The 120001-nt window shown below is 42.4% G+C and overlaps 3 protein-coding genes across 3 annotated transcripts in view; 1 reads left to right on the top strand and 2 right to left on the bottom strand.

Annotated features, from left to right (window-relative positions):
• The window catches only part of Fas (Fas cell surface death receptor), a 41801-nt gene extending 30655 nt beyond the window's left edge, over positions 1–11146 (bottom strand). Inside the window, exon 1 of the mRNA XM_057778622.1 lies at positions 10935–11146. Coding sequence (XP_057634605.1) covers positions 10935–10964 — 30 coding nt within the window. The 5' untranslated portion in view covers positions 10965–11146. The remainder of the gene's footprint in view (positions 1–10934) is intronic.
• Positions 11147–45953: 34807 nt separating this feature from the next.
• Positions 45954–59139, top strand: Acta2 (actin alpha 2, smooth muscle). Its single transcript, XM_057778831.1, has 9 exons — positions 45954–45991; positions 48544–48695; positions 49417–49545; positions 52067–52177; positions 53753–53837; positions 54260–54421; positions 55647–55838; positions 57216–57397; positions 58854–59139. Exons 2-9 carry the CDS (start codon positions 48567–48569, stop codon positions 58995–58997), a joined length of 1134 nt encoding a protein of 377 aa, XP_057634814.1. The 5' UTR covers positions 45954–45991; positions 48544–48566; the 3' UTR covers positions 58998–59139.
• A 1181-nt stretch (positions 59140–60320) lies between these two features.
• On the bottom strand, positions 60321–107214 carry Stambpl1 (STAM binding protein like 1). Its single transcript, XM_057778136.1, has 11 exons — positions 106794–107214; positions 82703–82790; positions 75818–76035; positions 72179–72254; positions 70359–70454; positions 67939–68296; positions 66928–67052; positions 65823–65960; positions 62305–62417; positions 60964–61063; positions 60321–60627 (listed from the first exon to the last, which is right to left on the bottom strand). Exons 2-11 carry the CDS (start codon positions 82730–82732, stop codon positions 60571–60573), a joined length of 1311 nt encoding a protein of 436 aa, XP_057634119.1. The 5' UTR covers positions 82733–82790; positions 106794–107214; the 3' UTR covers positions 60321–60570.
• Between the last annotated feature and the right edge of the window lie 12787 nt (positions 107215–120001).

Raw genomic sequence — 120001 nt, forward strand, 5'->3', positions numbered from 1 at the left:
AGTTAATAGAGGAAAATGCTCCCTTGACAAGTCCAGAGGCTAGAAACTGAAGATGGAAAGGTGAGAAGAAGAGGAATAAAAGAATATCTGAGCCAATCATAGTCCAGACATATAATACTGGTTCCTAGGGAAGTGGAGGCAGAGGGATCATAAGTTTGATGCTAGCCTGGCTCTGACATACAGAGACACTGCCCAAAAAGAAGAGAGAAAGGGAAAAAACAAGAAGCAAAAACAAACAAGCAAGCAAAAAAAAAAAAAAAAAAACAGACAAGAAATGCTCTTTTAACACACATCAAATTCTGAATAATGCTGGTTGCTGAGAGTATGAGTTTATTGCGTAATAGTGAATGAAAAGCTTTGGTGGTAGCAAGACTGTATCTACAGCTCTGCAATGATTTCTGGTTTGTGTTTTCTGCTAAGATTAGGAACCTGGGTAATAATGGTAGTGAATCTATAACAAGAAGCACCTAATATATCAAAGATATATTTTGAGTATTTAAGTGAGCAGCATTTGATCCTTCATAAAAAGTCAATATTTTGTCTTCTGGTTTTGATGGCTGTCCTATCAGTTTAATGAATGAAGCATCCTAAATACCTTTGTTTAGTTGATCCTATCTCCTCAGCTTAGTGTGTTCAGGACTGTTTCCCTCTCCCTGGTCCTCTGAGACTCTGAGACCTGCTATGTCATCCCTTGAACTATCAGCTTTGATTCGTCATGAGGGAAAGTCTGTCTTGTTGAAGCAGACTGGACAAAAAGGAAGGAGGCTCTTTCGAGTTATACTGAAAGGAACTGTTGACCCGATTGGAAGCTCTACCACGTAAGTCACTGCCAACTTGCAACGGCGGTTCGGGGTAAGCTGTATTGGTGGATTTCCAAAGAGTCTCTGGTATCTTTCTTAAAAAAGACTTACTATAAAAGGATGCCTTCTTACCCATGTCCTGACAGGTCCCTGTGGAAAATGCACCCTGAGTCACTGGGACAGCCACGAGACAGTCAGGAAACGTGACTTAAAAGTTAATGCTTCTCTAGAACTGGGAATAAGTAAATACATTTTCTAAAAATTGCTTTGATACCTGGAGAAGTGTGAACTGTCTTCTGTGAGTTGGGTATTTTATTTTTATTTTTTGGGAAGAAAGAAATGAAGGAAAGAAGGAAGGAAGGAAAGAAGGAAGGAAGGAAGGAAGGAAGGAAGGAAGGAAGGAAGGAAGAAAGAAAGAAAGAAAGAAAGAAAGAAAGAAAGAAAGAAAGAAAGAAAGAAAATCTAACAATGTGGTAAATGTGACACTTCTAGTTATACATAGAGACTGTGCTATGCTTGGGAAAGTACCAGAAAAGATTTGTATTTTTTTACATACATGATTTAGAAGTTTTTAAATTGTCTGTAATACTGCTTTATCCTTGTACTGCTTTAAATTTGGTAAATTTGCCTTATTATGTAAATATTTTTGTGGCCCTAATATGTGAACACAATAGTAGAACAGAATGCTTCTAAAGTCATTTAAATGCATGTTGATGAAATTATCTGAAAGATAGACAACTCAGTTTGAAAGTGTGCATTTTAACTCAAAAGCTCAAATAGATGGGGGAAAACATGGTCTCTAGGGTAAACAGTGTCCCTTTATATACTATGAAATTTGTTTTTTAGAATTTAGACAAGAGGTTTTGGGAAGTGGGAGTTGAGGTTAATTTGAGTGAATGGCAGAAACAGAAAATGAGAAAACATGTTAAAGTTGTCTATATTAGCAAAGCTTCCAGATAAGCTCTCTGATACTCAACCAGTTTGGTAACTCATTGGTTTTGCAATTTTATTTAACATCCCTCTCTCCGTGGATTTATCATTTTAGAGCAGAAAGGACCTGAAGGGTGATTCAACCAAGCCCTTCTCTGGTAAAATGTTACAGTGACTGGTGCAACCTCATGCTGCTTGTTGATCCAAAATTGATGTAACTGCACTGTCCACCCACCGCAGTCTTGCGGTAACGTTCTAACCCCCACAGCTCTTTAAAACAAGGTCACGTTTTGAGATAGAGCCATTTCAGAAATGGTTTGGCTGAGTTCAGTAGAGTGAGTCCTAATCCAATTTAACTGGTGTGATGGTTTGAATAAGAAAGACCCCCCCATAGGCTCCTATACTTGAATGCTTAGTCACATGGGAGTGGCACTATTTGAGAAGGATTTGGAGGTGTGGCCTTGTTGGAGGAAGTGTGTCACTGGGGTGTGCTTGGAGGTTTCAAGACCAGGCCCAGGGTCTCTCTTCTTGCTGCCTGTGGATGGAGATGTATAACTCTCAGCTACTTCTCCAGCACCATGTCTGCCTGTGTACCTTTGTCATGGTGTCTCTTTACAGTAATAGAACAGCAACTAAGACAGCTGGTGTTCTTTTATGAGGAAATGTGAGTGCTCATAGATAGAGGAAGATGACATGAAAACAGAAAGAGACAAGGGCCATTTGTAAGTGAAAAACAGAGGCCTGAACATAGCCCTCAGAAGGAGATGACCCCATCACTGTGAGCTTGGATGTCCTGAGAGGAGAACTGTGAGAAACTGTTCAAGCTATCCTGCACTGGGACCTGGTTATACTAGCCCTAGGACACTAACATAAATGCAGAACTGCAGCCTATCCCTTCTCTCACACTCCTGAGCTGAAAACATCAACAGCACATATAAACCTGGGAACATCTCACAGCTGAAGGAGTTCTCACCTTAAATGATCAGAGAGAGAGAGAGAGAGAGAGAGAGAGAGAGAGAGAGAGAGAGAGAGAGGAGGTAGAAAAGGAGGAAGGGAGGGAATGAGAGAAGGAAGGATAGAAGAAAGAAGAGAAAAGAAAAGAAGATGGTTCTGAGAAACCTTGATATACATAAAATTCATCAAGTAATATATAAAACTTCTAACAAATACCAGAATCACACATGGTGCATCTTGATAAAAATGTTTAGGGCTTATCAGCAACCCAGAGAATCAAGACCTTTGAATGGGACTGGACTTGTTGTACCTGGATCCAGGAGCCGGCTGGGACTAAGCCCCAGGGAAGTCAAGAACTGCTACACTAGCCCAGATCTGTTTTCCAATAGACATGAAAAATATCTAAAATTAAATGGTTTCAACTAGCAATAGAAATAAATGTATAAATTCATATATATGTATTTTATACATCAACACTGAGTGTGCTAAACAAAGCCTAGTCTAGAACAATGTGTAGACTATTTCTTTATTGCATTGTTTTGACAGAAAGCAGAGAGCTGACAAGTTGTCATTGACCATCACAAATACCATCTCTCTCTCTCTCTCTCTCTCTCTCTCTCTCTCTCACACACACACACACACACACACACACACACACACACACACACATTGCCTCACATGCTTTGTTCTGTGGTAAAGCCCACACCATACCCTTATTGTGAGCTAGTCAATCTATAAAAAGCTATTTTTCTGAAAGGTGTCACATGTAGTCGATCCATGAAGCCCATCTTTCTGGAGTATATCACCTGTGCTTTACAAAGAAGTTTCAACGTAGTCGTATCTTGAGCTTTACTATGCACACAGGGTTGAACTTATTATCACGAGCAAAGTTTTCATCGAAGTTTTGCTATCCTTAAATGTGCTTAAAATAAACTACTCATAGTCAGATTCTCAAAGTGTGAACCAACATGGACTGCTTTCTTGCCTCCTGTGGATTGTTACTATAATGGCCACTGTGGTCACAGAGACCCCAGTAATGCATCTCCACTGAGCCGGCCTTGGGCAATTGCTTGAGCCAACTGTGTCTACTGCCATGACTGCGGGGTGACTAGGCTGTGTGGCAGGAACAGGAGGAGTTATTAGAGAGCATGGACTGCTCATCTCCTAATTAAAAAAGAAAGGCTGCTCATCGTATAGCAGCAACTTCTTGCTTACGTTGCGGGCAGTTTTCCTGACGGAGGCAGCTTCCAAACCCCTTTCTTCTATTTGAGAGCAAGGGTTTTGTGGGGTAACAGAATGGCGGGTAACTGAGTTTTCTTTCTGCTTTGGTGAATTATACAAACACATCCACGTGTGCCCCCAAAGAAAAGATAATACAAAACTAGAGGCTATGGTACTTACATAAACATGTGTGTGTGTGTGTCCCTGCACAAGTGGAGGTCAGAAAGCAATCTACAAAATTGTGCTCTTTTAAACTTTGTGGGGTCCAGGGCCCCAATTTGGGCTATAAGGCACTTCTATCCACTATTTTCTTTTTTTATGGATTGTATTTATTTGTTTATTTTATTTAGGGTGATGGGATCAACCTCAGAGCCTGGCATATGCTGAAAACACTATCACTGAGCTACTTCTTAGACCCAAGAGACACTTATTTATAAATTATAAAATTAATAAGCAAAATTATGGTAATCCAGGATCCTTTAATAAACTACCTCTCTGTAAAATATCAAAATTATGCAATTATCATAATTACACAGAAACACACACAGGTTAATATACATAGAAAGTATCAAGGAGCCAACCATACATTACAGTGATTAAACATTCAATTATGTACCTGTGTGGATATGACTCAGAAGCTATAAGGCTGATTAAGAAAAAAAGATGAATAACGTTTTTCAGTATTTATGTTAAATTTCATTCTGTTTGGGCAATTTTTAAGAATTTATCTACTCAAAAAGAAGAAGAGACGGATTCATTATCCTAAACTTGGTTCCAAGTTACTTTTTATTGCATTATTTTATTGCCGTCTTAAACCACATGCTTTTTGTTACTTTTCAGTAAGTTGTCTCTGGTACATAATGTAAAACATGTGCTTGGTAAGGGACTTTCGGAACCAAGATAATTCATCCAAAGCATACAAGCTAAAAGGGGCTTTTCTAGGGGGATTTCCTTATTCAAGTTTCTAATTCAGAAAAACTGCGATTCTCTCCGAATGGCAATTGGATTGTGATGGTCAGACTCCCCACTGAGCATGCCCGAGCCATCAGAACGTTGTCTTAATACACTGACACTCCGATTCTAAGACCGTTCACTCTCAATGAGACAGAATCAAACCCTGGTTCATCAGCTCTTTTTCACTTTTGTCTCCTCTGTAATCTCAGCGTCAGGATAAAAATTATTTTTCTACATTTAAGTCTCCATCTGCTCTGAAGGCTATAGTTCTATCTATTGTGGACAGAGACGGTAGAAGACTTTCTGTTAACTGCAGCTGGTGAGAGATGCTGATGGCTTCCGAGTTGATTCTGGTTTTACAGTCTGACCATGTTTTAAAACAAGTGCTTTGGGCTGAGAGGGTAACTTAGTTGGGAAAGTGCTTGCCTTGCAAGCACAAGAACTTGAATCCAATGTGCCAGAACCCACAAAGCTTAAAAATTTCCACCCTTATTAAGGCTTTGATTTGTATTTAGTCTCATTATTGCATTCATAAAACCTCAAGTCCCTTGTGGGATAAATAAAGGCCTTCCAAAAAAATGGAAAAATATTTCATGTTTGTAGAGTTGTTTTAAAGGAAATAATTAAGTTATAAATGAAGCAGCTGTCTTTGTCCACCCTTTCAAAACAAAACAAAAACACACGGTTTATGATTTTTCTGTAGGACGACTTGTAAAAGTGCCATTCTATTCTAAATCGCCTCCCATTTTCTTCAACCATCAGTTTTAACAACTGCTCTCAGAAATATGAGGAAAGTGGCTGTCTAGTAAGTAATTGGTCACATTCCTAAATAAGGCGGGATGAAACCTTTCAGGACCTGTACCACTTCATAACACACACACACACACCACAACACACGGCACACACATACATGCATGCACATGGGATTCATAACACACATGATGTAAAGTAAAAATAGACTGCTTTTCTATTGCCTCTAAAAATTTGTGAAGGTTTGGGGACATCAGACTTACTTATTGTACAAAGAAAATTCCCATAATCTAAGACAGGAAAAAGGGTCTCTAAGAAGTAGAGAGAAGAAAGAGAAGCAAAAAAGGGGCTAGTTGCTGTGTCTGTAAATGGTGCTGAAGACAGAAGGACTTGGGGAAGGGAGAAAAGGAAAACCCCTCCCCAAATCTACTGCTTGAAAATTTCCTGTATTTAACCAAACTTCCTTTTCTGTTACAATTCACTCTGCTTCTATTTCACTTATGCTACAACCAAGAAAGCCCTATTACATGGGGAGACATATTTTAGGAGACAAACAGGATGATAAATGGCTAGAATAATGGGGGCTTGATGTTGGACAAGGCCAGGCTCTAAGTAAGGAAACTTGGGAGTCTCATGTGGTGGGTGGAAGGCACTATGAAATGCAGCAATGATTATGTATGTGTCAGGCTTATTATTACAAATTTATTACTCCTCTGCCTTTATAACATTATTTAGTAAATTTTAATTTCCTAGGCCATAAATCAGAAATACAACAAATTATTTTTAATTCTAATATTTATGTACTAATGTGTGTGTAAATATTAACATGTGCATACATGTATTGTGTGCATTCTTTTAGGAAGGCTGTTTCTTGGCTTCTTGAGGCAAACATCCTGTGATAAAGACACGGCTATACCTAAGTTGAGCACGGCTCCAGGCTTTTGGCAAACCTCTAAGAACTGAGGTTGTTTCCAAGTCACCCACACTGCAGCAATGGATCACCATGGAGTTTGCAGAGGGGAGAATCTTAAGACAACCTAAAGACATTTTTGGAGGTCAAATATGATACACTACTTCTTAAAGAATCAAAGGGATTTTTTTCCACTCCTTCATAAGGTGCCAGGTATAAGAACTTTTGCCATTCTACTCTTAGTATACTCTGGATATCAGATGCACCCAGCAAACTGTCTAGTCAAAAAAAACAAAAAACAAAAAACAAAAAACAAACAAACAAACAAAAAAACTTCAATTCCTCAAACTCCAAAAGGCAGTACAAATATCCATAAATGAGTTCAATCTGGACTATATAAGGATTTCTGGCAGTTGGCTAAAAAGGCAGTCAAAAAGAGCCAATTTCCCTTACCTCTGGCAGAGGCCTATCAGTGTGTCACAGTGCATGCTGGGGTCACAAGTACCCTGTTAGCATCCTGGCTCCTCTCACCTCCTCCCCTACCCTCAACTCCCTCCAGCTCATGGGCTTCCCTCCCCACAGCATTCATTTTCCTTATAGGCCTGCTATGCCTGCTGTGTGCTGCCCCATCTCTGCTCCTGCTTCTCTCGCTGTCCTTTCTCTATCCCCTCCCTTCTGTTATTCTCCTCCTTTCTCCCAAATAACCCAGGCCATATCCAGACTGCAGGCCAGGCCCAGTCTACTTCTTTCTCTCTGCTCTTGACTCTTCCAGATGCCTCTGACTGTTCTTTCTCTCATATCTACAATTAAAAAACCTTCCCCTAACCATACTATGAATCGGTCATGTCATCATTTTATGCATCAGTTGCCCAACAGAGGCACACAGAGACCCCTTTCCAAGGTGCCTAGCCTCTCCGAATCAAGCTGTTGACTTGACTCTGCTAAGGTATGGAAAATTTGGTTCTTCTGGCTCCTAATGCCCAGCATTTCTCTTCAGCTGCTTCTTCTCTCTGCCTGCTCTCCCCTTAGCGCTACCTGCTCTGTCTCCGTCAGCTCCTAGAGACTACTACTGTCACAGAAGCTTCTCTCTCCCTACTGGGATCTCAACCCATGCAAAGGTATGCCTCTCCTCTGTGATTTTGAACATTTTTCCCTGGCAAGTCTCTCAGTCCACTTGGGGATGCCTTGGATTGAAATTCTTGTCACCTTCTCTCTCCCATCCTTCCTCTCCCTCCAGACATGGCCTCAGCTCCCTCCTGGAGCTTGCTCTGTCTCTCTTGTCCATCTCCTCACTCTAATCCTAGATCGCTCCTTGCTAACTCTGTCTCTCAACTCCATCCTCAAACTAACTCTGTCTCTAACCATGGCTAACTATTTGTCTCTCCTCATCTCTCCATGGAGCTTCTTACTCTGTCTCTGTACTTCTCATTGGCTTACTGGGGTCTGCTGTTGGAGACCTGCAAGATACATCAGGCATTTTTCCATGCTCTCCTGGGCCTCTAAGATAACAGAATCTTCCCACTGGTGGAGTTTCCTTAATTAAGTCTTTCCTACCTGCTCTTCACTGTGTTTCTAAAGAATCTCTCTCTCTCTCTCTCTCTCTCTCTCTCTCTCTCTCTGCTCTTCCCATTCAGAATGCTCCTCCCTCCCCTTCACCTCTTCTCTCTTCTCTTTTCTTCCACAGACTCAGAGATCCCATTAAACCTCATTGTCTCACTGCAAATGGCTTGGCCTCAGTACATCTCAATGGCCAAACGTGGTACACTAGATTTCCAAATTTTCACACATTGTAACAACTTCTGCCACCGCACAAACAAACGATCTTCAAATCTCTTATCCATAAAGTTTCTCTGCTCTCCACTCTGAAAAAAAACTCTTAGTTCTAAGCCCTCTCTGCTCCCTGCTCTTATCTCTGAGCCTTCTTTGCTTTGTCTGCTCTAGTCGTTCCCTCTGATGACTAAATTCAGTTTTACAGAGAATCAAATGTCTTGTGTGTATGGATAATATTTAAATATTCTCAGATGCTATTCTGCTTTATTTTTAAAAAGTTCAGTTCCGGAGTTCAGTTATGGCCTTCCTCTCCAGGTGTAAGAATGGTTGTTTAAAAAGTTTCCTACAAAATCTTTGTCTTGGGTCAGGTAGGGTCACTTGCCTTTGTGACCTGAAGAAGGACAGCAAAACAGAATAACACAGGAAAAGACACTCTGTGCTCTAAAACTGCCGAAACATAAGCTGTTCCCAGTACGGCTCATTGTTCCTTTACTCATACTCCCCTTCTCGAAACTTCCTGTATCTCAGGATTTGTAAATTCACTGGGTGTGGTTAAAAAATAAAAAAAAAAAAACTTGTAAAATCTGTAACAAAAAGTTAACTTAAAATTTGTATTAAAAAATGTTGATAATTGAAAAATCTATAGCACGCTTACAGCACAGGAAGTCCGCCAAGCTGTAGGCGAGCGTTGACCTGTGAAGGGGGTCCTGCCATCACTCACCTCTGGCCCTGCCCACCAGTTCCAGGCAGTACTCTTGGTTTAGATACAGAAGACCCCTGCCCAGAACCTGGGATCTGTGTGGAAGGGAACTCTGCCTAGTCCTCTTCAGCACCCCAGCTGCTGTCAGAGTACCTGATGTGGTCCCCAAGAAAGGCTACCAAGGCTGACAACAGGTGGACTGTCAGTCAGAACTTGAGCCCCTCAAAGATAAGTTTGCTAACCCAGGATACACAGCCCTCATCAGTTCCAAGCATGGACTTAGAATCTAGAAAAACTAGAGATGGGAAACCTTCATGCAGACAGCTGCTCTCCTATGTCCCTTCCAGGGGTAGATCAATGTGGTCTAGGCCAGAGAGAGGAGTCAGTAGATCAGGTTGTCAAAAAGCAGCTAGAAAAAGGCCTTCGCAGATTCTAATTTTAGGCACGCCCTGCCAAGGACAAGGTATCTGCCTGTTACACATTCCAAAGTCCATGCTAGCATCCTAGCCCCTCTCACCTTCTCCCCTACCCTAAACTCCCTCCAGCTCACAGGCTTCCCTCCCTGATGATCCTGCTGTTCTCTCTCTTCTCAATGTTCAGTTCCTGCTTCTCCCACTAGCTTTTCTCTATTCTCTATCTTCTGCTGGTCTCCCCTGTCTCACAAGGAGCCCTGGGCACGTCCTGTCTACTGGCTATGTTCAGTCTACTTCTTTCTCTGTACACTCCAGACCTCTGGCTGTTCTCTCTCTCTCTCTCTCTCTCTCTCTCTCTCTCTCTCTCTCTCTCTATAGTAGAAAACTTGCCCTTAACCATGCCATGAAGTAGGCATGTCTTCAGTTTATACACAAACTGCTTGTGCCTTGGCGTTAAAGCTGAGTTCCAGGTTAGCCCTGCCACCAACTAGCTGTACTATCTCTGCAGTGTTTAAGCTCTCTGAACTTCATTTCCACTTGTAAAAGCTAGCAGAGGCTGGGCAGAGGTTGTTTTCCTGCCTTCTCCGCTGCTGTGAAAACCAATTTCAGATCATTGTACTTCGGAGTTTTTAGGGACCCAATAAGACAATTTGTCTAAACTCAGAACGGGGTGAGCTCCTCCCCCCGTCCCAGGTACAATCCCTTTGATTGGCCATTATCAAGCTAGCTTGTCTGAGCCCCTAGGGGACTCTCCTGGAGAGGAGAAGGACCGGAGGGTTCTTACTCCTGTGCCTGCTGCAGACACCGGGCTGAGACCCAGAGCCCAAGGGTTACCGGGACAAACTTGCCGTGGAGCGCTAGCAAAAAGCAGGTGAGAGAAGAAACAGGGCAAAACAAGAGCATAAAAATAGCCAGTAGTCCAGTCACCCACAGTTTCACACATGAATTCCCGGAAGGGAAGAAAATTGGTTTGCTTGTTTTTTCCGTGTTGTCACAAGAACGTAAACAAATCTTCAGAGATGTATTAGGTTTATTAATCCAAAGTAACTTCCTTAAAGTTACTTTCTTAAAGTTACTTTCAGAAATGGTGCCTTCTGACTCCTGGGTTGTTACCACAGCCCAGAGTCGACTCACTTTCCCGTTTGAACCAATTGTCAAAAGTGCCAGGTCCACTCGTGCCACACAGGCTCGGAGGGAACCCCTCTCCTGCCACAAAATGGATCTCTGCCTGGGCATATCTCTCGGCCCGAGTCCCTCTCCAGCCATGCCAAAGCCATTGAAAACTCGGCCAGCACCAAGCTCTGGTCCTACCCCACCCATACTCTTCCCAGAAAAAAACGCTCGAGCTACAGGGTCTGCGCCCAGGATTCATTCAGCCCTGAGCACTGAGCCAAGAAAGAAAGCAGCTCCCCCCGCCTTTCTGAACATCTGGACGGAATGGGGTGGCCGTCATGCCATGCTAGCCGTATCTGGATTACGGTGCGGTGGTCCACAATGGCAGCGTCCCACATCCCAAGCGTCCCGAAGCTTACCAGAGAGAGGACAGCCCAGATCCATAGCATTTCTGTGCTTGTGAGGGAAAGCCAGCCTAAGTCTCCACCTCTCAGCAGGGTTGAGTCGCTTGCGCGGGCAGTCCCCACCCCCTCTGCTCTAGACGGTCTCTGGGACGGTACTTTGCCTGGGCCCCGCCCCTGGAGTGCCTGAACGTAGTTCTCAAACGGCTTCCCTGAGCTCTCCGCAGAAACCGCTTTGAACACCTGTAAGTCAGTTTTCTGAGGGACCAGACACAATCTATGTAAAGCCCCAGCGTTTGGAAGGAAGTCTTCTGGGGTCGGGGAAAATCCACTGATTCATCAACTCACTGGGGCGGGGAGGGAGTGGGGAGGAGTCAGAGAAGGGGTTGATTGCACAACCGGGCATTCCCCCATCCTGGGTGCTTCCACAGGCTTGGCCTCAGTTCAAGTGAGAGCCTTTTGCTCCTTTTGCCGTTGAATCCTGGAAAGAACTCCTGAGGGAACTGGACCTTGAATAACTGCTGGAGACAAAGACCAACCTGCCCTCCCTCAGCCTTCAGTACTTTGTCAGTGACTGGACTGTTGAGGCTCCTGGACCAGTTGAATAGCGGACAGAATGGTAATAACCACAGCAGAGGTGCAGACACTGGAATCCTGATGAGGGAGGGTCCTTCCACGGAGTCCATGATTAGTGCATGGAGTGACCATCACCATATAGAAGGTAGAGATACTGGGCTGTGGGATCATGAGGGAAAGCCCATCTTGGTTGCATTTCCCAAGTGGAGAACAAACCTAAATGACTGATGGCCAATCACACAGCTGTGATTAAGACAATGATAACCAAGCTAGAAGCAGTAGAGACGCAGAGGTTAGGTATAGAGTGAGGGACTGGAGGCCAGGGGAGGGAGGATAGATCTTATCAGGAAAGAGAAATAGAACAGATAGTTATGGCTGGGCAGAGAGGGATCAAGTTGGGGGGGGAGAGAAGGAGAATTGAGGAAATAGAGAGGGAGACAGCTAAAATTAACTGCTATTTGGGAAGTGATATGAAAACTGGTTACAGAGGAAGCATCCTAATATGTATATATATATGCATATATAGATATAGATATATAGACATACAAAATGGTGTTCTGCCTGCAAGATACACGAGTGGCAAAAAGTTTGTGAGATTAACTAACCACTACATGATTCGGCTTTTGGCCCCTTCCACAAAATGAAACACATATCTGACTCTGCTTGGGTGACCAAGAGTCGGAGCCTAGACAGCCCAAGGACCTAGGGTAAAACCAAATACACTACTCTAAAAAAAGAAAGAAACATTTCAATACTTTGACTCCTAAGGCTATTCTGCTACACTCGTAGGTCAGGGCCTTACTCAGTCATCATCAGAGAAGCTTCCTCCTGCAGCAGATGGGAGCAAACACAGAGCCCCACAGCCACAAGTGAGAGACCCAGGAACACTCAGCTCTACATGAGACATCTCCACCAAGTCCCTCCCCTCAGACTGCAGGGAACCCAGTGGAAGGGGAGGAAGAAGAGCCAGAAGGGATGGAGAACACAAAGAAAAGAATATTCTCTAAGTCAACATGAGCAAAGCTCATATGCGCTCAGAGACAGAGGCCACATGCTCAGGGCCTGCTCAGGTCTACACCAGGTCCTCTGTATATATATTACGGCTTCCAGCTTAGTGTCTGTATGGGTTTCCTGAGTGTGCAAATGACTTGGGCCTTTTCTTGGGGATTCTCTTAGGCCTTTTTCCTTCTGTTTGATTGTTTTGTTCAATTTCAGTGTGTTAGGTTTTGTTTTATCTTGTATTTCATTTTCTTATTATCCATTAGAAGTCTGTTTATTTTCTGATGATAGAAAGGGAGTACCTGAATGGAAGGGGAGTTGGGGAGCAACTGAGGGGGGGATGGGCTGTAATCAGGATTAAGAGGGAAAAAAACCTCACACAGCTAGCAGCTAGCTGTAGTACACATTGCTATTACTTCCTCATTTTGTCATTGATTATTTCCTGGCCAATTTTCTTTGAAAAAAAAATCAATTCTTGTCATCATTGTTCTAGTTAATTAACACAGCTCAAAGTCACTATTATTTTGGAAATGTAGATAGCACTTTAGTGTTGTGTGAATGTTCTAGAACAGTAGTTCTCAACCTTCCTAATGCTTCTCAACCCTTTAATACAGTTCCTCACCTTGTGGTGACCTCCCAATCATCAAATTATTTCACTGCTACTTTATAACTGTAATTTTGCTACTGTTACATATTGTAATGTAAATACCTGATATGCAGGATTTCTGCTATGTGACCCCATGGTGTCTCCTACCCACAGTTCTATAAAATAAGTTTGTTCAAGGGCAGCACACAAAGGTCCTGGTCAGGAAGTGGTTTCTGGACTCCACTTCTACTGGTCAGAATGTTTGCAAAATCCCCTGAGTGCTCACCTCATATTTCCACCTCTTTTCTTCTCTGGAGAATTCATTTAATTAAGAACACACACACACAAATGCACACGCACGCACGCACACACATATGCATGCACACGCATATGCATGCACAAATGCATACATTGAGAGGAGGTGGGGGAAAACATCCTGCGGCATTTTCTTCTTAATTTGTTTTAGTGCTCTGAATCTGGGCTGTCACCCTCCTTCCTGTCTGTGTTCCTTCATTCTGTTTATCAGGTGTCTCAGCATTTATACCCACACCCTACCCCTCCTCCCCCATCTTGCATCATCTTCCTGGAGGTTATCAATGCCCTGAAGATGCCTTAGGCTGTGCCCGCCTATCACTATTCTGAAAATGGAAGGAAGGAGAGAGCATTTGAAATAAAGCATTCCCTGTAAAAACAAAAGGGAAAGAGGAAAGAAGGGGAAGGGGAGAGGAAGGAGGAGAAGTAGAGAGGAGATGGGGAGAGCACGGCTCACTTGGTAAAATGGCACTTGATAAAACCAACAGCCCTTGAGTATCAGTCAGCAACTTTCATTTTCGATTCGGTCTTTCTTAATACTTTACAGCTGGGCAGGGTGAGCGATTATAGAATTACTTTAAAGATGCTGGCCAGGAAGGGCAGACAACCTGAAGTCTGTCCTCAGAACCCACACCTGAAGGTGAAAACTAACTCTCAAAGAGTGTCATCTGACCTCCAGATGTGGGAACACTGACACTCAGATCATGCAAACACAGAAAATAATAGTAAGGTAAAAAGACTTTAGAGTTTCTTAATCTGTGACTTCTCAGTCTTTAATATGTTAATATATATCGTCATTGTCTAAGGAGTGATCATACCTGCTGTGCCCCAAGTTCTTCCTTACGGAACTTTTGAGGAGTATACATTGAATGAGTAACTCTTGAACGTTGATGTTCCGGGTGGAGTACTTTGGATATTTTCACTGTTTAGTTTTTGTCAATTTGACACAAATAGAGTAACCTGGGAAGAGAGACTCTCCACTGAGGAACTGTTTCCATTAGATATCCTGTGGGCATGTCTGTGAAAGCATTTTCCTCATTGCTGACTGACATGGAGGGCCCAGCCCACTGTGGGCAGTGCCACCCCTAGGCAGATGGCCCTGAATTGTATAAGAAAGCAAACTAAGAAAGCCATTAAGTAGTGGTCTTTCCTGGCCTCCCAGGTTCTTGCACCAACTTTCCCCACTGATGGACTATGATCTGGGAGTTGCAATATGTAAGATGAAGTAAAATCTCTTCTCCCTAAATTGCTGTTGATCAACGTTTTATTTCAGCAACTGAAAGCAAGCTAAGACAGTTTTTCTAAAGGTTATTTCTATTCTGCTAGTACATTTTGGAGAGTCACCATGCCTTCAACTGAAAAAAAGATGAATAAATGATTTGTGTGTATACAAATGTTGCCCATTCACGTCACAGTGTCCTCTTTTCCTCTCTGCCTTATTCCCCAAGACAGGTTGTCTCATTGATTCCGGAGCTTAATGTTCTGCCACCTCGCCTGGCTCTTATTTCTGTTCCCACCTCGCCAAATCTGGAGTTACAGGAGTATGGCCATACCTGGCTTTCCTAGTGGATGCTGGCAATCTAAACTCAGGGATTCGTGCTTGCATAGCAAGCAATCTTACCCACTGAACTTTGTCCACACCTCTAACAAATGCACTCTGTAATATGGTTTCAGGCACTCCAGTGGATGTGGGGAGCGTTTTGTACACTCACACTGTCTTACTTGAGCCATGCCATGCAAGTTAAAGTACATTTTTACTGTAAGAATAACTGCTTCTAAATATTTTGCATATCACTCACATATACGTCTGCCTCCATAAAAAACTTAATAGATAAAAACCCATCAGCTTTTACTGTTGGCAGTATTTTTGTTCTCTCTTCAATGGAGAAAGTTTTAAAATCTTGTTGTTAGCCAAACTGCTTTGACTAAATAGCAATACGTTGATTTAATAGGTTCCAACCATAGTGAACATCCTTGCCTATTTTTTTTTCTTTTTTCACCCTACATCTCTTCTCCTCATTCCTAGTAACAGGATTTCCAAGGTGGTTCTGGAAAAGCTGCCCATCTCCCCTCTCCATGACTATCTAATATGAGTGCTTGTTTTAGCCAGAGTCAGTGCTTTCCAGGGAGTGAGAAACAGAATCAACAGAATAGAGAATGGATGCATGGGTGCATGGATGGATGCATGCATGCATGCATGGATGCATGCATGCATGGACAGATGAATAGACAGGTGATAAACATATGATAGATCTTCATGATTGCAGGATCTGGTATGTCTAGAATCTATAGTGTATATCAGCCAGATTGAGACCCATGAAAGAGCTGTAGTTCAAATCCAAAGACAGCCTGCTGGTGGGCTTCCCACTTTTTCAAACATGATCAATCTTTTTCATAAAACATTGAGCTTCTTGGCTAAGCTGTGAAGGGCTGTAATTTTATTCAAAAGAACCCTATGGATTTTGATTTGAATTTTATCCAAAATAGAGTGTCTCAAAACATAAATAGTGTTTGACTAAATATATGAGTACCACAGTCTGGTCAGCAGGACAAAAAATATCAGTCATCAGAGAAGAGCTGTCACCAGCTGTGGAATCAGGATACATGTGAGTGTTAGGAACTCCACTTGCCCCCCCCCCCCGCAAAAAAATATATCATATTCAGTTGGAGTAAATCTTGGGGTCATTGGCTGGAAACAACTGAACCATAAACTCTTTCTCACTGGCTTTGAAATGAAAATGAAGACATCTGTGAGATGTGCTTTGGTATGGTTGGTTGTGGAAGAAAAAAGTTCATAGTTTGACAGAACTAAAAGGAAGCCCTGTGGAAAGATGGGGTCTGGGGTTCCCCCTGACTCCTGGATGACTTATCCTTAGGATTGGAACTTGGTTTCCCCACAACTGCTACCCTGTCAATTCTCAATTTAAGTGTATGCCAAATTCTTGCAGCTCTCAGGTTCTTCAGGTACCATTAAAGCTTAAAGTCAATATAAGAAATCCTTTCTTACCAATAATAATTGCTCAACATTAGCTATTCTGTTTTCAAACTTTAATGAGAAAGATTACCTCCACACTCCCTTAGAGACTGCTTGACATCCAGGGAGACGCCTCCTCTACTTCCTGTCACTAGAGGGCATCAGAGTTTACACTTACCAAATAACTGATCAAATATCTATCAACCAATAAAAATGTATTTCGGTTCCTAGACAGGGAAAAGGAAGAACTTTTAAGTTCACAAGTAACATGCAGTGCTGGTCATACAGGTATTTTCACCTCCCCCCAAAACTGTATTTCTTACGGGTCGAGACTACGTTTACAAAATGCTTAGTACTCACAGAAGGCAGCTCCAAAGTACACATCGCTAGTCCCTAGTTCATTGAAGTCACAGACAAGATGAAAAGGAAGATCAATTAGCTGGTTTCTATTGTCCTTTCCTGAACTACCTCCTGTACAAGCACGGTCACATGCCTGAAAGAACAGCACCAAGAGCCCCAGAGCCTTAACTGATGAGGGTTGAATGCCTGGCCCCTGAGATGTGGAAGAAACTGTTTAATCTTCAAAGTCTCCCACCATGAAAACTGGTACACCACCAACATCCCTCTTGACCAATCACATGGAGATGACGATGTATTGAAGAGTATCCAGAAACTGTTAAGTTGTTTTTATTTTTTTATTATGCAATAATCCAAATCAGACCAAATCAAACTAAATTAGAAAAAGGCCAGGTTTAATGAACGCCAGTGCTCCCCGGTGGCCCTTCAAATACCGGCCCCCCAAGAAAGACAGGGAAACCACGAAGAGGGGAACGGAGAAACGGAAGACCACATGTTTGTTTGGGGGGGCAGTTTAAATAGCCTGTGGGAGTGATCTTGACCCTCTCTGGGGAGGGGTCACCATTTGTCAGGCTTTCTCAGAGGTGGAGTTTGAACTGAGGCAACTCCCAGGGGAGGGGGCTTGAAATGGAACTTTCCACCCAACATTCCAAAATGGATGCCAGATAGCCGAGGCGTGGTGGTGGCGTATGCCTTTAATCCCATCACTCTGTGAGTTCGAGGCCAGCCTGGTCTACAAGAGCTAGTTCCAGGACAGGAACCAAAAACTACGGAGAAACCCTGTCTCGAAATATCCAAAAAATAATAAATAAATAAATAAATAAATAAATAAATAAATAAATAAATAATAAATACCAAAATGGATGCCAGGAGCTGGGATGAAGCCCCCAGCCAAACACTGAGATGCATTTACAGGGGCGGGGATGGGGGCGGGGGACTGGCGGCAGGTAGGTGGGGAAAATAGCTGATCAACAGACCAAGACATCAACACCCAAGTGAGCGTCCTTCGGTTGCCATTTCTGCACGTGGGGCTGCACCAAACAGAGCCCGTTCCAGAACTCCAAGCTTGACAAGCACACTTATCGCCAGGTTCTCAGAACTGACACACAGAACTTGTCTTCGAACGTGTGCTGACCTGGTGTTGATTGGGTTTAGTCTCAAGTGGGTTCCACTTAAGACAGTATTAAACATGATGAACTTGGGCCATTTCTACACTGGGAAAGATGAGTAAGGGGCTGCAAATTACTCAGCATATCTCATCCTACTTCTGGGTAAGTATGCGTCCATCTGATAAGTGTGTCGTTATTCTTTAATCAATAGGATACCTGGCTAAAACCGACCCTGTGTTTGGGTGGAAGCATCACCCCAGCCCCTGGCATCTATATGTCCAAAGTGTTTGGAATGTTCGGGTGGAAGCTCCGCCCCAAGCTCTCTCCCTTGGAGTTGCCTCAGTCCGGACTCCACCCCTGAGGAAGCTCACAATTAGCAACTCCACCCCTCACCCCCCACCCCCACAGGGTTTTAAAAGTCCCCACCTCATGGTTTCCCCTCGTGGTCTTCTCAACTTCCCCTGGTGCCACCCAGGAATGCTGTACTCAGAATAAACCTGAATTTATTGATTCAGTTTGATTGGCTTATTGCATTAGCGGTGACGACTCCCATTAATCAGGAATTTAAATTTAGCAATCTGCCCAACTCATGACCAAATCAAAAGTTCAACATCACTTAGCTGATTATTAGCACAGTGTGTTAGTCATTTCTTTCTTCTTTCTTCTTAGATTTGCTTATTTTAAGTGTATGAGTGTTTTGCCTGAATGTATATTCTGCATCTGGTTGCTGGGAACTGAACTCAGGACCTTAGGAAGAGTAGGTGGTAAGTGTTCTTAACCGCTGAACCATCTCTCCAGCCCCCTCCTGCATGTATATGCACCACACGAGTGCATACAGTATGTAATATATATATATGTATATATATATGTGTGTTTAAGCAAAATGTATTTTTAAAAATCAACTTACAAAAAAAAATCAACTTTGTTTCTTCATTTTATTTTTAAAACAAGACATTACATGATAGTCAAAAATGGAAAATCAACATGCCTTGCCAAAAATAGAAAATATCTATAAAAATAAATATCAAGTAAAATATTTGCCTGCATGCCACTAAAATTGCTTCCCAGGTCATTACCAGTTAGAATCTTATAGCTCTGGAAGGGTTGGGATCAGGCAGGGTAGTGCCTACTCTCGGTCTTTTCCTGAGACCTGCCCCCCGAATAACTAAGACTCTCAAACATGGCCTTCGGTCCTGGCAGAGAGGTGATGTGAAAGAAAATACTGGGTCACTGGGGTGCGAGTGGGTGGGTGGGTGGGTGAAGGAGTTTATGAAGGCCCACCTAGTTCTAGTGGAGTGGGATCAGAAACTCTGCTAGCAAGGCCCTTCCCTGTCGGCAGATGCTGCGGGCAGCTAGAGAGAGAGAGACGATGGATAGGAAGACAGGAAGACCACAGTGAGCCCCGTGGAGCTAGAGGAAAATCATGAAGTTGAAGTTGGGAGAGAGAGGACAAGAGAGCCCAGGCCTCATTTAGAATCTAGGGTGCTTGAGTCAAAGCAGCGCTAGGTGCATGGATGATTTCCTAGAAACGGGAGGTTAGTCATTTATAGAGAGAGTAGAACTGTTGGCTGATACACTGCCAGCAAGGAAAAAGAATCTAGAAGGTCTGGTTTGTTAGACTGAGTGTCCCTGTTCAGGGAAACTTTTCCTTTCTTGGGAAACTCCCCACTCGAGCAATTTCTTGTGAAGAGCGGATGCCAGGGACTCATGCCTGCTCCAGTTCAGTCACTTCACCAGCTAAGCAGAAGACTCTTTCTCAGCCTGTTTTCTCACCCAGTAAATAGAAGCCTACTAATAAAACTGACTTGCATGAGAATTTTCCTTAAGTTCTGCCGTTTAATTATCATTTAACAAATGGCTTTCTCAGGACCTAGCCCTTTCTAGATTACCTATAGTTACCAACACTGACACTAGCATTTAAATTTGTAGTTTCATTTTTTTCCAGTGCGTGATCTTGGGGGACACATTCAAAACCCGAGCAAGAAGTGCAAAGAATCATTGGGTCAAGATTTTCATTCCAATGAGAATCTGTGGTTGCTTCTTATTACCTCAAGATGAAATAAATCTCAATTTCTCTCTTCCTCTCTCTCTCTCTCTCTCTCTCTCTCTCTCTGTCTGTCTCTCTCTCTCTCTCATTACTTTGGCATTTAGACAAGCAAAAATAACTGAATACAAAAACAAGATTTTTTTTTACGTTGAGAGAGTTTGGGCCACGTGGACTTCTGAAGTTTTAAAGCAACAATTGTCAATAAAATTACTGAAATGGGATATCTTTAATGCTTCCATATGGCCCACTGATGCTTTTAATACTTAAAACTTAAATTCAGAATTTCATCTATGTCACGATACCATCTGGCATTTAACATGTCAATATCCTGGTATCACTTGAGACTCTTTCTGATCTATGTAGTCAGAAAGTTGGAGAGAGCTGGTGGGTAGAGAAACTTGGAATCACGAAATTAATATTCACCATTTCAAACCTGATTCTCCTTCCTATACTTCTGGGACCTGAGAGCCACTCTTGGCTTAAGTTTCCTCGCTAATAGAGGACCTTCCAGTGTTTAGAAATTCGCCTTGATTCTGTAACTTACTGTAGGTTGACAAAGTTTTGCTTAACATTCACAGTGCAAAGAGCAATACTTGTAAGCAAAGCTAAACTTGTTCCACATAAAAAATTGGTGATAGGGGAGTGGCAGGGTAGCTCAGCAGGTAAAGGCACAAGCCTGACAATCTGAATGAAGCCACAGGACCCAGGTGGTGGGAGAGAAATAGAAGTCTGATTTTCCCCCAACACACACGCATGTGCGCGCGCGCACACACACACAGAGAGAGAGAGAGAGAGAGAGAGAGAGAGAGAGAGAGCTCCCTTTAACGTGCACAATTCTACACCTTAAGAATTTTTCATCCAGGCAAAAACAACAACGAGGCAGCCTGACTTTCTAATTATAGTAAACTGGGGATAGCGGGAGCAATGGATTTTTTTTTTTTTTTTTGGTTTTTCGAGACAGGATTTCTCTGTGGTTTTGGAGTCTGTCCTGGAACTAGCTCTTGTAGACCAGGCTGGTCTCGAACTCACAGAGATCCGCCTGCCTCTGCCTCCCGAGTGCTGGGATTTATAGCAGCTTCCACACTGAGTAAAGACCCTGGGACAGTACTCCTCAAGCTGGCAAGTCAACCAATGGATTTGAGTAGTTGGATTATATGTTGCAGAAGGGTAGTTTAAGGTGTTACTTTTATTCATGGCATGTGACACCGACGCTGGCTTGGTTGTGTGTGGAAGCTTTCCATAGTATCAGTCCTCTTAAGTTTCTCCTTTCCCTGGGAGGTCGCTCCCTGCCCAGGGTAATTCAGTGACTAGTCCGGCTATAGCCGTGAACTTGTAAAGCCCAATTCCTTACAGCCCTGTTGTGTTGGTGTCCCCGTGACCACGGAAGTGCCAAACCTGGTTGTTTTGTTGTTTAGTCAAACACTTGGCTTCCTGCTGATTCATAGCATACCTTTGCCATATTCTTTTCTTAAATCTTCAACTTGTTTGGACTGCAAAGATGGCTCAGTGGTTAAGAGCACTGGCTGCTCTTTCAGAGGTCCTGAGTTCAATCCCCAGCACCCACATGGGAAGTGCATCTACAGCTGTAGTATCATGGAGTCAGACAACCCCTTCTACTGTGCAGAAAAATGTACACACAGACAAAACATCCACATATGTAAAATAAATCAAGCTTTCAAAAAGTCCTAGGCTTTCTTGACTAACATCGTAATATAGTGAACTAAGACCCTCTTCATTGCATTGAATAAGACCTAGAGAAGGAAATTAGCTGTTTGTAACGATTCTTCTCTGTAAGAATGATAGCTTACAAAGCCACACAAACTGGATGGAAATACAGAATAATTAAGATGGTATGACCATAACTTCACACTCGAACTTCCTGATTTTCAAGTCTCAGCATAGAATAAACCACCTATAGCATTATTAAATGCAATCATATCTGGTGGTGCAGGCCTGGAATTTCAGCTACATAGAAGCTGAGGCAGGGGAACCATACCCAGCTTCTTAGGAGACTGAGCCCAGGGATCCCAAGTTCAAGACTTTTTTGAGAAAACTGATGAGATGCCATCTCAAATTCAAAAGGATAAAGAAGGCGGGAGATATAGCTCAGTGGTAGAGTGTGTATTTAGAGCGTGTCGTGAGACCCTGAATTCCTTCCCCAGTACCACAAACATCATTGTTAAATTTGAAGCCTACTCCATCAAAGTCTGAGAAGGATAAGTGGCTGGAGTTGCCCAGGCGGAAGGGATATAATGACCTGAAAGGACCCAAGATGTGGCAAGAGTGTAGCCAATTCATTCCATCAGTACATGAGAACAAAGCCGCCTTTTCCTGCCTGGAACATTTTTGTCAGTTGTATTATTTGACCATCTTCACAGTTGTGTTAGGGGAGATATGCAGGAAAGTTAGTGAACTCAATAGTCTCCTGCCAGGCCTGTTACTTAATTCTATTTACGATAGCTCCATATCGTAAAATGCGTCTCTGCTCCAGACACAAGTTTGCCTTGAATGCATAAACACATATTTTTCCTATCAAGAAAAAAAAAGACCTTAGTTCCTTTTCAAGCACACTAAGCTTTTCTGTGAACTGAAGGAAAATTGGCTGGATATCTGCTGTGTCCCTCGGCCAATCAGGAGAATGTGACCATAAATGTCCATGAATTGCCCCTTCTGGGAATTTCTGCTTTTTTTATTTCTGTCCTGGGGACTTGTATCTTACAGTTCTGAGCCACACCCTCTGCCTTTTAGTTCTGACTTTTTTTTGCTCCTGAAAAGATGTTTAAGTTCAGTGTGATTGCTCATTGAAAAATCCACTGCTTCTTACATGAAAAGTCCTTAACTTACTCGTGCACTGGCGTTGCTTCTTCTTCTTCTTCTTCTTCTTCTTCTTCTTCTTCTTCTTCTTCTTCTTCTTCTTCTTCTTCTTCTTCTTCTTCTTCTTCTTCTTCTCCTCCTCCTCCTCGTCCTCCTCGTCCTCCTCGTCCTCCTCGTCCTCCTCCTCCTCCTCCTCCTCCTCCTCCTCCTCCTCCTCCTCCTCCTCCTCCTCTTCTTCTTCTTCTTCTTCTTCTTCTTCTTCTTCTTCTTCTTCTTCTTCTTCTTCTTCTTCTTCTTCCCATAACTAACCCAATTAGATCACTCAGTATGAAACAGGCACAATTGTAAGGGTTTTATAAATATGGTTGTATTTCAGGGTCACAGAAGTTCCCACAATGCCCTGCTGTGCAGGGAAAGTAGCAAAAGGAACCCAGTAGGAGGGCTCATGCATCCATCACAGAGAGTAAGGTACAGAGCTGGGATTTGAACAAAGGCACTTGTTCCCAGAATTCTGCAATGTGTTTCCTTTACACGTCTTAGTTAATAACTGAGAATTCAAAATATTCCAGACCCTTTCAGATATATTATTGTTTTTAATTCTCAGGCTCATCTGATTCATATAAATGGAACAAATCCACATTCAGGTACATCTGAATAGGTACATCTAAATAAACTCTGTGGTTTGTACAACAGCAGGGCATCTCTTGTCTTATGATGAATGAGACCATTTGCTTCATGTTTTGTTTTGCCTTTTTTTTTTCAATAAAAAGTTGATCTTAAACTTTCCAACAGCCCATGCTCAGACTAAAATACATAGTACTGGAGGGCCTGAGACACTTTTTCTGGAATGATCATTGCCTAGCCTGCTCTCCACCTCTTTCTCATCTCTACTTCTCTATTTTCCTGCCCATATCAACATTCTCTCTTTATAGGGCATCATCCACTCATCTAGCTCTTTGTAATGCCATGAGCAAAGCAGATATCAGAGGGCTGGGGAAAGGGCCGTAGTAAACCTTATCTTCACCCTTCCTTATGTCTTAGGAACAGATTTTTCCATTTTGCATTCCTACTGAATACCAGTATAGTTCTCACTCAGTTCAGAATTTATTCCCTGATTCTCACGTTGTGAACACAGCTAAAACACGAAACGCCATAGCCCACCAGTGTTGGAGTATAAGACATCAGCCAGTCCCCTTACAAGTAGGCATTTCTCTCTCTGCCCTGTGATTAATATTGGGTTAATACTTATCAAGAGCTTGATTGCATCAAACAACTGATATATACACAGCCTTATCTCAACTTAACTTTATCTTAGTGTCTATTCATGGATACACAGCCTTATCTGATCTTAACATTTGGTTTCTGTTCTTATTCTTGTTCTTCAGATGGAGAAACCAAAGTCTGAAGTCTGTAGTATGAAAGTAACGTGTACATGGCTGGTTTGTACTAAAGCCTCCTCAGTTCACATTATCAAATGAGCCACTTCCTCTTTGATGTTAGCATTCCCTAATTCTGAATTCCTAGCAGCTGGCCTCTCTGGGTTCTGTCCCCACCCTGTCACCCAACTATCTCTGTTAAAAGGACCCTCATTGAGCCTCACTTCCCATATAAGGCAACCTTAAAGACTTGCAGTCTCTCCTGACTCACATTACCCAATCCTGACCTTTCCTAACTTAGAGCTTCTTTGGCGTGAATGAGGAACAAGTGAGAAGGTTGCAGTGGGCGCTACGACTGTAGCTTCTTGTCTTTTTAAGTGAATACTTGAAATCAATCTAGATTCCCCTGGAATTGCATTATTGTTCTTTTATTTATCAGTAGCTACTCGATCTTTCATGGCGTGCGACATGCTCCTCATTAGAATACAAGAACCTGAGAAGATGCTTTTTCGTCCTGTTTCTTTTCTAAAACTAGTTTTCATTTTTGAGATTATAATATAATTATATCATTTCTACCATCTCTTTCCTCCCTCAAGCCTTCCTGTTTCTTTCCATGGAGACTTTGAGCTTAAATTTGGATCCCCAAGTCTTTCCCTAATTCTACAATTTCTAATAAGGGCCAACCTACGTGGAGGTCCCACAGAACTGCAGGAGGTAGGCAGGATAAGGTTGGTCCCAGGTTCATTTCACAGTCCTGCTCTATAAGAATGGATGAGGATGACACATTCGAGGACATGTCATAGTCATCCATGGTCTCTCTGCACCTGTTTAGGGTAGATAAGACACTTCAGTTCTCATCCTGCTCTGGATGTTGCTTTTCCTCTCACTGATATTGAGTCATGGCATCCTTCTGCAGCTTCTGGTACCTTCAGTTCTAATGTGAAACACCAACCATCTCCTCTTTAGGATGTGCAAATCTATACCCCACACTCCGGCTTCTTAAACTTTATATTTCAAGTGTATTGTGCTCCATTTCCACTTATTTTTCTGCTCCTTCTCTCGCATTCTTCCTGTGCCTAAACTACACTCTTTCATTTACACCTAGGCCAGGAAACCAGAAGACTGTAAACAGTAAAGCAAATAACTAAATAAACAATAAAATTCCAAAAGCAAAGAAGTTCGTTGACAGGTCTTCCAAAACACAATTTTTGCTTATAGACTTTGGCTTCCTTTGTCTGTTAGCATTCAAAATTAGCTTGGTAGGGCCTTGACAACAGTCTATGTAGCCTAGACTTGCTTTGAATTAACTATATAGCTCAGACTGGCCTCTCGCATGCCGGGATAACTGGCATATGCCATCACACCTGACCTCACAAAGCCTGCTTTATGATAATGGTGTTAATGCTGCTTCTGATTTATTGATTACTGGCCACAGAGGAAAATACAACATGGCTCTGTGGCTACACATCAACAACATCGAATCAAAGGACGATAGAGGAGCCACTGTTAAGCCCAGAACCTTCTGTACTTTCCTTTTACTTTCGGAGATTTTAGTTTCCTGATCTATGAACTGAATGACAACAGAAGGAACTTCCGTTTACTATGAAGGCTAAAGGTGATGCTTCACGTAAGTTATGTTTCCCGGTGCCAACTGTGCAGTAAGCCCTTAGGTAAAATTCTAGACATTAGAAAGGAGGGAAGGATTCGGGCCGTGGTGGCGCATGCCTTTAATCCCAGCACTCAGGAGGCAGAGGCAGGTGGATCTCTGTGAGTTTGTGTTCAGTCTGGTCTACAGAGGGAGTTCCAGGTCAGTCAGAGCTACACAGAGAGACCCTGCCTCGACAAACAACAAACAAAACAAAAATAAAAAAGGAAGGGTCATATCTATCTTTGGGCAATTACAGGAAGCCTTTAAAGTAATCTTGCTTAGCTCTAACATGGGTTAGCAGCAGAGAAGATTGAGTTTAATAGCACCCCCGCCTTTGGTATGTTCTCACAAAGAACCTCCCTTCCTTGGCAGGACCATGTATTGAGGATCTGGTGTCAATGGAGTGTCTTCTCTTGCATGGGCCTACCTGATTGACCTTTCTTCCTTTTCTTGAGATTGAGTTCGAATTGAGTAGAGCATCTTCCCGCTCTTACCCTTTTCTTGAGAGAGAAGAGTAGGTGTGGTAGACATTTGTGCTCAAAACAGGTACGTTAGTGTGCAGCTGACATCCCATTGCAGAAGCCAGTATACTTATGCAGAGATACAGAGACGTTTCCTGCGTTTTCTTTGCTTGTGTGAAAGAGGTCACCAAGAGCTTATTCCTGGCTTTTAAAGCATTTGAACAGCTCTTCACAAAAGCAATAATTCATTAGGTACCAGAGGGGCAATCAATCAATCAATCAGCTTCTACAACAGATCTCCAAGAGTTTTCTTTGCTGGTTACACAAAGAAATATGGAGTGCACAGGCAAAAATCCCCATATCCAGAGGGAAGCGTTTCAAGTCCAGTGAAACTCCACTATAGGTATTGATTTGGGGTTAAGCCTCTATGACAATTCAGTTACATTTAATGAAGGAATTATTGAATTCCATTTGCAAACCTCATCTCTACCCAAACCCATACATTCATGCTTTGATTTACTTAATGAAAAAACTTCCAACCCTCTTTGTTCAGCATTTTATTTCTTTCATGGCTTCAGATTGCTTGGAAGTGCCATCGCTCTCAATACTCAGTGGTTTTTTTTTTTCTGAATCAATACTATCATTAGAGATCTACTCATATTCAAGGCATATAACTGACATGTTAGTCATTTCAAGTCACTGATGGGGAAGGAGGCTTAAATTCGAGAAATTTGAGATCAAATTACTTAAACTAGGTCAATGCAATATAATGGCTATTTAAATATGATAAATGTCTTTCTCCATTTTACATGATCTTTATGATGAACCAATATATTGTCTTTCATTCTCTCAATCTGTGTATTTGTGAATACATTTGTCTCTTGCTTTTACTGTCATGTGTGGCAGTGTAATTTGTTAATACATTATACATTATGTAAGTGTAGATGGAGATTTTTCTCTGTCCCACCCATTCCACTGTACTGGTTTCTCTCCACCCACCAGGTCCCCGCAGTCGCTTATAAAATAAGCACTCTGAGGCTTAATATCAGTTACAATTGTTTGGCCAATGGCCTTGACTTCTTCTTTTTTTTTTTTTTTTTTTTTTTGGTTTTTCGAGATAGGGTTTCTCTGTGGTTTTCGAGCCTGTCCTGGAACTAGCTCTTGTAGACCAGGCTGGTCTCGATCCACCTGCCTCTGCCTCTCAAGTGCTGGGATTAAAGGCGTGCGCCACCCGGCCTGGCCTTGACTTCTTACAGCTAGCTCTCTCTTCTAAATTAACCCATTTCTATTACTCTATGTATCACCACGTAGTAGTGGCTTACCCATGATGCCCTGGTATCTTGCTTCCCCGGTGGTTACATGGCATCTCCCTGACTTCACCTTCTCTTTCTCCCTATCTTTGTTTCGATTTCCCAGCTATGTCTATATTCTGCCTGGCCATTGGCTGAAGCAGCTTTATTTATCAACCAATAAGAGAAACATATAGTCACAGCATACAGAAGGACATCCCACATCATTTAATTGTTATAACTAATTAAGAATGACAGTCTGTAGTAGGATACTCATATAAAAGGAAATGTAAAATTCAGTGGTGGGACAATTCAATGAGGGCCTTAAGTCTGAGGGGGAATTTGGATTTGGGCGATAACTGATTGGGGAATCTTATGAAGCGGCTCCTGCTGAGGCCTGCATCATAACATGCAAAGTTAAACCCCTAACTCCAGTTGTGTGACCCTGTGATTCAGACCAGCAGTCCTGGTCCAACATGCTAGTTCTACACTGAACACACCTCAAGGCTAAGGGAAAATGACAACTCCAACATACTTGAGGCTCCAAAGTTGTGAACCTCCAAGGAATTGCCTAGTCTCTTTCTACTCAGAGAGGACATTATACCAGATTTTGACCATTCTTTGTTTGAGAATATTTATCATGCGCCCATTACATAGCGGCCCATCATGAGACCGCAGCAATGAAGAAGAGAGAGAGAGAGAGAAAAGTGTGTGAGATGGCTCAGCCGACAAAGCACTTGCCAGCCACTTGAGTTCAAGTCCAGGGTCTTACAAGGTGCTAGGAAAAAATGGAACCCTGCATGTTCTTCACACATATGCTGTAGAATTTACATTGCTACACAAACACACACACACACACACACACAAATGTGCTGTTCTTTGTTTTGTTTTGCTTTAATTTCTTACCGCCATAGAATTTATAGTTTAGGAGAAAATCAGTCCAAGCCTGATTGGCTCATTCCAGAGTTCAAAGATATGTTTACTGGAAGCTCCTTCTGTCTGTCTCTAGATCCCTTCTTTTCTTTGCATATGAGATTGACCTATTAAGACACAGAGAATGGAGAAAGGGCAGAGATGTTATTTCTTCTGTCTATTCTACAACAAACACAACATAAATTCTTCTGGCAGTGTGTGTGTGTGTGTGTGTGTGTGTGTGTGAGAGAGAGAGAGAGAGAGAGAGAGAGAGAGAGAGAGAGAGAGAGAGAGAGAGAGCTTTTGAAAGACAATGGCTTCTGGAGGCAGAGAGTCAGTTTTCCCCAAGGATGTGGCCTGGCCCATGCTGCAGTGAGTGACCCTTCAACCTCAGGCCCTCCAGCTGTGCTACAGTGGGGTACAGTGAAAAAGAAGATGTGAGTTGGGAAGCAGATAATGGAGTCTCAGAGAAGTTGGACGTGGGAAGGGGTGGCGTGATAAAATTACATTGCACACAAGTATGCAATTCTCAGAGTAAATAAATAAAATAAAATAATTTGAAAAACAGCAACTTATTTTCCTACTCTTTAGATTCCTAGCCTTTAATAGTTTCTGTTTTCTGTCCAGTAGAATGCCCTTTACTACCTGTTCCTGTCAATAACTGTGAACGTTACTTAAACAGGGGCCACATGCCACAGATTTCCTGACCCCAGAACATTAGTACACTTGTCAAGTTCCAAAAACTGCTTCCTAATTAGGAGAAAAGAGATTTATTTTTACCAAACAAAGCTTAAAGTGACTTTGCCAAGGTCAATGGTCAGATGGAATTCGCAGAAATATTTTTATTACTTACTAACCACCAGCTGATCTATCTAGGTACTCAAGAAGAATGGCTCTTAATAAACTGCGTTCTGTGATGGGACTGCTTCACCCAAAATTTTCAACCCAATGGACAGGGCTTTGGTTTTGGTCTTCCCTTTAAAGCATGAAGCACGAATTTAAGGCGCAAGCCCTCCAAACATCTTTCTATGGGGAACTAGAATCATCTTCTGTTTGCATTGGTTTCCTAGCAAAGGCTTAAGAACTAATTGAATTACCAGGTGACTAATTAAGTCCTGAGAACTTACTCCTTCATCAAGTAGCCAAGCTTTCTTTTATCATGTTTTTAAAAATATCATTTATGAGTCAACGTTTCAGCTCTAATTTTAAAGTTTAATAGCTTAAGGCTCTGGGGCTGGTGATATGGTTCAGTGGTAAGAGCTCTTGCCTAGCACGCCTGGGGTCCTGGGTTCAATCCCTGGGACCCTCTTAGCATTTGAAGGGTGAGATGGGAGGCAGAGACAAAACACGGTCTCTACATCTTGCCAGCCAGCAGCACGCAGTATGCATGAAGACAGAAACAAGGTCCTTTCTTAACAAGCTGCAAAGGGAGACATGACTCCTCAACGTGGCCCTCTGATCTCCACACACATGCCATGGCACATGTGCAATGGTATTCACATACACAACACACACACATCATACAAATATCCCACATGCAATGATAATGATTAAAAATGAATGCTCTGAAGCCATATATGCAATTCTGCAACTGGCATCCACAGAGCAGCGTTTTGAGGGGCTTGCTCCCCAGCATCTTGTGTGATTTTCATGGCACCAGAGCATCTAGGGTGTGAGACCTGGTGACAGAATAAGGGGAGGTTTTTGAAGTTTATGCCTGCCTCTGGTCTTGAATTTTTGTTTCAGGTCTGCTGTATGGGAAGCATCTCCAGCACAAGCTCCCGTTGCTGGGAACTCCACCATGCCTTCTGGGCCATGAGTTTGGAGAGATGATGGCTCAGCAGTTGAGAATGCATACTGTTCTTGCAGAGGACCTAAGTTTGCTTCCCAGGACCCGCCCATGAGGATCTGACACCCTCTTGGGTTTACATGGGTATCTGCATGTGTATGCAGTCAGCCACACACACACAGCAAGCATTTACACAAATCAGTAGGTTTTTTTTTAATTTTAAAAGATGTGAGCTGAACTCTTTCTCCTCCCTTGGGTTGTGTCTGTTAGGTGTTCTGCCATTGTGATACAAAAGTTATGAGTTCAGTACCCCATCCAGGGCTCCCTGTCAGTGTCTGGCGTTGATAAACTAATGACTGCTGAGGATGATGCAATTTAGCCAGGGGAAGGAAGGGATTATGACTAATGAATTGTTTTCTTCATTGTGAATTGCATAGAAGGGTTTCACAGTTGTTGCCCTGGAAACTTCTGGGATTGCCCAATCACTTTCTCCATTAGTTCCTGCTTCTCTTCAAGACTTTCAGACAGGGCTCAGCACTTAAGAGAGCTGGCTGCTCTTGCAGAGAACCCCACCATAGTTCCTAGCACCCACAAGGCAGCTCAGAACTGTTTGTAATTCCATTTATGATTCTCGGGGTTCCACATGTGAAAGGAGGGGAGGCACCCTGACATGCCATGAGCGCCATGGCAAAATGGCAGTAGAGAAATCAAACATAGAAATTAAGATCACTTTTAGAAAGACTAAGGATTTACGAGTTTGGGTTTTGAAATTCCATATCAGTTTTACTTTGATTTTATATTATTCAATGTTTTTTACCCCTAGGAACCCAATCCTGTATATAAACGTATGCACCTTCAGGCTCACAATCTTTAGATTGTTTTAGAACTGCTTTTAGGATTCTCAGTTAGACAGCCCTTGGGTAACCAAATCAGAAACTCATTAAAGGGTAAATGTGCTTGCTTAGGTGGTGTAGATGCAATATTGGAACCAATGGAGAAAAAAGCTGTGTCACTGTGTGGGCTTGCTAGCAGTTTCTACATGAAGGAACATGTGGGCTAGGCTCTCAAGGGTTTTAATTGTTTCTGTCAGTAGGTAGTATTAACTCCAACTGGTCGGTGACTGTTTAAACATGTATATTACGATCCTCTGAATAACTCCTTCAAGATTACAGAAGACACACGTAACATGGTGATTCACAAATTAGTAAATATAGAAAATATTCAAATGCTATAAAAGAAGGTGGGGAGGACAGAACAAAATAACAAAGGCAGCATATATGAGCTTGTCATAAAATGGCTGAGTTAATTTGATCATTTCAAATATTTTATTATTTGTTAATAGGCTAATTATAACAGAATATCAATCACTTTCCTAAGCTTCTTTTGTGACATCATTACTGTACAAACAGTAACTCCTTTCTCACATTTTTGCAGTCCAAAGCCCAGACAACAACTCATTTTAAACTGATCTGTTCTTTTTTTTTTTTTATTGGTGAGGATTTGGAGATTTTGTTTTATCTCGTTTAAAGAGGTCAATTAACAAGCATCCTCACGAGCTAACAGTATTAAGGTTTTCTACCTTCTTCATGCATAGGCTGTCAAGAAACCAAGTGTGTATGTGAACTCTCTATCAGAGCCCCGTCCTGTGACGATTGATTCTTGGCTGCTTTCTCAAGGAGAAGATGCCGCAGGTGCACATTATACAAATCGCCGTGGTCACCCTCTTCTCATTCATATTCTAGATCTGCATTTTCAAATGCCATTTCCTACTATCTTTGGAAATAAAAAGCAACTGTTCAAGTGGTTGTCACTCATTTCTGGCAAACTAATGAGGAGGGAAAACTAATTTAAATATTGAGAGAGGAGTTAGATGAGTAATACTTGGGTCTAATCTTCATCAAGTGGTGTCTGAGAAATACAATGGCCACCATTCTTAGTTTATTTTATTTAACCTTTCACTTGGATTCTGACATGAATTTAAGCGTGTCATGCAGAACAGGAGTGAGACATCATCAGTTGGCTCCCTCCCACTGGCACGTCTCACCAAACATCTTGCGTGGACTTTGGGCATTGAAATTTATTTTAATTAATTAATTCTACATCTATTATTAGTACTGTTGTTATATATTGTGATGTGTGTGTGAGTGTAAGCATGCACATACTACAGGGCACACACTAGAGTACAACATTGGAGTCAAATCTCTTCCACAGTGGATTCCAAAGGTCAAAGTCAAATCATCAGGCTTGCATGAGAAGCACTTTTACCTAATATACCTAATATGTCCCTGGCTTGTGATTTGCCTGTTCTGTGATTATATTTGTCCTTAACTGTATTTATTTCATCAAGCTATGTTTTTGAAATGGAAAATAAATACATTATCTATTATCATACCCACTTGGTGTTGAGACACCCATTAGGTAGTTGAAATGTTGAACATCTGAAAAAGAAAAGCCAATGAAATGCTCCCTTTTGTCCAGTTCAGAAAAATGCTTTCCAGTTCAAATCCACAACTGACTAAATAAGACTTGAAGATTAGATTTTATTATTCAAGATGTCTCTTCGGTATGTTTCTTGTGGATTAAGGAAGAGGAGACAAACTTGCTGAGTGGTAGAATCCTAATGTCAGACAAGAGCACAGATGTATATCTTTTGCCATATTTTAGATGCATAAATATCAAGTTGGGAATTTTATAGCTATGCTGACTGATTTCTGGACTTTTCCAATGTAACAGTAACATTCCAGTTTTTCCCATTCCCTGACGCTAACATGAATTGTGTTTAACTGGGCAAAGACTCCTTAAATGGTTCCAGAACTTCTCCACAGGTGCTCTCACTGGTATAGCTCACCTGAGGAGCAGCAAGGGTGGATGGAGATGGAGCTGGAGGTTGGAAAAAGGCTGAGCTCTTTTTACACTCAAAGAGAAGCAACGAAAAGGAAAGTTAGCTCAATCACACTGCCTGCTCATTTCCTGAGGAGGAAACTAGCACTGGGGAGAGTTTTCTGGAAGAAACAAAGTCACATGAACATGGCAAAGACTTTCCCCTTGGGTAAAGAATGAATAGGTAGGTGCTTTGATGTGGGAACATAAAAACGAGTCGTTCCTAAACATCAGAGCGTGAATTTCAGCATTAAGCACAGGTTATATAGTGTCTGGATATTGGAAAGTCCTCTATTCTAGAAGCTTGTAAATTCGTGTTTCCTTCCAGTTTCAATCCAACTGTATATGAAGCTAATACCAGCATACTTTCCAAAGAGCACCTGTTTGTCACTCACTTATTAAAAGTCCAGGTGGAGTTTATAATTGAGCAACATCTATGTGACCAATATTTCCTGGGGACTTCCTACGCCAACACTGTGATAGACACTGGCATCCCATGCAGAATTAACATCTGTCAGAGTCCTTGATATGGCTCAGGTAGGAAGGTGGATATTAATGGAGTCACATCAGGCATAGATCTGCTGTTAGACTGTAGTAAGTATATGAGGGAAAGACAGTATACTGTTAAGTCTATAAGAAGACCTAAGCTGGGTATGGCAGCATACATTGGGAATCCCGGCTAGTCGGCAAACTGAGGCAGGAGGTTATCCTTGAGACTAGGCATATCCTTAGAATGCTGCCTCAACAGCATTCTAAGATTAACTGTTTCTCAAAAACTAAAAGTGAAAAGATCTTATTGAGAGGCCGAAAAGGATCACACACACACACACACACACACACACACACACACACACCTGTAACTGGAAATTTCTCTCTTGCCTGCCAGTTCCCAATAAACCACTCTAAGGCTTAATATTAACTACAAATTGTTGGGCCTATTAGCTCAGGCTTATTATTAACTAGATCCAAACTTAAATGGACCCATTTTTATTATTCTCTATTTTACCACGAAGCTTGTGGCTTGTTACCTAATATCTTGCTTCCCCGATGGCCCCTGGTGTCTCTCAGGCTCTGCCTTCTTTCTCCTTGTATCTCTATTTGGATTTCCAACCTGGCTCTATTTTTCCTGGCTTTTGGCCGAATCATCATCTTTATTAACCAATGGTAATAAAACATATTCACAACATGCAGAGGGACATCAAACATCATACATCCTGCATCCCTCACACACATATACAAACACACTCATTCACAAACACACACACACACACATATACACACACACATAAAATAAAACAAAATATTTATGAAATCTATTAAAAATGGATCATCTGAGACCAAAGCTCCAAAACTCTTCTTGTGTCATGCAGGACATTCGTGCTTTTTCTATGATTTTCAGGCTTTTTCAAAGAGAGATATCAAAAGCTAAATAACTAATAGGTCTTATAAACATAGATTTGGGCACATCTGATACCCAAGGCATATCAGTAAGTGGAAATACTAATTTCTTTCAAAGAAGTTTGCATGTGGACTATTAGTATCAAAATTATTTTTGAGAAATAAGACGAATAGCATTAGCTAGGCAGTAGAAGAATCAAGGCTAGACATAGAGAAAAAATCTGGGTCCCCAATGCCCATCATTTAAGTAATGATCAATATCTTTGGTTCACCAATAAATATCTTATTTATAAAGATTCCTGTCTTGAGTAGCATTTAAAATAGAGGAGGAGAAAAATGAAAAAGTTCTCTTATAACCCAGAACAAAGCTCTCCACACATTCTACCCCCTACATCTTCCAAAGAACCTTTCCCTCAGGAAGGTTTTCTTTCCAGGTGTATTTCCCATCTCTAGTCTGGAGCATCCGAATCAAAGCAGGCAATACTAGAACTCAGAGTCCCAGCAGAAAGTTCTAATTCTGGGAACTCCCCACTTAAATCTACTTTCCAAGAAGACCCGCAAGAAGGGTGAGTGAGGTCTAAGGAACCTGGAGCATTCTTTTGGCACACACACATATAAGTTAGTAGAAAAGAAGAGAGAAATGTCTAAGTCAACAGTTGCCTGGGACATTTTTAGCAGAGGCTCATTCCAGGCCAGCCAGTGAGAACGGAGCAGCAAAGGCCTGTGACTCAGAAGCTGCCTTCCCTTATAAGGTCAAGGTTCTCCGGGTGGTATTTTGACTACTTAGGGAGGAGGCATTTGCTTCTCTGAAGAAGTCAGAAATTTCTGTTCCTCTCTACCAAAAAAGTATGCCACTGACAAATCTGTGTTAAAAATGCAAAGCGTGCCTGCATTCTTTCAGGTTGGGGCAATGCCCTTGCTACCAACATTCTCGGCAGACTTTGGGGCTAAGTTCTTGTTGTCATGGCTTCAGGGAAACAAACAGTTTTCAGTTGTTCCATCATGAGTTTTAAATTCAAAACTGAACAAAAGCTGCACAAAGATTCATCAGGATTTTATTACTGAAAGGAATAATTTTATGACAAATCTTTGCTGTGAAGTAAGAGCATGAGCTGAGGGCATACCTAGGACTACTTAGAAACATCGTACATGTTCTGATTAGTCAAATACTCTGGTTAAGTGAGAGCAGCTACACATAATTTGAAGGACTTCAATCCACATTAGTGTACAAAAACGCAAGATAAGTACAGACAATTATAACACAGTTATTCCTGAATTAGTTTACTTCTGAAAAGAAAAGGGTACACTCATGATGTACCTAAGCTCACAAGAAAAAAATTCCAATTATTGTTGCATGCAATAGTGAAAAATAATTTTTATCGGAATAATATTGTTTGAATTATAGATAAAATATAACTATAAAGCGTGAATATCATACTAGTGCTCTCCAAAGATGTTATTCATGTGAAGGTTTAGATTTGTGAGAGATGACAGGGTGTTTTGTCTTGGTGTTTGACCATGCTTGGCAGCTGGCAGTTTCTTCACTTTCTTAACAGATCAAAATGCCGATTTTCACGAAGACCCTGACTGGCAAGTGCATCACCCAGAGGTGGAGCCCAGTGACATCATCCAGAATGTGAAAGCTAAGACCTAGGATGCAGAAGGACGACAATCTCCAGACCAACTGAGGATCATCTTTGCAGCAGCTGGAACATGGCCACATGTTTCTAATTATAATACCCAGAAAACGTCAACCCTGCACCTGGATCTCCATCTGAGGTGGGTGATAATTATTCTTCAGTCTGCATCCCTAGTGGGCCATGATGGTATTACCTTGCACTGTAGTCCTTTGATCAGATTTAAGTTTAAAAATCGTAAGTTTCAGTAATAACTGTATCTCTGTTAAAAATATTAATAAAGGTTTCATTAAATGGGTAAAATAATAATAATAGATTTGTGCTTATTTTAACTTGCATCCCCAGAGGGGGGGAAAAATGACCTTGTTCTCCACCCTACTGTTTTGAATTGAGAGGTGACTGAAATGGATTCCTGGGTGTGAACTGTCATTGCTCCTGGACTGGTGGAAGCTGTAAGTCTCAGCCTGCTTTTTTATTTTAATTGACCTTTTCAAGACCCAAATTCCAGAAAGAAAGAAAATCATAAAGCAAAATATGGCACTTCATCTGCTCATTCTCTGTCTCAGGTGGCTTTGGAAACGACGGTCCTTGTTCTGAGTCTTGCTGCTGTTTGAAAGTTGTTGCCAGGTGTTCTCAAGTTAGCAGTGTGGACTGTCACAAAATGCACGCAAGAGTGGAACAGTCCCAAGGATCATGATATTGTTACCAGCATCCAACATTTCACCACACTCTTCATCTTCCTGGCCATCTGCAAGAGAAGGAGCTGTGCCACTTCCATTTCTCAGACAACAAAACCAAGGAGGTAAGATTCGAGGCCAGCAGGTTTGAAAGACTGATGAAACAATGATGCTTAATTCTAACCTAATTCCAAAGGCCACACTTCAGCCTCTGTTTCATTTGTCATTTCTCATAGATAATAAGAATCTTGCCTGGCTCTAGCTATCTCAATTTCCAGTCAGACTTTCAAAGCAGTGGGAGCTTGGCAGTATGGAATTACCCTATAGGGTCTCAAAGCTACTGACAAGAAAGGAAAAGGTCTCAGATTTCAAGTTACAGCTTCTGACTTCTTGAAGCATCCAGAGATAGCTCACAGGGTCTTAACTGGCTGCTTTCTTTTCCGGGCCATAAAGTGTGTCTAAAGCAGAGTAGCGTGAACTCCCAGAACGATCTTGGCTCAAAGCCATCTCTGTACTATTCAGGCTACTTTGCTCTTCCGGGAATGATCAAGTCTCAAGGTCCTCCGATTGAAACTTAAGTGTCTGCCTCTTCCTACATTACTCAACAACAAATCCTTAGGTACCACCCAACACCAAATCCTAAGCTTGAACAGCTTAGGTGACAACAGACAAAAGACTCCACAAATTGAGATTTTATATTTTCCAGAATTCTTGACCAGGACTGACGGTAGAGCCCAGTGGTCAGGGCTCTTGTTTGGATTCCTCATGTGTAAATCTTTGAGGACAGTCCCCAGTACTGCAGACTTCACCAAAGCCACTTAGCCATACTCTTGACCTAGCAGGCGTGGCTGTGGTGAAAACTGACCAAGAGGTGAGTTGCTGCTCTGCTGAGAAGGGACAGCCTCCGCCTGTGTTAGTGATCGTATAGTGATGGTATCTGAGTTCCACTTCCCTTTTATGATGGTATCAGCTTCACTGGTAGATGTCACAGATAAATAGAAGAATCCATACTTTCTCTTTAGCTTTTTCAAATTCGGAATTCTAATCAAAGATTATTAGAAGCAGAAATCGCGAAATAGCAGCAAGCAGTATAGCAGTAAGCATGTGACCAAAAGGCCTGAGCATTCTGTGAACTGTTCAAAACCATACAGACAACTATCTGTACAGGAAATATTAGCTACTCATCTCCATTCTGCTGTGTTGTCCTGTGGGCTTGTGCCTGCAGTGTGGCAGTCTCACAGGGGACTCTTACAGTACTGATATTATCATTATTTTTGTGTGCTTTTTTGTTTTGTTTTGTTTTGGTTTGGTTTGATTTTGGTTTGGTTTGGTTTTTCGAGACAAGGTTTCTCTGTAGCTTTGGAGCTTACACTGGAATTTACTTTATAGACCAAATTGATCTCAAGCTCCCAGAGATCCGGCTGTCTCTGCCTCCCCAGTGCTGGGGTTAAAGGCGTGTGCCTCTACCTCCCAGCTGTATGCTTTGGTGTCACACTCTCCTCCTGTTCTATGTCTCCGGTCTATTGAGTGGCTCTTGCTTTAATGCAGATCTGCATAAAAGACTCCATATCAGAGAACCTGGCTCAAGGGAGGCCTAGGATGAAGAAGATAGGATAATATGTGATATATCTTAACCTTCTGCCCAGTGATTTTGTTGATTATGGTTCTGGAAGTTTTGGCCACACTTTAGAAAATTTTGCTCTCAGCGTTTGCAGGGACCAGGGTGAAAAAATGATGGCAAATTATATTTAATAAGCAATTTGCTTTTTGGAAGGGCTGTCCCCAAATGAGCCATAATGATCAGTTAACAGCAAATGTATTGCCAAGCCAATCCTTGAGGAAGGGTTTGTCTGAAGTTAAGGGATCTTGGGGAAAACCTGTGCTGTGTAGACGAGGTGCAGAAGAGGCCTGACAGCCAGTGTTGGCCACTTTGCCGAATGACCTGATAGGCTAGGACATATGTGATCCAGTCTCTGTTTTGTTTCTGAGCATTTGGTTATTGGATAATACTAATGTTTCCAATGTTCTTAAACTCCTGAGCAAGAACCCTGGGCAGACACCAGACACACCTTACAATTGGAAAACAGGGCCAAGCTCTTGGGTTGTAATAAATATGAAATTATACAAAAAAGCCTAGAACCACAGAACTCCTATTATCTTGTACATCTTATCTACTCTTTTCTTAAAATGAATTAGAAGGTTACTGAAGGTAAGTGTCTGAGATGTTCACTATAGCTCCTTGAAAGCTGTGGAAAACAGGAAGTTGTGTAACTGCATTCCTGAGCAGGCTGGCCCAAGGGAATAACCAGCTCACTGGTTCTCTCCAAATGTTTGCAATCCAATGGTTGAGTGTAGGAAAATGTGTAGAAAAGACAAGAGCTGACAGAAGTTAATTATGTTGAGCGCATCACTGAAATAATGGGAGAATTATTTGAAGTTGTTGGGGACAGGGTCCAGTTAGAGGAAGTAGGTCTTTGGAGGCACGCCCTTGGGGCTGTGTCTTGCCCCAACTCCTTGCGTTTTCTGTCTCTATTTCCTAACCACCTGCTGTACTGTAACTGCTCTGTCCCTCCCTTCCCATGGTGGTGGACTGATGCCTTTGAAACTGTATGCCAAAGTAAACCTGTGTCCCTTTAAGTTGTCTGTGTCCTAGTTTGTCATGGTGGTGAGGACAGAAAATACCATACGTCAGTACCAGGAAGGACAAAGATTGATTACCAGAGATGATTGCAGTCACCTGCCTAAAGACTGACATGAGGCAGCTAGGAAATAATTTACTACCAGCACCTATTTGCCTTCTAATTTGTTACATACTTTTACTTTTTCACAATTTGACACCCCTAGAGACCCAAAGACATTTTTTATGTCTCTAAATCTCCAAACATTGTTATATAAATAATATCTAAATCACTTCCTGATTTATAGTATTCATTTCTTGGGTGTTTCCCATCTGGATATGAAGTGTGTTTCTTAATACACTTCCACTAGCGTTTCTGTTATTCAGCTCTCTTTTGTTGCAGTGATTTGAGACCAGCACTCAGAAAGAGAGAGAGATTATTCTTTTTCTGCTGTACAATGCAAAAATATATGTATATGTGGTATATGAGCCCCAAGATAGGGCCTAGCCAATATAATGAGAATCAGAAATAAGGAGTTTAGTTAAAGGAGCCATTTAGGGTGAGCTAGAAGGTAACTAGAAATTGTAGCATTGTAATAAAGTATGGAAATGCAGAGAAGGAAGAATAAGGGGAAATCTGCAAAAAGCTGGGGGTGGTGCTTCATACTTAAAACTCTGCGCTTGGAGGCTAAGGCCAGAAAATCACCATGAATTTAAGGCCAACCTGGTCTTCAAAATGTTTCAGGGCAGTCTCAGAAAGAAAGAAAAAGAGAGAGAGAAGGGCAGAGGGAGATGGTGAGAGGGAGGAAAGAATGAAGGAAGGAAAGGAAGGGTTAAAAAAAGAAAGCAAATTTGTGCAAATGTTTAGTTAAGAGTGTTTGCACATTTTAGTTCTTTACAAACTGGGTGGGGATATCAGTCTAACTGCTCTAGAATTACCTTCCTTTTTTATCTAAGATATCATTCTCCAAGTTAACCCTGTCACCTTCTTTACTGGCCTTTGATTAAAAACAAATGGTGTTTTGCTACAGGTAGGTGATGTGCCAGTACTGAAGAAATCCAAAAGAATTTGCTGTTGTCTTAATCCATAGGTCCAGAGGATATGGGGCATGCCACACACTGTTGAAAAGAAAATTCTAGAAATTCTAGAAGAATTTCTAGAGCGAGGTAACAGTAACTTGGCTATCTAAAGCCAGTTGACTGTAAAAAAAAATAAAATCCTTGGGTACTAATCATCACCCTCTAAGAATGTCAGAGGTGCTGTTTAAATCCTTTACTGCCAAGGAAAGAAACTCATTCACCACACAACCCACACAGTAAGCACTATCCTTACTTATCCTTTTGTGAATTATTGGAAATGAAGGCAAAACATTTAGGACATTACCAGGCTTTTGCTACAAATGCTGCATTCCTCAAAGGCTGATCAGATAGGTCTATGACAATAAAAGCTGTTTGAAGGGCTGGAGGCACGCTGAGTGATTAGGAGAGCCTGATGTTCTTCTAGAAGACCTGAGTTTGGATTCCAGCACCATACATACATGTTCTCTCTCTCTCTCTCTCTCTCTCTCTCTCTCTCTCTCTCTCTCTCTCTCTCACACACACACACACACACTCACACACACACACGTGCGCACATTCACATGCACTAAAATTATTAAAAATAAAACTACTTTCCTTTGGGGAAGTTAGCTTCAGAAGCAGAGGACGGTATTCAATAGCAACAAATGAGTACCCTTTGTACCACAAGCTCGGAGAAGTTGATCGTGATGATAGTTGCCCCTTCTACTTCCTTACCTATACTTTTTCTCTAAAGTCAGTGACTTAGGGGTGGTGTCCTTTCCTACATTCCACAGCATGAGCTGGGTGCTTCTTTTCTGTTTCATACACTGTGCATCCTTCGGATATTGTTGGTGATGAGCCACTCTTCTGTGAATTCAGCCAGGCTTTTCTTTTCTTCAGCTATTTGTCCCCCAAATTGTATAGACCCACGTCTAGCTCCTGTGCCTATCACTCATTGTGACTAAGTGTGATTAGGAAGAAGGCCCTCCAACACTGTCAGTCTTGGATCTACAGAAATTATGCTTAGTGCTGAGTGTAGGGTGTCCGTTTCACACTAACTGCATAGCTTGTCAATGTTGTGAATTATAACATGTGGCTCTACTGTGCTGTGCACTATGTGCTATGAACCGCTCGCGGTTTGGAGGTTCTCTGCACGCTTTTATTTGCAGATATTCTCGGATCCTTTCCTTGGTCACATGCCCTTTTCGTCAGCTGAAACTTAACTCTTCTTCGCGTTTCTTCCAAGGTTCAAAGTTCTCTCTCTCTCTCTCTCTGCCTCTCTCTGTCTCTCTGTCTCTCTGTCTGTCTCTGTCTATCTATTCTCTTGGTATACTTCCTTTGTTCTAGGGACCTAACAGCAAAACACAGTGGTGAAAACTTCAACAATTCTGTTTTTGTTTGCTGTTTGGTGTTTATAAGAGCCATTTAGTTGTGGACTAAACTGACTATTAACTAGTCCTGTTGGAACACACCCATCTGAGTGTCAGCCATACTCAGAGAATCAGAATCAACTGGAAGAAGCCCCAGGATTTCATGTGGTTTTTACCCTTTCAACCAGGTTGAAGATGTTTTCAAAAAGAAATTTCTGTCTGGGTACTCTATCCTAAGGAGGTAGAGTGTAGCCCTTCGTTCTTTAAGCGTGGTTTCTTATAATGGAGCCCATGCAAAAAGTACTGTTAAGAGTGGCTTAATGACAGGGTACCTTTACAGCAGAGAAGCCTAACAGATGCCAAGCAGGTGATGAGATCAACACCAATAGTGCCAATTCATCTTGAGATGAAGTAACAAGGGTACTTTGTCTAGCTATCCTTCTAAAATGCAACCTGATTTAATCAGGAAAAACATGAGACAAATCTTAAGTGGTATTTTACAAAGCATCTTACTTGTCTTCAAAGCTATCAAGGTCTTTAAAATTGTTTCTTAGATTGTGGCATCTGAAAGGATCTTCAGATAACAGAACCAAGTGCACTGTGAAGCATGGGATGCAATGGGAGGCATGGCATGGGTTTCTAAAGCAGAAAGGGGGGCAATGAGCCAAGTCTTCCTTTGCTTTCTATTGCTATGATAAACACCATGACCAAAGGCAATCTGGAAGGAAAGAGTTTATTTCAGTTTACTGCAGTCCATTATGAAGGAAGTTAGAGCAGGAGCTCAAGGCAGGAACCTGGAGGCAGGAACTGAAGGCTACAGAGAAATGCTGCTTACTGGATTGCTACCCATGACTTGCTCACCTGCTTTTGAATACAGTCCAGAACCACAAGGCCAGGGGTGGTACTGCCTGCAGTGGGGTGGTTCCTCTCACATTAATCAGTAAGTAAGAAAATGCCCCATGAGTTTACCTTCAGGCCAATCTGATGGAGTTATTTTCTCAGTTGAGGTTCCTTCTTTCCCTAAATTAACAAAAAAACTAAGAAGCACAGGTGAGATAAAGAAATTCTAGTGAAGGGTGGCCTTAGTTAATACTCCTGTGTCAACACTGGTTCACCAATGTGATGAACGTACAAAAGCGCTGAAAGATATCAATAGTGGAGACCACTTATATGACAGACAGGAAAACTCCTCATTATTCTCTAAATCACAAAAGATATAGTATTTTCAACTGAAAAGTTTAAGAACGTTAAGGTCAGGGATTATGGTTCAGGAGGTGATTGGGGTGAGGGACTCCAGTTTTGTAAATCATTAACACGATGTCCCTTGGCCATGGGGTTTGCTCAGAGGAACCTTGGCTACTGTAAACATTCTCATCCTTGGCGATGGATTGGAACGTGGGCCCTTGGATAAGTCGTCTCTTTTAGCCAATCTAGAAGTAACCCAGACACTGGAATTTTCTAAGACTTTTGTGCAGTTTAGTGGTAAACATGTTTAACACTCACTATATCTGGGAATTCTAATATGGCAGTCTATGCAAACTAAAATTTAACTAAGATTAAATGAAATAAGAGCAAGGGAGATGCTCCAAATGGGTAAAATGTATGCTTACAAACAACATGACTGGAATTCTGATCCCCAGCACCCACATAAAATCCTGGTAGGTATGGGCTACCTAGAGCAAGTCAGCCAGTGAGTCAAGTGGAGTCAGCGAGTTCTGGGTTCAAGTTAGAGAGCCTGTCTAATCATGTGGAAACTATCAAGGAATACATACACTATCAACCTCTGGCTTTCACAGACACACAAATGCACACACATGTGCCCACTCACATGGAAATATATATACACAAAAGCATGCACACCCTACACACACATGTGCCCACTCACATGGAAATATATATACACAAAAGCATGCACACCCTACACACACATGTGCCCACTCACATGGAAATATATATACACAAAAGCATGCACACCCTACACACACACTAAAACAAAAATTAAATGAAATTTTAAAAAATGTCAATTCTACACACTTCAGTGGTCAATAGTTGCATGTGGTTAGTGACTATTGCATGAGCATTGTTGATACTAAACATTCTCCTCAATGTTAGTAAGTAACCATGCTAACTCAGCTCTGGATTGGTTCCCAGTGAGGAGGAATATGGTCTCCCATTCTCAAGGGTTGTACAGTAAACCATCACTAGGCCACATTACCAAGATGCATGTGATGACTGTAGAGCAATATAGCTAGAGATGACTCCTGGGTGTGTGCCTATAGCTTGGATATATTTTATAGTTCCCCTGAACTGCAACCAAGTGACCAGATGTTACTCTTTCCCTAAGCAGTCCATAACTCCCAGCATTCATGGCTGTCAACCCCAAGAGTTATCTAAGCAGTCTAGTGAAACTTCCCTTGTATGCAGCTCACACACTGGTGCAGAGAGCTTTCTCTCATGTTAGAGGCTTGAGTTGGATATAAAATCTCAAACTCAGCCAATGAGACCATCGATTGCTTGCTCAGAAATTGATTTCCAGTTCCAGATCCTTTTTGGTTACTTCAGTTTGTGTGTGTGTGTGTGTGTTTTAATTTTTAAAAATAAAGCTAAACCTTGAGTTATATTATAATTTCTCTTTTTTATGTCATAATATTCTGATTACTGACAAATACAACCACAATACACAAAGAAACAATATAAGATTATCAAAGCTTTTTTTTTCTTGGCATTTAAAGGAGTGGCTGGCTCATAAAGTAATCCAAGACACCACTCACTCATGAAACTAAACATCATCACAGACATCCATGTTATGGACTAAACTAGAGAAAATGTAGAAAATGAAGGCTTTCTGTGATGCCTGTGATGAAAGCCACTGGATTGATCCTAAGTGTACCATACCAAGTCACATGATATACTTGAGCAGTCAGACAATCGTATTCCCTAGTTGATAGGAACCAGATACAGGGTAGAAATCTCTCAAGCAGCACAGAGACATCCTATCATTATCTAGCAACTATGCAGACTCTTCTAAGAATCAGCAGTGCAGTTTCTCAAAGACAAATATGCACACATGCATGTGGACAGCATAAATCAAACACACGAGACTTGGTTGTCTGAGAGGACAGTTGCTGTCATTCACCCTGGGATTTCCTAACATGTGAACAGTTCAGAAGCACTCATGGAATCCATAAAAATATTTATATCATGAATGGAATTAGAATTTTGGCTTGAGGGGGGACGGGATACAGAAATGTAAAATGGTTGACCCTGTCCATTGAAGCCCAAGAGCTGATGTCCCTGAAGAATGGAAGGGTCACCTGATCTCTACTTCTGTCCAATGGGCTCAGAGGCATGGAGGAAGATCAGCAGGCTTCATTTCAACGTTTCAACTTTCTTTTACAAGTGATTTTGTATGACAGGGTGACAGGTCACCTCCACAGCCAAAGGACAGTTTTTATTCATGAGAAAAGGGCCAGTGACAAAGCAGCAGCCTGAACTGCACCTAAGGGCTAAAGCAGTTTGAGTGATGCTGACTTCTCAGCTTCTCTTTGGGCAACACAGGCAGGCTCATCCTGCCTACATCCTATCTTCACCTCCTCTTTTCCTTAGTGCTACACGCAGCCTCGATGCATAAACATAGTGTGACTACCATAAAATGATCGCCCCTCTCCATATTTAGGAGTGTCCACAGTGTCTTTTGTGAGAGTGTTGCTGTAAAATCCCAGCTAGTCAGAGGCAGGCCCTTCCTGATCTCAGTTCCTTAGCAAATGGTCCAGAAGGCCAGCTTGACAGTGGGCTGGCATCTTCTGAGGAATGTGCAAACCATGCCTGCATCTGCCCCAGGACACTAACCCACTGTCTGGGCGGTTCAGCAGTTGTTCTGAGGGCTCAGGATACTTATCACTCCCCCCCCCCTCCCCAAGAGCAGCTGAGCTGCCTCCTGTCGCAGGAGCAGAGCAGAGGAATGCTGTGGAAGAGACCCAGGCCTCTGGCCACCCAGATTAGAGAGTTTTGTGCTGAGGTCCCTATATGGTTGTGTTAGAGTGAACGGCCAGCTCCAGCCTGTCTCTGCTCCTTGTTTGGGAAGCAAGTGGGAGGGGATCAGACTAAGGGGCTATATAACCCTTCAGCATCCAGCTTCCCCAGACACCACCCACCCAGAGTGGAGAAGCCCAGCCAGTCACTATCAGGGTAAGTGGCACCAGCCCAGGGGTGTGACTGACTGAGAGATTCGGTGGACTCTTATGGCTCAGTGTAACCAGACAGTGTCTGTGTCCCTCCGGATGATGCTCACATTCTGCAGTTTTGAATGAACATTTATACTATAAAGTGGGTGTAGCTTTTGAGTTTGCATGATTTTATTGAGCTAAAATGAAATTGATTTAGTGGAGGAGTTGATGGAGCGAACTGAAAATTTGTTTATGCATGTCACCTGAAAAACCTGTTTGTACTAAACCGATTGACTGTCCAGGTACTGCTGCCTACTCTAGGGGTGAAGTCTAGCTGACTATGGCAAATTATGTGTTTATTTCTGCTGGGATTGAAAACTTGGATTTGTCTATGGTTACTATTTAGAGGGGAGACTGTATTTTTAGTGCAACTGGGGTAACTGGAAATGATTGTCAGGAGTGAACTGGGGCGTCCAGCCTTCTGGTTTCTGCTGAACGTATTCACTGCTTCTGGGTCTCCGTGGCTCTAATGTGGCGTCGGGTGTTGGAAATGTGTTTCTTGTGAGTGTGCTGGTGTCCTTGCTGTTCAGTCCTGTGTCATTGCTCATTTGTAGCATAGCATAGCTTCTGTACTCTCTGCAAAGAAAGGAGGAAGTGTCTCATCCAGGGGAGGACTGCTTTGCATTTCTCTGCCCCAAGGGTCCCTCCGCCTGGCAAACAGCGCCTCTGTGGAGTCAGCCTTGCCTCCAGAGGCGAACCCCTGTAACTCGGGGTTTGGTAGCTAGGGCCGGGAATGCAGTTTTCTCAATAAGATTTTCCTCCCATTTTGTGATTCATGACTAAATATGGTTTGAGTCTTGAGACCCACCAGCCGGGAATGGTACTGTCCTTGCCTCCTCCCCTCCCCACCCCTCCCTGACAGTTCAGTTTTGGCACGAGATGCAACTCCACTGTGCTGCACCGAACTCCCTGACCCGGGTGCAGTTCCAAAAGCAGTCGCTGAAGCCTGTGTGTTTTACCTAATTAGGAAATGCTCCGCTTCGCCCTGATCCACTCATTCAGGTTAGATAAGAGCTGTAAACCACTGCAGCAGTTTCTCTGGGAACGCGCAGACTTCTTTTCTAGTGACAGTGCGCCTTTCAGGATTTATTAAGACAAATTTTCTGCACATTTTTGGGTGAAACATAAATACATCTTTCCTGAATTTATATAATTTTTTTTTGCAGTTTTTGGGGGACGTGGCGAGCAACTTATTTTTCTATCCTACAAAAAGTTTAGGTGGTTTATCCTTCCTCATTTTGAGAGGGCTTCCTAATTCTAAGTGGTTTATCCTGTTTGTAGACCTGCTGCTCAGTGGGGAAAACAAGCTTAGTATATTCCGTTCTCACGAGGGGAATCCACGCTGAGGATTTCATTCCAATCCTGAGGGCAGTGTTGAAAGGAAGACAAGATGACAAACAACACTTCTGGATAATGGCAAAAGTCCCATAATGGTATCCATTTGCAAAGTTCTGAATATCCTTCCAAGCTTTCAAAAACCCAAGCTTAAATGCCAGTTACTTAAAATTTTGTTTTAAAGCCAAGGGAGTATATTCTCAATTAATCAAATTTAGAAGATAGGCCAGAACTCAGGGAAGAAAATAAAGACTTCTACAAAACCCAATACTTTCCACTTCAAAAGAACCCCAGTAAACACCTTGGTGAGAATAAGTAAGCTTTCTGCAAACAAACAAACAAAACCCCACATCTTCTTGTGGTTGTATCATGCTACTTTCGCTAGCTTATTATTCTCACGTTAGATTAGCTGTTAGCATACTGTTAAATTTTCAGCTTAACAATGACTTTAATTAAGGAAGAAAGAAATGCTGTAACTCCTAAACTTTCAAATACTCTCTTGGTGTTTCTATACCAGAGTTTCTAAATTCAGATTTCTATATTAGAGCAGTTCCTGTTGGCCTCAAATGTGTGATCCACCTTCCTCAGCTCCCAAGTGCATCGCCTCACACAGCTTGTTCATGTTTAATGTCTCCCCAAATGTGCAAGTCTTCGAAGCCAAAAGAACTGTCTTTTAAACATTTAAAATGAGCAAATTTAACATTTTCAAATTGACAAATATTGTCCTTTCTGTAAAAATCTACCTATTTTGAAAAAAATTAGCATATTTAGAAACAGCTGTGAGTTTGGTTTGATATAGACAAATAAAACTGGCTAGTTTTCCAGCATGTGCTAAACCCCGGGGAACCCTGCTCTCTTACTCTGGAACTCTATCTGAGCAGTTTGTCCTCTCTTTATGTGCCCTGGCCAGCCTGAGAGTGTTAGAGAAGCCTGTGACATGCCAGTCCTTGTGCTGAGGGCCTGTGCTGTTAACCTGGAAGTCAGAGTTGGAGCTCATCAAAGGCTTTACAGCCTAGCGAAAGCATTTCAAGATAAAGGGTGTGTTAGCTGAGATTTGGAGAGAGCCTCCAGCTAGAATAACACAAAAGGGCCAAGAACCCTGTCTGAGGGCCGGAGTGATGGTGAGCACTGGGTGATGGCCTTGGTACAGCAAGGGCTGCTTCCTCCCTGTCTCTGTAGAACCCCGTGAAGCTGCTCCAGCTATGTGTGAAGAGGAGGACAGCACTGCTCTGGTGTGTGACAATGGCTCTGGGCTCTGCAAAGCTGGCTTCGCTGGTGACGACGCTCCCAGGGCTGTTTTCCCATCCATCGTGGGACGTCCCAGACATCAGGTGAGACAAATTCTCATTGAACACAGAGAGAACAGGACTATATAGACTGGATCTCTCTGTCTCTACATGTATCCAATGGTTGTCAGACCTGTCTGTGTCTACATGTATCCATTGATTTCCAGGTTCTTTCTGCCCAGAGTGTACACCACCTTGTGAAAAGACTGGGGTATAACCTAGTGGTGTAAGGCTCTCTCTCTCTCTCTCTCTCTCTCTCTCTCTTTCTCGCTTGTCCTTGCCCCTGTCCCTGTACTGGTGATGATTGATGTCCAGGAAGAGATGTCAACTTCACATATCAAGCAGAAAGATTATCTGTCATATTATATATATATATATAATATATATAATGTATTATACATATAATACCTATAACGTATAATATATAATAGCCAGTTATCTGCTGTATGTTATATATAATATATAATTATAATATAGTTTTAAAAGTCTTTTATTTTCTCATGTACACTATTGAAATACAGCCACTGTGACCATTGTCCTCACTGCAGTAGCCGCAGCAGCAGAAATCGCTATAAGCGGCCCTTATGGACAACATCACCGCTTCTGGGAAAGAAATTAAAACAACACTCAACCACACAGAGTTTGGTTTTAGATGAAAGGAAACACTGTTACTAAGTGTAACTTTGTATCCCGTTTGCTGTCAGAGAAATTGTCAAGTTGCATGTTTCGGGAAGGCACTGACTTGTGGTGTGTTTAACCGTTTTAGGGAGTGATGGTGGGAATGGGACAGAAAGACAGCTATGTGGGCGATGAAGCACAGAGCAAAAGAGGGATCCTGACCTTGAAGTACCCGATAGAGCACGGAATCATCACCAACTGGGATGACATGGAAAAGGTACCAAAACCTTTCTGCAGGATGCATCTTCAGGGTGCAGGGTGCCAGTGCCCCTGAGATGGGAACAATACGCTGCAGCATGGGGCTGCTGTGGAAGACAGCTGGCCAGCACTGCTCAGCTGCACTGCTGTTTGCTATTGTTTAACTTGGATTATTAGTCTTGAAAAGAATCTTGACGTACTTCGTTCTGAAAATGAATTTCTTGGCTATTGGTGTTTATAAACGTGGGAGACGGTTCTGTAGGTGGGAGAAGCCCTTCGCTAATGTGGGACTGATTTTCTTCCACACTCTTTGGATGGCCTGTGAGGACAGGGGTCCCCAGAGCAACAGGTGTCTAGAGCTAGAATTCTGGGAAGACCCTAAGGCAGCCCATTCTTGAAAGCTTATTGTTAATTGTCCCTAGGCAGTTTTCTTAATTTTCAAAATTGAAAAGAGGAGACCAGAGTACATTTGGTACATTCCTGAATGTTCCTGAACATATTTAAGTGCAACCGTGACTGAAAATTTTTTAAATGAATACTTTAAAGTTCTCGTTCTGTGTCACAATGTGAAAGACCTTTACCCCCAGACCATTGTGAAAGCGAATGGAAAGCAAGTCAAATACAAAAATTTTAAAGATTGTTATTAGACATTTTAGAAACACCAGTAGCAAAAAAGCAAAAGGAACAATAAGAAGGGAAAATAATTTTTAAAATACAGCAGAACATATTAGAACTACAATACCTGTTTCTTATTTATGTATTTATTAGCTTTTCGAACCCCCAAACACATATACTCACACACACATGCTCACATGTATCATTTAAAAATAAATCCTACACATAAGGCTGCTAAAATGTCTTGCTTATTATGTGTACACCTTCCTTTCTCTGCAAGGGCGGCATCCTTAGCTTTTCTCTTGATTGGGGACTTGGTGCAATTGCAGTTTGTACCATGCAGGTGGCAGTGTCACCTGGAAAGGGGTCCTTCAGGCATCTCTCCATGGAGCCAAGAGCAGGCCAGCAGGGATGACCTGGGAAAGAGAGTATTGGAATGGGAAAACAAAAACAAACGAACAAAATCCCAAATCTCTGTATTCCTGGCATTTAAAGTCAGAGCTTTCTCTGGAGAAAGGGAGTGAAGAAAGGATTGGGGTTTTTTACAACCCATTTTAACCATGGTGTGTAGTAGAAGACCAGGATTCTGAAGCACTTTGTTTTTCCTTGCATTTTATAGAGCAGTGTGTCTACTCAATTGATTATCTTTTCGGTGGAATGAGGTGAAGGGAATAAGGAATAGTCGCCCACTGACCTATACTGTACTGATGAATTATGAAGATGGTTTTTTCAAACTTGCTCAGCCCTTCTTTCATGCCCCACCCTCACCCCACTCCGCCAAGAGACAGGACTTGCCAGAGTCCCTTTCTTTGCTGGAAACCACAAAACCCAAAGCAGGAAACTTGAATCGTGACAAGGTCTTTCAAGTTGGTTTTACTTTCGTTGGTCTGCAAACTGTCATCAGTCATGCTGGTTTACCCTTGGGTAAATCTTATATTCCCAATGCTGGTGGACAGCAATCCTTCCTTAAAAGGTGAATTATTATAGTCCTTTCCATAATAATGCATTCTTTTTAATATCCAGGGATTAAAGACATTGCTTAACTACAAAGCCAATGAACTTTTGTCCAAAATACATTCATACAAAAACACTACACACAGGTTGGTGTGGAGTTTTGAGGAAATGTCTAAGGCTTTCGTCTGCCCCTGAAAGGAAAAAAGTCTAGACTGTTCCTGCAGAGGCTGCTTTACCTGTCCCTGGAGGGTGAAGATGCTGAGGGAAAGAAAGGTGAAGCCCTTTTCCCCACTTGCATACACCCGCACACACCTACACACAACTCCATACACACACACATACACACACACATGCATGCCTACACGCGCGCAAGCGCACGCGGTCAAGAACAGTCTCTAAAAGCATTAGAGATGGCAATTGGGTTTTCAGGTGAGCCACCTTCATCTATAGGCACGGTCATTTGCCCTTTTCTTTATCATCCTAAATCATTTCCGCATGAATAAAGGAAGGCATGAGTAAAGACCATGTAGCTGAATAATGAATGAAACTGTTTAGCCACTGGGCTGACTAGTTACTCTAGTGCTGTCTATGTAGCTCACAACAGAACCAGTGAAGAACATGCTGTTTATTTTCTCCTTCACTTACCAGTGGAGCTGGGAACTTGCTAGCTCACACAAACAGGAAGTGGCCCAGCTGTGGTCTGAATCTTCCCTTGACTACAGAGCCTATGCCCTTGATCACGACACCATCCTGTCACACACACACACCTGGTTTTGAGTAGTCACTTAATAGGTGTGCAGCCTCATGCATTCGGTTCATACTGTCTGGGCCTCTGAGTCTTCACAGATAGATGAGGCCTTGCGCCTTTCACCCGATGCTAGTTTTGTTCTGCAAATTCTGGTCCCTTTCGAGGAAGGCCCTTCAGTGGCCCACAACAGCACCCCACTTTTTATCCTGCCCCTCCTCTCTAGATCTGGCACCACTCATTCTATAATGAACTTCGTGTGGCCCCTGAAGAGCACCCTACCCTGCTGACGGAGGCACCACTGAACCCCAAGGCCAACCGCGAGAAAATGACCCAGGTAATATTTGTTTCAGAACACAACACTGTTGGACTGGGGATAAGGCTAACTAGAAAAAAACTTGAGCATGGCAGATACAAAGCCCTAGCTGGCAGTTCACAGACTGACCCCCCCAAAGGTCAGGGGTCATGACAGTGCTGACATCCTTACTGCACAAAATTTAGACCATTTTGTCTCAAATGGCAAGAAAAAAAATTTAAAGGTTTAATTAAGAAGGGAACATATTTAGGGTTAGAATCCTTTGACAAGCCATTTCAAAATGCAGTATAATATAGTAGGAAATGAATCTGCCACTGAAAGCCACGTAATTTCTGAGAGCCCCAGCTTCTTTGTTTGTTGGGAATATTAATTATTTTTCAAGGGATAGATATTCAGACTAATGATGCAAAAAGATACGTGAGTATCATGGTGGATAGCGTGATAAACATCCAACTGGTAGTGGCAGTTACTGTCGCTATTGTCTGTGTGACACTTGAGACCCTATAGCAAGAGACTGCCCAGGGAACTAGCTCTGGAGAGTTCCGGTGTGAATGTGCTCTAAAATGAGAGCATCTAATGTCCGTTCCACCCAGGCCCTGGTCAAGTACGGGGGTGGTAGGCGCTCTAACCCCTAATGTTGTGAAGCAGGAGCTTTCATCCCAATAACTTCAGTGACGAAATTAAGGCAAGAGGTGCACTGAGTGATTTTTCCTAATGTCACTGTGTTAGGAACGGCAGTGCCCGGAGTTGACCCATGGCTTTTTCTGCTGAGAAATCCTAAACGCATACAGCCCAGGGCCTCCTTCTTGGAAGAGCACTTGGTGTGCACACCAGGACATCAGCTGCTCTGAGAATCACACTACCTGTCCAGAAGCCGTAGTTCTAGTAAAGTTGGTTTCTAGCAAACATCGGACATTCCTTCAGGTTCATGTACTAGAATGTGTTACTAAAATGGAGGCCGAGGACTTCTTCTGATGCAGGAGGCACCAAGGGGGTTCTGACTTTTAATTTTGTCCCTGAACCGCATGGACTAATGAGTTTCATTTACCTGTAGCCAAGATCATGGCATCTCCTATTCTGTCCATGGCACTGACCCACAGTTGCATGAAAACATGGCTGAGATTAAACCTGAGACCGATCACACAGCCAGGGTTTTTCCCAGCATTGGGCTTTTCCTTATGCCCCTTGGGTGTTACCTTGTCGATAATCTTAGAGTCTCTCTGAGCGCTCACTTACTCCACAAACCACCTCCCTTCACATTTGGGAAATAAGGAAAGAGAGAACACTTAGTGAATCCTGTCACATCAATTCAGGACCAAGACTAGAGCCTGCCACTCCCCACCATGCCTGGTCTTGTGTTCATGCTGCTGGTTCCTTTCCTGTCTCATTGGGTCACCAGGGTGATGGATGGTCCTGTCTATTGCCACCTTCATTTTTCTTACTTGTGGAACCAGCTCTGCCTTGGCCTTCCTTCCTTCAGTCTTATGTGTCTGGAGGGTCTGTATCAGACAAAGGGATATGCCCTGACATACCTTGTAAATCGTACCTTGTAAGAGTGACAGCACCATCTACTTAACTGTTTGGATTCCTTTGCAGATTATGTTTGAGACCTTCAATGTCCCTGCCATGTATGTGGCTATTCAGGCTGTGCTGTCCCTCTACGCCTCTGGACGTACAACTGGTAGGTAGCCAGGGAAATGGGAATCTTAGTCTAGTGAATCCACCAGAAAAGGTGAGATTTGATGGTTACAACCTCCGGGTTGTGGTGAATGAGAAGTGAATAAGCACAGACAGAGATAGTCCCCGCTCTAAAAACAAAACAAAATAAAAAGCAAAGCAATAACAAGAAAAAACATTTTGCTTTTTTCAAAATCAACCCTGTACCCCACTTCTTTTGCAAGACGTGTTCAGGGGCTTCCTTCTTCCTCTTCTCATCTCCCTTAAGCACTCTCTAATCTTACCTCTCCTGTCACCATGTTCTTTCTTCCTCTCATATAAGAGGCTAAGGAATTACTGCTCCTCTCAGTCTTCTGTGTACTAGAACAGCAAGTAATTGCACACCAGCTGCGGCGGTGACTTACGGCACGGTCAATGATCCCCTAGGTATTGTGCTGGACTCTGGAGATGGTGTTACTCACAACGTCCCCATCTATGAGGGCTATGCTCTGCCCCATGCCATCATGCGTCTGGACTTGGCTGGCCGAGATCTCACTGACTACCTCATGAAGATCCTGACTGAACGTGGCTATTCCTTCGTGACTACTGGTGAGGCCCAGGGGATGTCAAGGGAAGAGGATGGGAGGCAGCATGCTGCTCACAGTCACTTAGTGGGACAAGTGCTGTCACTCAAAAGGAGACATGGAGCTAGAGAGATGGCTCAGCTGGTAAGACCGCTTGTTGTGCCAATGTGACAACCTAAGGACAATTCCTGGAGCCACAGGGAAAGGAGAGAACTGGTCGTCAAGAGTTACCTTCTGCTATCCACACAGGTGCACCTGAATGCACCAACTTGTTACCCTCTAGCCCTGTGACCTTGAACACTAATCAGCTTTGCTAAGCTGTTGTCCTCTTATCTGTAAAATGTCAGAGATTCTGCCTCCTGTGACTGCTAAGAAAACAAAATTGCAATGCCCGCAGAACGCTCTGCCAAGAGTCAGCGCCCAATAATTATTAGCTTTAGCTTTTTTTTTTTTTTTTTTTTTTTTTTGGTTTTTCAAGACAGGGTTTCTCTGTGCTTTGGAGATGAAACCTGGAACTAGCTCTTGTAGACCAGGCTGGTCTTGAACTCACAGAGATTCACCTGCCTCTGCCTCCCAAGTGCTGGGATTAAAGGCGTGGGCCACCACCGCCCGGCAATTATTAGCTATTTCTAGCACAGACCTAGCAGGCAGTGAGTGTATGTGTGTGTTGCACAAAAGCTGGTGCTGCACACTCCCTTGACAAGAGGCCAGAGCTGGGACAGGGAGAACTACTAGCGTGCTCTAAGTGACCACGTCTCTCTCATTGCCTGAATCGTTACAAATTGGGACTTGTCCAAATTTTAGTTTTCAGGACTACTTGTAGCCAATTCTAGGCTCCATGTTTGAACCCTAACAGACATTATAATCTTCTTTTCCAATGTGATGTTGAATTCATTCTATTCTTGTCCCCCAAAACACCACCCAGACTCCCAGGAAACAGGTGGAACTGGGCCTTGGAAGCTTAAGGCAATGGAGCCCGAGTACTGGCAGCCTCCTTCTCCTTATTTCTCTCCATGTGTCCCACCAGAACAGGAGCTGGCTTGAGCTACCATCTGCTTCATTTTCAAAAGTGAAGAATGTGTCAAAGATCGAGCCATTACAGAACTGGGCAGGGAAGGACAGATCTTTGAGGCATTTTGAAAACTCTGAGTCTTTTGAGGAGCTGGTTCAGTAGAAGAGTGACATGGGTTGGGTAGGTTTTAGCCCCCGTGCAAACCCTAATGTGTACAGTGTTTGTGTGTGTTTGACAGCTGAGCGTGAGATTGTCCGTGACATCAAGGAGAAGTTGTGCTATGTAGCTCTGGACTTTGAAAACGAGATGGCCACTGCCGCCTCCTCCTCTTCCCTGGAGAAGAGCTACGAACTGCCTGATGGGCAGGTTATCACCATTGGGAATGAACGCTTCCGTTGCCCTGAGACCCTCTTCCAGCCATCTTTCATTGGTAGGCACGGGGGTGGGGGGTGGGGGGGTGGAGCCTCTCTGTTCTGTACCCTGCCAGCCCCAGCTACCAGTACCCATTTGCAGTTAGAAATGAATCAGGGATTCAGAAACAGAAGCAGTCCTACAGGAAGGAAAGTGCCACATTACCAAAATGAGAAAACTCCAGGGAGCCAAAAAAGCACTTGACTGCCTCGGGAAGCTCTCTCAAGTCATGGTTCCACAAACATGCTCTCCGCATGCCATGTAAAATATGAATGGTATCTGTGTTTAGGATGCGGTGGAGCACAGGGATGGTTGGGGCTCTGAGTTTGGGAATGCTAGGGGAGGGGCAGAACAGCTAGAGGGAACCTATTCTGTATGGGCAAGGCACAGTCACCAGAGGGTTTTGCAGAGGCATCCTCTTTGGAGGCTGGGCGCCAGGTGCTTGAGACTTGGCTCTATTTTCAAGATTTTGAGAATGTCACTTAACCTCTCTGAGACTCAGTTTCCTCCTAGTAGGGTAGCTGGGAGGTTTGAAGCAGAGTTGGATGGCACCCTCTTCCCAGTGCCTGTTCAAAACAAGCCTTCAACAATTCGCTACAGTAAGGAATAATTAATTAGGTGGTGTTGCTACTTCTGTAACCAGATGACAGTGCTAAGAGGGATGAGGGGGCACCTAGAGGTTTATTACAAAAAAGCATGCATCAGAAGTCAACAAGACAATCAGCCCTCTCTGCTCTAAAAATGTCTATACAAAGATCACATAAAAAGCATCTTGGTAGCTGGGCATGGAAATGCTGCCTTTAACCTCAATATTAGAGAGGAAAAAAAAACAAGTGAATCTCTATGGGTTTGAGTCCAGTTTCAGACCAGTTAATGACACCTAGGAAGACCAGTCAGTGAAAAAAAAAAAAAAAAAAAAAAAAAGAAAAAGTAAAAGACAAAACAAAAGCAAAACCTTTATCTAAGTAGGAGAGATATTTTCCAGTTGAATGATCCCACCATTCACCATTCAATCTTGGGTGTTGGAGGTGCAAAATAAAATAACAGCAGGGGAGGGATGGGGCTGCTCTCATCAATGGCTCCGGTCCTCCCTTCTAGGGAACATTTGAAGGCCTATCTCCTTGTTCAAGCCACATGTAGCAGAATACCTGTGGAGACACTGGTGTTAGCATGTTGGACCTCACCCTTGAAGTGCTGCAGCTGAGCCTCCTCTCTGGAGGAGGCAGGCGAGCATGGAGCATAACAAGGTCCTTGGTCTCTGGATGGTAGTTTCTAGTGCCTGATGCCTGCCAGCCTCACCCAAGAGAAGATTAGTCAGTTGTGCCAACCCGGTTTTCCATGTCCAACCTAAGTTTTTCTCAGAACCCAAGGACCATGGCCTGTGTCTCTTTTCCAGGGATGGAGTCGGCTGGTATCCATGAAACCACCTATAACAGCATCATGAAGTGTGATATCGACATCAGGAAGGACCTCTATGCTAACAACGTCCTCTCAGGGGGCACCACCATGTACCCGGGCATTGCTGACCGGATGCAGAAGGAGATCACGGCTCTCGCACCCAGCACCATGAAGATCAAGGTACCACACTAAGACCCTCTGACTCGGGAGGCAGGGGGAGAAATAGTTCTAGAGCAGCCACCAGCTTGTGAGGCAGCCTAACAAGTTCTCTGTTGTTTCCAAGGGTGATGAGGCTGAGCTGGGAGTGATTTAGATTTAAACTCATGCCCTTAAAACAGGCTCCGAGAAAGCCTTTCTGGAGGACAGCATGGTGAGAGAGGAGCCACTGCTTCCTGAGGCTTGTGCTTCTTGGATGTCTGTCTGACCAGCCAGAATCCCTCCACCCTCCGACGGCTGAGCGGCTGAGCGTGCTGCAGAAACTACTTAGTTGGAGTTTGAGAATAGGCAGGCTGCATGCAACAGGACTTGAGACAAGCCTCAATTCTCTAACCTTAAAATGGAAATGGATGGGAAACTTGGGGGCCTCGTATGGTCAGAGGGCACTGAGAGACAATATAATTGGGGACACCAAGATGACGAGTTCACGGCATGAGCCTGAGTAACGTCAGGAAGTCCCTGTGCCATTTGCACAACTTCCTGGAAATCTTAAATTATCACCAAATCCCCTCACCGTGGGGAAGAAAATGCGTAGCTTCAAAACAAAAGTCCTGTGGGGGCCAATTTTAAAAATAAACCTGATACTGACCCAGCCACTTGTGGCGGTTACCGGTAGTCCCCTGAGCCTATTTCTTTGTATGTAACGTGAGATTCACTGGATACCTAACCTTCAGAATCACTATAGGAATCAAACAAGCTAATTCCTGTAAAACACTTAGCATGGGGCTGTCAGTGAGAGTTCAGGGATTGAGAGAGAAAAAAACAAATGGATGTTGAAGCAGAGCTTGTGGGCAAACAGAAAGAAAACCCACGCCCAGCATTTCAGGACACTTCGTTCACCAGTGCACCTGCTGCTGGCCAAGCAGCTAAGACCTGAGCTCAGCTTGGTGTTGCTCAGCTCTGGGTTTGAGTTACTGTGGCCTATCACGCCCTGGCCTGAAACCCTGAATAAAGCCAGCCCCTGCAGGAAGCACTCAGAAGGGGGACTTGGAGCCCTCTCTGTGTTGGTGCATTTGGTAGGGATTTCAGAAAGCAGTGGTCAATTTAATCAGGTGAAGAACACTTGCACGAAAGTTCTGGAACATTTGCAAGGTCCCTGCACACAGCACTAGGACTTCTACAGTAAGTGCAGGTCCGGCTGAGCTCTTAGGCACAGCCCCCTCCCCCCAGTCTCCCCTGGAGACGTTGTCAGGGCTTTTACGCAGACTTGATCTAAGGCCAGTTCGCATTTACCCTATGAAAGGATAAAGGAATCAGGTTAGGCATAGGTTGCATAAAAACAAAACAAACAAACAAAAATCAGTGAGCTCACCGGGGAATCACTCTCCCCAGCTGGAGAAGAATGCCCCTGTTTTGCTGGAAGGGGCAGCCCAAGGCACTTGCTCCTGGCACTGACCCTCTCCTTTTCTTATCCTGGCAGATCATTGCCCCTCCAGAACGCAAGTACTCCGTCTGGATCGGAGGCTCCATCCTGGCGTCTCTATCTACCTTCCAGCAGATGTGGATCAGCAAACAGGAATACGACGAAGCTGGTCCCTCCATTGTGCACCGCAAATGCTTCTAAGCCACCTCCCTGCTCTGTCTCTAGCGCACGACTGTGAATGTTTTGTGGATCAGCGCCTTTGGTTCCTTTCTAAATCATTCCTACCCAAAGCTTTGACTTGTTACTCGTGTTTTTTAATAAATCAGACTTGTGCTACCCTTCATTCCTAGCACTGGCCTATTATCAACACTGCGAATTGTTTCCGTTAGATGGGACGTAGTTATATGGAGTGGCTCCTTCTAGTGGTCAAGAAAGGCCATGACACAATTAGAAAGGCTAGTTCCCAGGCAATGGATAAAAATCACTTTAACAGGAGGAAGCCCCACTTAAATGATGTAAACAGGATGCATTTGAGAGTGCATAGGACATGCATATATTACATATAATAATATATATTAGGGCCAATATGAAAAATCTACACTGACCCCATGAATGGTTGAGTGATTATATTACTTTATAGATATAATGGCAGCTTGATAAGTGAAAACAAAACCATTTTACATGCATTTAAAATTTGACAAACAATACTGTTTTACTAAAATGATATATTTTGTTTTAAACCTTACACTTATGCATGGATATACATGTGTGACTTTTAATTTGCATCAAGCCTTGTATATTATTTGATTTTAATGCATATCAAACCATATGTATTTAAGAAAGTGTAATTTTTGAGTTTGTTTTTTAAAAAGAAAATACTTTGTAAAACCCTGAGAAACTTCTTTAAAAGCTTCATAATGCACCTGGATCATCTTTCCCTCTTCCTTTGACCAGTATCTGTCTCTGAAAAAATGCAGTGGATGTATTTACACTAAAAGGAAGAAGGACCAGTCATGTCACTTATCATACACATCACCATTATTTTTTTCTTGAAGACTATGTGTAGATAAGTGTTATCACCAGTCATCAGAAGAGAAGATCAAGTGTCTCAGACACGTAGCTGCTTCAGAGTGAGCTGCCCACTTCACCTTTCCTGCCAGCATGGGAAGTCAATAATTTTTTTAAAAGAAATACCAGACATATTGGGGCTGAAGAGTTGGTTCCATTAAGAATACTTATTGGTCTTGCAGGGAACCCCAGGCTCAATTCCTAGCACCCACATGATGGCTTCCAGCCAACTGACTCAAGTCCCAGAGGATCCAAAGCCCTGCTCTGACCTTTGTTGGCACCAGGCATGCACATGGTACACACACACACACACACACACACACACACACACACACACACACACATATATATATATATATATATATATATATATACATACATGTGGGTAAATCATTCATACATATAAAAATAAAATCTAAATAAAATTTTACAAATAGGTATATTGTTATTTGCAGCACAATTTATTTTCTGAGGATATTATTTGGGTACATTAATAGGTATAGATTGAACAGTATGTGACCTCCTTTGAGACACAGCAACCCAAAAAGGAAACTTCAAGATGTGCAAGAACAATAAATATCAAAGTTTTGTTCTAAAATATATAAATATAAAATATCAGTCACTTCTGGAAACATCATAAGAAATTCAGCAGTCACACACATCCATGGCAGGTATCTGGTGCAGATGGTCGTGTATCTGGAGCACGTCACCTCAGGTCCAAGACAGTCGTTTTGATGTCTTTTACTAACACATGGCTGCATATCTAGAAAAGAAAAAAAAAACAATGTTACATAATAATGTTTAATGTGTAGTTTTCTTTAGGAAAGGTATATAGAGTTCCTTACTTATTTTTTCTAACATAAACATCTGTGAGAATAATCCATGCTGTCTATTCACACTGAACATCTGTGAGAATAATCCCTGCTGCTGAGCCAGACATTGTGGTGCACATCTTCATGACAGCTCTCAGGAGGCAGAGGCAGGGGGATCTTTCTGAGTTTGAGGGCAGCCTGGCCTGCACAGTGAGTTTCAAGGCTACAAAGATGGACCCTGTCTCAACAACAACAACAACAACTATCCAGGAAGGATGTCTACTCACACTGAACAGCCTGGGGTCCTTGGTGTGAGGATGAAAGCCCTTCTTTTTACAAGTGGAAACCTCAAGCATGCCGGCATTGGTGAGCCTGAAAATGCCCGTGCTAAACATGAGGGGAGAAAAGAGGCACAAAGTTAAAAACCATCTGGGAAGACACAAACCTGAATATTCCTCAAATGGGAGGGAGGAAGAAATCACCAACCAGGAATCCACAGTGACTGTCACAATTAGCCACACCATGACTACTGTTAGATACATTGATCTCCAAGTAAGTACCTACAGGAACCCAAAGGGATCAAAAGAAAACTGCTGAGACCCCATGGGAAAGGTCATACATATGTTCTCCACCCTAACAGATAGTTCTAATTTCTGTAAAGTTAGTGTTCTTTATGTCAATGATCAGGCAGGTAGGTGGCAGTGTTGGGCACTGTGATAAACACATCATAGACACTCTCTAGTGTCCTTCACACCCATCCAGGTCAGGTGAGGATGAAGGATGAAGCTCAGGGAATCCAACAGCTTGCAGGTAGAGGCAGGCTTCAAACAATGTCTATCTTATTCTTATGATTATACCTACTTATAAACTGAATCCCCAGAAAATGAAATGTCATTCCTGTGTTAACAGATCTGCAATACAAGGCCGGATGACTGGACTCCTTGGTGTGGAGTGTTAGAATGCTGTAGACGAGAGGCAAGTTACCTAGAGCTATTTTCAGTCTCCTTCGAAACTCTTCCCTGCCCACTTTTGTGCTGACGACGATCACAGTTTTAGAAAATATTCTTCACGGGCCTTTTACTCATCGAGAAGTTACAACTGTCCTCAGACAACATCTGACCCCGGCAGCACAGTTGTCCGCCTGCCTTGCTAGACCCATCCTACCTGCTGTTTCTGCCAATTGTAGTTGGTCCATGTCTTAGTTTGTAACTAGCTTTGCTCTGCAAACAACAGAATTGAATGCAATCACTTCCATGGTGGAGTATGTTTCTCAGGGCAACTTGGATTCATGTTCCTGGGCCATGGCCACTCACATCTGGCTCAAGAATAAAGTCCTTCTTTCCCAGATAACATTTGTATTCCCAAACTCGGGAAGCTTTGGAGATAACTGGGGAAGGCTAGTCAATTTCATAGGACACAGAACAGTAGAAATATGATTTCAACGGCAACTGTTTCCACCCTAGGCGAAGGGGCACTTGCAGGCTCACTTTTACAAAGACTTAAGATAACAACAACAGATTGTGGAGCTACAGGTGTACAGTAACTAGCCACAGCCTGTCTCCTGCTGAAGGGCCTCACATCCAAGCACCGCAGCGTGGTGGACTCGGAAGCCCTCTTGCCACACTTACTCCTTATGCTTTGGGGAGCACACAATGGCGACCGCCTCGGGCAGCATCAGCTGATAGGAGCAGTGGGTGTGAAGATCCACACTGGACAGGAACGCGGTTTGCGTGGGGTGCGTCTGCAAATGGGAAGGAAGAGTCTCGTGAGGCTTCATTTAAACCTTGCCCTGTGGTTTTCACGAAGCATGTGAGAAGCATGCTTTGCTGTGGGCCAGTGAGACGGCTCGTGGGTAACAGCGTTTGCCATGCATGCCTGATTGATGACCTGGACTCGATGTCTGGGACCCACGGTGGGAGAGAACTGACTCCCCGAAATAGGTCCTCTGACTTCCACATATGTGTCGTGGCACCTGCACGCACGCACCTGTACACATCACGCACTATGCTAGTAATAATGCATAAATAAAGAGGAATTAGGTGGGGCTGATAGAATCCTTCCATTTCTGCCATGCTTATTTGTTTGGAATAACGTGCCTTAGAGACAAAATTCCTACGAGTGTATGTACTTTCCTTGTGGGAAAGGCGGAGACGGCTTCACTTACCAGAACAGATCCTCCATTAACCTAATGAAATAATAATCTGACTATCTCAGCCTCTATCCAAGGATCTCCAGACTAAGAAAGATTAAGAACATGGCCACAGGAATCAGAAAAATGCGTCTTGGATACTTAATTAAATATAGCACATAAATGACACTGTCTATGGTTCTTCATCCTCATAAACAGGAAGAGGGGGGGTCTCCAAGTTGCTGAAGGTATTTGAGACTCATTAAGAGTATCCATTGAAAATGCACAAAGAGAAAGGAGACTATGAACAAAATCCTGTCTGTGCTAAAGACCCACCCTTCCGTGAAGTCACGCACTGAGTTGGCTCATAGTTCAAATGCAAAGATTTAGTAGAGGAATGAGTGAGAGGGCTTGACACTGCTCCTCTGCCAGGGAATACCTTCTCTGAGAAAATCAGAGCTTTCCATATCCTGACAGAATGGAAGACGTGTTTTAAGGAAACTGTGGGCTGTGGAGACAGCAGGCAAGTGTTCACATAGAAAAGTTACTATGCCCATCAATTGACTTCAGGTTGAATGTACCCATGTAAACACCTGAGCCCTTCATTTCTGCCTCAAAGAGCCGGTTCTCTGCTCAGGAGAATATCTCTCCCATGGGAGCATGGTACTCCCATTGCAAAGGAAAATTATGATGGTGGTGTTGGTGGTGACAGCAGCAGCAAGTGCCATTTATTACAAAAGAATGAAGTGCTGGGCTGAAAATGGATGTCTTTCCATGAATTACAACATAGAGTTCTCACGAAGGTTAGTGTTGTTATTATCCCCGCTCTATAGACAAGGAGACGATTGAGATAAACAGCACAGTATCTTCTAGGAGTCAAAAGAGCCAGTCAAGCTAAGACATGTAAAATTCGACCCCAGGTCTGCCAGATCCAGTCAGAGTTTCTTCCTGATGACGAGTTTGTATAGCTCTAGCACGGGATTGACTGCTGTTATCGTGTTCTGTGAAAACCAGCACTTCATCGAGCTTTAGAGATAGAACTAACAGCTGTGCATTTTCATTCAGTCACAACAGCTTGACTCAGAAAAATCTAGATCGTAGAAGTCTGGAGTGATGACAAATCCATTATTTAAACAACTTAAATTCACTAGAGCACACACAACAGACATAGCACATCGTAGGAAAACCTTTGATTCTGGTTTGGGAATTGTTCATCAAGATGAACACTGACTGGCTTACACAGGCATTTTTAAAAACTACCACTTTCAGTTTGCTGTAATTCCCTTGCTATGGCTTGCGTATGTGCATAAATGCATGTGTGTATGATACAGTGTTGTCTGTACATGTTTATGTGTGTACGTGCATGTGTTAGCCAAAGATAATATCAGGTGTATTTCTCCATGGCTCTCCACCTTAATTGGGGGAGGGGCGGGGGTCATTTTTTCCCATTGAACCTGGAGCTCACTAACTTGGCTAGGTTGGCTGCCTTCCTGACAATCGCCAACGATCTGCCTGTCTCTAACCTCAGTTCTGGGACTCTAGGCTCATGTGGCAGCACCCAGCTCTTTAGGTAGGTACTGTGGTTCTGAACTCAGGTCCTCATTTTTTGCAAGGCAAGTACTTGTACCAACGGGCCCATCTTCCCAGGTCTCTGTACTATAGTTTAGTTTGCTTTAAAATGCATTCTAGATAGATTCTGTTAGGCTAAATAAAGACTTTACAACAGCAATTTCTGGCCAGGCAGTGGTGGTGCATGCTTTTAATCTCAGCACTTGGGAGGCAGAGGCAGAGGCAGGTGAATCCCTGTGAGTTCGAGGCCAGCCTGGTCTACAAGAGCTAGTTCCAGGACACCTAGGACTATTATACAGGGAAACCCTGTCTTGAAAGAAACCAAAACAACAACAATAACAACAAAAAACCCCAGCAATTTCCATCCAATAGTAAAGTGTATTATTTATTATTAAATAAACCATTTAAATAAACTCATTTATTTGGAGTAGCAAGTTTTGTTGTTCTTTTTTTTTTTCCCAAAAAAAACTTCCACATTCGAGGCATGGTTTATACTTTTCAAAGGGCTTTCATATGCCATCTTATTTGCAGCTCACATCAAATCACTGAGAGAAACTCACTGGCTTCCCTGTCAGTGAGAGAACTCGAAAATAAGGAGCTAGTGGTCCTGAGTAAGAGGACAGAAGGACTCAAAGGCCAAGCGGGAGTGATGTCTCCTCCACCCTCCTAAACTATATCATAATAACACTTAGCAGGTGTGGCTCCTCCCCAGCACTTTTGTACAAACAAATAAAATGCAAACCAAACCCTGCTCATTCTCTAGGTCTCTTGCAGGCGTTACTTCATCTAACGCTCAGTTTCAGAGGAAGTCAATTATTATGGCGCCCACTTTCTGGACGATGAAGAATCTGTTACAGTCAACTGTCAATGTTCGTACCATGAGCTCTCAGAGGAGCTGATAAACTCATGACTATTTGATGCATAAATCCAGTTTCATACCTACAGTGGTCCAATGGATGTTAGAATCCAATATTCTGGCCCTAGCTGTTTGTTCAATTCCCCAGCCATTTTATGTATGCACTTCTGCTCTGTGGAGCAGGGCACTGAATGTGTGGACCCCCTTTGGTACAAGCATGCACTGTTTAAAAGTAGTGCCATCAAAAAAGATTTATAAACTGTTGAGATCCACAGCCAGAGAAAGGAGACCACCACACAGTCTAGACTCTGGCCATTTCTCTGAGATTATCTGAACCCACCAGAGAAAGGCCTACTGTCAAGTGTTACCTTTCTTAGCTCTGGTGAAACAGAAAAGTATAGGCTACCCCTTTCGAATTCAGATGTGACAGACTCATACACAGCCCGGCACTGAACAAACTGCTTTAAATCAGTATACTTATTACCTCTGGGAAAATATAAAGACAAAAAACTATTTAAACTCAGCTAAATTCCTGTTTGAAGAAAACAACACACCACACAAAAATAAACCAAAACCCCAAAGGCCAAACGTACATGAATCCATCCCAGCGTGAGGAGACCATGTTGATCTTGAACATTGAATAATTCCTCTACGTTCTCCATGTCGCAATAGTCTGGGCCTGCAGACTGCTTTGGCACGATCACATGGGTAATAGTGAATTCGTTATGTGTCTGGAAAACAATCATCCACAAACAGTAACAAGTCTCTGAAGAGGACGTGGGATGGATGCTTCACTATCGGCCAGCAGACCTCACCACTTGTACTACGACGCTATCACAATTCAAAAACAAACAGAAAAGTTGACTCTACTGGAAGTTTCGGGCATCTCCTGTTTGGGGCTTGAAACCCATTTCTGTGGTAGAGAATACAGATGGAATTAGCATCAAGGAGAGCAATGGGAAACGGAGTTATTAGTTAATAAATAATGTGTTGGCATATTAGACCTACAAAGGAAAATGTCTCCGCACAGCAAGCCCGGTTTCTGTGGAGGGACAAAGACTAAGTTGGCAAATGAGTGGTGTCACTCAAAGGCAGTGCTATGAGTTGTAGGGACTGCTGTCTTGTTTTTGTTTTTTGGTTTTTGGTTTTTTTTTTTTTGATCAGTTATATGTAATTATGGAAAAGTTAGGACTTTCCTCAAGTCACCAGTGTTTTCCAAAATTAAAAAAAGATGGCTCTTACAATTAAGTAAAAATAAAGAAGAAACACATTGGGCTCTTCTTTGGGGGAAAAGGTGTGCGTGGGAAAGAAAGGGTCTTGAAGTAAAGATTGGGAGGTCCTGGCTGGGCTGTGAAGGGGTGCCATCCCCCGGGCCCACTGGCCTTCCCATCCTTCTACAGCTCCGCTCTCTCCAGCCTCAGGGCCTCCCTACCCGTTGAGCACTGTTCCTTACATCTTGACTTGTAATAAATCATTTTTCTAAATGTTCTGTTTCTAGTGTTTGATGGCGTTTCTGAAATTTTAGTGTTCATTTTTTAAGAATGCTGAGTTCATGAACAATGACAGCTGCTTAAGGAAGTGCGTGGGTATCAGGTTAATTTCGGAATACTTACAGCCCCCCCCCCCCAATGCTTTCATCCTGCTCCTCCAATCACCGCCACGGAAAGTGACCCACTGAGAGATGAAACGCGACCGTACCAGTTTGCCACAGAGGATTCCACAGGTCTCTATCCCTCTTGCTGTGTTTGATTCAGCCAGCAGCAGAAATTTCTGGCAAAGGTCTCTTGATAAAAGCACACCCCGCAGGCCTTCAACCACTAAATCTAAGACGGAGAAAAGAGAGACATGACAGAAAACAAAGCTTGGGTCTCATTCTTCAGCACTGAATCTCGCCCGGCGAGCAACTAAAGCATCAGGTGTTTCACTTTTCATAGCTCATTTAAAAAAAAAAAAAAAAAAAAAAACGCTGGAAAGTAAATACTGATTAGAAGGAGGGTAAACTGATATGTACATTTCATATGCAAATCATTTTCTAAGGAAGTTTGTAAAGAGCCAGCACTCTTAATGCAACTGCCTTCTGGAACAACTCTCGCATGCGCCTGTTTTCTTTCTGCACGTCGCGAATGCGACAATGAACCCACAGACCGAGCACAGTTCACTTTCCATGAGACACAGGATGAATACTCCTTATTGTGCTTGTTATGTGCAACTTCTAGCCTAATGAATGTGGGCGAGCCGTAAACAAAAGCACATTTTTCTCCGGAAACAATTACCAGTCAAGTAGCATGGCTGCCTACGGTGACTTTTAAACAGGAGCCTCTGCCAAAGAGAACTGCGTACTCCATTTGAGAAACTTGCTAGAGAAGACGAGACGGTACTTAAAACGAACACCAGGAACTGCTGGTGGAAACGCACACGGTTCGGTTCACAGCTTATCTGTTGATGAGACTGACACTCTCTTTACTATCTGTCTATTGAGCTAGGGTCTCAGCAACTAATTTCTCAGTATCTTCTTCCCGGAGTCCCCAGTGTGTTTCCCTTTAAGTTGTATGTGCGTATTTTCACCAAAAAGGAAAATAAATGCATGGACTTCTCATTCAAAATCTCTATCCAGTAACAAACTATGTCTGCTCTGTAATCGGACAAGTTAGATGGGCTGGATTGTAAATTAGAAACAGAAGGCAGTGCGCCTGCGTCCTAGTCACTTACTCTGAACGGCGCTCAGAGTGGCCGCGGGCTTTAAGGCCCTGTTCACGGGAGGAGAGTGATCAGCAAAATCGCTGCGGTCACTTTTATGGGGCTGATCGGCAAATACGTTCCGTAGAGAGTTGTTCTGGTGGGTGGAAAAGCAGGACAGTCCGCTTCCATCAGTCTGCTCAGACAGCACTGGGGAGTCTTGACCTCGCATCTGGCCACGAGCCAACTCTTGCTTCTTGAGTTGATCTTCGAAAAACAGGAACTGTTCTGACTCTAGTTGCTGCTGGCGCATCTGAGCTATCCGCTTGCGCTCCGCCTCTATCAGTCTCTGATGTTCCAACTTTTTAAGAATTTCGGCTTTGTATTTGTTCTGAGGAGATGGTTGCCAGGAAAATAAAAGTGTTAGTTTCCAAGCCAAAAATATCAAACTGAAATTATTAGATTCTTTAGTCTTCTGGGAGTTTTGGGGGGGGGGGGAGACAGAGAGAAAGGAGAGAGATTCATAGGAAAATAGAAAAGTAAACACCACAGCAAAAATGCTGAATTTGACAAACTGTTTCTAAATCCATCATATTTCATGAGAGGCAGCACAGAAATCATGTTCTACAGTCCCCTGTGGTTCTAAATACTGGAATATCAAAGTCTTGTCCTGACCTCTCAGATGGCTTCCAACAAAGGATCTCGTCCCTTAAACAACACTGTTCAATCTGGCAGCAAGTTGCCAGATGCTGCTATTTAAATTCAATCTGAGATGAAATAAAACCAGCAATGCAGTTCTCGGGCACACCGGTCACATTCTAAGTACCCAGCAGCCTCCCATGCTGGTGGTTGCTGTGCTAGAAATGACAGATAGAGCATGTCCACTGTTCTAAGCTCTTTGGCTTGGGGTTCTCCAGAACCTTTCTGTCTTTGTCTGTAGAATGCATACATATGTTATGGGAATCACAGGGAAGGGGTTCCCAAAAGTGTTTCTATTTCTTTGAATCAAAAGTCGTGTTAAAAATTAAGAATCCCAACACCCAGTCCTAAGAAAATATCTGGGCATTACTAGGGTAGAGGGATACCAAGGGGGTAATAAGTTCCCCAACTGCTGTTGAAACAAGCTTAGTGGGGAGCAACTTAAAGGTGCGGGGAGCAGCTGGGCGGTGGTGGCGCACGCCTTTAATCCCAGCACTTGGGAGGCAGAGGCAGGCGGATCTCTGTGAGTTCGAGACCAGCCTGGTCTACAAGAGCTAGTTCCAGGACAGGCTCCAAAACCACAGAGAAACCCTGTCTCGAAAAACCAAAAAAAAAAAAAAAAAAAAAAAAAAAAAAAAAAAGGTGCGGGGAGCAGAGCGGACTCACTTTATAGCCATGTTTCACAAATGTGAATCACTCTGGGCCTTGTTAGCATCAGCAATTCTGATTTGGCACGGATTCTGCAGTTCTAACAAGCACCAGGGCAGGCAGGTACAGCCCACAGTCAGAGCCTTTAGGTAGATTTAACCCTCTCCCTAGCCTTGGCTGCTGCGGCGCTACCTCTCCGGAAACGTGCACATGAGGTAAGACTGTAGACTGTGTGAGGGCACTATCGTGACCACGGCAGCACGGAGCACAGCTGTCCCATAACCGCCCCTCCCAGGGACACCCTGAAGGAGCGCCATCCTCACTCCCTCTTCAGTTTAGCTAACCAGCCTTCCAGCGATGCCCCCAAAACTCTGGGACTGTTAGCAGAGGTAGTGAGATGGAAGAGACGTCAAGAGGCTGTGAAGCTGGCGACCTCCAAAGCAAATGGTCACCCAACCACAAAGAAGCAAATTGACTCTTCTAATATTCTCTTAAGACCTAAGAATTTGCATCTGGAATCTGAGAACCCCCTAGATTTACTGGGTAATCTCCCCTTTCAATGCCCGTCAGTCTCCTTTCACTGTGTAATAAAAATCCAGACACTAGCATCCATTGGAACTAGGATTGTTTCACCCATAACGTTAACTGTTCTATCTTGAGGAAATGTTAACTGAACTATTTAAGAACTAAATTTAAATTTCCAAGGCCTACATAATTAAATATATCAAAAACATGCTCTGATTATTATTTTTTTTGTCTACTTTCTGCTGCTTCTATTCATCTGGAAAAATAAATGTATCAGCCATCTGGCTCAAGGTTACGCTGGAATGACTTAGTCAGAAGCTCCATTTAAACCACTGCAGGAAGCCTACTTCCTAATGTGCTCTTTATTAGATGTTTTAGGAAGTGAAAATACCACATCCTTAGAGCACATGCTCAATCTGGACAGCTGCATGAATCTTTTATTAGCTTCACATCATTACATCTTTAATTTTTAATTTAAATGCATATATTTTAAAAACTCATACAGAAATGAAATTCAAAAACCATTTTCACACACACACACAAAAGAGCAGTGGATAAATAAATGTGCCTATTGAACTTACTTTGCTTTGCAAATACTCTTGGTATTCTATGTTATATTTCTTTATCAGGTCCTTTTTCAATTCATCTGTCCTTGGGAAGGCAATCTCCTTCAGTTTCTTTCAAAAATATATACATATATCAATTAGTGGGAATTTCAGTATACGCTTTCTGAATATCAGGTGAGAAAGAGAAACAGCTGGGATGTATATTAGAAACCAAGTTAGAAGAAGCAAAGATAGCCTCAGAAAAACAAATCTATTCTAGGATTTCAAAATACAGCTTCTAGCAATGAAGAAAATAAACTGTGAACTGTGTTTGTGTGTATGTGTTCCCTTTGTAAGATCTCCGTCGATTCTACTGGTTAGATAACCATTTTGTTTAGGAAGGTACCAATAGAATTTCACATTTGCATTTGGAGATCACTTATTCTTGGCGTTACAAGGGAGACAAAAGGGTTTATAGTGGGGAGGCATTCCTACACATGTCAGGTGTAAAAATCAGCTGCGGGACCTTTCATGAGAATTCAGAGTCCCAGGCAAGTCCCAGATCTCCTGGATTCACATCTCCAGGGATGAGTGAAGGAGTCGGGATCTCAGACAACTTCTTTAGCAGTTCTTTTTTTTGTTTTATTAAAAATTCCCGCCTCCTCCCTGCCTCCCATTTCCCTCCCCCCTCCCCTCCCCCTCCCCTCCCCCTCCCTCTCCATTCTGAAGAGCAGTCAGAGTTCCCTGCCCTGTGGGAAGTCCAAGGTCCCCCCCCCCTCATTCCAGGTCTAGGAAGGTGAGCATCCAATCAGGCTAGGCTTCCATAAAGCCAGTACATGCAGTAGGATCAAAACGAAGTGCCATTGCCCTTGGCTTCTCAGCAGCCCTCATTGTCCGCCATGTTCAGAGAGTCCGGTTTTATCCCATGCTTTTTCAGTCCCAGTCCAGCTGGCCTTGGTGAGCTCCCATTAGATCAGTCCCATCGTCCTGACTTCCTTGCTTATGTTCTCCCTCCTTTTGCTCCTCATTTTGACCTTGGGAGCTTAGTCAGGTTCTTTAGCAGTTCTTAATGACAGGAAAGACCCAGGGAACTTGATAGAGCCCTATCACACCCTCCCTTATAAAGGAGAGGAAGGAAAAACCTAATGAAATTGGTTCATACAGGGAGCTGAAGGTCCAGTTAAGACTAGTTCCCAAGTCTCCTCTTTTATCTCTAGCTAAACTCTCCCAGGAAAACTTCTAGGAGACAAATGGTTACAAACCACTTAGCAACAAGGCTATATCCCAAGAAACTTACGTTTCAGTCATTTTGTTACTATGGAAAAATCAAAGTATACACTTACTTAAACTAAGACAGTAACGATGTCACTAGGCAACAGAAGTTAATGGAACCACTGTCATCTCTAGGGTTCAGGGATTGAAACATTGTCATGCATACAGCTCAGGACTGTAGCTAAAATGTGGGGTTACAGCAAAAATCACCCCTGATTTCCAAAGAGTTATTCCATCCTGTGGAGAATAATCCCACAGCCAAAGTGGCTGCTTCAAGGAAGTGCATGGGAACAACCGTTCTCCCAATCCCCGGGAGGAGCTGTAAAGGAATTCCTGCCTTACATCCGAAATTAATGGAGCACATTCCCTTTTCTCTCTCTTCTTTTTCCCAGTGTAAATTAGACACCTTGAATGGCCACCATCACAACCACTAAATGCATTAGGGGGAAATCAAAATGTCACGGCTGATGAAATGGGGTTTGAGAGTTTACATTCATTAGAGGACAAGCCAAGGAGGAAGCTATGAATCAATCACATATACTTAAGGGCATCTGAGCCCACAGGGAAGGCTCAACCCCGTGTACCTTCATGATATCCTGCTTCTCCGGAACTTCACACTGCTGGTAATCTCGATGGCTTGGAAGCTTTTCTACAAACAATCTAGAGAAAGAGAAAACACAGCATTAGTATACCGTGGCAGCGAAAGGCCAGTGTCAGTTTCTAATGAGCATTCTTTTAAAAAATAATTACACTCAACAACATCCTCTCCCCCCACCACGAGACAGGGTCTCTCTGTATATCTGTGACTGTCCTGGAACTCCCTCTGTAGACCAGGCTGGCCTCAAACTCAGAGATCCACCTGTCTCTGCCTCCCCAAGTGCTGGAATTAAAGGCATGTGCCACCACCACCTGGCAACAACTTTTATTTAACTATGGTCTTCATCCACCCACTTTTTCGATAAAGGTTGGTGTGTATATTATTCTGACTCTACACTATACTTAGACTAAACAAAAAATAGCAGGGCTATGCTGGCTAGTTGTTTGTTTGTTTTTTTGTCAACTTCACACAAGTTCAAACTATCTGGGAAGACAAACCTCAACTGAAAAAAAAGCCACCTCCAGACTGGCCTGTAGGCCAATCTGTAGGACTTTTACTTGATTAACAATCAATGTGGGGAAGCTCAGTCTACTATGGTAGTTGGTCCTGGATTGTTTAAGAAAGCAGGTTGAACAAGCCATGAGGAGCAAACCCATAAGCAGTGTTCCTCCATGGCTTCTGCATGAGTTTCTGCGTCCAGGTACTTGCCTTGACTTCCCTTCACGATGAACTGTGATCAGAAGCATTTGTTGGAATACAAATCCTTCCCTCCTCAAGCTACTTTTGGTCATGGCCTTTATCACAGCAATAGAAAGCAAACTCAGACAAGGGATGAGGTTAGGATCTCTATAGGCTCCCTCCGTGCTCTAAGCCTTCTTGGGCCTTGCATACTTGAACCCACCGCAGCAACATCTTACGTATGTGTAAGATTTTCAAACAGGGGTATAAATCCCTTTCATCCCTGAAAAAAACCTTAACAACCTTTCCTGAATTAGCATCACTGTCGTGTGTTTATAAAAACTCGTAATAGAAAATTAATACCTAAGAGAGATGCAAAAGAACCTTTAGCAGACATAGTAAACACAAGTTATTTTCCAATCACCCGGGAGGTGAAGAGAAAACCAGACAAGGCAGGTGCCTTGCTCCCAGGGAAGAGAAGAAGATGGCTTGTCTGCAGGGGTAGATGTTTCTCCTTCTCACTCTAGGATGCATCCCTAGCATGAAGAATGCTGTTAGCCCATAAATGATCAATACAGATTTGGAAAATGAATGCCTAGCCTTTCCTTAATAGATCATGGTGGAGTATAGACCATTTAATATGGGTACTTCGCAATTACTGGTTCACTTAATTTCTCCTCACGGCAGAGTGACATGTCACACCTAAACACAAATATAACTTCCATGTCTGATATGAGACAGCTAAAGCTGGTAGAAGCTAAACAAAAGGTATTAGTTGCCAAAGACTTCAGAAACAGTAAAGTCATAGAGCCTGTGGTAGTTTGAATGTATTTGGCCCCCATAAGTTCACAGGGAGTGGCACTGTGAGGAAGTGTGGCCCTGTTGGAGGAAGTGCATTCTTCTTGGAAAAGACTGGGTGGTACACACCTTTAATTCAGACCTTGAGGCTGGAGGGCACACCTTTTATCTGGGCCACACCTTCTATTGGAAGTGTGTCACACTGTGGGGGTGGGCTTTAAGGTCTTTTCCTCAAACTTTCCTGAGTATGACAGGTAGCCAACTTGTTGTTGCCTGCAAGATGTAGGACTCTTAGCCCCAGCACCCCATCTGCCTGCATGCTGCCATGCTTCCGTTCATGATCAGAATGAACTGAACCTCTGACACTGTAAATGAAACACCCTCAATTAAATGTTTTCTTTATAAGACTTGCCATGGTCATGGTCTCTTCCCAGCAAAAAAAACCTTAACTGGAACAGACGCTCAGAACTTTCTCCTTCGTGAGGAGAGTGCTGGGGGAGTTTACACAAAATTGGACCTGAAGGTGGAAAATACTTGACATATTTAAAATATAATTCAGAAACTAAAACTTTTGCAGCATTTTGGCCATAAACTGTGTTTGACAGCCTTCAGTTTCATATTTATTGTTCAACTTTCTGATAACCATTACTTTTTCCCAGTCAGGGTGAAGTTAGTCATTAATTCTTTAAATTTCCACTTTAAGTTTCCAAGCTTACTAATTGGGAATTAAATATGTAAATTGTTTTTACTTTCTTCTTTGGTGGAATCATTAAAAAATCAGTTTTTTAAAAAATATTTTATTCTTTCAACTTGAATGGTTTCAGAATAACATCCTCCCACGTGAACTACTGTAATCATAATAAAATAAACAAAATACAGAATATGAGTATTTCATGATCTCATTTGGGATTTTTAAAAGACAAAGGCTATGCCACACACAGTGATGCATGCTTGCCATCCTCAAGATTTGGGAAGTAGAGGCAAGAAGAACAAGCATTTAACTCCATCCTTTCCCCAGTACATGGTATCTTTCCGTCAGTCTGAGCTACATGAAACACTGACTTCAGACAAGGTGGAAGGGAAGACTGACACATGAGGCTGCTTTCTGAACTCCATATGTGTATTTGGTGGAATGCATGCACCTGCATTCATATATACAAATGTACATGTATGTATAGCCATCAGAAACACACACACACATACATGTGTGCGCGCACACACAGTTTTTTTTAAAAACAGTAATAGTTCAAAAGTTCAGATGGATGAATAAGTTTAGGGATCTGCTGTACAACATGGTATCTATAAATAATGAACTATACACTAGAAAGTTGCTAAGACAATAAATTTTTAAATATTATCATGATGAAAATCGGCAAGTGGGTTATATAAAAAGTTAATTAGCTTGATTTAGCCACACAGGCAAATAAAAACATAAATATGCACAACTATTTTCCAACTAAAAACAAATTAATGAAAATAATTAACACATGGCTTTAAACTAAAACAATGAAGCTTACAGTCCATCATTATTGTTAAGAAGGGATCCTCTAGGCAGTGAAATTACCAAACTTGTAACGGAAGTCCAAAATCACCTTCACTAACTCTAAAGTTAGGATCCATTACTAACACACATCTGAGGGGAAATGCGGTAGTTTCTGATGGATACTGTGGTGTAGCCACTCTTGCTCAATATTCTGAAAGTTCTTTTGTAGATTAACTTCTTGCATAAACAATCAAATGCTTCTCAAAAGCAGCTGCTAAATTCTGTGTAAAAGGGACTGCTGTGCCCTCATCAGGATCACACCTCACCTATGTTCCCCAAGGTGTCCCTGCTCTCAAACCATGCTCTAGATGAAGCAATACAGCTCCTGCTCTCAGAAGGCTCATTGTGCTACGGGAGAAAAATGGCACCAAATATGAAACTATAGATGTGAAAAGAGCCTCCACCCCTTCTGACCCTCTCACTCCTGAGGTTCATGGAGGATATCTCGATGCGTTTCAATGCATATTGACATACATAGTCCGTTTTTAGAAAATGGTCAGTCTGGTCTGAATATGAACACTCTCATGGTATCCAAACTGCCATGTCAAAACATCACATAAATATTGTTTCAATGTTCTCATTCTAAAGACCTCAGACAAGACTTACGTTATAAATTTGTTATAAAGAACAAAGGCATTTTCCAGGTTCCCTTCTTCCAAATACACAGATGCCATCCTTTCCATTTCTACTCCGGACCTGAAGTAACGGCGTGGGGTGATGTCTTCGTTAATGGAGATATTACAACCAAGCTTGCTTAGGGCGCGGACCCGCTCCTCCGGACTTAGAGAAACATCTGTATGATCAGGCATTGCAGCCAACTTTTTCTGGAATGAAACATTTAAATATCTTATTATAGGTTTTTAAAAATTACATAGCTATTTAATTCATGTAATTTCTGTACCACAAACCCAATATTAGTACCTCCGAAAATCCTTCTCTAAGAGCTAATGATAGGATCAGTGTAAGACCTATTTGCACAGTCACACCCAAGACACACATCCAGGAAAAGATAAACACTTTTATTGGTCTAAGACCTCTTCATAGGTTTCAAAGTACAATCATGTGGCATTTCCTGGGTCTGCAAGTGTTTTAGGTACAAGCATCATGTAAGTCGTAATGTTAACCATTCTGGATCATTCTTGTCACAGGAGGGCTCACGTCACGGGACTCTGAGGTTCTCCAGAAAGTTGCTTACATTGAAGTTATTGTTAGGATTTGGTTCTATCCCACAATATATCTAGTTTAATCGGGAGTTTCTAGGGTCTTCCTCCATTGCCACTATACAAAAGAAATGACAAGAAAAAACCACTGGTAACTCCTGGAGAAGCCCTTTCAGAGAAAAAGAACACTCTCCAAGCCCCACCTCTGCCCTGTTACTTTTCTTTTAACACAAATAAATCTAATAAACTTCCATCTAACAGTAATTGCTGTCAATTAGTTCTCAAGTGAGAAAATGATAAGAAATTATGGAGAAAAGTAATTTCTATTTCTATCTTTGAATTTTAACTAATAATGCCATTATGTGTACTCTCAGACGTGCACAAAGCATACATAGTCAGGATATCTAAGATGACTGTGCTTCAGAAATGCCAGACTTGAAGAATGGCTTGTTTTGGTTTGTTTTTCCATTTATTTAGGGCATAGTAGTAGATAGTTTATGTTCTTTACAACTTGTCTTCAGGTCTCCACATGTAAAAGCAGCTGTAAACGATGTGGACATGAACAGCCCTGGCTCCTTGCCAAGGCGATGAATACAGCACTCAGACCACAGCTTGTTTTCCCCTTAGTTCAGACTTGTCCGTCTCAAGAGTACAGTCCAGGCACCTGCAGCGTCAGCAGCAAGACAGCTGTTCTCAAAAAAATGCAAATTCCTAACTGGCTCCACTGAAGATCTACAAACTCAGGACCTCTGGAGGCGGCTGGAAAATTGCTGCTTCAGTTAGTGTTCGCAGAAGGACTTAATGCGTTCTCCAGCTTTAGAGCATTTGACCATTATTTCACAGTCCAAGAATGAGGCTACTCCAGAGAAAACTCAGCATCTTGGGGCCTTCCTTAATCAAATATGGGTAACTTGTAAGCCCAACTACAGGGGAGGCAAAATGTTTGAATAAAGTCCGTAGAAAGCTCTGAAAAAAATTTAAATCGGATATAGCTTTATTCTGCCATGAATAACTGAGCCAATGGGCAGAGCACAGGAGATTAGGTACATAAGAGTTTGTTCTTGTGTCATTTGATTTACTTTATTTCCAACTTTATAGCAAGTAAAACACTAGAAATCTGAAATGATTCTTGTTTCTAAAGGTTTAATGTATAACATAAGCCATAAGATTTTCCTTAAGGTTCCATTATGCTGAAGGCAGCCATTTCCTGTGCCTGATGGCACTTTTGGTTGGACCTGTAGCATTGAACATGAAAGCTCTTTCCTGCTAATTCCTACCCAAGGAAGTACCAGGCGAGGTTTCCAGGTAACTTTCTTGCAGATTGATGGGCAACCTAGTTCAATTGCAGTCCAAGAAATAGTAATATTTAGTCTTCTACATTCCCAAAGAAAAGAAGTTTCTGGTCCAAGTGACCACCATAAAAGGATACACAAAATTTTGATTCTCACCTTACACTTTTTGATCTATTTCTCTTGGTCAGGAATTCCATAGAGATATATGATGAGCAGCAATGCAATATATGGTCTTCCTACCTTAGTTTATGCCAAAGGAAAACACATTTCTTCCATTAGACATTAGGAACCAAAATAGAGCTGGCAGAAGGAATTAGTTTAAAGTTCTAAAGCACACTAGGATAACAAAGCACAAATTATATAATAATGTGAAAGTTTCTAACACAGAGACCTGGAAATGACAACTGCCCTGTTTCAATCCCTGTAGAATGTGTATGTATGTGTGTGTGTATGTGTGTGTATATATATGTATATATTTATATATATTTAGCATCCTATATCCTATAAATATATATTTTTAAAATTTGCTGGAATTTGTCAAAGGAATTTTCTGACAAAGTCCAACATCTGCTCACGATAAAATTCCTGTAGAAAGAAGGAATGGAAAAAAGAGATCTCAATGAATAAAGGTATGTATGAGAAACCGAAAGCCAACAATCACATTAAACAGAAAAACTTGAAGCATTCCCACTAAGATCACGGTAAGCATGTTATATAAAATACAGTGCTATAAGACGAGAAAATGAAATAAGAGATACAAATAGGAACAGAAGAGGCCATGGTATCCCTATTTGCAAATAATTCCATATATGAGATACCCCAAGGACTCCACCAGGAAACTTCTAGAGAAGGTAACCACTTTCAGAAGAGTGGCAGGCTATAAAATGAACAGCCTGCTATTATACTGACAAAACAAACAAACAAAAAAAAACAACAACAAAAAAAAAAAAAAAAAACAAAAAAACACCAGACTGAGAAAGAAACCTGGAAATCCCATTCATAGTAGCTAAAAAAAACTTGAAATCAACTTATAGGATGGAAACTTTGAAACACTGAAGAAAAAAAAAAGCCAGGAGGACACCAGAGGATGGAGAGAACTTTCATGCACATGGGCAGGTAGGATTACTATGGTGAAAATGGTCATCCTACCAGAAGCCATCTACAGAGTCAATGAAATCGTCATCAAAATTCTGATGCAATTCTTCACAGAAATTGAAAAAGAAATTTTAAAATTCATATGAAAGCACAAAAGACTCGGGTTAACCAAGACAACTCTGAACAAGAGAAACACTGCCGGGAGAATCTTCATTTCTGATCTCAAGTTATACTACAAAGCTATAGTAGTTTTTAAAAAGTTCAAAAACAGTCAACATGATTGGTTGAATAGAATCAAGGACCCAGATATAAGCTCATGCACCTTACAGTCACTGTTTTTTGAAAAAAAATGGAAAAAAATATACATCGGAGAAAAGAGCATCTCTAACAGTAAGTTGTTATCTGTCTATATGTAGAAGAATGTAATGGAACCTTTCTTTTTATCCTGCAAAATAAATCAGTTATAAATGGATCATAGATTCCAATGCTAGACCTAAAACTTCTAGAAGAAAGAGCAGGATACAGGCTCAAGTAAGAACTTTTTGAGAGGACCCTGGTTTCCCAGGAAATAGGATCAACAATCAACAAGTGAGACTTCATGCAACTGAAAAGTTCCTATAGTGCAAAGGAACCTGTTAACTGAAGAAGCAGCCTACAAAATTTCACTAAAAAGAAAAATATTTGCCAGCTATATATCTGGTAGGGGACTAACATCTCTAATATAGAAAGAACTCAATAATATAAATATGAATAAAACAACCCAATTAAACAATATGCAGAGAGTTCTCAGAAGAAGAAATACAGATGGCCAAGGGATATTTTTAAAGTATCCACCATCCTTAGCCATCAGGAAACTACAGATAGAAACTACTTTGAGATTTCACTGTATTCCAGGCAGAATGGCTAAGATTTAGAACACAAAAAGAAAACAAATATTGACAAAGATGTAGGGAGAAGAGAATCTTCATGCACTGTTGGTCAGAGTACAAACTGGTGCAGCCACTATGGGAATAAGTGTGGGAATTCTTCAAAAACTACAAATAGATCTACCATATGATCCAGATACATCACTGCTCGACATATACTCAAAACATTCTCTTCCCTGCTTTGGAAACACATGCTCAACTTTGTTCATCATTGCTCTCTTAATAATAGCTAGGGCATGGAAAAATCAAGATGCCATCAGTTGTACAAAGTGTGATAAAGATGAGGTCCCTAGATACAATCGAATTTTATTCAGTTGCAAAGAAAAAAACGTAAATAATGAAAAGTTCAGGTAAATGGACAAGATTGGGAAACATTATCCGGAGTGAGGTAACCAAAACCCCAGAAAGACAAATGGAGCGTGCTCTTAGCCAAATGTGGATCTTAGCATCAAATCTTTAGATTTGTGTATCTAACTTGGAATACTTGTAGAAGCCAGGAAACTGGAAAGGGGTCATCAGTGGAATGGGAAGGGTTTAAAAAAAAAGATCTTAAGGTAACAAGAGATAGTAGGGCTCAGGTGATATAAAGGGAGGAGAATAATGGGTAAAGAGGCATAAATAGGGAGGGGATGAGGGGCAAGGGCAGAGAATGGGGCAAGAAGAGAAAACTAACACCAAGGATGTTTGGAAAAGCCATATGCAAACCTGTTTTATAAGCTTCCTAAATATCTGTCTATCAAAAGAGAGAAAGAGTCATAAAAATATAATCATAGTTATCTTATCCAGGTAATAATGCTTCTTCCAGTCATCGGAGATTGTGAGATACAAAGCACAGTGCCAGGTGTATGATACCTCCTCTCACACTGTTTATGAGGGCTGTGCTGGAGACCTCCTACGCAATACAGGCTATCACCATTGCTCCTTTTTTCTCACTAGAACTTGGTAGTAAGACCCTATTGCTGAAGGCACTACAATATATGGAGAAATCAAGTTGGTACTGACCAGGAAGTTCCTCTCTGTTGGCAAAGATGTTATTTAGGCTGCTGATGGAGAAAGGTTATCAGCAGTCTTATCCAACCATGGCCCCTGTGAGATACAATAATGACTAATATGGTGAGATATGCCATTGGGTACAATAGTGGCATGAATGTTGTGGAGGTAACCAACATTTCTCCTTGAATTTAAGGTCATAAGGAAATGTATGCTTGGTGTTAGCCAAGAACCCATGTTTGGGAGCTCATAAGACTTACTACTGTTATTTTGCTAAAAAGACCGAATATCAAAACTGCTCTCTAAATACCCATAGATTTATGCAGCTCTTGGACTATATCAAAGAAGTTTATTTTTACAGTAGATGGCAGTTAATACAGAAACTCACAACTAGTCAAAGTACAGAGAATAATTAAGCGTCTATGCAGTCCTCAGCCATAAAAGGGACATCTATATTACAGACCCTCCAAGGTTCAGGAACCATAATGGAAGAGCAGATAGAAAGAGATAAGAATCAGAGGTCAAGGAGGTGTAAAAGACTGTCTTTCTGACATGTCAGATGCACGCATGAATTCTTGTGTGTTTGACTGCACAAGATCTATACAAGATGAAGTCAGTCAACACTCCAACATAATTGGGGAGAGACTCATGAGCCCCCACTTCTAGTTGAGGGGCTCTTGACAGTTGATGGCGTCTTGGAGATGGAGATTTGGTTTTCTTTGAAGGTGTGGCACGCTGGTAGGTTAATCATGCTTTAGTACCCCATGTCCATGAGTTCACAGGCAGCACAAATTGGACTCTGTGGACTACATAAAAAGAGAAAGCATAATGTTGGAAGGGAGAGTGGGTAGCCACAGCTCTGAGAAGTGTAAGGGGAGGAGTAGGTAGCTAATATGATCAAAATACATTGTACAAATGTATAGAATTCTCTAAAAATTGAAAAAAAATTAAAAATATTCCATCAATTAAAAAATAAAGTACTAAGTAACATAGGAAAACACACTTTCACACATTCTTGCTTTGACCCACACCTTACGGTACTGTTCTTATAGTTTTCTGAATAATTTTCTAATTTCAGAGAAGCTGCTGAAGACTTCCCTACAGATGGACAAGAATGGGAGCTTGTGACCCTTTGGAGTTAAGAAGTTCAAAGGTTTCTGTAGCACCTCCTTCTCACGGAGTCTACGAAAGTCATTCTTGATCAGGATTAAAGCATTCTTGCTACAACCCACTTCAGTTCAAGGAACTTCTAATTCTTTATGCTCTTTATGTGTTCAGGGTCTGTGTTTTGTGTAGACATGGTATTCAGACCACTGTTGTTCTCAGGGTCACCATTACTGTGAGTTCCACCTGGAGGAAAAATTTAACAGCTTCCATTTATCAAGTCCCCACAACAGTCTGAGAGCATAGCACAAAGGAGGGCCAAAGAGATGGCATAGCATCCTATATTCACATTTAGGGACTGATCTGGGGCACCAAACAAGCACATTGTGTTCTCAAAGCCCTGTTTACTTCCTTTCCAACACAATGCACTTCAGGGGATGCAGCTGGAAAAGGTGTGAATTCTGCAGGGCTGTAGAGGGAAAGTGAGAAGAGCAAGAGTTTCAAAACTGCAGGCATGCACGGAGGATGCACAAACGACACTGCCAGCACCATGCTGAGCACGTGACTCTTTTCCAGTTACTGCCAGCTAAAGCAAACCTCCAGCTTCTATCGGTAGAGAAGCTGAGATTGAAGCAATCAAGGTGATGTCCACGCTGAAATTCCCTGCAGTGTTTCTCGAAAGGATCTACACTCTTAGAATCTAGCCACACAGATTAAAATTTCACAGATGTGTCAGTAAAATGATATTTTTGTCTGGCAAAGATGATTTTATTAGTCACTTCCCCAAAGGACACAGCCACACGCAAGGCTGTAAGGAAGTGCTATGCTTCTTGAAGTGGTTGTGATTCTCTTCACAGTTGGTCCTTTCTGCTCGTCTTTTGGAGTTTTTCAATCATAGACAAAGTGTCAGTTGGGAGAACTTACCAGCGAGTTCACAGTGAACGGCTGCTCCATGCTGTCCCGGCTGCAAAGGCAAGGTGCTCAGCTTGCGCTTCCTTCTCAATCACTTCATCTGTTTCAAAGACACAGAGCAAAGCTGAAGTTACTCTACGAGAACTCGTCTCAATCCCCAAGTTCTAAACTCAAAAGGACGTGAACATTGAAAAAGTTATACCACCAGAGTGCCTAAAGAGTTCTTTCCTAGAAAAATATAAAACCATGGTGGTTGTGGGTTCTTGAAATTGATATTCAAAGGAAGAGGGATGCAGAGAATTAATGGTTGATAAGCAGAACGTGTGAAGCTGCTGTATTAGTTTATTGAGAATCCTATGGAAGGCTTACTACCTTCAAAAAGAAAATGAAGAACATAGTTGCTATGATCAAGAATGCTGGGGTCACTGACTGGAGAGGAGCCTGTAGCCAGGCTGGGTTTCAAGAAGTATAAGACAACTCCATGTGTCTTGACATTATGAACCAGTTTGTGGAGTCCCCTTCCCTTGAGAAGGGACAAGACCTGTTTTAGTGGGCCTTCTGCCTACCAAACATGATAAATGAAAGTTGCTCCCATGATTATGTTCCATTATACACTAAAGATGAGGATTTATGACATATATTGCAGCCCTTTCAGCAGTTAGCATTAAGCTAATTAAAACCCAGGCTACCACATGGTATTCACCAAAGGAAGTGAGACTTTGAACAGAAGCAGGTGCTTTGCTTGTTTTGAGATCCAGATGCCAAGAGTTCCGCAGCTGTGAGAAAGCCACTTCTACCACAACCCACAAGCACTTCAAGGAGGAGCCACAGCCACAGCTGAGTCCCTACTCGCCAACATCCAAGTTACAGATCCCTAGTCAGTCCTACTAGGTCAACAGCATGACTGTACCTTAGCATGCAGAGAATCTAGGTAGGCTATGCTCAGACACATGCCCATAAAAATCTGGGATGAGTACGGACTGTCTTTAGCCATTAAACCCAAGGAAATGAATATGGTAGCAATAGAAAGCCAGCTAGCTGTGTGACTACAGATAAGTTACAGTGTTGGGACATCTGAAAACTGGGGAAGTAACAGTACCAATGACATGGCTGTAACAAGGATTAAATGAGTTAGCAAGTAGACTATAAAGAGTTCCTATCTCATAGCCAATATCCTATAAACATTACAATTATCAGAATCTTTCATTTTCAGCTGAGGAAACTAGATTTCAACAGTGCTAAATCATAACCATTGCTAGTCTTTCCTCTGGACATCAGTGAGGGCAACCTCTCTATCCCCACTTTCCACCTCTAACCCCGTCACATCTGGACATTCATCTTCTCACTTAGGAGACTGTGGCAGGTGGCAGTCTCTTAAGCTGCAACATTCTGTGATTTCAGAAAGCTCCAATCAGGTCAGTCAACTCATCTTCATGTTAGTTTTCATTCCAAACCCACAGAAACCCTTCAAAGAAAACGACCGTGCGGCTAGGTTCTAGCTTTTTCCTTCTTGTCTCCAGATAACCTTAGAGTAAATACTGAGCAGTATGCCTGAATTACAAAGTTGTCAGAAAAGAAACTGCCTTGGAGAACTGTAGCATGATAAACAAAAAACCAGAGACAGAAATTAGGGTTCAACCTGAAAGTCAGAAAAGCAAAATAGCCAGGCACTGGCTCTTACCTTAACCTCAGTCTGAAATGGTGATCCTGCCTTCAGGAATCTCAGAAAGAGACTGAGAGCTGTCTCCTCCTGTCTTACATTCCTCTTTAGTGCTGGGATTAAAGGCATGCACCACTATTTCATGGTCTCTGTGGCAAACAAGTGTGGCTACTGGGATTAAAGGTGTATTATCACCACTGTCTGGTATGTAAGGCTGGCCAATGGAGCTGTTTGACTCTCTGATCTTCAGGCAGGCTTTATTTATTAAAATACAAATGAAATGCCACTACAGAGAGCTAGAGTCACAAGTCACAGTGTGGACTGATCACTGCGGCACTGTGGCTGACGTAGAATGCAGGCCACCCTCACTGGGGAATTGCCACTTCTCAGTTCTCAGAAAACAACAAAACTGAAGAGTTGAAGAGACTCCCTGTCTGATGCAGCTGCGCGAGTCTGTAACCTCCGCACTAATGGGGTAGAGTCAGTAGGATCAGGAGTTCAAAGTCAGTTTCAGCTACAAAGAGAGCTATATAGAAAATTGAAGGCCAGCCTAAGCTAAGTGAGACCCTGACCCTGCCTCAAACATCAAAAAGAAGAGGTAAAGGGGGAGTTAAAGAAAGAACCAGAACGGTGTGAAGGGGTGGGGGAGGGTGCATGGGAACAAAGAAATTCTAGTTGTGAAAGTAGGGTTAATTCTGGACAGGTGGCGGCAGGAGGGTCAGGTTTCTGTTCAAGGTCATCCTGAGCTACACATCAGTTCAAGGCACCCTCGGATTTATGAAACTATATTTTAAATTAATTAATTAAAACACAGAGCCCTAAAACTCATTCACAAAGCTTCTAAACCCAGAAACAGGCATTTTAGAAGGAAGCCCGGGATTTCCATACATGCACTTCCGGAAGTGACGGTGAACAGATCTGCACTAACTGTGTCTGCAAATGTATCATACAGGATTCTTAGCTGTGGGCAAAGCCCCCGACTCTCTTGAATTCTGAGAATAACGAAGAGATCATGGATTTCCAGGAAATCGGTCTCTGTGGCTACATTTCCAGGAACACCACCCAAACCTCACAGAAGTCTAACAGACCAGAACGCCACCTTGGCATCTGCTACAATGCCAACAGTCTCGATCAGAGACTCTGGCAACGAATTGTTGCCATGGAAACTATGCGCAGTTGCCTGAAGGGGTTTCTATAACTTTGCAGTTTCCATACCACAGCGTGAAACATAGATGTTCATCAATTATGTCTAGGTCACATGCCTGCAGCCTGGCTATAAAGAGGCCTGGACTATTCAGCATTTCAATTCCTATAGAAAGCAATAAATGTGCCAAGTAAGAAACGATGTGTTTAGATTGGTTGGCCGACCACAACAGTAAGTATACAAAACCGAACGAGCAAAATTTTCTTTGTAATGTGTTTCCATTTTTGTGAAATGTTTAGTTTGTATGTCTTAAATGCCAGAATTAATTAGTTAGACACAGTTACAATAAGCACTGTGACCTTTCACGTGTAAGTTTATTATTCAATGGCAGAAGCCAGCCTCTCCCAAACATAAGATGAAAGAAGTTCACGGACTGGTTGGCCTTTCTTTTGGACTGTCCATTGCTCGACGGCACTGTTCCTAGAGGAGTTCTTATATTTGGAACTTCCCTGTTCTGGGTCTCACAACTGCTAAGAATCACAAAGTGGTATGCTGTCTAGGCTGGTTCTCAATGTCTAGACCAGGTATCCCGAAGGACTTTCAAGGAGCATTCAAGGTCAGTATTATTTTCATGACATGACTACAGCATTTGCTTTCTGGAACACGTGTGGGTGAGCATGTATGTGGGTGTGTGATGAATGTGCACGCGTGCCCACAGGTGTGGAGGCCAGAGGTGAATGTCAGCTGTCTTCCTTAGTCACTTCTCCACCCTATGTTTTTGAGACAGGCTCTCTCACTGAATGTGAAGCTCACTAGGTGGCTATGCAGGCTGGCCAGCTGTGGCTGGGTCCTAAGGACTCTCAGGGGAGGGGGCGAGAAGGCGCAGAATCAATGGCACAGACTCTGGGAGTCAGGCAGGTCAAAGCAAACTCGCTTATTCAGCAATGGGGAGAGCGTTCTATACCCTTTTCCCAGCACCCAGGCTGGGTTCTGAAATTATCTTCCTGCAGTCAGCTGAAGGGATTCCCTGTTATTGCCTCCCCACGGCTAGAGTTACAGTCAAGCCCAGAAATTCTGGCTGAGCTTTCCATGAGGATCTAACCCCAGTTCTCAAGATTTCAGTGCAGGCCCCTATCAATCAAGCCATCTCCCAAGCTCCTTTTTTTTTTCTTTTTTTGTTGTTGTTTGGTATCCATCTCTTACAACTGTGTTTTAGAGGGTGCCAAATAGGTGAAGTAATTCACAGAATCTCCACTTCAATATTCTTAATGTCTGTTTCAATATTTAATAGTGGAAATAACCAACCTTAAATCTTTTAACTCTTTAGTAATGTTTTAGACCAAAAAGTTTAAGTATTGCTTTTCTAAGACAACCAAGCAAACAAAGAGCTAAAGACTCATCACACTATGCATGTGCAATCAGAAATAAAGCAAGCCATAAGGATCTAACCCAGGACAAAAGTCAATGGCAAGGCTGCCTTTCATCTGTGCTGCTGGAGCCTTGCTGAAAAGAATGAGTGAATTTAAATAGAAAGAGACGCTCAGTTTCACTGAGGCCCACAAGTACAAATACAGCAGCCAAGCAAACACCTCACAAAGCCATTCTCTTCCTGATATAAATATGTTATTCCCAGTAGATACAGAGCGCCCAGCTCAGACCCACAATTTTCCACCTTTGTGGCCACGTCACCAGGTCACAGACTACAGACACAGAAGTGAGGCAGCCAACATCTGCATCCTGAAAAGGAATAATAGGAATGATCGAGGATGAGAGGAAAACATCCTTGGCCTGGGTTTGCAGGACCCAGGGGGCTTAGGGCAGCAGAAATTCAGTGGTCACTAAAGTCAAACTGAGAGAGTGGTGCTCAGGTTGGTGGTTTCGCTCTGGTGACGATTAAAGACAGGGATCTTGTAGGAGAAAGTGAGACAGAATTAATTCTCTCAATGATGAGAAACTAATGGAATGTGAGGAATCGAGCAAAGTGAAGTTCCCAAGAACAGGGAGGGACTTCCAATAGACAGGAAAAAGTTAAACTGTTTCCTCTGGGTAGGGGATAACAGTATTCATTGTGGAAACTGACAAAAACGGAGGTATTTCTATCCAGACTGGTTAGCACTCTGGGAATAATATCACAGGTTTGGCCGTTTAAGGGGTGACATCTGTCTGTGTTCTGGCTCAGTCGAGAGATGGTCATGTGCTCATTTGCTACTCATCACAACCCTGTCACACACACACACACATACACACACACGCACGCACGCACCGGTCTTTCTCTGACTTCTGATTTGTGAGCCGCTGACTCGGACCGTCTGCTAGCTCTTGAATCTGGCTGGCATTGTTACCCCTGACCTTGCAGGTGTTCTAGGCAGCTGATTAGTCGGTGCCCTTTGTTCTCACATTTATGTGACCGGCTTGTAGTGTTACCATGGAGCTGACGCCTATCACAGCTCCCAAGATACAGCCACGATACAATGTAGACACAGCTGTTCTCGGTCACCTCATATTTAACTCCTCCTCTGTGTTTTCAGGAGTCTAAATGAGTGGAGGTTTCTAGAAACAGCTCTTACCCACTTACAATTCAGTCTTTTGCAATTGGCTGCACTAGGGGCAAGAAAATGTGCAGAGGACAGCAGCGTCCTGCACATGACCCTCAAGGCACGGTGCTTCAAAGCGGGCAGACGGCCTGCAAATGCTGGCCCACACCTCTCCCTTCCCTACATGGCCAGCTCGTTTACATGATACCCAACTGCAAACTCTTTAGTTTTTCCTTTTATGTTCCCACACTAACTGCTTTAACCCCAACGCATCTGTTCTCACCCTAATATTTGTGGTAACATATAGTTTAATAGGAGTCCTTTTCCCCTGTGTACCCATGGTGAGCTAGCTTCTATCTCAGAAGGAGGTATATGACATGTTCTACCCACCCCTCCCTCTCTTGCTAGCTGAAGTCACATACAGGTGAGGTGAGTCATAAGGATGGGCAAAACAAGAAAAGAAGAGAACATCTTAGTTTGCTCATAGTCAGACAATTTAGAGCTGCTGTGGAATAATCCTTTCACACACTATGAAGATGTGTTGCTTTCATTGGTAATAAAAAGCTGATTGGCTGATGGCTAGGCAGGATTTTTGGGCAGAGAGAATGCTGGACAGAAGAAGGGTGGAGTCGCGGAGATGTCATGAGATGCAGAACGAGCAGGATGGGAAGTATGATGAGCCTTGGGAAAGCACATAGGTTAATAGAAATAGGTTGCTTTAAGTTACAAGGGGTAGCAAAAAAAAAACAAGCTTAAGCTATCGGCCGAGCATTTAATAGTTAATATTAAGTCTCAGTGTAGTTATTTGGAGCAACTGCTGGGACACAGGAAAACTCTGCCTACATAGAACAGGGGTTTTCAACCTGCGGGTTACGACCCCTTTGGGGAGTTGCATATCAGACATCCTGTATATCAGATATTTACATTACAATTCAGAACAGCAGCAAAATTACCTGAAATAGAAACAAAAACAATTTTACGGTTGGGGGGGGTGTCACCACAACATGAGGAACTGTATTAAAGGGCTGTAGCACTAGGAAAGTTGGGAATTACTGACTTAAATGCAGACAGCTTTGAGTGGTTGTGTAGGCAGCTGGACCAGCATCCTATAAAAGCAGTGACTCAGGCAGTCATAGGGACTATCTCCATGCTCTACAAAAACCCAAGCCCGTCTTTGCCCTCCTTTCCCTAGCCTTAGTGTCTGTCTGTCTGGCTTCTACCATTCCCTTATCTCCCACCAGCCCCACTAAAAATGACCCAGATTGTAACATTGCATTTACCCACCCAGAAGTCTCAGGCTTCCCCAGAATCAATACCACACAACCCTCAGGTCTACAGTGAGCTACAGTCCCAAATGCTACCTGTGGTTGTCATAAATAGTAAATTTGGTGGTTTGCAGTAAACTTTAAGTTTTAAGTCAATTATTACAATTTAAAACTGGGAAAGTTTCATATAAAAACCCTGTGTGTGTGTTGTATGCATCTATACCTGTTCATGTGTGTGTATGTGCATGTGCAGGTGTGAATGTATATGTAGACAGCAGAGGTCAGTGAAGGGTTGTCTTCCTCTATTGCTCTCTGGCTTACATTCAACAAGGTCCCTCCACTGAACCCAAGATCTTGAATGCAGTAAGGCCAGCTGGCCAGCCAGTCTGAGATGTGCCTGTCTCTGCTCCTACTGCTGGAACTGTATGCAAGCATGCGTCATAATACCCGGCCTTGGAGTTAGTTAAGACACTAACACATCTTAACATTTGAATGGCAAGCTAGTCACCAACCAAGCCATCTTCCCAGTCCCAGATTTTCAGCGATCGGGCTCTGGTATCAGTGAGCTTAAGGCCCTGTGTTTTTAGACACTTACAGTAGTGAGTTGCTTCCTCTGTGACTTGGGATCAGAGAAAGAGAAGCAAGGCTTTGATGAGGAAACCAAAGCCATTTTCATTTATTTATTGCCCATTGGGAAAAAAGACAATTTTAAGTGCTAAGAAGATTAGCAATGGCACTTCATGGAAAGAAGAAATTCATGTAGCATGAACTCCACAGGAGAGCGGGCTTGAGGCTGTCTGTTAACACTCACACTTCCGCAGCTCACACAGGCAAGAGACAAGCACTGCAGCTCAGAGAATTAGAAATACACTGAAGCAGAATGTCAGAGGTCACACAGAAGTATCGCGTGCCATGCAAGAGGAAAATACAATTGCTTGTTCGAAGTGAAGGTCTGGTATGGTGCAATCACACAATGCAAACAGCCCCATAGTCCCACAAGCTGGCGGTAAACCTGGTTCTGACATCTGCTTGTTAGCTCTCAATGTGTCCCTCCACGTTCACAATGGCACTCACAAGCAGCCTGACCTGGTCCCACTGCCCTCACACCTACAGCTGTTTGAGAACACCCATCGGCAATGTTTGGTTTAGTCTTAGCTTGCTCCTTAACCTTGGCCCCAGTACAGCCCACATTCTTCAGGTTTGATACCATCAGAGTTACAGCCACGAGGCATTTAACCTGGAAGACTCCCTTCGGGAGTCTCTTTTGCTCTGTAATTTTCTGCATTCTTGCGTTTATCCCCAAGCCCTCTCCTCCACAGCCTCTAGGAAATGTAATCATTCCTTTGAAACTGACCTCTTACAGAGGGGCAGTGAGCCTCAGTTTCTTGCTGATCCTGACATAAGGCTTGGGGACGTGAGTGCCCAGAAGTGCATGTTTCAGCTAAGCCCTGTTCCAGAGGACCAGTTGGCAGCAGTCCAGTGAAGGGAGAGAGCCACCAACTACCCAATGTATGTCTATGACAAAAGTGAGACATCCACGAACCTTCTCCGAGTGACAGTCCACATACTGTGCTCAGAACACCAGGCCATCTTTCCAACCAACAGTAGCAGCTTCTTGTCACTTGATGCCCATCTCATTTTCTCTAAGTCTTAACTGCCCCCAAAGACTCGAAAGCACTGTGATTTTTGTCTTTTAATATATGTAGCACATAATGACAAGAATCGACAGAAGAAAGTATCTGGATGCTATTTTGTGATTTCTTTTAGACTTAATATTTTTTCTTTCCTTGCCCTCTTCGTTCACCCTTCCCACCCCTCTGGTTGCCCCTCTCCCCCAACACCTCCCATTCCCCTACCCCTCCACTGGCCCCACCCCCACCTTCTGAAGAGCAGGGAATGTTCAGAATCTAAGGTCTCACACATTGGACAAGTACTCCAGAACTAAGTACTTCAGAACAATTTTGTGTTGTTGTTAATGTCGTTTTTGCTTTTTTTTTAGTGTCAGATTACTTAATTTTTTATTTAAAAATATACTTTGGGTTTTTTGTTTTGTTTTTTCAAGGAGATGTACTTAAGCTCAGAATTCTGACCTACTTTCATCCATAAAGGCAGTATTTTCCAGAATACAGAAAGGAATCTACCAGACAGTGAGCATTCTCCTTGGAGACCTCACACTCAGGGAAGAGCTGGGGACATCTTTACCCAGTTGTCTCCTTTTCTTGCTGAGTGCCACAGTGGCCTGGATAAGTAGGTGAGGTGCTGTCAGGTGAGAGTGGACAGACTCTCGTGCCACCTGCCTCAGTTCTCACTGGCCAAATCCACAGCTTTTATTGGTCCCCACTGGGTTAGAGTTCATTTTCCAGGAAGAAAAGGTGCAATTTACTTAACTGGAGATATGGAAAGGAAATTATTGTAACCCAGGCCTTGAGCTGCAAAGGTCAAATCTGATCTAGATAACTGGAGAGGCCTACTCTACTGCCTTCAATGACAGAAGCACAAAGAACGACTTCTTAAGTCATACTCTTAAAGATGGGGACCTGCTTTAGGAGGGTAATAAGCTAGGCACAGCCCCTCTACCCATTTTTAAAGATTCTGAGAACAGAACACTTTGTGTAAAATATTCATCTACACTATTCACAAAAATGTGCCAGGACCCAGATGACATCATATCTATACCCAAATATGGGTAAGGCAAAGACAGCATGCACAACTAGAATTTGCCAATTACTAATTGACTATTCAAGTTCTTTAAAGTTGCTAAGAATTAGAAATTTTCCCAAACACTACCGAAGAATGCATTTCCCAAAGACAAAATAAAGCTCTGGGGAAACAAAAATATATGAATGGAGATGAAGATGCAAGAGTGTGGGAACCAGCTTCCATTGAGGGCTTTTTTCTTCCTGTTAACAACTATACTTAAGACACTTACTGGGCACCAGGTTTCTACGTCATCCCCGAGGGTATGTCCTAAGTAAACATTCTACACAGAGAGCTTTGAAGCTGATCAGTCAGCAAGACTGAAGAGTATTAACCACATCACTCTTGGTTATCTATATAAAAACGTGACCTTTTTTATATAGATTTACTTATTTTATTTTGATGTATATGAGTGTTTTCCTGCATATGTGAATGTGTACCATGTGAGTGTCTGGTGACTCTAGGGGTCAGAAAAGGGCATTATATAGTTACAGATGGTTGGGAACCAGTATATGGGTGCTAGGAACCAAACCCATGTCCTCTGCAAGAGCAGCAGGTGTCATCAGCTACTGAGTTAATACACTAATGATGGTGATGATGATAATGATGACGATGAAAATGAGTTCGTAAGGTTTAACTATTTTGATGGAAATAGTTCTGGCATAGATTATTTCTTCCTTGGTGTAAGACAAACATCAGCTTGTAGCAACGCTTCCTTCTCTTCAACTTAACCTCTTTAGCCTGTCATGGGATTAAAAGACCTTCCGCCAGGATGTGGTGGCAGGTAGTTTTTGGGAGACAGAGGCAGGAGGATCTCTGTGAGTTTGAGGCCAACCTTGTCTACAAAGTGAGTTCCAGAACAGTGAGGTTTCAGTTACAAAGAGGAACCCTGTCTCAAACAAACAAACAAACACAAACAAACAAAAATTGCACAAAAAACAAACACACAAAAAGAGATCTTTAACTTCTCACCGAAAGCATTAACTTCAGTCCCTACTCTCTTTTAACTAGTTTCATATCACTGAAATCTTTACCAAATATAGCCAGAGTATAGCTTTGTAGCAGGCATTCACCTATGAATGGGCTACAAGCTGACTACTCAGTATGGACCCCATAAATTCCAATCTTTTTACCCCTTTAAAGTGTACTATTTTCTTCCCTTCTCTTTATTGCGGTGGTTCTCAACCTTCCTAATGCTGTGACCCTTTACTACAGTTCTTCCTGTTTTGCTGCCCTCACCGAACCAGAAAATTATTTTGTAGCTCCTTCATAACTGAAATTTTGCTATTGTTATGAATCATAGTGTAGATATCTCTATGCGACCCCTGTGAAAGAGGTTGAGAACTGCTGCTCTGCTGCCTTCTAGGTAAGAGCTAGTGGGGTTCTAGGCTGAGGAGGCAGCGCTAGTACAGCGCTAGCTGTCTCCTTTAACATAACACACAATAGCAAGACAGCCGCCATCATGGTAATAAGTACTGCTAATAGGTACCTCCCTTTCCCAATGGAATCCAACATCACCACACATGATCCAGACTGCTGTGAAGAGGGCCTGGTCAGAGCTTAACAGACAACACAAGCTTACACACGAGACCTGTAGCCCACAGTGAGAACACCTGAGTTCAAATTCCAAGCCTTCTTAGAGTGAGGTCATGCTTGACAAACATACAGCACAAAGCTCACTACCATTCCCCCTCCATTTCATGCATGAGGAGACAGAAGCTTCTAGAAGAGGCAATAAAATTGAGCAATGCTGGAGGAAGGAAGTAAAACAAGGAGGCCAGCGTTCTGTCATAGTCCTGCCATGATAGCAGTCATCCATTAACCTTTGAAAGTTAACAGTGAGGCCCAGAGGAGGGTCAAATCTGTGGGCCTCAGGCAAGCCTGACAGAATTGCCTAAAGAAAGGGGACTTTGGTCTAGTATCACAAATATGACTCATAATCTTTGTGCCCAAGATATAAGATGGGCATTCATTTACATTTTTTTCATAGGCAGAATGATTTGGTGTCTGTACCTGGCCACCTGGTACATGTAAATAAAGAAATCTAAATGCACAATTATTCTAGTAGGGCATGGTTCAATTCAAAGTATTCATTAGCTTTTAAGATAAATTCTAAATTTTGTGGTATTCAAAAGACATTTCATAAACTCAGAGATTTCCTAGTAGGAGAACAACATTGCCATCTTGAATATACGGCGATTCTGAGCTTTTTAGATATGATAATTATTATGCAATATAAAATGTTTGGTAAATAAATTTAAGGTGTCAGGAAGATACTTGGATTTAAACACATTTTTCTCATCATAAATTCAGGATGATAATTTTACTTTCCTGTTGGCAAGTCCAGAAAAATAAATTCTGAAACTATTCATTTCAAATATAAACCATTAACTTGTTATTGTAATATGCTTCCCTTTATTCCAAATTGCTTTTCTAAAAAATACTATTCAAAGGTACTTAGTTCAATGAACCCATTTTTAAATGACATCTTTTTTTTGTTTGTTTGTTTGTTTGCCAAGATGACTAAAGCTCTGAGATAAATAGGACCAGTCCTTGGCCATGACTAATTTTATTTAATTTTCATAAATTTCCTAAGGAGAGTCAGATGTTAGTCTGACATTGCTATTCGAAAGCAAACAAAACCAAACCAAACAAAGGCCAGATATCAGGAGCATCTGCCCACTGCTTCCCCAGGGTTCCAGACATCCTGAGGCATCTGCCCACTGTTTCCCCAGGGTTCCAGACATCCTGAGGCATCTGCCCACTGTTTCTTCAGGGTTCCAGGTATCCTGGAGCATCTGTGCACTGTTTCCCCAGGGTTCCAGGTATCCTGGAGCATCTGTGCACTGCTTCCCCAGGGTTCCAGGTATCTAGGAGCATCTGCCCACTGCTTCCCCAGGGTTCCAGATGTCCTGAAGCATCTGCCCATTGCTTCCCCAGGATTCCAGATGTCCTGGAGCACCTGTCCACTGCTTCCCCAGGGTTCCAGATGTCCTGGAGCATCTGCCCACTGCTTCCCCAGGGTTCCAGATGTCCTGGAGCATCTGCCCACTGATTCCCCAGGGTTCCAGATATTCTGAAGCATCTGCCCACTGCTTCACCAGGATTCCAGGTATCCTGAAGCATCTGCCCACTGCTTCCCCAGGGTTCCAGGTATCCTAGAGCATCAGCCCACTGCTTCCCTAGGGTTCCAGATATCTTGGAGAGCATCTGCGCACTGCTTCCCCAGGGTTCCAGATATCTTGGAGAGCATCTGCACACTGCTTCCCCAGGGTTCCAGGTATCCTGGAGCATCTGCGCATTGCTTCCCCAGGATTCTCTAGCCACTGGCCTCTGCACTGTTCAGTGTGCTCCTGTGAGCAGTTGCACAGATGTTTGGTTTTGCAGTAGATGAACTCTTCAGTGCAGAAGAACAAGAGGCTGTTGAATGAATGTGACCACAGGGTGGCGGGTTGGAGTACTGAGGATGAACACAGGGTTACCCATGTGCCCTTTCATGGCACTGGCACTCTCTAGTAACATACCAAACACTTCTCAGGAGGTCCTTATGTCAATGGAGTGAGTGCTTAAAATGTAACGATTGCCTGGTCCTGTTATTATCTCTCCATCCCTGCCTTCCACCCCTGTAGGTGACATCTCTCTCATGTTAATGTAATGTTTATTCTGACTGAAGTTACTGGACTACCTGGACCATAGTAACATGGTGGAGGAGCGAAATGTTGGCAATGACAGGTAATTAGGTCCTAAATGGGTCAGAATTTCTGGGAAGGATGTCCCTGACCTTCCCCTCTCATTTTTTTTAATTCATCAGGCCAAGATATGTTTACTTGCATCAAAACTGAGACCCTTCATCAAGTAAAATTCTTCTAAGACAGTAACAGATAACCCTCTGAAAATGCCTAAGCTTCTCTCAGCTGATATTGCTTTAGAACAAGCTTATGGTTTCCATGACTTAGCAGTATCTCTCCTATTCCTCACCCCTCAGTCTACATCCCAAATACTGATTTTTCCATCTCTGCAGTTAACATGTCTTTGTCCTATGGAATGCAGTGTTTTTCCATGGCTACCATTTAATCTAAGTTGCAGCTGTATTCCTCATTTCCACTGGGGCATCCATCCAACTGTGATTTCTCATTCTGTATTATCCGAGGATAAATATACCTTTCCTACAAAGACTTCCTTTTCCAAATAAATTTATTTTGTGTTTACTTAGTCATTATTACTTCTTAAGCTCTGACCATGAATTAGAAGGTGTTGAAACAATGGAGAATAGGAACACAGACCTGTGGGAGGTTTCTGGACTTACAGTATCCTGGTGACAAGGACTATGGCAGAAAGGTAAAAATGTTGGTCAATTGGCTAATAAAAGATCATGGAACGTACTTCAAAATCAACATAAACAATCAATAAGAGGTTATCATTTTTAAGCAAAAATATTTCAGAAGTGATGATATGTCCCTGGTGCATCCTGAAACATAGCATTGGTTTGTCTGATTATTGGAGAGTGAACTTTGGTAATTTAGATTATGTCAGTTTTTCCTCTATATGGAAACCATTTTCTGAAATGCAATTAAAAAAGTATTTTGTAAGCAGTTATGTTAGGAGTATGCAAATATTCTGTTACCAGCTAACTTAAGCAACTAAAGATGATTTTTTTTTTCTGAAACAATCATTGCAACGTTGGAAAAGGGTTGTTGCGAATTAGGTCAGTCTGCTAAATAACCAGGCCAGCTCAAGAATAACAATGATATTTTAATGGCTATAAGGGGAAACTCACGCCACAAGAGTGGGAGGTCCGACTCCCTATCTTCCCGGCACCTGGGTCCACCCAGCTTTTCTTTCTGGGCCCCAGGTAGCCACACCTTAACTAGATGTCTCTGGTTGACAGCTTAACTTATAAGTTAGACATACAAATACTTAAAATAATTAATGGAAAATTATAGAATTTTTCTAACAACATATAAAAGATTTAATGAGGACATGAAGTTGGTTGGGTAGAGTAAGGAGGGTGCACCTGGAAGGAGTTGGGGGGTATTAAATATGACCAAAATACATTATAAAATTCTCAAACAAAATACAGTATAAAATTCTCAAACTAATAAAAAAAAATTAAAGAGCGATTCACAAGTCTCTCAAAATGTTGTATTTTACTCACTTTTTTTTCCTTCTTGGTCACAGGTAACTGAAACCAAAGAACTCAAGGACATGCATGAACAGGGACAACCGAGTATCTATGGCAGGTTCTGCAAAGGTCATTCTGACCCAGTCGTCTCTTCACTAGCCTTCATTCACATACTTGTTCCACACATCAACATATTCAGTCACTGAGAGGCGTCATGCAAAGGCAATGCAAATACCCCCACAAGCAGTCAACACTTCTTCTCAATAACCCACCCTCCCAGTGAGGGCTTAAACAGCTCCTTTTTAAGCAGCTGTGGTGGTTTGAAAGCAAATGGCCTCCAAAGGGAGTGGCATTAACGGGAGCCTTGGCCTTGTTGAAATAGGTGTGGTCTTGTTGAAGGAAGTGTGGTGGGTCACTGTGGAGGCGGGCTTTGAGGTCTCATATAGGCTAAAACCATGCCCAGTGAGTCAGTCTACTTCCTGCTGCCTTCTGACCAAGATGTAGCCAGCACTATGTCTGCCTGCATGCTGCCATGTTGAACCATAATGACAATAGACTAAATCTCTGAAACTGTAAGCTACCACCTCCATTAAATGGTTTCCTTTATGAGAGTGGTCATGGTGTCTCTTCACAGCAATAGAAACCCCAACTAAGACACGAACAGACTAGTTTATACTCTTGATTATATAGGATTGAATATACATCAAATAGGCCAGAATCAATGGGCTTGCTACAAAAAATAAAATAAACAACAACAACAACAACAAAAAGCCGGCAATTATTTTTGAATTAAATATTTTAAATATTTGTATTAGCTCTGAAAATTGCATACACTGTTCATATTCAGTCCTTACAATCCTCCCGTAGCCATCTGCTGCACTTTCACCTCCCTACCCCCCCAACTAAATCACAAACCTGCCTTTTGTGTTACCTTCTCACTGCTCTTGGGGGCGAGGCCTGCCCTGGAGTGTAGTTAGCTGACCAGGGGTCACATCATTAAAGAAAGCTGACTCTCCCTCTGCCAGCAGCTGCCACGTGCTTATAGATGTTCAGGTAGTGCCTGCCATTGCCCCTCCATGCAGGGACTTTTGTCTGGCTTTACCATGTATTGAAATGAAGTATTTTTAAAGTATCTAAATAGCATCTCTGAAAGTCAACAAGTGATACGTTAGCAAAGTAAAATAATAGTTGCATCACTTGCAGCTTCTATAATATCCATGATCACTACATCAGATGAAAATTTGCAGAGCAGTAGTAAGGGGACAGACATGAATAAAAATAAGCAAATGGCAAGAACAAGTTTTTAGGCAAACGTAAACAGCTACGCATGATATGAAAAAGTATTTAAGCTCACTAGTAATTTTTAAAAATACTGAATTTCAGCACAGGGCTATAGGTCAGTAACTGTCCATTCTCTAGCCACAATGCTCCAGGTACAGGTTTTGGATCTTTGGCACCACCAAAACAAACTTTGAATTTAAACTAGGTCATTTCATTTACTGGACAGATAAAAATCACCTAACTGGATCAGACCCAATATTGATCATTCTGAAGAACATATGTTCCTGTTGACCAAAAAGGTCTAATTTGAAAATTGTTCTTTAGATTCTTTGACTAAATAAGCAGACACATACACACACATACACACACACACACACACACATACACACCTCAGCATGTTTTAAAAGTATTAAAATATTGAAATAAAAGTAGTCATCAAAAGAGAAACATTTAGCCAGGCAGTGGTGGTGCACGCCTTTAATCCCAGCACTTGGGAGGTAGAGGCAGGCGGATCTCTGTGAGTTCGAGACCAGCCTGGTCTACAAAAACTAGTTCCAGGACAGGCTCCAAAACCACAGAGAAACCCTGTCTCGAAAAACCAAAAAAAAAAAAGGAGAGAAACATTTAAAAGAATCTGACAGATGAAGCTGTTAAAGAAGATTTAAATGCTTGCAGCTGGACCATGACTGTCCATGTTAGAGCCTTCCGTGAAATGAGCAAGTGATGGAAAGCACCACGCCTGTCGTGTGAGTGCATAAGCACTGAACTTATATGGGCACTGGGAGGTAAAACACCTGGTACACAGCTGAATTTTCCTTAAACGTTCCTTCAATGATGGCCTCACCAGGGACTTTCAGTGCATTTCTTGTATCATTTGCTACAGTTGAAAATTCACTATGTACGTTGTTAGAACATGGAAGTTCTATTTCTTTCCACACTTTGATATTTTACTAATTGGAAAGGCAAGCTTCCCCACAAGTTGAGAACCACTATTCTACAACAACAGAAAACACTATATAGGTACCTGTTGACCTTTTCTTCCCAGCGTCCTGAATGTGACCTATCCACTGGGCTGTGCTGAGGGCATATTCAGCAAGTGATTCCAAAGAGTACACCCACCTGATTCCAAGTTAATTTTACTTTTATTTATGTACCTGTGTTCTGCATCGATTCAGTGAGAAGTTTCCCTGAACCATGGAAACACCCACACATGCAGGGCCCTTTCTAGGCCTTTCCAATCCCATTTTATCTCCTGGCTCCACTCTTTTAATGTTAGAGGGAGAAAATGGACTGTTTAGAACAAACCTTTTGGGGAACAAAACAGATAGAAACGAGAACTAGAGCCAATCCATTATTAGAATGAAACATGGCCCTGTGGACGAGGAAGAGTTCTTTGGGTTTCATTTTAGCCACAGAAATGCACAGTACTAATGTTAAGGGATACAGCCTTAGATGTAGGACACAGAACAGAAAAAAATGAAATCACGGGATCAGCAGACAAGAGCAATTCAACCAAAATCCCATTACTAAATGTAGTTTTTTTCTTTTTATTAGAGGTACATGGCTGATTAATGTTCAGTCATTTGAGCTTGAAATACTGTTCTAAAAGGGATCTGTACCAAGGGTTCTTTTTGAGTATAAGCAAATGGAAAACAGGAAGTCAGCACAAAAGAGAGCCAGAAAGGGTTAATATGAGTCATCCTGACCTCCTGTTTCCAAATTAACCCAATGAATCACCAAGTTAACTCATCAGTGACTGATCGGTGATGGTTACTTAAAGTTACCTCTCATAGGAACCTTTGCCAAATCTCTTGGCTCAACTGAGATGCCATTAAAGCATTAGTTATGGCAAGTATTTAAAAACCAAAACACCAAATCTGTCATCAAAAGTCAAGCTAAAACTCAAGAAATTGAAGAGTTTCTTTAGGGTAGAATGAAATTTTAGTTAAATAAAGAAACATCCAAATCAAAGAATGCAGATGTTACTTGACATGCCTTCAAGAAAATAATGCATGGTTTATGGAAAAGCTTTACCCAAGACCAGGAGAAGCTCCCTCATGCTGAGTAAGACACAACACCGGAACTGGAGGTGTATAGATTAATGGTCAAGTCTTTGTTTAATACGTGTGTTCATGAATTAAATCCCAGCACTAAAATAGAGAGAAACTGAAAACTAGGTCCCAGTTATAGATTTCTCAAAGTTACTTACAGAAAAAACTCATAAGGCTTTAATAATAACATTGTGAAAACAACCCACATATATCAGTGATGGCAGACTAGATCCACTTGGAAAAGACCTGAAGGAACTGACTATAGTGATTTGCATTGGTATGGATCCTGGTTTATTAATACAAATTTAAGGTCAATTTTGTTATTCTGTATATATATAGTTCTGCTCTTGATTAAGATATTGTGATTGCACAGCTCATTTAAAAATGTAATGTATAATTAAGAAATATAGGTAAATAGAATGCCATCTATAGTAGTCAAGCTTGTAGTCATGTTAGTTAGGTTTTCTAGATATATACAGATACATTTCAGTTAGATAGATATTCTTCAAATCTTTTGGAGACCTACAGAATATGGCATTTAAAATGTTTTAAGAATTTAGGACTTTTCCTGACAGAGACACATCTGCTCCTGGTAGCACCAATTACTTCAAGAGGAAGATGGGCGTCAAAGAGGCTCCTTATAGAGTCGCTTAGCCATTTGGGCAAGAAACTGCTCTTGCCTGTATTGCTTGATGAACTGGACATGCAGGACCTGCAGAGAAATGACTGCTGAACTTTGCTAAAGGTGAGATGATCCTTCAGGGTTCTTGTTTCATGAAAGTGTCTGCTAGACATTTAGACATTCTTCAGGACACAGAAGAAAGTGGTTGAAAACGGCCAATATAGGTGGAACTGTCTTTGAAATTTTTTGCTTCATGGAAAAGTCTTCCAAATACTATGGGCCTGTTGGCTGGAGATGGGTGCCCCAACAATACAGATAAACTTTGGGTGACTGTCCAGGCAGCGAGATGTCTCTGTCAATTCAAGAGTTTTGGAAGTTGCTCACAATGCACTTCCTGTTTACTTAGGGTAATATTATATCCTTCTGGAGTCTTTGATGGAGTTGAAGATAAAAGAAAGTACATATAAATATTGTAACTGTAATTCTTGCTTGATACCTGTTTTGTTATATGGAATTTTACTATGTTAAAGTTAAAGAAGCTCCCTACAACACCACGTTGTGTGCCAATTTGTTGGAAGAGGGCTGCTTGTTCATTCTGGCCACCCGGAACTGAAATAATCACACAGAAGCTATATTATTTAAATCACTGCTTGACCCATTAGCTCTAGCTTCTTATTGGCTAAGTCTTACATATCAATTTAACCTATCTCCATTAATCTGTGCATCACCACGAGGTCATGGCCTAACAGCAAGGTTTTAGCACGTCTCTCCGGAAACGGCTCCATGGCTTCTTTTTGACTCCACCTCCTTTCTCCAAGCATTCCATTTAGTTTTCCCCACCTAGCTCTGCTCCCCTATAGCTTTGCTATAGTCCCAAAGCAGTTCCTTTATGAACCAATAATATTTACAGCATACAGAGGGAAATCCCACATCAACTGACAACTTCCACTATTCACTACCTTGGGGGGTCTCCCCAGCAATAATTAAAATCTGGACTCTGAGAACTAGGTGCAGTTAGTTAAGTAAGCCAAGGAACAGCTGTAATTTACTTTGCCCGTGCTCCCTACAACCTTCTGAACAAGATAAACAAACAAACAAACAAACAGAACTAACAATCATTACTGCATTGTACTTGGAGAGTGAAAGCTGCATGAGACCCTGGACCATGGGGAGAGGTAGATAGCACAGAGGTTTTTGGAATACTGATAGCCAATACTAGACCCAAAAACTGCTGCAGTTTTTCAAACGGCATATCCTCCTTATCTCAAGCACAGTCATTGTCACCTATGTCAACGGCACTGGGCAAAGAACTCAAACAGAACCCATTCTTAAGGCAAATGTAAAAAGACAAGTTAGATGGCTCAGCTGGTAAAAGTTCTTGCTACTGTATCTACCAACTTAACTTTGATTTCCAAGACTTAGAAGGTGGAAGAAGAGAACCAAAACTAATTTTGCATTATTGTCAAAAGATACAGTATTAATGTATAGGTCAATTCTGGTAGCTTTCTAACTTCCATCCTGAGACTAGATTCCAAGACAGACTTGCTAATGACTGGAGATGGAAAGTCAGAACTACAGCAAAAAGAAGATAAACTTCTAACTGTTGGGAATGTTATGTTAAAGTGTGTTACTTTTGTTTATGTCGCATTTGTTTAACTCTGTGAAGTTGTGATACCTTGTTGGTCTAGAACACCTTATGATCTAATAAAGGGCTGAATGGCCAATAGCGAGGTGGGAGAAAGGATAGACAAAGCTGGCAGGCAGACAGAATATATAGAAGGAGAAATCTGGGTGGTTTGGAGGAGTAGCCAGAGAAGGAGGAAGGAGATCAGGGGCGAGCCATCCAGCTACAGAGTAAGAGTAAGATTTACAGAAGTAAGAGAATGGGAAAAGCCCAGAGACAAAAGGTAGATGGGATAATATAAGAAAGCTGGCAAGAGAGAAGACAAGCTAAGGCTGGACATTTGTAACTAAGAACAAGCCTCTGTGTGACTTATTTGGGAGCTGGGTGGCAGACCCCATAAAGAGCAAAAAGAGCAAAACCATCATACTACTACTACACCTAATATTCCAAAAGAGTTCCCCAGACAAATCACAAAACTCACCTGTGTTTGGATTAAGGGACTGCTTTTCATAAATAAGGGTTAGGGAGGAACCACCCATCTGAATGTCTCTAGGACAAGTACTTCAATAGACAAAACTAACACTGACTTACTTTAAAAGTTAGAGAATCAATCGAGCTGTGGTTTAAAGACTAAGCAGCTTTGCCAAATGTTACACTTGCCTCTCTACTTGGCTAAAGAGGCGGGAGGACTGTACTCTCTAGCCAGCGGAATTGCTTAGAGATGCAAATAATTTCTGACAAAAGCCACACCCAGATGTAGTTCCATCCAGATTATTCCTGAATGGAACTCTGTGATGTCAGCTCAGGACTTCTGAATATGCCCTCAGCACAGTCCAGTGGACAGTTCCTGCGTTCAGGAAGCTGGGAGAAGCGGGTCAATCGATACCAATATTGTGTTTTATGTTGTTTTAGAATAGTGGTTCTCAACTTGTGAGTCATGACTCCTCTGGTGTCAAAGGACTTTTTCACAGGGGTCACATATCAGATATCTACATTGACATTCACAATATTGCAGTTATGGAGTAGCAAAGAAATCATTTTATGGCTGGGGGTCACCATAACACGCGGAACTTTATTAAAGGGTAGCAGCATTAAGAAGGTTGAGAACCACTGTTTCATTGGTCTTTCCATTGATGAAGGTGATCTTCTTCATTGAATATATTGACTGTGCTTTGATTTGATGATTTGTTTGGTGATTCATATAAAGTTATGTCCAAAAAGAGAATCAAAATCAGAAGAGTCAACATAGGTTAGGTTGAGAGAACAAAGACATTCTAGAACCAGTTATTCACTTGAACAGCTGAAACCCATCAGCCCTAAGGGATGGAAAACTGACTTTGGTATTTTTAACAGTGACCATGAGTCATTTCTCATAGTTTCCTCAGAAATACCCTATAAATTGTGAAGGAGGTTAGGAAAAAAATTACTAGATTAAACAGAAACACACAGAGACACCCAGTGGGTTGATTAAAATGTTAACTGGCAAGACTTGAGAGAGGGCTCAGTGCGTGAAGCTGCTTGTACCGAGCCTGAGTTGAATCCCCAGGATACGGATGGTTGAAAAAGATACCCAACTTCCCAGATTATCCTCCAACCTCCAGATAGTAGTGTGCATGTGCACACACTATAAATAAACAAGTGAAAATAATGTCTCTAGCTTGAAAACACAATGGCCAGGAGGACGCTTGATATGGACTCAGGGGCGTCTGCATTACTTCTCATAATTTTGAGTAAAAATTAGCAGCCTAGATGTCCATCATTACATAAATGTCTAAAGTGTAGTGAACCTATAGTTTTAATTTTATCCAGCTGCAAAGAAACATGAAATTATAACATTAAAAAAAATTGGGTCACCATGTTAAGTGAAATGAGCCAGCCAGACTCAAAGACAAATTACATTTTCTCCTGTGTGTGGAATCTACATTTCAGTTTACACACACACACACACAGAGAGAGAGAGAGAGAGAGAGAGAGAGAGAGAGAGAGAGAGAGAGAGAGAGAGAGGATATGAAAGTGGAAAGGAAACCTGAGAGGGAGAAGTCTATGTAAAGGGAAGGGGGAGGAAGGAACACAAGAATAGAAAGGGAAGTATGGGGGAGAATGGAGGGATCACAGAACGAATCAGGAAGGGCAGTGTGGGGAGCTAATAAGAACAGTATAATGACATACAGATGTGAATGTATTTCCTTGTTAAAAATTAATTTGAGGATAATCAAACTTTCTTTCTTTTTTTTCTTTTCTTGTTTCTTTTTTTTGAGACAGGGTTCCGCTGTATAGCTGTCCTGGAACTAGCTCTGTAGACCAGGCTGGCCTCAAACTCACAGAGATCTGCCTTGCCTCTACCTCCTGAGTGCTGGGATTAAAGACATGCCCCACCACCACAAAAATATTCCTGAGAAAAACCCTTAAAGTAAGGGTCTCAACCAACGAAAAGTGTTAACTATTTTTAACAGTTCTTTAACGTTTCATCCACCCCTTCAGCGACCATCCCGGAGACACCATTCAGACAGAGCACATTCTGCTGCTGAGCACACCCACAGAACATGGGACCCCCTCACCGTTCCCTCCAAATCACTACCCCTTGCAAATGGGTAAAGGGCTGAGAATGATGTATATTTTATTCAAACAAGAAGATAAAATGCTTCTTAAAATTCCCAAGAAACAACTAATGCATACATTACAGCTGAGGGGTCCTCAACAGTGGATCCCCATGAACTAAACCCTCCGCTATATGGGCTGATGGAACAGATAACTTACATCCAGTTCATTTTCCTGGTTGACCCCAATAGCTGTGCTTGCCTTTGAGTAAAGAGGCTCTAACAGGGTGGTTCTCAACCTGTAGGTCCCGACCGTTGGGGTCCAGCGACCCAGGGGTAGCCCAAGACCATCAAAAAAACCCCAGATATTTGAAAAGCAATTTGTAACAGGAGCAAAATTACAGCCATAAAGTAACAACGAAAATAATTTTATAGTTGGGGGTCGCCACAACATGAGGAACTGTATTAAAGGGGCGCAGCGTTAGGAAGGTTGAAAACCCACTGCTCTAACGGGATCAGCGTACTGCTCAGACATTAACGTGTTTAAAACGGTCTAAAAAACATATCCAGCAGAGTCTCCTTACAGAACACATTTGTCAAGTTCAAGTTAGCATCCACCAAAAACACACACACAAAAAAATGCCCATTCGAAACACTACTTAAAAATTGAAACCGGAAGTCAAACATTCAAGTGTTAATTTGTCTGCTCTCTCAGTCCGTGTTGACCTTGACGGAAGCTCAAATTAACCTCATTTCTGGAAACACTTAAAACTCACGACTTTGTTTAATTTACAGCGGCTAGCTGGACGTCTGCTAAGCAGCGTGCTTACTAGCGACTAAACACTCATTGGGGAAGGCAGATCAGCCCCTCCCCGTCACACTAACCCAGAGTGTGGTTTTTTTTTTTTTTTTTTTTTTTTTTTTGTCAGTCCTTTAAATCCGATTCTGTTACTTGAATTGCTGCCTCATTGTGAAATGTTAAACTTCAGTTATTCACTTATTCACAGTACTTCTTATTCACTTATTCACAGTACTTCGGGTTCTAGACTCCTGGCAGGTCTGGTTGTTATAGGGAGTTCTGGAAAATTATGTTTTCATGGCATTGCACATTTTTTTGTGCATTTCCCTTGAGGCTTTTAACGAACACTCAAGTTATTCTGATCAGAGAATATGTCTAAAGAGGCTAAATGGCATCAATACAACATTTAGAAAGCCCTCTCCACCCCCACCCTCCAGTATGAAGGTGTTTTACCAGTTCTCGCCCCTCCCTCCTTGATCCCGGGCAGGCAACGTGAAGCCCCACGCAAAACGAGCGAGGTGGGCTCTCAATATTCTGACATCATCAGCAAGGATGCATCCTAAGTCTGAACCAGAAAAGGACGCGCATCCGGGTCCAGGTCACCGCCCAGAGGCCAGGAGCCACCGTCTCCGCCTTCCCCAGCAAGAAGAAAGTAACCATAGGGCGGGAGAGGGGCGCCTGGGGGTCGGGACCGCAAGGTGACGGGAAGCCAGCAGTCATCTCCACGCACCTCCGGGGCCAACGAATACACGTGCGCGGCCACTCACCAGCAGTCGTGCGTGTTGGGTGTTCGCGTGGGACGGCGACTGTGGCGGCTGCCCCTGCGCGGGCCGCGTGGCTCGGGCATCCGTGTGGCCGCTGCAGCCGGGGCGGCAGTGGCTGCTCCGCAAGGCACCGGTGCTTGGTGACTGTGGCACCAGGCTGGGAGGCGCCCGCGAGCTGGTCTGGGCCGTGCCTCCTCTTGGTTCTCTGCTCGTGGTCTGACGAGCTCTGCTGCCTTCCGTGGCTTGGGCTCGCTCCTGGGGGCGGGACAGCCCCAGTGCCTTTGCAAACCCACGCACTGCCGTGACCCCCGAATCTGTGGCGGCTTTCTCTGCGGCAGCAACTTGGGGAAAGAAATCGTCGCTGCTGCTACGGTCCTGGCCTCCCCTGCCCCGGCCCCTGGGTGCCGCCTCCGCCTCTGCCTCCGCCCCCTCCTCCGTAGCCACAGCCTCCCACGTGCTGCAGAAAAACCTCTGGGGTGGCGGGTCCCTGCGGATCTCTTAGGGCCTGAGTGAAACGGTTGCCTGTGCTTTATCCCCTAGATAACCTGCATGCTCGCTGCCCAAGATTGGAAGGTCCAGCGAACCACCAGCGACTCGTAGAAGCAGGGGACTAACTGGGCGATTTCAAAACTGCAGAGTACACAAGCCATGATGATGCAGCCGGATTTGCCGGTGGAATGGCTCCGGATATAGGATTACAACTTATGTAGAAATCCCATTTTGAGATTTGACTGTGACTAAGCGCTCCCGCCACGAAACACTCTGTCTCTCCCCGCCTTCTTGAGATAGTAAAATACTCATTATTACTATAGTTATCATCATATGGAGCGTCTTTAATAAGGCCATCCACCTGTGCCAGACACACGCTACACGCATTCTGACATATTTGTTACAGCCCCGCGTATAAAAATTGCATCTTATACTATTTCCTTGAATAAGACATAAAGTTAAATTATTTATCTACGATTTTTTTTTTCTCAGCAGCAAAGTAGTAGAAGATACATTTTAAATCTGAGAGTGTGGAAGGAAGAAGAGGGAATGAAAGAGCCAGGAGAAGCCACTGTGATTTGGCATCTGTGCTGGCTAGCTTTGTGGCAACTTGGCACAAGCTAGAGTTATCTGAGGAGAGAGAAACTGAATTGAGGAAATGCCTCCTTAAGAAAGGGCTGCAGGCCGGCCTATAGGGCATTTTCTTAGTGATCCATGTGCAAAGGCCCAGCCGACTGCAGGTGGAGCCATCTTCGGGCAGATGGTTTTAAATTCTACAAGAAAGCTTACCGAACAAGCCGTGAGAAGCAAGGCTGTAAGCTGCGTGACCCCCGATTGCTGCCGTGTTTGAGCTGCGGCTATGACTTCCTTCTGGAATGGACTGAGCTGCGGCAGTGAAATAAACCCTTTCCTCCCCCAAGTTGATTTGGTCATGGGGCATTATCACAGAGATGGAAACCCTAAGACTTCATCAAAAACTGCTTCATTGAGGGAGCAGATCCTACCAACTCGCCAACATATTAGGAACTGGCTGTTACCGATGAGACTGGGGGCCTTTTCTTCAATTTAGCTGGGAGGAAAGACCACAGGTAGGGCAAGGCACACTGGCTTTCTTGGTTGCTTTTCCTTTCGAAACCAAACTTGCAACCCTGACTCTGTCACCTTCTGAACTGTTTGACTCACTCTTGCCACCTTCTAAGGGGGCACCACCCTACTGTGGTATATATAAAAGCAGCTTCAACCCTCAGAGGCAGTCTGCATGCTTTGTTCCAAATATCAAAACCAGAAAATTCCCTGCATATTCACATTTTAAATTCCATTTTTTAGTTTGCTGTGGAAGGAATTAAACCAGGAGCATCAAGAGGACTAAGGATGAGTTCTATCTAGCCTTGAGCAATAGCTCCAGCACCCCAAAATTCAGATTTGTAGAGATTTTCAAAAAAAGTTTTAAGATGGTCCACTAGCTATATCTGAGTAGCGTGTGGCTTCTTCACATTCTTCAGTTTTCCACAGTGCGGAGGCCATCAGTCCTGTGGATGTACGCACTTCAATGGCATTTGAAGACTTTGTAGACATTTGCATCTAATATTCTGGAAGGAATATTCTTCCCTACTACACAGTATGCATCCTGGTGATAATAATGAGAAAATAATCATATTCTGTAACTCTACCTATGTATTTATAACAGAGACTGGTCATGTGACTGACTTACCGCCTAGTCACATGCAAACGCAGAATAGTGGGGTGCATGCCTGTAGTTCCACATAATCAGAGTCTGAGGTGGAAGGACTCGACTTGAGAGCTCTGGGTCAGCATAGCCAGCAGGGAAAAAAGAAAAAAAAACCTGTCTCAAAGCAAAAACAGCATTTGGGACAAGGTGGATCAGAGGGTAAAGATTTTTGCTGTCGTGTTTACAGACCTGAGTTTGGTCCCTCCTATGCGGTAGAAGGAAAGACCAGCTCTTAGAAACTGTCCTCTCATGTCCACGGGCGTATGTGTGTGTGCTCGCACGTGTGCACACATGCACACAAAATAAATGAGTAAATAAACGTTGAATTAAATTTTTTTGGTAAAAATCAAAATGAGGCAATATGCCCTGTCCTCATATTCTCTTTTTGGCAGGCTGGACACTGTTATCTGACTTAAATTCAACTAGTCAGAGGCTCCTAGCTGGCTTTGGGTCTAGATTTTGTTGTTTAAAAACTTTAGAAAAAGTTCTATTATCTGCGAAGGGGCGCCCCAGGGTGACAGTGATACCATCCTATAGAGGGTGTGCCAGTGCTGTCTAAGCGGGCTGTTGGAGTAGTAAAACCTATTCTGATTTCAAACGGCCAGCTTCCATGCCTGTCTGATATGCAGCTTGATGACTTTCCTATACCTTTCCAGTTAAGTTATGTGGAAATAGTTTGAATTTGCTACAACCATTTGGGGGCGACTTAAGCACTTTATGAAGAGAGACAACAAGAGTCTGGAATTTTTATCTTAGATTTCAAATTTTAATCCATGTTATAGTTTTTTTCTTTCATTTTTAAAATCCATTTTCAAGATTATCCAAAAATCTACAAATCTAAGGGGAAATTGAAGAGAGACAGACAGACAGAGAGAGAGAGAGAGAGAGAGAGAGAGAGAGAGAGAGAGAGAGAGAGAGAGAGAGAGGAACCTATAACCCCAGCTATTCTGGAAATTGGGAGTGGATGGTCTCTAGCTGAAGGCTAGGCTGGGCTGCAAAGTTCAAAGCCAGGGGACCAAATTCGTGAGATCCTTTCTCCAAATAAATGATAAAAAGTGGTAAAGCAGTGGTTTAATATGCACGAGGCCCTAGATTCAGCCTCTAGTGGTACACTACATTTAAAAAATAAAAATGTAATAAATCATGTCAACAGAGTTGCTTGTTTATAGATAATCATTTCTATATGCTGGCTAGGGCACAATTAAAGGAGCTCCCTCATCTGGGGGTGCCATTCTTATACGTTGATGGGAAATGAATTTTTCTGTATGTTAACAAAAAGTCGAAAATGCGCATGCTCCTCTCCCTATTTCTAAGAAGGAATGTATCCAGGCGGAGTCTGACGTGAGGAGTGAGATTTTCCCATTGAGCTATTTACGACCAACTGTGGGAATCACAAAGTTTATGGTGCTCTTTAAGGACGTTGGAACTGATGCTGAGACTATGTTAATCAAACGGGGTCACAGAATTGCTAGCCATGTAGTATCAAGTGTATAAAAATAATTCCTTGATAGCTGGGCAGCGGTGTCACACGCTTTTAATCCCAGCACTTGGGAGGCAGAGGCAGGTGGATCTCTGTGAGTTCAAGTACAACCTGGTCTACAGAGTGAGTACCAGGACAGACAGGTATGTTACACAGAGAAACCCTGTATGAGAAACAAAAAACAAACAAATAGCAGCAACAAAAAACCCAGAAAAACAAAAATCAAAAAAAAATTAAAACCTCCTACATATTAGTTAGGGCAGTTATTGTCTCCTTTATAGCAAATCATATTTTCAATTTTTCTATAAAGCTCACGATTTTATTTTATTTAGGAAAAATAATTAAGAAGTAAATTAGATTGGCAGCCAGATGCTGGTGAGACTGTGCTTGTCTCGGTCCCTGATTTATAAGAGGTGCATCACAAATATATGGGAAAGGAACAAAAGAAATGGAGGGAAGGAGAAAGGAAGGGAGAAGGAAAGAAACAAGCATTGTATCACAAAGAGCCGTGAATTAGGGATGAGACTCCTTGTCTTTGCTTAGTTGCTGGCACTCATAGAAACAGGGCAGTGCACTCCAAATTGCTTCATTGAGCAACACCACACTTCAGTATTTCCCAACTGATGACAAATGAGTCCCTCTGGATGCGCAACACAGCCAGATGCAGATTTTTCCTGCCCCACAACATCAGAGATGATCTGTCCTGAGATGTGGAACAGACCCAGCATGCTGGTTCTCAAAGCCAAATGATCTCTTCCAGCCTCCCGGTTATAACCCAGAGATCTGCATGCTAGTTAAGAAACCGGGATGCCAAGAACTTGAAGTGGTCACTAAGTTCCCTGTTTGTTGGGATCTTGTCTCTGGGAACTGGCAGTACGAAGTATGCTGGGCTAAATTTGCCTTAGTCAGGATGCTAAACTGTTTGTGTCCTACTCCACCAGTTTGAGGTATGTACAAAAAGTGGTGGTCTCTTGGCTCAGCCCTAGACAGTGGCTCCAGACTGGCTGGAGTCCTTGTACTTGATTGTAGATTTAGAATTTCCTGGCTCTGGCTTGTGTTTAATGTCAAATTTCAGAAAAAAAGGCAAGTGCCAAAACACCCAACTGACTCTACTTGAAGGCTTGAGAATACTTTGTACTCGGAAGTAACGAGAACCTTCTAGAAAGTACTCATTCCTATAGTTCTGCTTTTGCAGTCATTTAGACCAGGCCTCCGGAGTTCATGAAACCGTTTCAGTCAACAAACTCAAAAGGGTTTTCATGAAAACACAAAGGCATTAATTGACAGTTTCTCTCTCATTCTCTCACGAGTTTGCAATGGAGAGCTCCGGATCTGTATGTGTGCTGTTGACCCAACATGAATGCAGATACAAATAGAAAAATCGGGTCATCTCTCAAGCTGGGCAGCAAAGAGATAGAAAACAGAGTTGGGCGTATAGCTTGTTGCTAGTATACTCACTTAGGTCATGTAAGGTCTTGGGTTTGTCCCCACCCTGGCATTGCCAAGAAAAATAAAAACCTAAAGAAATTCGGAGATTAAAAACTTTGAGAGTCACTGGGATGTGCCAAAAAGAATATTTTCCATTTTCAGTTATAGCTAAGGTTGGTTAGCCTGAGCCTCTTAACACAGGAAGAACCATTCAGATCGGAAACCGTGGGCACACTCGACATTTTCCACATGTGAGCTTTATCTGGGTGTTTCCCCCCCTGCTACTTTAAACTCAGATGGTTTTATATTCCTTTGTGCTAGGATTAAGGGCCTGTGCCATCACACCCAGTTTTATGTGTTTGTGTAACCTAGAGAAGCACTCTACCAAATGAACTATATCCCTAGGCCCTGCCACTTTTCTCAGATCGCCTTAGCCTGAACTTGCCCTTGAGTGGCCAGAAAGGGACAGACAGGTATTCGCTAAGGTACAATCCTTGATGTCTCTACTCCACTCCTGATCCTTCAGGATCTCACCTATTACCTGGGTCCTGCCTGCTAACACTGGGCAGATACTCTCCCAAATCTATACCAAGAAGTTAATTACTCAAGACTGCTGATGCTTCTCCTGTGTTCATCCCAAACACATCATCATTTTACTTTGTTATTTTGATTTTATTCTTTCCATGTCCGACACTGACAACATTTGCAGTCAAGGTTCAAGTCCTCCCTGGCATCCCCACAAAGAGTGCTAGATGCTTTATAGATGGGATTTCAGTTAATCCTCGTAACGGTTGTATTTACTGAAGAAAATGAAACTTGGAGGTCAGCCATTTAGTCAAACACCTGAGTCAATTCTTTGTTTTTCTGTAACACAGAGAGCAAAAGGGTTTTTAGGACTGGTATCCCCAGAGCTGGTGCCTGACTTAGGGTTAATTTTAGGGACTATCAGTCCTCTTGAATCTCAGGAGTTCTTTCCAATAGTCTAGCCCCAGGATCATAGTAATTATATAAAAGCCATTATGCAAAAATGTGGCAACCAACCCTAAAACAATCCTGCCTTTCACCCCAAAGGACCTAAAATGTTGTTAGTGTTTGGAGAGGCAAAGTGCCAGAGAGTATGCCGTGATTGGGAATGGACTGTTTCAGAGCAGGGTTTGGGCCTTTTCTTTGACACTGTGTATCTCCTTGAAGCTAGAAATTTAAGGGCTTTATGTATTTCTGTTAGAAATCTCTAGGCTAGGACTGAAGATATAAGCAGGTCATCCAAGGTTGAGTTCTCTGAAGCCCCTTCCTGAGCTCTTGAAAATAGATGAGGACTATTTCTGAACTGCCCAGGGCAACAGAGTCTGTGTGTGCTGTTTCTAGTAATGGCACCAGGAGGCTCACCTCCAAAAGGAAGCAGAAATTAAGAGTCAGGGTGAGGCAGCATTGAGAAAAAAAAAAAAGGCATCTGTAAGGCTCAGAACTGAAAATTACCTGGTACCTCCTAGAATTTGACTTAAGAGGAATGAGGACTAAGTAGGAGGAAGTGGGTGGGCCATGGGAACAGGAGGAGGATAAGAGAAGATCCAGGGATGAGTGTGACCAGAACGTATTATAGACATGCATGAAGGTATCAAAAAATAAATTAAAAAGTAGTGAGAATGCTATTATCTTTTTGTTTGTGTGTAGATTCAATAAAACAATTCTTTTAATGTGTGAGTTAAGTCACAGAAAATAATGCATGACCTTTAATAATATCATTAAGTTCGTTTGGACAGTATCTTTGTGTATACATGTATGAGTAAGTAAGTGTGTGTTTGTATCTATGTGTGTGTCAATGCAGAAGTACAGCTCTCACCTCAGAGGAGATATGAGGTAGTTTATGCTGGAGACAAATATGAGTTCCATGGGCTGGAAACACAAAGCCAGGTTCCCCCAAATTTCAGGGGCCAATGTGGCAGCAGTCTGAAGGCTTTATACCAGAACAAAGAATGTCACAGGTTAGACACTTTTCAGATACACTGGTGGAAGCATCATGTGGTGGCTAAAGTATGTGGAGAAATTCGTTACAGGCCTCAGCTGCTCCCTGACACTGCATTAGCCTTTTGTCAGGTGAGAGCGGCTGCTATTACATTCCAGAAATACGTTACCTGTTAGTCTCAGGAACACTAGGTCGGAGAGAAGGGTAGGCATGGCTACCACAGGGGCTGAAGATAACCCAAGAAAAATGGTTTTAGCTTCTGGACCTGTAAGTAACTCTTCACAGTCTCGGCCTTGCAGAAGGTTCAAAAGCTCAATGTAAGGTGGTGGGGGGGGTCTTTCCAAGAACTCCCATTTCTCTGTGTGTGTGTGTGTCTTGTGTGTGTATGTGTGTGGTATATGTGTGTGCGTGTGGTGTATGTGCATATATGTGTATGTATATGTGCATATGTCTGTGTGGTATATATGTGTGTACGTACATGTGTATATATACCTGTGTTGTACATGTGGTATGCATGTGTACATGTGTATATGTATGTTTGTGTGGTTTATATGTGTGTATATACATGTGTAGGTATATTTGTGTTGTGTGTGTATGTATGTGTGGTATATATGTGTGTATATACATGTGTATATATATATTTGTGTTGTGTGTATGGTATGCATGTGTACGTGTGTGTGTGCAGTGTGGTGTGTTTTGTGTATGTGTGTGCATATAGACTGAGGTAGAAGAGTGTTGGCCCTCACCTTTCAATTTGTTTGAACCCGGGTGTGTTGATCTCTGCTGCTCACCCTAGGCTAGCTGGCCTGGGAGCTTTCTGTAATACTCTTATCTCCACTTCCAATCTTCCCATAGGTGTGCTTGCATTAAACTGCATCAGGCTTTAACACAGTTTCTGGGGATCTAAACTTGGGTACTTTCGCTTGCATGGAAAGCTCTTTATCCCTGGAGTCATCTCTCCATCCCTTGGCCCTGCACTTTGAGGAAAATTGTCATCTTGACTCAGCAGGGCTAGTCTGCTTCCTAGTAGAAACGCTCACCTGTTTTCTCAAGGACTCGGATAGTGTTCGGCACATTAACAACTTGTTGGTCTTTAAACTGCTGGCCTACCGTCACTACTAGTGAGGACACAGAAATCATACTTTGCATTTTTAGTTTAGCCAAATATTCTCTAGCTGCCATCGTCTCATACAAACCTAAGAAATCCCATTAACTCAAAACTACTTCTTAGGAAGGAGTTATAGGCTACCATTATTAAAATGAAAAATAAACTGACTAACTGTTCCATAAAACTTCTTTATTAAATGGCTCACTTTTCTCACTATTTGAGGAGAGAGAAGCTTCAGGGTTACTTGCATTTGAAGCTTGGGTTGGTTTTTGTCTTTAAGACAGGATCTCGTTTGGGGCTAAAGAGCTGGCTCAGTAGTGAAGAGCAGTGACTGTCCTTGAAGAGGACCCAGATTTAATTCCTAGCACCCACACACTGGTTCATAACCCATCTGTAATTCCAGTTCAGGAAAGTTGATACCCTCTTTGACCTTCTTGGGAACTATGCATGCAGGTGATACATAGACATTCATGTAGGCAAAACACATCCACACAATAAATAAATAAATAAATAAATAAATAAATAAATAAATAAATAAATAAAAGAACAGCTCCCCTACATCCTAGGCTGGATTTGGACTCACTTTGTAGCTTAGGATGAAGATCTTTAACTTCTGATTTTCCTTTATCCACCTCTAAAAAGTTAGGATTTTAAGTATGAACCACCATGTAGCTTATGTGTTATTTCCCATCCAACCCAAGGCCTTGTGTGTACTAAACAAGCATTTCTATCAATCGAGCTGTGCTCCCAGCACAGGTATTTGAAAAAGAAAACCTCATGTGCTACATAGTAGGAAAATCGATGATGCATCAATGAAGAGCTAGGTGTGTCAGCACGGTTCTATATTCCCAGCACTTTCAGGCTGAGGCAGGAAGGTTGAGTTCAAGGCCAGATACCGGAACTTTATATCGAGAATCTGTCGCTTCCATTCGCTAAAAAATATGTAAATGAAATACACTTTTTAATATAAACCAGGAAATCGAGTGATCAGGAAATGGCACATAAATATAAACAATGAACTATTTATGATTAAAAGCATTTCTTTATTGTTCACTTAAAGTAGTGAATATTGAAGTTGAAGAGGTGGTTCATTGGTTAAGAGCCCTTGCTACTCTTGCAGAAGACCCAAGTTCAGTTCCTAGCATCCACCTTAGGTAGGTCAAACCATCTATAGCTCCAGCTCCAGGGGATTTACCACCTTCTTCTGTCCTCCACAGGCCCTGTGTTCACCTGCACATTTTCTTACACGGACACATACACATAAACTAAATCTTTAATAAACAAACAAGTACTATTCACTTGCCTAAAATAAGATCTCACAAAGAGCGTGTTTTATGAAGAAGGGTACTATAACTGACAGCATGTGGATATCCTGCTTTCATTCATTTTTAAAAAGGTTATTTTATTTTGTGGTTTGTTCACGTGTATATTTGTGTAGCACATGGGTACTTGGTATTTACTGAGGCAAGAGAGGGCATCAGATCTACTGAAATTGGAGTTAGAGGTGGCCATGAGTCACCGTATAGATTCTGGGTATTGGACCCACGGTCTCTATAAAAGCAACAAACACTCTAAACCACTGAGTCTTCTCTCTTAAGCTCTCTCATTTCTTTTTCCAATTGAGCAGCAAATCATAAGATGATTGGTAGGACTCCTTATTCTGTAGGTGGAGTTTTCCCATCCTGGGGGCCCCTTCTAAATTACCACACAGAGGCTCATATTAACCGTAAATGCTTGGGTAATAGCTCAGACTTATTACTAGCTAACTCTTTATACTTAAAGTAACCCATATTTCTCATTTATGCACTGTCACATGACTCATGCCTTGTAACCTCATTTTCTACACACCCTGCTTCCTCAGTGACTGGCTGACATCTCCTCTGACTCTGCCTTGCTTCCCCTCCAGCATTCTCAGTTTGGCTATTCCACCTTCCTGGCTACCGATCAATCAGCTCTTTCTTTATTAACCAGCGAGAGTAATATATGTTCACAGTGTACAGAGGATTATTTCAACAGCTGAAGGAGACTGCAGCTTGACATTTAATTAATGTGCAATGCAGAAATGGAAAGATAAAATAGCTTATCTTAAGGTATCAGGATACTGTATATGTAAGTCACCTTGAAAAATTATGAGAAAACTTCATTGTTAGGACAGTGTAAAAGGGTTTTAGAGATTGAAACCAATATTAACTGTTAAGCCAATATGAATTCAAGAGGCCATCCTTCAAGTATAACACTTTTTTTATGAGTTTTAGCACTAAAGTAGATAAAGGGAATATTAACACAGTAATAACTGTCTGATTAATGTTCATTCTTGTACAGAGCAATGAACAAAAGCTCTCTTTCAAGAACTGAGAAATGGTTTTCTAGGAGGCTACTGTTGTAGAGTAAGCAGTCAACACACGGTCAAACTCATGGATGTCCTTTGGAAGCTAAGTTTCTTTATGTAGATGGTGACAGAATCCCCTCAAGGTTCTAGAAACCCAAAGTCTTGGGATCCAACACCTTCAGAAACTGTTCCCGAGGGCATTTTACTCCACATCCAGACTCTGAGTGACTCATCCACTTACCTCCTATTTCTTAGGACTGAAGACCGCAGAGATCTTACACCTGGCTGTAATAGGCTGGACAGCAGCTGACTTACCTAAGATGCTAAATGAGCCAAGGAAAACAAAAGGCAGGAAGTGGTTTTGAACAGGAATTTTCAAGTAAAGACTCACTACTTCTTTAGAGTATTAGTCATGATCAATAGTTGTGATGGAAAGAAATGGATGCTAGTGCTCCCAAACTCCAGAGGGGTCTGAGAATGCATCCTGGAAGACAGTTCTCCCATATCCCTATCTAGGATTATGCTCCAGAACTTGTTGGATGGAGGACCACTTGTTGGTTCCTGGCTGCCCGGCTAGCTTAGGCCCAAAATAATCACACAGAAAGCATATAATCACTGCTTGGTTCATTAACTCTAACTTCTTATTGGCTAACTCTTACATCTTAATTTAACCTATTTCTAGTAATCTCTGCAAGAACTAGTTTGGGGAAGATACCACTTACAGCATTATCAAGAAGAGTCACTACAACTAGTTCTTCAACATTGAATCCTGTCTTTGGAAAGAATTTTTTATTGGTGAATTTCATTGCTGCCTTTCTTTCAATTTGGAGTACTTGCTGCCTTTGTTATAAGGTTATTTTTTTCTAATATGTTTACATAGAAATAGAAGAACAGGGACAGCATTTCTTTATAGGGCAAGCGTGTGTATGCCTGCTCCATCCGTGTAACACGGCCACCTTACATCCAGACATGACTACAAGCCCATCCACACCTCTCCCATCAAAGGCATGCTCAAGATGGGGAATGGGTACTCATACTTAAATTCATGGATGGCATAGTCTTTTGACCCACAAGTGTTATATCACCTGCCAGCATCTAAAGCTACTTACTAACTTTACCAGCTACTCACTAGCTCAGAATCATTAAAACAAACAAATCAAAACAAGAAACCTCAATCCTTTTAGATTTCTCAGAATTTTTGACTACATTTTTGCCTATTGCTTTTAGAAACTGGAAGTAGACATCAGAAGACAAAGGGTACAGCCTCCACTCTGATGCCTATGTTGGGAAGCAGAAAGGAATCTGAAAACTCTTTCTCCTTTTGGTTCCATTGTTTTTACCTGATTTTTAATTTTTGACAGTTTGGGAAAGGAAAAGTCTCCAAATATATATATTTTTAGAATTGCAGCCAAGACAATAGGTAAAATGTCTATTTCATTAGTAATTATTTGTATTTGTAGAATTGAAACCATGTAAGGATTTTAAGGACTCTGTCAAAGGTCTATAGTACACCAGTCAATTCTAGGTGTTTAGCAGAACTGTTTGTGCCACCAGGAAGTCACTCTTAAGTAGTAATTATTCTTCTGGGTTCTTTTTTTCACCTGAAGGAAGGAGAGAGAGAGAGAGAGAGAGAGAGAGAGAGAGAGAGAGAGAGAGAATATATCCAGGACAATTAGAGATAAGCAGACACACAGATGCCAGTTTTTCCTGTTATATGGATATGTCAAATAATATGGATCCAAGATGTCACATATGACTCAGGGTTGAGACGAGGCACGAATATGGCCAAGCCCTTGCATCACCTTAAGAGGGAACAGTCATCTTCATCCGGAAAAGCAAGATGGAGGGTGGGAATTCTAAGAGGATGGTGAGTAAGTAGCAGTGGAAGAGAAGGACAGTCTTCTAGAAAACACTTGAGAACTGACTGCATGTTTATGTCCCTGTCCTAAGGAAAGGAGAAGGGGTCAGGGAAGGAGGGAAGAGAGGGTATATGTAATATAAAGACCCTGGGTTTATACAGATTATACGTTCAATTAATTACCCTAAAACATATAGATGTGCTGGTGAAATCACAACCCAGATAAAGAAATAGGTACTTCCAACACCTCAGAAATTCCCTGAAGTTTCCTCTAAGGTAAACTGCAGAACTACTACTCAAAGTCGAGCATCATTAGTTTACCACTTTGAAATGTGCTCTTAAAGCAGGGCACAGGGGCTCCTTAGTGGTTATTATATTCGCGGGCCTCATCCAAGCCCCTGGCACCCTTCTTTGGAATGACCAGGAAGCTCTATTTCAAGCCCCCTCCCCTGGGAGTGCCTTGGTCCAGATTCGACCTCTAGGAAAGCCGGACAAGTGGTGATCCCTCCCTAGGGAGGGTCAGGACCACTCCATAGGCTATTTAGGCTGCCCCCACAGGATGAACACATGGTCTCCGGGTTTTGTGTGGTCTCCCCTTCTCTCTCTCTTCCCCTTGCCATGCTTTCCTGGTGCTACCCGGGAGCACTGCATTAAACATGGGCATCTCTTATTCCGTCTGATTTGGTCTGATTGGAATTATTTGCATCGGCGGAGAGGATCGTCTAAGAACTATTTCTAACAGTGGTCAAGAGCTTGCCTAGCATGCATAAGGCCCAGGAGGAGATTGCTATCACTGATAATTTGTACAAGTAGAATTATATACATAT

This window comes from Chionomys nivalis, chromosome 8, assembly GCF_950005125.1.
Source record: "Chionomys nivalis chromosome 8, mChiNiv1.1, whole genome shotgun sequence".
Classification (NCBI taxonomy): domain Eukaryota; kingdom Metazoa; phylum Chordata; class Mammalia; order Rodentia; family Cricetidae; genus Chionomys; species Chionomys nivalis.

Coding starts and splice junctions, on each gene's coding strand:
- Acta2 (XM_057778831.1), top strand. CDS start 48,567: ATGTGTGAAGAGGAGGACAGCACTGCTCTGGTGTGTGACAATGGCTCT. Junction 48,696..49,416: donor TGGGACGTCCCAGACATCAG/GTGAGACAAATT, acceptor TAACCGTTTTAG/GGAGTGATGGTGGGAATGGG. Junction 53,838..54,259: donor CGCCTCTGGACGTACAACTG/GTAGGTAGCCAG, acceptor ATGATCCCCTAG/GTATTGTGCTGGACTCTGGA.
- Stambpl1 (XM_057778136.1), bottom strand. CDS start 82,732: ATGGAGCAGCCGTTCACTGTGAACTCGCTG. Junction 72,255..75,817: donor CTTTATAACAAATTTATAAC/GTAAGTCTTGTC, acceptor CTCTTTCTCTAG/ATTGTTTGTAGAAAAGCTTC. Junction 67,053..67,938: donor CACTCTGAGCGCCGTTCAGA/GTAAGTGACTAG, acceptor TCTCCGTCTTAG/ATTTAGTGGTTGAAGGCCTG.